This window comes from Labrus mixtus, chromosome 5 (assembly GCF_963584025.1).
Source record: "Labrus mixtus chromosome 5, fLabMix1.1, whole genome shotgun sequence".
NCBI lineage: Eukaryota > Metazoa > Chordata > Actinopteri > Labriformes > Labridae > Labrus > Labrus mixtus.
In genome coordinates, this window is record NC_083616.1 from 363,602 (window position 1) to 507,780 (window position 144,179).

General features: G+C 41.2%; 2 protein-coding genes across 2 annotated transcripts; one reads left to right on the forward strand and one right to left on the reverse strand.

The window, feature by feature from the left end:
• Nucleotides 1-2,184: 2,184 nt before the first annotated feature.
• zgc:110329 (uncharacterized protein LOC550500 homolog) lies at nt 2,185-22,436 on the reverse strand. The gene is made up of 8 exons (XM_061037181.1): nt 22,127-22,436; nt 16,792-16,977; nt 15,862-15,936; nt 15,683-15,778; nt 14,803-14,919; nt 7,404-7,454; nt 5,714-5,830; nt 2,185-3,081 (listed from the first exon to the last, which is right to left on the reverse strand). Exons 1-8 carry the CDS (start codon nt 22,211-22,213, stop codon nt 2,746-2,748), a joined length of 1,065 nt encoding a protein of 354 aa, XP_060893164.1. The 5' UTR covers nt 22,214-22,436; the 3' UTR covers nt 2,185-2,745.
• Nucleotides 22,437-31,790: 9,354 nt separating this feature from the next.
• Nucleotides 31,791-94,456, forward strand: tacr1a (tachykinin receptor 1a). The gene is made up of 5 exons (XM_061037189.1): nt 31,791-32,512; nt 53,639-53,833; nt 68,087-68,237; nt 82,352-82,548; nt 93,538-94,456. Exons 1-5 carry the CDS (start codon nt 32,112-32,114, stop codon nt 93,872-93,874), a joined length of 1,281 nt encoding a protein of 426 aa, XP_060893172.1. The 5' UTR covers nt 31,791-32,111; the 3' UTR covers nt 93,875-94,456.
• The last annotated feature ends 49,723 nt before the right edge of the window (nt 94,457-144,179 follow it).

Genomic DNA, 144,179 nt, shown 5'->3' on the forward strand with positions numbered 1-144,179 from the left:
TCATCACCACTTGTAGAACAATTATGTTCTCACAAACATTATTTTTATGGGGCTGTGAAAATTACATTTTTGAATTTATGGATGATGTGGCTGAGGGCTGAGTTAGATCGTCTCTCGACCGGAGGGTCGAGGGTTCGGTCCCAGGATCCTACAGCCGTATATCCCAAGTTTCATGGGTCAGGACTTGCTCTGGTCTTGCTCCCACTGCTGTACAGAGACAATTTGGTTTAAGGGGCGAGTCCAACCATCTCTTGACCGGAGGGTTGGTGGTCCGGTCCCTGGCTCCTGCGGCCGCATGTCTGGTGTGTCTATTACAACCGCCATCATGGTGCCAGGCATCTTCCTGCTCTACGGCCGGGAGATAACGTCTACGTCAAGCTTGACCACGAAGAGGCTTGGAAGACACAAGCAGTTGTCTCAAAGGAGTGTGTTACTCCAAGGTCTGACCTCGTCATCACACAGGGAGGAGCAGTGCTGCGCTGGAACAGACTTCACCTCCGGGCAGAACCAACTCCTCGACCTGAACAGACCACCCCACTTGTGCACACCGCTGAGAGTATGCCACCATTCCAGAAGATATTTCCCCAAATCCAAGTGAGGCGACAACCCCCCTACACACACAAACACACACCAGGACATTTTCTGACCAGGTCTCGCCGTGTTAATAAGCCAGCTGCTAGGTTGGACTTGGAGAAGAAAGTGTTTTCAGAGTGTTTCACATTAGACATCGGGGTGGAAAAAAACAAACACCTATGGGGGGAAAAGAAAAATAAAAGAGGGAAAAGAAGTGTAACAACCACCTCTTCCCTTTGAGAATGTATATTGACTCATGTTTACTGAACATTTTGTTATAGAGTTATATAGCTTTTGCAATGTTTGATAAGATGAAGTGCATCCTGAGGTATTTTAGAAGAGAAAGAAAAGAAAGTACTTTGAGTTATTTGTAACTTACCAATGTTTACAGGAGATTTAAATTGAACCTAATACATAGCTCACTTTCACTTTGGGAAGACCGAATGATGATGTCATTGCTGCAGTAATATTGTTTATTAAGGGGCTGTTATTATCTTTGTTTAAGTACACCTTGCAGTTATTTGAAATAACTAGAGAAAGGGGGAAGATGCATGTAGATGACAGACGAGCATTATATTTTGCAGCACTAGTCTGCTTTACGACAGACAGAAGATGCCTCACCTGAAAACTGGCTATATGTTGATCTCCTACAATAAACCTGTGTGCTAATACAAAAGTTACTCCATCCTCCATCATTCTACAGTTTTAATAACCTTGGCTCTCTACCACCAAACGACTTGTATTCACAATGAAAAGTAGTCATAGGCAACTATTTCACACAGGTTAATAATAACTTAAGAATAAATATTTATCCAGCGTAATTATGGAATGGACTGAAACGTTTCTCTTCGGTCCGCGATTAAATTATCGCTCCCTGCTGGTATGGCACCGCGACACAGGCGTGTACATTTTACGCTGAAGACAGGCAGCTACAAAAGGCAAAAGAGGTTTTTGGAAATATAAGAGTAAGGAACAATGATACCTGATACAGTCCAAGCTCCTAGCTGCAATAAAGAACATGAACAAGGGAAGTTACTGCTGTAACCATTTCACTTGTGGAGTGTGTTTTTTGAGGGGTATGGGAATTTGTTGTTCCAAATACATTTCTGGAATAATCCCACTTTTATACTGTGATGTGCAGAAATATGCAGGAAGGGAAGCAGAAGCTAGGAAGCAGTTTAAGGGTACAAGCAGTGACAGTTTCTGAGTAAGAGCAGTTGAACAGTACATTTCAAAGAAAAGCTAGCTAGAAACATCAACATAAGGACGTTTGAGAGACCGACACACAGAAACAGATGGAGGCTCTCATTATATGAACATGTAAAGCAGAAGCACAAAAACCAGTACACAAGTCGGCTTTATTGACAAGGGAAGTCGTGCTGATACAAGGCAGCAACTGGGGGAAGCTCGAAACAGTGCATAACTTTGATATTTAAAAAAGAAACATCGTAGAGAAGATTCCCACTGGGTTTGGATGATCCTTTTACTGGTTACATTAAAAGATGGAATAAAAAGTTGAGTTTAAAAATGGAACACAATGAAGCCCCCCCCCCCCCCCGATGAGAGCCCAACATGTACATCTGAGTATTTTTTTGTTTTCTTCATACGAGGTACAAAACATGCATCCCTTGTTATCAACAACTATCAGTCTTACAATGTACACCGGTTGCACAAAATCAAATCAGTAAAAAAAAAAAAAAAAAGCACAAATTGTACACATCTGACACAGATGCTACACTCAAGACAAACTCGGCTAATCCTATTTCTCAGACACTTTAAACGTCATCAAGCTACCATTACTTTATACACCACACAGTACTGTGCTCGGACTACTGGGCTGTTTTCAAAACAGCCTGAGGTAAGCTTTAGCACATGAGACTCTTCTAAATTTCATAGGCTAAAAAATAAATAAATAAAATGTGATTTAATGCCATTAATCGTAGAATATCCACCATCACAAACAAGACACGATTCTTTTTAGAAAGTCCAGTGTTACACATGTTGCACATCTGGCCCCAAGTGCCAAATAACTCTGAAGTCCTCAGTAGACCGGATGTCTTTTGTTCCAATTACTTACATGTGCAACCATAATATAATGCACCACAACTCAAAACTTCATTACGATGAAAAAAAAGGCAAAAACCCAAAGGCAAGAACGTGCCAAAAGACTGCTTAGTGTTCCCTTTTCAGTTTGCGTCCCACATCTACCTCGTCCAGCCCGGTGGCTGAGCGCGACTGCTGCATTTCCCGGAGCTGAGCGTGCGTGCGAGTCGGCTGCTTTTTCAGCTTCTGTAGGTGAATGTCAATGGGGTCGAGGTCCGGCTCGGCGGCGGGGACCGGCAAGTAGCCGCCATCCCTCGGCAGACACATGCACCAGCCGGCCCCGGCCAAGTCCAGCTCGCTGTAGTTCACCTCCAGTTTCTTCAGCTTGAAGTCCACCATGTCAGCCGACTCGCTCATGTCCACCAGAAGATTCCAGAAGACGCAGCTCAGGATGATTCCCAGCAGCTGTGGGCAGACATAAGACATGGTCAAACATCTGTACCAACACTGGGAAGAGTTCTACTATACACACAGCAAACATCACCTCAAAACACTGTTTAACAGCTCTACGAACACCACTACTACTGCAACTAAACAAGACACTAAATCAAGTCATCCTTTCAAAATAAGAGCACGCTCTCCCTGCAAACTGGAACATTCAGTTGATCATCAGCGTAATTGTCACATTGCTCTAACTGCAGTACTTTCCCGTTTCAGTTCTGCATGCTAAAGAGAAAATTAAGAATGTTTTTTTTTTGGTTTTTTTTAACTTTTATTCACCAAAATGTGCATACACACACTCACACAATAAACAAAAAGAGATACAAACAAGAGGGGAACTGTGGTACGATACAGTTTTGCAAGCAGTTTTAGACAAAAACAAACAAACAAACAAAACAAAAGGAAAAGTGTCAGTAAATAAAATGAATGAATTAGAAAGAGGGACAACATAAGTGAAAGATAAGGTAAAGTTAAGGTATTTTACCTGCTTTTTGGAAAGTGTCTCGAGATAACACTTGTTATGAGTTGACGCTATACAAATAACAATTTATTGATTGATTGATTGATTGAAAGAGCAAACAGGACAAAGAAAAACATGGGGACAGTATAGTAACACAATTATGTAAAATGAAACTGGTGGGATAGGTTGTACACATGGTGAGCATTTTTGGTGTTATTTGTTTGTTTTTGTTTTTCACTTTGTATGGGTGCTAACATGATGATTGCAAAATACAGACTGTTTGTAAATTATAGTAAAATTGTTGTGCTGATTTCCTCTCTCCTCCTCGTTTACCTGCCTGGTTCTGCTGTGGCATCAACTCACCGGCATCAAAATGGTGGTGAGAATTGTGGAGTATATTTTGTTGAATTCTGTGAGTTGGTTTTTGAGTGTGGCTGATTGTTGTTCCAGTGATATCTGTTGTGTAAGGAGGTCTAACCATTGTGAAGAATGTTTCAAATTTAAGCAACATATTAAAGTGTCTCTGGGAGGGAAACCATTCTTGGATTGTCTATGCAGAGCACTTTTTGATTGCTTGGGGATGGTGGAACCCTACACACAACCAAAATAATCTCAGTGGTCCTCATGAGACCTCCCACATCAAAACATCTCTGCTCCGCTTTGTTGTTCTGTATCCACACTGAACAAATCATTTTGAAATGTCCTAAACGACAGACTGTCATGTTATCTGTCAGATCAGGATTTAAATGGTCCTGTGTTTCCCAAAGTCAATCATTGTGCTCGTTACTGTTAGCGCTTTATAAATGATTCAATAGTGATGGCACCCACTTAATTCTTGTATGACAGTCCCAATATGATTACATAAATATATGTGAGGGAATTTAAGTGATATTGAAAATGACAATTCTGACAAGGGCTGTAATGCAAAATGATGTTGTTTATTGAAAACCCTGACCTGCCTTTTCTCAATGTAGCAGTTATTATCTCAAAATGATAATAATGATAATAATGTCATCATAATGTAAATTCAAGGAAGAATTGTCAAAGCTGTTCAGTTTGCTTTGTTATAGCTAGAAAAATAAACATTTCAACAGTGATGGCACAAAAGCTTGTGATCAGTCATGACAAAAAAAAGTAGAGTAAAGCGTAAACGTCTGTGTAGGTTAGAAGTATTTTGATCAGTTTCATACAAACTGAACCTAAGACTCTTAATAAATACAACTCAAAGCTTCCCAGAGAGAAATGTCTGATTTCTGAGGTTTACATTCTGATAGTAGCTCCATCATTCTCACTGACATTGTTTTTTTGTCATAGTCCACTGCATAGCTCCTACATTGCACCTTTTGTACATTTTGTGTTTTTATTTTTTATATTTAATATTTTACATTTTTAAATTCTATTTTCTATATTGTAATAGCTTCTTATACTGTATTATTTAAGTTGTTGCTAGTTCTACTTTATTTCCTTGTTAATTGTTTAGCACCAATACACCAAGTCAAATTCCTTGTATGTGTAAATGTACTTGACAATAAACCTGATTCTGATTCTGAAAGCCTTTTCAATGTCGAGACAAACTGGAAACACTTTGAGCAGTGTGAATGAATTTACATCCTTCATATTCAGCGCTCAAACTCTTTTAGGAAACTTTTGTACCACTGTAAGACACCTTTGCTGTTTGATAATATTGGTTCATACGATTGGAGAAAACTTCATGAAGCTCTGAATGATTTCAATCGGCCTGAAAGAATCTGAAAACGGCTTCTTTTACATCACTTTTTTTTTTTTTTGTAAAGATTTATTTTTGGGCTTTTTGTGCCTTTAATGGAGAGATAGGACAGTGGATAGAGTCTGAAATCAGAGAGAGAGAGGAGAATGACATGCGGGAAAGGAGCCACAGGTGGGATTTGAACCCGGGCCGCCCGCTTGAGACAATAGCCTCCATACATCACTTTCACTTTTGGCTAACAGTGTTAAGAATCTGAAACAGAGCGTGAACTATCTGATTTATTAGTTTGTGTTTTGGGAGGCGAGGGGTTAAAATGTAAATGAGCTATTGGAATCTTTCACAGAGAGTGATTTGTAGTTTGAACATCACGGCTAAGTTACAGTGAGCAGACACTATGAGCTCTGAGTTACCTGAGGCAGCCCGATGGCGCAGCACAGAGCGACTGTTATCCCGATGTTGTCGCTCATCCAGAGGTTGACGGCGTGGATGCAGCCTCGCACATGGATGAGCTCGTGCAGAGTTTCACGCTGACACACAGACGAGAGAACAAAACACATGAATATGAGCTAAGTGTTTATCTAAAACCACAAACATGAATCTCACAGACTCTTCTTCTATTCTTAACTAAAACCTTGAGGAAGGAAAAAGTGAGCGAGCACGCCGCATGAATTTCAGAATAAAAGCCTCTGTTTTGACAGTTCACAACAATGACCATGTGTGTTTGTTTATGTGTTTCAAATGGTTTATACCACACACATTGTATTATCTCGGGATTGAATCTTTAAATTACAGCAGGAATTCCTTTGTCTCGTCACTCTAGCTGACGGCTGAGCTCTCCATGCTGGTCATGGAGGATGCAGCCGGTGGGCGCTGACGGACGTAACGGATCGGAGCGGACCCTCAATGCACACGTATCTGGTGGAAGTTCTGGTTTAAACTCCTGCTGATGTCTTCAGTAGATCTTTTAAATCCAGGTTGAAGTCACACCTGTTTACAGCTGCCTTTCATTAAACAGCTTTAATACGATTTTAAACTTTTACTCTGCACTGAAATTATTATTATTATTTTTTTAACTCTTTTAATTTATTTAGTTTTATTTTTTATTTAAATTAATTTCATTTGAATTATTTTTATTTGAACATATGTTCAGATTGAATAATTTTAGTGATTTTTAAATGTTCTATTTGAATGTTTCTTTTCTTTCCTCTGTCATGATGCTTTTGATGTCTTGTGTGAAGCACTTTGAATTGCCTTGTTGTTGAAATGTGTGACATAAATAAACTTGCCTTGCCTTCAGTCAATAGAAAACTTGATATAAGGTTCTGACCTTAACACTCGGGCTTTGATTAAAAACATCAACGTTCTGTATATAACAGAGCCTTATAGAACTCCAAGGCTCTCTTTTTAAACCATTCACAGCTTGATTTCAGAGCATGTTCATGGTCATGTCCAAAGACTCCACACAAACCAGCAACTTGTAGGAACAGAGCCTGATGCAAATGCTCAAGGTGGTCATAAGCAAGAAATGTTTAAATAGTTATCATCAACAGGGACCAAAAATGAGTCTACAAATGTTCAAATACATTTTATTATGATACACACTCTTTTTGTGTGTTTATTGGAGAGACAGGACAGTGGATAGAGTCAGAAATCAGAGAGAGAGAGAGAGAGAGAGAGAGAGAGAGAGAGAGAGTGGGGAATGACATGCGGGAAAGGTGCCACAGGCTGGATTTGAACCTGGGCCGCCAGGAGAACTGTCTTCTGAGCGTTCTTAATAAATGTGTTTGTCACACATCAATCTAACTCTTTGTACTGAGCCCTCCAATTATACTTCATGCTATCATCAAGAATTAACAATGAGGGTCGTGATCGTCTCCTTTATCTTATCTGGAGTCTCAGAGCGTAGATGACTCAGAGGTGTAGAGGGGAAATGTTCATCATACAGTGAAGACCTTAACCCCCTCTTTGAACCCGAGAGGAGGACGCCTGTAATTGCACTTTGAACAGGTAATCTGAAAATGGCTGCCATCTTAGAAGCACCCGTGATGTGTTCAGAGAGCAAACAAACATAGTGACACAGTTTAAAGTAAGTTGTCTTACCTGCTGACTCAGAGTATTGTAACCACACAGAGTGTTGATGACCTCTCCCACCTGTGGAATGAGAAGAGGGACAGAGTCAGAAACAAGTTTCACTGAGTGAAGATAAAATGAGACAACAGGAGGGAGAAATACAGTTTAATTAGTTTATTAATATCCCCCATGAGCGGCAGCATTGTGACAGATATTCTTCCTCACAGCAGACTTTACATAAATGGTTAATAGTGTCTGTTCCAAGGACACATCGGACATGTAGCTTCAGGAGCTGGGGATCAAACCCCCGACCTTCAGATTGCGAGACAACTGACTCTACCAACTGAGCCTCAGCCGCCCCACATAGTGACAATGGAACCATTGCAACACAACATAACACTTATCAATCATAAACAGGAAAAACAGGACAGGACAAAACAGAAACAGACACACACACACACACTGTCATGATTTGGTCTCATTTAGTTTTGTATTTCAGTGTTTAGGTTTCCATGTTTTCATTTCTCCTGTCCATCCTAGTGTTGCTTGTTTCCCTTGTGTGTTTTTGTCTTAATGTTTCATAGTTTAGTCTTCAGTGTTTCCTGCTTTATTTTGTAGTTCTAGTCTCCAGTGTTTGTTGTATTGTATTCCTTCCCCCGTGTGTTTCCCTCCAGTGTGATTACCCTCATTGTCTTCACCTGTGTTATTAGTCTCACCTGTGTCTATTTAGTCTCTGTGTTTCTTCCCTTCTGTGTCAGTTCATTGTCGTATGTGTATGTAAGTGTCAGATGTTAGTTTCTGTTTTGACCCTTTTTGGGATTTTTCAGTTTGGAAATGTCATTGTAAGTTTTGGTTGCCTTTTTGTTTTAATTACATAGTTTTTTGTTATTCTGCACTTGGGTCCACCGCTCCTTGTTCTCTCTCACACACTCACACTCACACACACACACAAACATCTACAAGTAAACATATGCACAGCCATGTTCTTCCTCTATACATATGGATCTCATAATCATCACTATAACCATGTTCTGCTGTTATGTACATCAACACAACAAAACACAATATATGCACATACACACATCCCGTATATATATGAGTCCTCTATGCACACTAAAGTTTGCCATGGAGTCCCACAAGATTGAGTGCTTGGACCAATTCTTTTTACATTATATATGCTTCCTCTGGGAAATATTATGAGGAAACACTCCATACAGTTTCATTGTTATGCAGATGATACTCAGCTTTATGTATCAATGAAGCCCGATGGTACCAGTCAGTTATGTCAGCTAGAAACGTGCCTTAAGGACGTTAGGACCTGGATGACCAGAAATTTTTTGCTACTTAACTCAGACAAGACTGAAGTTATTGTGCTAGGCCCGAAGAACCTCAGAGAGACTTTTTCTAGTGATGTGACTGTCCTTAATGACATCAGCCTGGCATCTAGCACCACTGTTAGGAATCTAGGAGTTCTTTTTGATCAAGATATGTCTTTTAGCTCTCACATCAGTCAAGTTTCAAGAACAGCCTACTTTCACCTTCGTAATATATCCAAGATCAGGAATATCCTGTCGCAAAGTGATGCAGAAAAACTAGTTCATGCATTTGTTACCTCCAGATTGGATTATTGTAACTCTCTTTTGTCAGGGTGCTCTGGCAAATCTCTAAAGACTCTTCAACTGGTCCAGAATGCTGCAGCTCGTGTACTGACCAGAACCAGGAAATGGGACCACATTACTCCTGTCTTGGCTTCTCTGCACTGGCTCCCTATACAGTCTAGAATAGAATTCAAGATCCTTCTTCTCACCTACAAAGCTCTAAATGGCCAGGCACCATCTTACCTGAAGGAGCTACTAGTGCCGTACTGTCCCTCGAGAGCGTTGCGGTCCCGGAGTGCAGGCCTGCTGGTGGTACCTACAGTCTCTAAGTGTACTATGGGGGGTAAAGCCTTCAGTTATCGGGCTCCTCTCCTCTGGAACCGCCTTCCAGCCGGGGTCCGGGAGGCAGACACAGTCTGTATTTTTAAGATTAGACTTAAAACTTTCCTTTTTGATAAATCTTATAGTTAGGGCTGGTGCTGGTGTAGACCAGCTCTTAGTTATGCTGCTATAGGCTTAGACTACCGGGGGAACTGGCACCCTGAGCTCCTCTCTCTCTCTCTCTCTCTCTCTCTCTGTGCATATACAGTACATCATATTACTGCATGTATCTATCTATAAATCTCAGTCACTAACCACCTACTTTCCTGGGAGCTCTTGAGCTCTCCTAGGCTCCTCAAGATTGTCGGTTGATGGCTTGCCAGAACAACCCCCACCCCACCACTACCCCCTCCCCACCGGATCGTGGGTTGGCGGCCTGCCAGAACAACCCCCCCACACCCCCTCCCCCTCCCACCGGATTGCTGATGGACGGTCTACCTCCCCCCACCCCCTTGCTCTCTATCCCTCTTCCTACATCTTATCCCATCTCTCCCCCTATCCCTTTCCAAGCCCGGCGCAGTCTAGGCCTGTGAAGACTGTTTCGTCATGAGCCGGGGATCCGGCCGAAGATTTCTGCCTTTTAATAAGGCAGTTTTTTCTTACCACTGTAACTTTTGCTGCTTTGCTAAAGTGCTCATGATGGATAGGCCGGATCTTTGTAACATAGCAATGAGTAAGGTCTTTTACCTGCTTTTTGTAACATAACAATGAGTAAGGTCTTTTTTCCTGCTCTTTTGTAATGTTAACAGACAAAGAGTAAGGTATTTTACCTGCTTCTTGTAAAGTGTCTCGAGATAACACTTGTTATGAGTTGACGCTATACAAATAAAAATGGATCGCTCCAAAACAGCGTATAAAAAAAAAGAAGAAAAAAAAGGCAAAAACTACAAGACTGTGTACATAATTTTTATCCGGAGTCAAGTACGGTAACTACCCATCTCATGATACATTGCGAATGAGATCGTTTCTTCTGAAAAGTAACTTTAGTCGTTGTTATCATTTTTATTGTTAATGCACGTGTTGAACTATCTTGTAGTTTGTATTGTTGAAAATATAAACTACATTCACTGCGGCATGAAAAGCTGGTTAGTACATCAACTGTTAGCTAACTAACAAGCTAGCCTGCTAGCCAAACATATACAGCGTTTGCATACAGGGTCGAGGGGCGGGAAACATTGGCATGGCAACAGCAAGCTCAACCAGTCAGACACGTTGCTGTGACACTGTGATTGTGGGTAGTGTAGTTCTTTGCCTTGCTATTCTGAATAAACTGTGTTGTTCTTAAATCGAGGTTGATATCAGATGAACTTGTGTCTCCTAAAGGAGCATAAACCATTGTTTCACACTCAGGTAGCTCGTGTTCAGTCTACCTGTGATGGTTATGACATCACGGCTAATAATCAAATCCACTATGGAGAAAATTAACAGGATTTTTACTTCCGGCACCACACTGTAGAGCACTATTCTATATCACAACATATAGATCATTTATATCATAATCCTATTGGATATCAATACCATGACAACCATATGATCAACATATAATATCAATATATCCCTATCATAACAATATTAGCCTGAATATCTGATACCAAACTTAGCCAGCTAGTTTCTACATTTATTCAATTATCAACAGAAGCTAACATGTTAAATCTCATTTTACTATTTTCTTGTGCGATACGTCTAAAAAGGGAATCCCATTCATGCATGGCTCGGTAACAGACTGTATGTCATGTAAACTTTCTTCCCATAGCGTGTGGTAGAGCGGTCATGTCTACCTGAACTTGGAGATACATTCTTATATAAAATAGAGTCTTTGTAACTGAGATAGTTCTGATAAATACGAGAAGTGAATAAATGATTTGTTCTTAACAAACAACAAAGGCAGACGATGATGCACAGCAACAACATTCGTTCTGTAATCACAAAGGAGCGCACTGCTCTGTTTTGTACCGTTTGTCATTTCTTTATCTGGTCCATTATCTAGACCGGGGGTTACCAGACTTATACGCCTGTGACCCTCAAAACAACGCTGCCAGAGACTGGGGACCCCCACTGTCCCTGAAAGTGATTACAGTACAGCCTTTAACGTTGAGCACAGCCGCACTCACTCATAGGCTTCTCCAAACACTGGCATTAGAACTAGTGCTGGGCAATATGGCCTAAATTTGATATCACAATATTTTTTTGCCTAATGTCGATATTCGATATGACTCGATATTTATCATATTAAAGTTTATAAATTAGGGCTGGGCAACGATTAAAAGTTTTAATCGCGTTAATCGCATGAGTTCCTGTGATTAATCGCGATTAATCGCATTGTTATACGCAAAATCCAATAATGAATTCAAAAGTAGTGTATAGCGCACTTTTATTGTAAATGTACTTCTCAACTTAAACAATGTAATCAAAGCAAATAAATACAAAACTAAAGCTTATTGCATTCGTTGCAGTCTGGACACAGAGTGGTGTGGGTCTCCTCTCTGACTGCAGCTGGGTCTGCTGCGCGAGGCTACACTGACAGCCTGTGAGAGCTTTTGGAAGGGGGAGGGGCTCACGGCAGCACCCGCTGCTCGTTGAGGACAGTAACTGCAGAGCAATACGTGCTTTCACGTCAGTTTCTTACACCAAAAAAGTCTCCAATAACACCAGAAAAAGTCGCTAGATTTGTCGCTAGTAGCTGTTGACAAAAAAAGTCGCCAAGGGGGTTTGGAAAGTCGCCAGATTTAGCGAGAAAGTCGCCAAGTTGGCAACATTGTTTCTCTTCTTTCCTGTGAGCGCCGCAGCAGACATGCGCAGCAGTAAGCAACATACGAGGCTCGCTCACGATGGAATTTTACAAATAAAAGCCAGTGAGCAACAGACTTTTACAATAAGAAAATAAATAATAAAAACCGCGTTAATGCGAGATAAAATAATTGTCGGCGATAATTAATTAATGAGTTAACGCGAAAATAACGCATTAACGTGCCCAGCCCTATTATAAATGTAGCCTATAAAACTGAAACTCCACTGTATAAAAAAAAGATCACTGGCCCGACCTTTGTAACCGCTGGCCCAGGAACATTACTTTTGATTTGAAGAATAACAGTCACCATTTTACTCTTGAACCATTCTGATGCAAAAGTCAACTTTTATTTAATTAATTGAGCTCTAATTATAAAAATATTGTGTATTTTTCTTATATTTATGCGCTGATGTTTATTCACCATGCTGGTGAGTCTACTTAATCTGATATTAATGAGGCTGTGATAGATCTGGAATCTCTCCTTCTTTCTTCTCTGTGAGAAACTCTTCATCTTTAGATCTTTACTTTAGGAGCTCTCTTAAGGGCTAAGATGTTTTGTGAATAACTTTTATCTTTACCAGGATCTAGTCTTTAACTTTAACGTGTTCCAGCTCCTCCAGCTGTCTGTCACTGTGGATCAAACTTTTTTCCCTTCTGTTTTCGTCATGCCCAGCTGTCACTCTCAACTCTCCCGGTGATTTTTTTTCTTTGAATTCTGATTTAAGCTCGGCTTTTGTCGGGATATGATAGTTTTAAAACCATTTTACCAAACGTGTGTTTTAGTAGAGAAAACCTGCTCTAAAATCTGTGTGCGAGTGTACAACTTGAGAGTAGTGAACGCGCTCGCGGGAGTGACAGCCGTGAAGCCGCCAGCTGAACGTGCAATCAGCTGGACTCTGTCAATCAATCATCCGGGCCAGCAGGAAGGACACTTATAATGTCGAGCCCTGCGTTATGAGCCCTTTTTTTGGAAGTAATTCGGCCTCGCTCGCATCTTTCTCCTCCGTGTTGGTCGCTTACAAGAGCTAGGCTACTCAGTGGCAGGAGTGGAGTCTCCTCCGCCCTTTTGTCTCCGAGCAACAAGCGCTGCCGCGGAAATCTCGCAGAGCAATGAAATATCGCGAGAAAACTTTGAAGTAGTTTAAAAAATAAAATCGATGTTCCCTTTTCCATATCAAGCATTAATTAAATATCGATCGAATCGAGCTTCACGATATATCGCCCAGCACTAATTAGAACAAAACAAGAGAACACAGCAGCCTTCAAAGAATTAGAACATTTCAGTGCATTTACAAAAAGCAACAGACACCGACATTGCAGTCACGTGCAAACTTACATTTTAACTTAAGGACTATGGTTTCATCTGTAGAACAACTTCACAACAATGGATAAAATATGCATTTTAAGTCTTTTTGGAAGGCATCTCGCGACCCCCCAGGGGTTCCTGACCCCCACTTTGGGAACCACTGATGCCTGACTGCTGGGCAATACTCCAGATAACATTAAATCCTGAATGACCTGTTCAGTTGAGATATGGATTAAAAATTGTGCCCATCTTTTAAAGGCTTTATATGCGATTTTTTGATCCAGCAGATGTCGCCCTTGAGCACCAGCATGAAACCAAAACAACTTGCGGTGCATTGTGGGTTAGCATGCTAATGCTAGCGATCTTTATTATGCTCGTATCTTCACACTGCATGTAAATTTACCCGAAATAAGCGTGATCTAGAAACACAGTTAAGCAGTGAGTACAGTATGTTATTCTTCTTTTCTCTAGTCCCTCAATTAAACAACTTTTATTTGCGAGGGGAGGAGCCGGCCGGCCGGGCCGGCTATGTCAACAAACAGAAAAAAAACTCTGAAAACATCACAGACAGTGGGACTCCGGTGTTACACCCATTGTAGACAGTCATTACTCACAGAGTAAGTGTGAAAAATCACATATAAAGCATTTAATAACAGAAATACCATTACCCATCTTAGCTATGACCTTATTTATAAGTTTAGTCCACGATAGTTTCTATCCAAGATCATTCTCCGTAGTTTAGCCTCTTGCTCTTGGTCAATAGACAAATTATTTATACAAAGATTTAAATTCAGTTGTCTGCTCAGAGTGTGATTTGACCCAAATATAATACCATTTGTCTTTGAGACATCAGGACCAATTTACTTTTCCTCATCCACTCAACCACTGATCACAACTCTGAATTTAAAACTGTGTTTAACTCATTGGCTGTGAATTCTGACATACATATAGTTCAATCATCACCATACATCCAGATGTTGACCCAAAGTCATTTGTGAAAATGGCAATGACCCGAGACAGCTTCCTTGTGGCACTCCTCACCTTACCTTCTGAACTTTTTGTTTTTCTGTTAGTTAAATAGCTCTCCATTCAAGAGATGCACCTATAGAGATAAGCCATAACTTTCTAGTTTATAAATCATTTGTGATCAATAAAGTCAAATGCTGCTTTGAAATCAAGTAGGACAGCTTAGTGCAGACATTTCTATCCATCTGACTTTTTTTCAGTGAACAGTGAGACATGGGATGCTCCACAACCTGACAGTAGTCCCTTCTCTCCGTGTTGTTTCCTGTTAGAACAGATATGTGAACCCTGTGAACTGAAATAGTTTGTTTAATGTGTACTGCCAGAACTCACCTTACGGCGAACACAACAGGTGTACGGTACCCCGCAGGCTAGTGGACCGGTACCATTGCAGAAATGATACTGATTGACCTCCCAGTCCTTGTACTCGTCTCCTCCACAACATGAAAACTGAAACACAAAGACACAGTGCAGTGATGAGACAGGAATACTATGAGCCAGCCAAATCTCAAAGAACAGCTCACTAAGTGTTTTTTTATGTTACAATCCACATTGCTGTTCACCTCCTGGTCCAGCCAAGCTGCCCCCCCCCCCTCCCCTCAGCAAACTCATTATCTTTCTGTTTCCTTCCTCCAAATTCTGCAGCAGAGTTCAGTTGATGCCCAGAAGAGGTGATGATCAATAGAGGTTGTTATTTTAATGTACACTTCAGAGAAATACCTCTGTGGTAGCCTGACGTCAACGGCCTGACGGACCAGGAACCAAACTAACTGCATCATTAAGACGTTTCAACTTTAGTGGTAAAAAGTAAATAAATAAAGAACAGAGACGAGGCAGGAAGCACGACTCTCTTTTGATAAAGGTGACAGAACAGTATGTCAAACTTGAAGGATGTAGAGACAAATAAATATCAACATGGTTTTGTGCTGAAGAGTTTCAAAGCATATTGTCTAAAAGCAGTGGTTCTCAACTGGTGGCTGAGGACCCAAAAGTGGGTCGCAAAGCAGTTTTCAGTGGGTCTAGACTATGTCTGGAAATAAAACATGTTGGGGTCTGTGCTGGTCTCGGGTCTGTGCTGCTGTGTGCTGGTCTCGGTTAGTGTGGTCCTGACTACAACACTAGTACAGGGTGTAAGATAAGACCCTACATGTGTAAAAAATAAAAAGTTGTCCCCTCTTCCTATTGGTCCATGGAAGAGAATACATCACACTACCTTTTGTTGCACGTAGTCCAGGATGTTCTTAAAGTCCAGGTCGTCGTAGTAGTGTTTGATTCCTTCTTTTATGCTGCTCTGAAACAAGGCAGACGTCTAAAAAGAGAAGAGAGAGACAGCTGGTGATAAGATGAAGTACAGGCTTTATACAGGATGTTTCAACGTGTGAGCAGCTTTACCTTCTTTTCAAAGATGAGAGCTGTGGTGAGGGCGATGGCCTGGAGGAGCAGCAGGACACAGAGAACACAGAGGAACTACAGAGAGGGGACAAATAACACCATTATTCACCTTTACCCCAAACATCACTACAGACATTAACTAACAAAAAGTTAAACTCAGAGCGATTAAACTGCTTCAGATAAAGTATTAATATTAATAAATGATTTAAGATGATCATGTGAATAGTTTTAAACCAGGACCTCCATCCTTCAAATTAAGCCGTCTTTGTTTTGTTAAACATTTTGTACTACACTTGTCATTTTAGTGTTAAATCAACATTTCGTGATGTTGTCTTGTTTTTATCTCCGGGTGTTGTAACCCTTTTTTTTTTTATGAAAATATCCTCAAAATGATTGAATGTTTTGAGCAGGTCTGAAATATCAATCTGTACTATTTGTATAGCAGTTTTTTTTTAGAAGTGGACAATTTTGTCCTTCAGAATCAGAATCAGAAATACTTTATTAATCCCAGGGGGAAATTCAGTGTTACCATTGCTCTTCACACAATACAGCAGTAGGAAATAAAATAGAATAGAAACAATAAAATAAGAAATAAGTACCAAGTAGGGCTACAATAATAGGATATATACACGATAAAGCAATATTTGCATTATGAATGTACAAGATGGTGTTAAACAGATATTGCACGTTGTATTGACCAGTTTGCAGACAGTTTCCACAGTTTCAGACTTAATGACTTAAGAGGGTAGTACATTGAACTGATGCCTGAGGGTTAAGTCTTGTATTGGACTTTCATTCAGTTAAATACATCTTTGACCTCTACATCTGGAGAGCTACCCTTTCAGGTACATTATTCCCTCCTGTTACCAGCTTGTATTTACAACTGATTTGACCTGTGAGAGGGTTCAAGCCCTCCTCTATCAGCCCTACCATGTGCAGCAGGGTCTTGTTGTCCCGCAGAGATCCAACCATCCCCACCAACGACACTGTAAACATCACCAGGCCCAGCAGGATGAGCACCACAGCAGGAGCCAGAAAGAGGCCCTCAAGGGTTCGATTCTTCTGCCTCTCCACCTCAGCGTACACCCCAACACACAGTACACAGAGTCCCATCAGCTGAAAGATAAGAGGAGGGGTACACAGTGTTTACTGTTTAAACCGTGTGTCAATCAATACAATAGACTCGCATCACTGGGGGAACATTCACATCTTAACTTTGACTGATTTCATCTCATTCTCAATGTGATGCACATTTAGTTTCAGTAGCTCTCATCACCTTTTCTCAAATTCAAACTTTTAATCAAGAAGTGAAACTGTAATGGTGTGTCACCTTTCATAGCTCAAAGGGCCTGAACAGTGTGGCCTTTAATATCTTCAAATGTAATAAAGGAAAAGGTAAGCTGCTCGTCTTTCACATCTCTCCTTAACCCTGATGCCACACATCATGAAGTGTTTTAGTGTGAACTGTGTGGAAGACACATCCGAGGTGCTTTTATTAACTGTCCATACGAGTATTTTAATAATGTTAAAGTGTCCTAGATACTGAACCTTTAATAATGATTTCTACATGGTTTAATTTATATACTGAGCCCATTGAAAAACAGAATCCAGATGCTACATGTGTTCAGGGCTAGTTTAAAGGCAGGGTTGGTCATTTTTGAAAACTAGCCTGATTTTGAAAGCAGCATTCCCTCAGTGCTCCGTCTGCACCCCCCGACCCTCCAGTTGAGAGACGACGGCTCTACCACTGAGCTCATACCATTCATACCTACCTACTCATTTAAGATTATATTGGAAAATAGAGCTTTAATTAGATCTAAATAGTTATTTAAGATTTTATCAAACCAAAGCAAAATCTAAGATCAGTCCATAAGCAGATAATCAATGAGTCATGGTGAAGAAATTATTTTCTTAATGTGTGAAACTGACAACACTAATACAGAGCGTCTCCTTGGTAATTCAAACGGCCTCTCTTGTTTATTAAAAAATTATAAAAATTAAAACTGAGAAAAAGTCAGCAGTTAATTCACTGAGATTATGGGTGACTTTGCCTTAACACTATTAACATGCCAGAAACTACTCTGAAAAATGAATCTCAATAATATGGTGAGCGTCAGCAGCTGTAGAGCAAGATTTACAAATTAGGACACAGCATCGTCTTTTAAATCAGAGGTGTGGAAGCATTTTGTCTTCCCCAAGAAATAAAATGAATGAGGTGAGAAGATAACAGACGAGACAAAAACTGTGTGTAAATATGACAAGAAGACAGAGAACTACACAAATAACACAACCAACATGATGCAGCATTTAATCCACACCACAACGAGAAGCTCCAATCACCTCCCCTTGTTGAGAGGAAACAAACATTAAAAGGCCAAGCGGGTTAGAAGCCCCTAAAGGAATCTTTTTCAGTCATCATTTGTCTCATTTTGTGAAATAAATCGTGAGAGAATCGTATCGTGAACCAAGTGAGTCGTTGCATCCCTACCAGAAACCTATTTAAAACAGAGTGTGGTGTAATATTATATTTCTCTGAACAAGAAACCTGACCTGCTACGATTTAGAGACATTTCTGATTCCTGGGCATCGGTATCAGACCTGTTGGCGGTCGGTATCAGACCATACTATGTACCGAGGGAGTTTTCTCACATCGTCGCCATTGTTGTTTACGTTCCACCGCGCGCTGGGCCGGCAGTAGCCTGTGACGTCATTCACGAGACTGTCGCGAGAGTACAGACCCAGCACCCTGAAGCATTCATCGTGATATCAGGAGATTTTAATCATGTCAGCCTCACCTCCCATCTGACCGGCTTTGCACAGTACGTTGACTGTCCTACAAGAGAAAACAGGACACTTGATCTGCTGTATGCAAATGCCAAGGAGGCATACAGTGTCTCATCCTTTCCACCACTTGGCAGATCAGATCACAACCTGGTCTTTCTTCAGCCTTCCTATAAACCCTGCGTACGAAGGCAGCCTGCAACTACCCGCACATTCAGGAAGTGGTCACCAGAGGCCGGTGAGTCTTTGAGGGCCTGCTTTGAGTGCACGGATTGGGATGTACTGCTGGAGTCACAGGTAAATGATAATAACTCGGACACTGACATTGATAGAATGGTTGACTGTACTACAGACTACATTATCTTTTGTAGGGACACTGTCATGCCAACGAGGACTGTACATTGTTTTTCAAACAATAAACCCTGGATCACCAGTGACATTAAGACACTCCTAAACCAGAAAAAGGAGGCCTTCAGGAATGGAGACAGGGAGAAGCGCAAGGAAGTGCAACATGAACTAAAGAGGAGTTTAAAGCAGGCCAAGATGGACTACAAAAGGAAAGTGGAGAGAAAGCTGCAGCATAACAACACTAGAGAGGTGTGGAGGGGTATGAAGATCATCACCGGCTACAAGCAGAAGAACTGTCAGGCAACAGCGGGTGGTGTGGACAGGGCTGATGCGTTCAATCACTTCTACAACAGGTTTGACACGGCAGCTGGTGTCGACCCTGCACCTGCCAGCACAGCCTTGCCCATCTCCTCCCCCATCGCTTTAGCTGCGGTTTCCCCCCCTCCACCTTCTCCCCCACACCAACACCGTGGCAGTCCCATCACTGTGGCTGCACCTCCTCTCACACCTGGGCCCCCCCTCTCCTTCACAGCAGACGAGGTGAGGAACGAGCTAGGGAGGCTGCGCCCAGGGAAAGCTGCTGGCCCGGATGGTGTGTGTCCGAGACTGTTAAAGGTCTGTGCAGCTCAACTGGCTGAGCCCCTCCGGAGGATCTTCAATCTGAGCCTGCAGACAGGGAGGGTCCCGGTTCTGTGGAAAACATCATGTCTTGTTCCGGTACCCAAGGCCGGGCGCCCGGCTGAGCTGAATGACTACAGACCGGTGGCCCTCACATCGCACATCATGAAGACACTGGAGAGGCTGGTTCTCCGCCACCTGAGACCACAGACTGTACATGCACTTGACCCCCTACAGTTTGGTTACCAGCAAAACATTGGAGTGGACGATGCTGTCCTTTTCTTGCTCCACCGGGCTTATTCTCACTTGGATGAGCCGGGGGGTTATATGAGGATTATGTTCTTCGACTTCTCGAGCGCTTTTAACACCATTCAACCATCAGCACTCAGAGGAAAGCTCGAAAAGATGGGTGTTGAGCCCTCCTTTACCTCATGGATCACGGATTACCTGACAGGAAGACCACAGTTCGTCCGACTGGGGAAATGTGTCTCCGGAAAAGTGGTGAGCAACACAGGCGCTCCACAGGGGACTGTTCTTGCTCCATTCCTCTTTACTCTGTACACAGCGGACTTCAAACACAACACTGAGTCCTGCCACATTCAAAAATACTCTGACGACACAGCTATTGTGGCGTGTGTGAGGAAGGGTCAGGAGGGGGAGTACAGGGATCTGGTTAAAGCTTTCACTGATTGGAGCGAGAAGAACGGTCTCCTTTTGAATACCTCCAAAACCAAGGAGATGGTGGTCGACTTTTGCAGGTCGAAGCCCCCACCTAACCCAGTCAACATCCAGGGGAATGACATCGAGATTGTGGAAACCTACAAATACTTAGGGGTGCACCTAGACAATAAACTGGACTGGTCCGTGAACACAGATGCCCTCTACAGGAAGGGACAGAGCCGACTATTTTTCCTTAGGAGGCTCAGGTCCTTCGATGTCTGCAGTGAGATGCTGCAGATGTTTTACCACTCAGTTGTGGCGAGTGTCCTCTTCTACGCTGCCGTCTGCTGGGGAGGCAACATAGCAGACAAGAACATCAGACGGCTGGACAAACTGGTCAAAAAGGCTGCTTCGGTGCTCGGGAGGAGTCTGGATCAGCTGAAGGTGGTGGTGGAGAGACGCACACAAAGTAAACTGCAGGCCATCACGGACAATGCCAGCCATCCTCTACACCTCACACTGGCAGAACAGAGGAGCGGCCGCAGCAGACGACACATCTCGCTGCGCTGTAGGACTGAGCGGTACAGAGCATCCTTTGTCCCCACAGCCATCAGACTACACAACACCTCAGTCGAGGGCAGGGGCTTATTGTGACTCTCTCCCACTCTCTCTCTCTCTCTCTCTGCCCCCCCTCACATGCACACATACACACATACGCTCAATGGACAATAGTGCAATACTTATTTATTTAATATCTACCTCCGGCTCTTCTTTTTTTATATACAATTTTAATTATGTGCAATATTGCTCACTATTTTATTTATTGACTTTTATTGACTTTTATTGTTTGTCCAATTTTTTGTTTGTTTGGTTTGTTTTATTTGTCTGACTACGTGAGCTACTGGATACCTGAATTTCCCCAAGGGGATGAATAAAGTATCTATCTATCTATCTATCTATCTAGCAGTACACCTTTTTATTTAAATATTCAAATGCCAGGATTCATTTTGATCACATCATAAACCTGAACAGGTTCAATGACTAACATGAGCTGCTCTCTAATGCTCCCATTTTCTGTCGCCGTAACAATGTACCCACACTCACTATGGGCCCTTTAAGTGGATCCAACGCCCTGCAGCACCGTGCTGTTTGTGAGCAGGTGCTGCTCGATGTGTCGAAAAGAAAAACACCTAAATCTTATACATCATATAATTAGATTGATAACAGTAATTACATAAAAAGTAGTTTAAAATGAAAGAGGCTGGACAGTGTCTGCAGTGGAAGCATCCTTCATACGCTAACCGTTCACCAGCTAGCTTGTATTCAGACACCAAATCCCATCAGGAAATAAGATAATTTAACAGAAATTTAAATTGTATGCTGACCAACAATTACCCAACGGCCATATCATGTTTTCTTTAAATATTTCCACAGCATTTAAGTCTTATGGTAAATATGAAAAGCGTTCTACCTCAAACACGGATATTCATTTAAATAAACATCAAATATACTCACCCTCACGTTGTTAAGCTATTCAGATGGAGGTTCGCCTTATAGACGCAAACCTCTGTATAAAATACTAAAAAAAATAAAAAGGGAGTCGTCTTGGTAGTTTGAAGTTCAAGCCGAATACAACAATAGATCATATAGTTTCACAATACGCCTCTAAATCATTTCTTAAACGTGTGTATATGTCAGTAGAAGCTGGTACATTTAAACGCACTTATTTTCAACCGAGTCCGGTAACTGACGCTATCGGTTGGTTAGCATCCACTACTATTAGCAGACACTGTTGCAGCTCAAATGAACTGACTAAGACGCACACAATGCAGATGTCCAAAGATCTACTAGAACTTACCGAGAAGAGCATTGAATAGATATTTAAGGTAAACTTGATGAAGTAGTAGAAGTGGTTGGTTTTCCTCAGTTCAGAGTAGGGCGGCATGGCTGCTAGATAACAGGCTAGCTGTGCTTCAGCCGATATATATGATAAACAATACAAACAGACAAATAATCACACACTGTGGATAAATAATAAATAAAATAAAAACACTTTCAACAGAGCTAGCTGAATTTTGTATGTATAGCAGCCCTCATTTCTGACAGTTGTGGGTAACCACCGACACAAAACCACTTCCGTGCGGCCGGCGGGTCCACGCTTTGTTTTGACTTCATCCTTAAAGGGGCAGCGCACACACACACTCAGTGATTATTCACATGAGTTTGCTACAGCTCATTTGTGATGTTTTTATTTGTCTTGAGAAACAGTTGTTAATGTTCACATTTTAAATGTTGTTTATTAATGTATAAAATCCTTAAAGATAAAAACCCCTTAAATTATTTACCAATTTAAATATACAAATCCAACCCAATCCAACTTTATTTACAGAACACATTTAAATACAACAGAGTTGACCAAAGTGCTTTACATCAAATAGATAAAAAAGCTTAAAAAGATAAAATAAAAAATATCAATCAAAGCATAATGAAACCAACTAACTCTTATACTGGGTCTAGGAATGCCAACAGACATGTTTTTGTATGTATATTTTATGGATTTTAGTCTGTTCTTTTCTTTTGTGTTGTTCATTTGAGTGCAGTGTTTGGATAGGCCGATTGGTGGCTGTGCGCTACATCATGTGTCTTAACCACCTCCAGTGGGGGTCCCCAGTTGAAATTCTAGAGCCTGTCGGGACCCCAGGCGAAAATTCATTGGGGGACCCTTCAACAAGTGTTCATCACCATCATGTCTGCCAGTCGACAATTACTCCTCCAATTATTTCCTGTTTCTTTTTCTTCTCCCATCGACGGATCATTCCTCTTCATTTATCTTTGTTTACTTTCTTTAACAAACTTTGGTTTTCACCGCAACAATGCTTCGATACTTAGCAGGGCAACAAGAGAGAGTGTCGTCAGATGGGGGGCCCTGAGGGAGGTTTCCTACTGTAATTGCAAAATTTGAACACTTTATGCCGCTGCTTTGGTTTAAGTTTGTGAGCCCTCAGGGGCCCCATAATGGTCTGGGGCCTGCCTTGCCTGTTGACAAGCAGCGCCTCTGGGGGTCCCCAGTCTCTGGCACCCTTATTTTGAAAAAACAAACCGCTTATTTAAAAACCCAACTGTTGATGGGTCAAACAACGTCAGATATCTGTTTGATTTGAACCATCTCCCTGTAGGCAGAAGTCTAAACTCTGCATGCAGAGGATGGTGAGGGTCTTCCAGGATGACCTTTGACTTCTGAATGGCTCTTTTTATTTTACTTTTAACTATATTTCCCAGCCTGTTTTTGTTAACGATGCTGAGGTTACCAAACAGATCATCACAAAAGTTAAAATGGACTCAATAAAAGATGAATAAAATATTTTTAGAAGGGATTTGTCGACATTAAAATGCCTCAGAAGAACAGTCTCTGATTGGCCTTTTTGCAGATGGCGTCAGTGTTCGCATTGAAGGTCAGTTTTTCATAAACGATGGTACCCAAATATTTATACCGACTCACTGTCTCTGAACCCTCTTAAGTTTCTATAGGTCAAAGTAGCAACAGAAGGCTAGGTTACAGAAATATAAGAAGAAAATGAAAAGCCAGTGAGGCTAGTTGAAAGAAATGTAATTCTCGTTGCATTACTTTTCTCTTTGTGTCAATGCACTGCATAAAAAATAGTAATGAAGGTGAAGTCTAGAAGTCATGAAGTCATTAAAAAAAGTATGCTTTCAAATAGCACTGTTCAACATGAGAGCTTAAAGGAGCATTACTAATATATCCAGTTTACAGCTTATCCCCCCTGCTTCACTTGTTGGATATATTTGGCATGCTTATGACATCATTGATGCATTAACAAATAGGTTTAGTTGCAAAGCTGGCTATGTGTTAACTCACCACACATGCCTTTAAACAGCCTAGTGATGGGCAGGTCTATGGATAAGCCTACCATTATATTAGGAGGGCGCCCTAATATAGAAGCAAAGAGAAGCATGAGCTAGTTGTGTTTCACATGTGTCTTTGAGGTTACATTTAATCAATACTTCAACAGACATTATCTGTTCTGGTCGAACACCCTTATTCATCCTGTCTCCTTGAGAATGACATGACTCCAATTTGTCAACCCGCATATTGCAGACCCTGACCTCTGACCTGGAACCTGAAAAAAATCCCCTCATATGGGCTTTTAGGATTTCAAGTCCATGCATTCCTCCATGAATAAATAGAAATGTATGTTTGATGTCATACATTTTCATATAACTCCTCCGTATGATCCACAGTACCAAAGCTCATCTTATGGCTTCTCCAGCTAATTGGCATATTCATTGATCTCTTAAGGGTGAACTCAATCCTTCACCCATATGAGCATCCTAGGGATCATTAAGGTTGCAAAAGCTCATCAGAGTAATCTCAGAGAGAGTCATCTGATGGCATGTCACTGAGAGCCAATATATCAAAAGGTCAGAAATTTGGAAGACAAAATGCCGTTTAGGATAAGTGACCAGACTGGAAAACAGTTTTCATGGACTTGGTGGTTTACTTCAGGGAGCATGCTCATTTCTTGTATTAAGTCATCTGGATCCAGGCCTTCCTCTCTGCTGGTCTCCCCTCACTCCAAACCACAAGAAGACACATTTAGAGCCATCAATCATATGAACTAACGTCTGGTTTAATATAAGCATGGTGATAATATTCTTCACTAATAAGCTGCCAATGATGCATTTAAAACTGTGATCAGACAATATCGTTTATTTTACATGATATATAATTAATTACTTTATTACCATAACATCATGTTGACTTGGATATTTAAAGAAAGAATGTGCGACATGTTCCACATAAATAAATCATAAATCCAGTCTATCCTGTGTAAATGTCTCTGAGTCATGACTGTCTACAATGAGTGAGAAGCTCGAGTCCCGCTGGCTGTGTTGTTGTCAGAGCTGTGTTTACATGGACGGGACGGCCGGCTCCTCCCCTTGTGTATAAAAGCTGTTTTAGTCAAGAACTAGAGAGAAGAAGAAGAACATACTCACTGATTATTTAGATGTTAGTAAGAGTTTTTAGATCACGCTCATTCTGTGTCAGTTTATATGCAATGTGAAGCTACGAGCTAACTAAAGAGCGCTAACATTAGCATGCTAACACAACAATGCAGGACACAGGGGATTACAGCTCGAGAAAAGGACAAGTTTGTCTGCCGCTTGCGCTTAATGGTGTGTAATTATGGTGCGTATTAATTCATAACTCCTTCATGCAAATGCGAGTGTAGAGGGGTTGGAGGTGTGTCTCTGGAGGAGAGCGAAGACTTCAGTATGGAGGCGTGGCCAAACAGAAGATTGTTGCTGCTCAAGGGTGACATCTACTGGATCAAAAAGTCACACATTCTTCTTTTAACTTGTGTAAAAGCACTTTAGATTGTGCCACCACTTGGTGTTGCCTTTTCGTCATGACATCAGGCCTCATGAGACAGACTTTTACCAACCTGAGATGACATCAGATTACAAGTCAGTGACTCCAGTTTAACAAGAGCGGAAAGGAACTACAGTACGTCCACATATATTAAAATAATTTACATACAACATGGCAGGTAGTACTGAATAATGAAATGGTATAAAACAAACCTTGTTCCAGCATTTATTACGTCATCATTTGTTTCAATCTTCTTCTTCTTCTTCTGCCGAGGGACTGCAGATGTAAACTAGCTCTAAGCTAACTCTGGTAAAATGCATCAATGGCAACATTTATGTTTAATATTGTACATGGTCCGTTTACAAGGGAAAAGAAATCAAATAACATTCCTCTTCCTCTTCTTCTTATTAAGAAGATGTAAACACAGTATACAGTAGAGCCTCTATCGCTGACTCGTGCTCTGTAGTCTCACAGAATCCTCCCTGTGATTTATAGCAGTTGTATACAGTAGCTCTCTCAACACTTTGCTTTATGGGTTTCTCTTTGAAGTCATTGGGATTCCTGGCAGAGTTAATGTTTAGTATTATAAGCAGCCAGCAAAGCCTACCCATTACCCTAATTCTGCAAGGATGACCTCTGTATTCTTCTTTTAGCTACACAGCTCCTTAAACCTTTTCCTGTTGATTAATATTGGCTTCTGGCAGCAGGACCCCAGAGATTTCCATATAATGGTGTCTCAGGCTAAGAAAAGCAGCCCATAGCTGCCCGTTTGATTGTGTAGTCAATAGGCCTGTGGACATCTCCCACTGTGGCTGGGGGTGCTCAACAGCTCTTATTAAAGCCAAGTGCTTCAAGACAACAATAATGGTGGAGGGCACAAAGAACCTCAAGCTTTCATTTCACAAACAACTTTTCTGGTATTATTTACCAACACAACACAATAAAGGTGCACATTGAGTACAGAAAATGTTGCCAATGATGGAAGTGTTTTACTTTAACTGTGTTTTTTCATATAACCTAAAGTATTTATGTAACAGGGTCAAATATGTTAGTGCATATTTCACTGTTTGTTTTGATAATTACACAAAAATTACCTGGCAATTGTCTGTTCTCCCTTATTTTGTAGTCCGCAGTCCCTTCTTCCTTTGTTTTCTTCTTCTTTGGTTATTATTACATATTTGTTTTGCTGCCTTTAATGCCTCTGCCCTTTTGTACACTTCCCTGTGGGAGAGGCAGGTGTCCATTGTCTTCCTAGGTTTTTATTCCCTTCCATCCTTTAATTATTATATTATTGTGTGTATATTTATGTTCTTCAGAATGTTTAATAGTCTTTTGTTAGCTGTTGGTATATTGATTTGATTGGAATGTCCTAAATTTATTGTTATTTTATTTTCCATGGAGCCTAGCTTGCCGTGCACAGCAATTTAAGCTAGTTTACGTGCACGCACATTGAGCTAACATACCTTACATACTTTTATTTTATCTGTGTAGGATCTGGAGCGGACTGGGAAATTGAAACGAAGTTTTGTCTGTGTTTCCCCTTTTTGCCAGAATTAAAAAGAGACGAGTAAAAATCCCGGTGTCACAGCATCATTTGACCACAAAACACAACGCAGAAATCCACCGGTTACATTTAGAGCATGGGAAGTCGAGTTGTTCCCCTCTGGGGATCAATGAAGTGTTATCTAAGAACCTCATATTATAATCTAAGTCAGAGTCTGGGAGTCAGGCACTCTCTCCACCTTTAAGAGCAGAACTGAAACTTTCATTTTTGATAAATGTTTTAGTTAGGACTGCCTCAGGCTCGGACCAGCGCCTATAGGATTTTTAACATATCATCAATATAAATGGAGTCTTGATTCTCCTGGACATGAGGTTATGAAAGGACAAAAGGGAAGCCTTTCTTTCCACAGTGTTTCCAGGTTGAAAAACCTGGGCTGATGTAGAAATAAGGAAATGGAGGATAGGAAATGTGCTCTGCCTCTACCTGTGAGTCCCTGAGGCTGAAAGACTCTCAACGTGTGCATCATGTGGACACTTACATGCTGGCTCCCCAAGTCCCTGTGGCCCAATTTATCACCTGCCTGCTCCAAACTGGATTTAGTACTTCTGAGTGCTTACCTGGTTCTGGTCCAGCTGTCTTAGCTTAGGGTTTAGCTTAGCTTAGCATTTAGGTCCAAACACAGTTCTTGAGTTTGACTCCACAGGTGGAGAATAACACACTGATTTAAATATCATCAAGACTAAATGGAAAAGTAGTTTAACACTTTATAAAAACACTCTGGCACATGCTGATTAGGCTGGATTATATCATCGGGCAGTGTTGTAGTACTCCAAATCAAGACCGGGCTCGAGACCTCGTCTCAGAATCGAAAGCATTGTTACTCAGTCTTGTCTCGGTCTCAGACCGGGCGGACTTTGGATTTTGAATCAAGACCGGTCTCTTTCTAAAAGTAACTTCAATTCTTTTAAAGTTTGATTTTTATCCCCCGGTTACGGCTGCAACCGTCCCTGTGTTACGGTCTAAGTGAGTGACACGCCCCCTAAACACAGGATCAGGATTAGTCAGTGATATTTAGGGTCTTGTCTCAGTCTGGACCTGCCTTGGTCTTGGTCTTGGTCTTGGTCTTGGTCTTGTCTCAGTCTCGACCTGCCTTGGTCTTGGTCTTGACTCGGTCTCGGAGCACTCTGGTCTCGGAGATGCCTTGGTCTCACACTACTTTAAAGTATGCTACAGATCGTGTAATTGTGGCCATTTTCTTTTCATTCTACTTTGGGACAGTTATGGAAGTATACCACTGGATAGAGAAATTGTAGATTAAACCTCCACTAAAGGAATATTAAAAGTTTGGGTTGATGATCCCTACTCATACTGCTGCAACCCTGTCATGAAAATTAACGGTTGGTTTCTCTGACCATGTTGAATAAATCTGGTAGGAGAAGTGGTGTGTTGATTCTGTAAGGAGATACTTAACATCTAGTTAAAATGAAGGGTAAAAAATAAATTATTTAGATGGTAAATGAAAGGCGCCTGATCCAACCTTCACAACAGGGTCCTAAGTCTCTGACTAGACTCTTCTCCTCTGTCGCCCCCCGGTGGTGGAACGAACAACCAAAATCCATTCGATCTGCAGAGTCCCTCTGCACCTTTAAGAAAAAGCTAAAGACCCAGCTCTTTCATGAATACCTACTAACTTAATGATGATGGTCTCCATATTATTGATGATGATGATGGTAATGACAATGGTTTTTGTTTGATAACGACAACTTATAAGATGCTTTCTATACTGATTAGAGCTCTCAAGAACTGCCCTCAATGTTGTGCTTTGCCTCTGGTCACTTCCTGTCAGCACCTGTGTGTCCAATCAGACTCAAAGCTGATCGTTTGCTCTTACTCACATTGTTCCCTTTTTTCTAGATCCTTGATTGTGTTGTACTTACTCTCTGATGTACATTACTTTGGATAAAAGAGTCTGATAAGTGAATTGTAGATTAAAACAAAAAATAGGTAAAAAAGTCATAGTACAGAAAGAAACAATGCCTGATAATGTTGGGGATAGCTGCTATCTGTGGTCAACCATCAAATGGTTGTTAGCTAGTTGACTCAGACATTTCTCTCCATAGCAACAATGTCCAGCTGCTCCTGGGGGGTTCTGAGGCATCAGCAGGCTAGATGGGATTAATAAACCTTTCACACCAAGCTCTCGACCCACCCCCCAGGTCTCCACCAAGATGGACGTGTCCAGAAAGCTTCCTTCAGGAGTCATCCTGATCAGATGCTGGACCACCTCAACTGGCTGAAACATGTTGAGGAAGCAGCTCTAGTCCTGAGCCTGGCCATCCTCCACAGAAGACTCATTTCACTTTCTTTTATCTGTGATGCTTTTGGTCACAACCTGAGCTCAGACCACAGGTGAGGATCTGAATGTAAATGAGCTTCAGGCTCAGATCCCTCTTCACCAAAACGGTCTGCTATAGTAACTGCAAAACGGCTGATTCACAAATGTACAAATAGTTTAGGTACAGTCCTCTTTAAAGTTTGGGACAGTATGACACTCACACGTTTATGTACTTTAAAGCACATTGTACACATTTGTAATTTAAAGCAAAATGTCTTAAAAAACATTTTCTTTGATTGTTCCTTCATGATACATTTCAGGACGAAACACATGTCCAATACTCTGGTAAACATAACTCGATAACTAATAACTTCATCATCAGCCTCAAGTGAATTCTGTGTTTGATGCTCATGAGAAGAGGTAAATCCAGATCAGAAACATAAAAGGCTATTAGGTATTTACACTGAAGCAAATCCAGATTGAAACATTTGGAAGACGATAGGTTGTGGATGGTGAACAGGTTATAACAGATGAAGCACCTGTGATATCACCCCCCCCCCCCCCCCCCGTTCATGCTACCCTCGCAGCGTGCTCGTTATAAAACAGCGAACACACAGAAGTATTTCAGAGTTTAAAGTTTACAATCTTAATTTGAAATGTGAACCACAATCTAAATAATGTCAGCATGATGATAGAAATGTCACAAAGTTAAAATCCAAATTAGATGAATTGGTGCTAAAATTGATCTAACATGTTTAAAGCTCCTACTGAGAGATGAATTAGGAAACGGTTAAGTTTATTGAAAATTCATAGTAAAGTTGCTGAGACATCTTGATTAAAAACAGAAACATCAAGAGTGAAACTGGAGCCAAAAGGAAAGTCATTAAGAAGTGAAACAGGTCTATCAGCACCAGATTGAAGCCTTTATACATGTTGAGAGCTGGCTGTCGATACTTAAAAACTTGAATAATCTGTCAGAGAAAAGTAATGTGATGAGGAAAAAACAAAGGAAGGTCATCCTCTGGTAGTTAAAGATGTCTGGAGCACAGCTGACAGATCATCTTTAGAGACAGGACACCAGCATGACTTTAAGTTCATTTAGTGGTTTTAATCAAATATATCAACCAAACAAAGTGATGACACTGAACAGTGACGTATTAAGGATCAAACTGACCTCTCCAGTCTGTCACTGTAATCAGAAGTTTAATGGCCTGGAGGTTGATGTGCTCCATCATCCTGAATGTGCTGCCAATACAGACATGAACCTTTGAGCCAGGAGGGGGGGGGGGCCTGATTAAATATCTAACGCATGGTGCTGGACAGACGAGAGACTTCTTCAAAGGGTAAAACACCTGACTGAACAATATAACCAGAGAAAAAGAGGATTTTCTGGCACAAACTTCACCAACTGACAAGGTGCATGAAGAATGAAAGGCTTAGAAGGAGTCAGAATGCTCCAGCAACACTTGTAGTAAGAAGATCAACTTTATTAACAATTTAGACCGATGCATTTCGGCTCGTCAGGATGACCCTGATGAACACCACGAGCCAAAATGCGTCGGTCTAAATTGTTAATAAAGTTGATCTTCTTACTACAAGTGTTGCTGGAGCATTCTGACCCCTTCTGAACAATATAACCAAACAATGATCCTGTTGTTGAGACACTGAGAAGGCTTCATCTGCTTCCTGCTATCACACGTTTCACAATTTACAGTAAGAATCTGATCCAATCCTTTTATTCCCCCCCAAACATAAAGGCATCATCATGTAATTATTAAAGTAACAGGTACAGGAGAGTGCTGTTATTAGGATACAGATTTAAAGTGTAAATGTGTAACAAAGCCCCCAGAGGCAGGTTCCCGTACTGCAGTGGATCTCTGATCTCTGAATGCAGTCCTGAGCAGAGTCCATTAGAGAGGACAGAGAGTGGAGCCAGGTGTATTCAAACAACGTGTCATCCAACAGAGTAACACGTCATCATCCGTCCAATCGGAGATCTAACTTAGTTATTCAAGATGAATGACGTCATGATATCAAAGTTGCTTTTACTGCACAAACCGAATGAGGTTTTTTTTCTTCTCATTATTATAAGATGGGCACGTGTTCTTCTCTGAGTTGAATGGGGATGGATGACTTACTTGAGCTCATTCATAATCATAACCACAGAGACCAATTGGTGTTTTGGGCGAGTGCGCGCGAGGCGGCATGTTCCAGAAGTTGGTGAGCAGCCGCTCAGTTTGAGCAGATTGGCAGGAGGCGCACACGGAGCCAGAGAGAGAGAGAGAGAGAGAGAGAGAGAGAGAGAGAGAGAGAGAGAGAGAGAGCAGGGAGCCGAGGACTTGGAAGAGAATATCACACACTTGTTCTGATACCGAGCGTAAAGTTTCCGTTTTCACTCAGGGGCGAGAGCTTGTTTACTGAATATTAATACAAATACCGAATGCCAGAATTTCACATTTCCAAGACTGTGCACCGAGCTGAGCGCGCAGTGGAGAATTAGTTCTCTTTGGATTGTCCTCCTTGCATGTGGCACCGCGAGCTTTTTACTCTGAAGCGTAATGAGTTGGTTTTAGCTTCTATCCAGTGGTGTGACACTGGACTGTGACAGCAGGATGGATCCTTTATTCAACACCACCGACATACCACGTTTGACCACCGACTCCAACGGCACAAACGGGACCGAGCACCGGAACCAGTTCGTGCAGCCGGTCTGGAGGATCGCTATTTGGGCAATCGCGTACAGTTGCATAGTGATCGTGTCCGTGATGGGTAACATCATAGTGATTTGGATTATCATGGCGCATAAACGCATGAGGACTGTGACCAACTATTTCCTGCTGAACCTGGCGTTCGCCGAAGCATCCATGTCCGCCTTCAACACGGTGATCAACTTCACCTACGCCGTGCACAACGAGTGGTACTTCGGACTGGTCTACTGCCGCTTCCACAATTTCTTTCCCATCGCGGCAGTCTTTGCCAGCATCTACTCTATGACTGCCATCGCCCTGGACAGGTAAACACGCTGTCTCCCTGTGTGTAGAAGAGCTGACAACACCTCTTATATTCTTCATTCATGAAACAAAGATGAATCTAAAGAAACACTTTTTATCACTTATATTAATCCACGATTGAATTGAAGATTCATTTGATCCAGTTTTCTGAAATCCTAACAAAGTCATTGTTTTATTAAATGTTTTAGTGTGGTGGAAAATGAAAAGCAAAGTGATCAGTTAACAGATAATACCGAGATCACATCCAGGAGATCCTAAAGCCAAACCTTTAGAATAAAAACCTCCTGAAAGGATCTTTGTTGTAACCTTTCATGAGACACAGGCTGTGTTTCTAAATTTAAAAAAGATGCGTTTCAGCATTTTGCTTTGTTTAGTTTCCTTTTTTTAAACTTATTTTTGCTCTAATGATATAGAGTTCAACCTTTAATCATTTAGTCTGACATCCACAACACAATGTTTCAACCAAAAAGTCACACACATCTGGATTAAGTCGTGTGCCAGAAAGATAAGAACTTTCATTGTACACTTAGTCATGACTTCTAATCATGGAGCATAAATATGTGTGAGTTCTGTAATTTATTTCAATCAGGAGAGAGATTAAGATTAAGAAATGAAAAAGCTGATTGTTGAAGATTTGATGGATGATGATTCTGTGAAGACTGGCGGGTGATGGGGAGGGGGTTCCTTCATCAGCATGAAGGAACTAAAGGCAGAGAAAGAATCATATTTAAAAGAGGAGCAGAAAGATGATAGGCTGATTATGAGGGAGGAACGGCATGCCAAAGGTTAGATGAGACAGCTGATTACTCTAAAACAGCTCGAGAATGACAGCTGAAACGTGAATGAGTGTGCAAAAAGGATGAATGAGAACGACTGGAGCTTAACCAATATACTGTATGAAAATAGGAAGGGGGCGTCTTTACTCCATGTGATACCTTATGATCTGAAGCGGTCTAACTGTCAGGGTTTGAGGAAAAACAAAGAGGAGGTGCAGAACTAACACAAAGATTTATTTACCAAAAGCAAGGTGAAAGACAAAAAAAAACATACTAAATAAAAAATCCAAAAGGGGAAACAAGGAGGAAAAACACAGGACACACGAGTATCTGACAAGGGGAAAATGTAACAATGAACAAGAGGGAAGGAACACTTTTCTATCTATCTATATACTGTTCAGTAGGCAGATATTTGTTCCTACTTCGTCTGATTCATTCAGTATGGAAGTGACGTCATTTATGTTTCCCGAACCGGCCACATCCACCCGGTTTTTTTTTTTGTTTAGCTTTATTCAAGAAGAGTAATGCAGTCAGGTAAAAAAAAAAAAAAAACAATATCACAATGTAAATCAAGTAAAACATAAAATAACATACAGTACATAAAGGAAAGATCAAATGAAAGACAGTAATATACAGTAAAGTAAAATAAACCAATAAAGACACATTTAAATAGTGAAATCATTATTTAAATAGAGGGGGAAAGGTTTTTATAATAATGCAGACATTTGTTGTTTTCCTGGAACCATTTTTTTTACATCTCAAAGAGGAGTGAGACGTGAACACTCAACAAATAAATGTGTGAGGGTTTCAGGCTCAGGACAAAACCCACACTGCTCTCCCACCCGAGGATCAATGTGTATCTGTTTGTAGCTATAGCTCCATGTACCACCCTCCACTGTAGGTCAGCTGTCCGTTTTTCAACGGGCAGCTTGTACAGGGGTCGCCAGCAGCCTTTCGGGGAAGCCTCTGGGCCAAAGAACTCAGTCCACCTCGACTCCCTGACTCCCGATAGAGACCGGACGTTCAGGACCTTCACACACACCTGGTATATGGTCTTTTTCTCCACCTCCTGAAAGTTCTCCAGGTGAATGGTTATGAGGGACAGCAGCTGACCTCCCCCCTCCTGCCAGTCCCCAACAGCAGGGGAGACAGACAAAGAGGGGAAGCTGTACTCTCCCCCCTCAGCCCACTACTCACACAGAGTCCGGCTCCTAACAAAAGTCCTCTGCCGGTGTGACAATGCAGCACAGACCTCCTCCAGGACTCTGTGGACCAGTCTGACTGACATGATGTTGGTCCTCTGTCTAAAAGTGGCCACAGGTAAAGACATCAGCCTCATCAGATGCCCCAGTTTGGTGCAGACTGACCCTCAAACTGGCAGACTGCAGGGTGTGAGGAATTAAAGAACAGCCGCTCCTCAAACAGCCACATGCCTGGAGTCTCGACTGTGACCCGAGACATCTGTAAGGTCCTCCAAGCCTGCAGTACGGAGCTGTAGAAAGAGGTCAGTCCACTAAGGTCCATCTCCTCAGACCTCAGCAGAAAGAGCTGTCGATCATACCCCCAGCTTCCAGCTTTCTGAAGCAGCAGGCGAGCCGTGTCCATCCAGCTGGGACCACAGTCGTAAAGCAGTCTTTGTGCTGTCTAAAAGAGGCAATTCGAGACCAAATGTCAATGAGTCCCTGGCCACTTTCAACCAACAGCAGGTAGAGGGTTGCTGCCCTGATCCAGTGACAACCAGACCAGAAGAAGTCCAGGATGGTCCTCTGGATGTCTTCCATCAGACCCTTCGGTGGAGTCAGTGCAGTGAGCCTATGCCAGAGAGTCGAGGCGACCAAGTTATTAGCAACCAGAACTCTTCCCCTATATGACAACTGGGGTAGCAGATGTTTCCACTTAGACAACCTAACCTACTTCCCAGGAAGTCCTTCAGTCTGTTGGATAAAGTCCTGGACAGGATCTTATAGTCTGCGCAGAGGAAAGCGACCGGCCTCCAGTTCTTAAGCAGAGCCAGGTCTCCTTTCTTGGGCAGCAGGGAGAGTACTGCCCTCTGACAAGAGATCCTGTGCACATGCACAACACACACTATGAAGATCAGCTCCAACAATGTTCCAGAACTTTTGATAAAAGTCAGCAGATAGCCCGTCAATCCCGGGTGCTCTGCCCGATGCCATCTGACCCACAGCAGTGGTTAACTCTGCTCACAGTCCAGGGCAGCTTGCTCCTCCGGGCTGAGCTGAGGAAGACCCTCAAGTAGCTCCCGCCGACACTCCATGTCGCAGGTTTCTGAACCAAAGAGGTCAGCGTAGAAACCCACGGCTTCTCCAGATTAAAAAAGAAGGAGCTCGGGGCGTCCATGTCCTTCAGCTGGAGGAAACGTGACCTGACCAGGGCTCCCTTCACCCTCTCCTGCAGGAAGGCGCTCAGCTCCATCTTCTTCTCCTGCAGCCTAGGACCATTAGAGGGATCAGAACTCCGATGTAACCCCTCCTCAATGTCTTTAATGTTTTCCTCGAGGTCTTTCGTTTGACCCTGAATGTGTCCAACAGATTGAAGTGAGAGATGACAGAGCTGAGTGAGTGGGATGACCGTGGGTGAGGTTCCTCTCCTATCCTATCTACAGTGAAGTCTAACGTGCAGTTAAAATTCCCCCCGATGATAATCTGGTCCTGATGGTAGGCCATCAGCTCACTTTTGAGCAGGGTGTAAAAGGCGACCCTCTCTGCTCCAACATTAGGAGCATAAACATTAACAAAGCAGAGCACAGAGCCATCTATCTGAGCCCGGACGAGCAGCAGCCTACTCTTAACATTAAGAGTACAGCTACACCTGCACCACCTCCTTACAGGACAACACATTTACATTAACAGAGACTTTAAAGAGCACAGCGACACCTGCACCACCTCCTTACAGGACAACACATTAACATTAACAGAGACTTTAAAGAGCACAGCTACACCTGCACCACCTCCCTACAGGACAACACATTAACATTAACAGAGACTTTAAAGAGTACAGCTACACCTGCACCACCTCCCTACAGGACAACACATTAACATTAACAGAGACTTTAAAGAGCACAGCTACACCTGCACCACCTACAGGACAACACATTAACATTAACAGAGACTTTAAAGAGCACAGCTACACCTGCACCACATACAGGACAACACATTAACATTAACAGAGACTTTAAAGAGCACAGCTACACCTGCACCACCTACAGGACAATACATTAACATTAGCTGAGGCTTTAAAGAGCACAGCTACACCTGCACCACCTACAGGACAACACATTAACATGAAAAGAGACTTTAAAGAGCACAGCTACACCTGCACCACCTCCCTACAGGACAACACATTAACATGAAAAGAGACTTTAAAGAGTACAGCTACACCTGCACCACCTACAGGACAATACATTAACATTAGCTGAGGCTTTAAAGAGTACAGCTACACCTGCACCACCTACAGGACAACACATTAACATTAACAGAGACTTTAAAGAGTACAGCTACACCTGCACCACCTCCCTACAGGACAACACATTAACATTAACAGATACTTTAAAGAGTACAGCTACACCTGCACCACCTCCCTACAGGACAACACATTAACATGAAAAGAGACTTTAAAGAGCACAGCTACACCTGCACCACCTCCCTACAGGACAACACATTAACATTAACAGAGACTTTAAAGAGTACAGCTACACCTGCACCACCTCCCTACAGGACAACACATTAACATTAACAGAGACTTTAAAGAGCACAGCTACACCTGCACCACCTCCCTACAGGACAACACATTAACAGAGACTTTAAAGAGCACAGCTACACCTGCTCCACCTACAGGACAAGACATTAACATTAACAGAGACTTTAAAGAGCACAGCTACACCTGCACCACCTCCCTACAGGACAACACATTAACATTAGCTGAGGCTTTAAAGAGTACAGCTACACCTGCACCACCTCCCTACAGGACAACACATTAACATTAGCTGAGGCTTTAAAGAGTACAGCTACACCTGCACCACCTACAGGACAACACATTAACATTAACAGAGACTTTAAAGAGTACAGCTACACCTGCACCACCTCCCTACAGGACAACATATTAACATTAGCTGAGGCTTTAAAGAGTACAGCTACACCTGCACCACCTCCCTACAGGACAACACATTAACATGAAAAGAGACTTTAAAGAGCACAGCTACACCTGCACCACCTCCCTACAGGACAACACATTAACATGTAAAGAGCCTTTAAAGAGTACAGTTACACCTGCACCAACTACAGGACAACACATTAACATTAACAGAGACTTTAAAGAGTACAGCTACACCTGCACCACCTACAGGACAACACATTAACATTAACAGAGCCTTTAAAGAGTACAGCTACACCTGCACCACCTACAGGACAACACATTAACATTAACAGAGGCTTTAAAGAGCACAGCTACACCTGCACCACCTACAGGACAACACATTAACATTAACAGAGCCTTTAAAGAGTACAGCTACACCTGCACCACCTACAGGACAACACATTAACATTAACAGAGGCTTTAAAGAGTACAGCTACACCTGCACCACCTACAGGACAACACATTAACATTAACAGAGCCTTTAAAGAGTACAGCTACACCTGCACCACCTACAGGACAACACATTAACATTAACAGAGGCTTTAAAGAGCACAGCTACTACTTTATTTAACCTCGGATTTAATTCAGGGCACCACTTCCTGTTAAAGGAAGAAAATAACTTTAATGGTATAAGTTAATTAATTAATCAGTCAGTTTCATATCTTGAAAGAAGTAAGTTCTGGAAATGTTAAACAAGAAAACACACAGACAAAGTCCTGAATTTTATGTGTAAAATTGAATATAAAAAGGGGTAAACAATAATATATAGATGAAACAGATAAAGAATATGATTATTATGATCAGGATAATGCAATTATAATGTATGGTGACATTATATATTTAGTAATGAGATAAGACGCGGTATTGTTTGAATGACTTAAACAGAAAATGGTCAAAAAGAAAATGTTGATAAAGGAATTTTGGGATTCTATTTGGATTTAAAGGAGGGCTCTGAATAGACACGACTCATGACTTAATCTTCCAACACCCCTTGCCACCAGCAGTCTTACTGTGAGATGTGTTCAATTGAACTCCGCTGGCTGGTCCCGCGTTTCAGTCCCTGGCAAGCGGTTCTTTTCAGGCCCAGAGAGGTCCACGGGCCAGATTAGATGCCTTGACACCTTGGTCGGAGTGTGCAGCTGGGATGGAGATTGTACGTCGGTTCAGCCGTTGTCTCAGAAGCTCCAAGAGGATCCAACAGGAAAAGTATTAAAGAGTCTTTTGAGACGTCGATTTCCAATTCAGACTAACCTGATGGCCATCTTGATGAATCCAAATTAAGGAATTGGCGTTGAAAATTGAAGAGCATAGACTTTGGAGAAGAAAGTTCAAAAACCTTGCTTGAGCCAGAAAGAATTGATGTTCCAAAAATTGTGCGTGAAAAAGAAAGTTCAGCAGAGACTCGTCTCTACGGCACAAACTTAAAAGAAGTGATTCGGACCGAAGTCCGAAGAGAAGAGAGCAAGAGCTGAAGCTCTAAACTTCAAGAAACCAAAACTAAAAAGAACCAAAGATCAGAGCTCAGTGTGAGCTCTTATCACCTGGATGAGAAGAGGGGGGTCTGCAGGCAAAGAGGGGTGCCGCCCACGGGTGACTCCCATTCTGACTGGAGGACAATTGTTTAAACTAAACCGAGTTTACTCAATAAGATTAAGAATAAGAATCTAAACATATATACGTCACCATACATTCATTTGATATTATTTCTATCAGATCCACGTTGATGTAGGTTCACGTCATATATTTAGACAAACATTTCTATCAGATTCATGTTGAGATGAAAATCACACCATCTGGGAACATCCTCAGTTAATCCCAGCCTGTAGGTGAACAAAACCATGTTATACAGTCAACATTCTTAATAAGACATATTAATAAAGTAGGAAAAGAAGTTGGTGTCTTTAAATAACACCTTCTATAGCTAATATCAAAGAGTATGCTTTATAACACGTCTAAATGTATAATTATGAAGGTTACGTATTCATGGATATTCTAACACTAGATGGCAATAGTGCTCCACGTCAAATTCCTATTAAACATAATATAACTCTTATTCCTGTTCTGAAGATCAGATTTTGAGTTTAAAAAGATGATTATAATACATTCAATGTGACAATTACAAATATCTAGATGAAGAAAGACATAAATGTTCATTTGATGCAGAATTGAAAGCTGTGGTTTAATTCAGTTCTTCAGCAGTCCTTCAACAGATGGTCAATTTTACGACTTTGCAGAGACTGGTTTTGGTCACAGTTCATGTCTTTGGGGTCAATTCGTAGATAGCAGAGTGTTCTGTTTCCGCTCGGTTGTTTATTCAAGGTGTTGTAAAAGTTAATAATATCCTGTCTTCCAGAGCCTGTCTGAGAGGGAGACTTAAATCATTGATCAGTTCCTTTGTTTCTTGGTAAAATAAACCCAGATGTTAATCCACAGTCCTGAGTCCTGCTGGAAGAGAGTTGTAAACGTGACTGCTGATAACGGCTACACTGGTCTGATATATCATCAGGAACGCCCCCTGAAGTCAGAATTCTCACTTGGAAACTCTGAGAATCTTCAGTAGCCCGAGTTCAGATCCAATATGGCTGCTATGTGCATCAACAGGGATGTCTAAGCTGTAACTGTTGAGTTCATTAGCAGCTTAGTCATCTTTTTGTGTAATTAAATCAATCACACCGATGGTATGTAGGTTCTCTATGTGGAGGTGTTGTCAGGAAACTCTCACCTAGTGTTGTTATCATCTGGTGTTAGCTAACAACAACAACACTGACATATCACAGTCTATATCAGTCACTACATCACAGCTCTACAACACAGGTTGATTAAACATGTTTTTATCACTAAAGCTGAGGGCTCACTTGAAGAGAAAAGTGACACGGCGGTCTTTTCTATAGGCGAGCTTGTCGATGACTTGAAGGATACGTTATGCTGTTATGTTGCTGAGCGCCTGTGAGCGCTTCAACATGTGCAACGACCTTTTTTCTTTATTTCGTCTATTTTCTTGCTTTCATTAAGTATTTTTGTACTGTTTCGGTTTTTATTGTTGGACACTACTGCAGCGTTTTAGTTGCGGTATTACTCATGTTTCTTTCGGGACTTTTTTTTTCTACTGTTGGAATGATCACGTACACTTGTGAGGAACTACTGAGCTTCAGGCATGGAGCCGGTGTTCCTCCTACACGCATCCCTGAGGAGTTATGGAGAGGTGTCCGCCGGGGGAAGAAAGCTGGCGCTAAAGTCAGGGAGCGGATCTCGAGAGACAGGAAATTTAAACCCTTTCTACCGTCGGTCATCATGGGGAACGTCAGGTCACTCAAAGCCAACAAAGCGGGACTACAAACCCAGCATCCCAGCGCCCTCATACTGATCAGCGGGGACTTTAATCATGTCTCTCTCCCCTGTCCTGACGAACTTTAAACAGTATGTGCACTGTGCTACAAGAGGGAATAAAACCCTGGACCTCCTGTATGCCAACGTGAAGGGAGCATACAGCTCTTCTTCCCTCCCCCCTCTTGGGGAATCAGACCACAACCTCATCCACCTTGAGACCACCTACAGGCCCCTGGTGAAGCAGCAGGGGGCCAACACAAGGACTTTGAAGGTTTGGTCTAAGGATACAGAGGAGGCCCTGCAGGAGTGCTTCAATGTCACAGACTGGGAACTGGTTTGACACATCCCCCAACCCAGTGAGCTCAAATAGTGGGTCTATGTCTCCCCTCACCATCTCAGCCCCCATTCACACCTCTGCTGGAGACTCTGCTCTTCCTCCCATCAAGGTCCTGACCACCTCCCCCCCCTCTCTCAGCCCCTCATCAGCAGCTTCAAAGGACAGCCCCCCCTCACCCCCCAGCTCCCTCCCTTCAGGTACCTGCATGACAATAGACAGTTCTCCACACCCCTCCCCCGCTCACTGTCCCACTCTCACTCTTACTACCAGCCAGGTACAAAGAGAACTCTCCAGACTCCACATCAGAAAAGCCAGTGGACCAGACAACATCAGTCCCAGGATCCTCAAGGTGTGTGCTGGGCAGCTTGCAGGAGTCTTTCAGCACCTCTTCAACCTCTCCCTGAGGCTGATGATGGTGCCTGACCTGTGGAAGACCTCCTGCATCGTCCCAATTCCAAAGAAAGGTTGTCCCAGCGCTCTCAATGACTACAGACCTGTGGAATTCACGTCACATGTCATGAAGACATTTGAGAGGCTGGTTCTCCAGCACCTGAGGACCCTGCTCACTGCTTTCCAGGATCCGTTGCAGTTTTCATATCAGAGGCACATTGGTGTGGAGGATGCTATCATCTTCCTGACCCACAAAGCCCTGTCACACCTGGAGACGAAGGGAAGCACTGTGAGAGTCATGTTCTTTGACTTCTCCAGTGCTTTCAATACCATCCAGCCCTGCCTCCTGAGGGACAAACTGCTGGATATGCAGCTGCACCCTGACACCACAGCTTGGATTTTTAACTACCTCACGGGCCGGCCACAGTATGTCAGAGTCGACGGCTGTGTCTCTGATGTAGTGACGGGCAACACAGGAGTGTGTTGGAACTGTTCTGGTGCTGGAACTGTTCTGGCGCTTTTTCTCTTCACTCTCTTCACATCAGACTTCAGGTTTAACTCTAGTTCCTGCCACCTCCAAAAGTTTTCCGACGACTCCTGCATTGTTGGGTGCATCACTGATGACGACGAGAAGGAGTACAGAGGACTGTTAGAGAGCTTCGTCACATGGTGCGAAAGCAACCACCTGAAGCTCAACATCAGCAAAACAAGGAGGTGGTAGTGGACTACCGGAAGAAGAAGAGGCCCCCTGCCCCAGTCATCATCCAGGGGGAGGAGGTGGAGAGGGTGGACTCATACAAGTACCTTGGGGTCCACATCAACAATAAACTGGACTGGTCTCACAATGCTGACACCCTCTTCAGGAAGGGACAGAGCAGGATGTTCTTCCTGAGGAGACTCAGATCGTTCAGTGTCTGCAACAGACTCCTGAAGACCTTCTACCAGTCTGTGGTGGCCAGCACCCTCTTCTTTGCTGTGGCGTGCTGGTGGGGTGGCATCAAGACTGGTGAGGCAAACAGGCTGAACAAGCTGGTGAGGAAGGCCCGCTCTGTAGTGGGTCTTGATCTGGACACTTTGGAGACAGTGGGTGAGAGGAGGATGAAGGACAAAATCTTATCCATCCTGGATAACTCCTCTCACCCTCTACATGGTGAGCTGTGGCAGATGGGCAGCTCCTTCAGCCAACGCCTCATCCCCCCCAGGTGCAAAACAGAGCGCTTCAGACGCTCCTTTGTGCCCACTGCCATAAGACTGTACAACAGCAGCCTATGACAACAATAACAGTGTGTCCTTGACACTAAACTTCACCCCCATAAAACACTACCCACATGACCTGCTTCATTATTATCATTGTATTATTGTATTATTATTATTATTATTTAGCATCAATATATACATATATACTGTACATTCTATATATTTTTATTATATTATTATACTAGTCTATATTATATAACATTTTCATTATATTACACTATATTGTTCATATTGCACTATATTATATTATATTATACTACATTATATTATATAACTGCACTCTGCATTACTGTGGTACAACACTGCCTCTCTTCTCTGCTGTTTACATTACTTGCTGCTATTTATCATACCGAGTCACTTTAATCATCACTTGTCATTTTATCTTGTCATTCTATGCAAATACTATCTCAATTCTCAATTCCCCCAGTTAACTTCATCATTCATTTTGTACTGTATATACCCCATGTTTTTATTTTTATTTTTATTTATCTCATCTATTCTGTTTAATGTGTATTTTTGAGCTCACTTGACTGTACTGCTGTAACGCCCGAATTTCCCCTCGGAGATCAATAAAGTACTATCCTATCCTAGATTGAGTGATGACAGTATCCTCCTGTTGGCGGGCGCCAAGGCGCTTTAACACCAACTTCCTGTAAATTCAGGGTTTCAAACCTGTGGTTGAGTAAGAAATCCTCTTCATTCATTTTCACAAGCCAGCTACCGTTACATAGCCTCCCTGCTTATTGACGATGTTGCTAATAGTCACAGACCAACAGCCAATCATCTCTGAAAGAATGCATAACATTTTACTGGAGCTATGGCACTGTGAGTCTCATCTTGTCATCTTTTGAGTAAAAAGAAGAGAGCAGAATGCTTATCACAGCTAATAAATCATGAGGGATCATTATATGCAACAGTTGATGATAACTAATTCTGAATAATGTTTGTTTGTGAGGCTGCGTCATGGTGTTCCTATATGTTTTTTATATTCTCTTCTCTCATGCTGTGTTTTTGTAGATCTTGTGGGATATAAGTTGACTTGCATTGGTATGTGTCTTTCTGTTTACATGTGGATGTGTTTTTCTATTGCTGTGTTTATTGATTCGAGTGGAAACAGCTGAATATTTGGCAGAACTGTGAGTCCAAGACAAATGTCCCTGAGGGGACAATAAAGTGTATCGTATTCGTCTGCAGCGTTCTTTCTGGTGCCAACAGGTGGAGCTATGCCCCGTTTTCCCCTAATGACCCGTCGTCACTGCGTGAACATGTGTCATATGCAGTATTTTTAACAGAATTTCTCTTTTTAACAAATGTAAATATATTTAATATTGTCAAAAGCAAAACCAATAGAGAGTGTTATGGAGAGTTCTTTGGAAAAAGTGAAATCTAACTATTTAATGTTGTATTGATTCTGTTGAGAAAACAGAGATTTATATCTTTATAACGAAGGCCCTTCCTCCAGTCAATGAACATCAATAGAGGAAAACCTAGCAGCTATCAATGACTTATATATCACTGTCTGTTCAGACTAAGACATCAGAGAAACTAATGACTACAGACAAGAGAAGCCAAACTGAAGCAGTTTGAAGAACGTGCATGCCCTGAGAAGCCGAATCAGCATTCATGATGTCGTATAGTCCACGAGTTAAGATTGAACATGGAGACAGTTCAGTGAACGCGCACAAACAGTGTTTGGCTGGGGGGGCTGGAGCAGGCCAGTGAAACCTGGTCCAAACCAGAAAGAAGACTTTCTGTACAGCATACCAACCAGTCCTTCTCCTCGCCTCTTTCAACTCCTTTTTCCAATTTCCACTTCCTTTTCCTCGTATCATTTGTCCCCTGAGGGAACATATAGGAAACCTTTTCTGTCCTGTGACATTCTTCTCTGGGTCCGTCTGTGTTTCATGTTCTGCACATTAAATGTGCGATTGTGTTTTTTCGTAGCACAAAATAAAATCAAACCGCCCGAGAGAGAGACAGATGTGACAAAAGAGAATTCATAAATACACTTAGAGATTCATCAATGCCATCTATGATGATGTTGTTTCGTCTCGAGTAATTCTCAGTATAATCAATTTTGGCAGATATATTGCGACTAGAGTCTTGCCACTGCAAGACTACTTCACTAAGTAAGGTCAGCCTTAAAGGAATTAACGAAGTTCCTTGGACGAAGTCTTTGAAGCGATTTTCAAATCTTTGTTGAATGTCATTAGATTGATCTGAAGTGTCTGTGATGTGTGGTTGTTTTACATGAAGGATCTCATTTCATTTTGTGATAAGAAAGCAATGTTACCTCTATTACTATCCACATCTGTCAGAGTCAATTTAACATTTAGATCATTTTGAAACGCTGCCTTTGAACCATGTCACCTCTGAATAAATAAAAAAACACTCAGGTCAATACTTGTCACCTCCTGTCACTGAAATAACAGCCTGAGCTCAAGAAAGGGTTTGAAAGCTGGTCCTGCTTCGTGCCCTTGATGGACTGGTGGATGTTTTATTGATATGATGTTTGTTTCTTCTGTTAAAATGGACATTTTAAAATGTGTGTATGCGCTTTCTGCGGCGAGACTTGTCCTCAGTGTAAGAATAAGGATGCAGTAGGGTAGACTTTTAGGGATCAAGGCTAGGCAAGACCAAAACCAAGGCAGGGCGAGAGCAAGACAAGACCAAGACCCTAAATATCACTGAAAAATCATGTCATCATCATGTAGGGGGCGTGTCAATCACCGTATCACTGTGAAGGTTGCAGCCGTAACCGGGGATAAAAATCACAATCACAGATATGACATGAGAAAATAGCCAATCAGTGGTGGTCTTTATTTAAAATCTGGAGTCCGCCCAGTCTGAATCCGAGACAAGACAGAGTAACAATGAGTTCGATTCTAAGACGAGACCTTCAAAAAGTGGTCTCGAGACCAAGGCCGATTTCCAAGTACTACAACACTACAGTTGGGTGTAAGAGGAGAACTCTTAATCTTTAAAAACGTATTAAATAATTTAAAATATGATCGATGTCGGTTAATGTTAGCTGTCCTCAGGCCTGGAGCCAGGATGAAATGACTTGAGGGGGCCTTTTTATTTTCATGAAGCCCCAAAAAGGCTTAACAAATAAATGATGAGGCCAGTGTTTCAAAACTGAATGCATTTAATAACCAAAGCGCCAACAAGCAGATCGCTAAATAATATTTGAACGTGTCAGAATCAGCAGCGACTGGCACATCTGGAGCTTGCAGCGACTTCTCTCTCTCCCTCTTCACAGTCGATTCCCTTTAGTTTCACTTCCGTCTGTGGAATGTGTGAATGTGTTATTTTGGTATACCTCGTCTTCCACTCCTATTTTTGTTGCAGCCGGGTTGTAACAGAAAACAAACAACCAGCACAGGAATACCTATTGGTGTGGAGGGGTCGTCACAAATGATACAATGTTGGGGGGTTTGAATTAGGACCCAAAGTTTTATTCACAACAATTAAAAGCATGCACGCTAAGAAACCAATCTGAGTGGTGAGTTCATGTTTGTCGGTGTCTGCTGCTTCGTAAGATCCGCTTCAAACGGCAGCTGGATTTTTCTCGTGTGCAGCATGCTAACTCGCAGAGGATACCCCAAAAGTCATTCCTTGTTTCAGTGCAGTAAGCACAGTTGACATAGCAGGTGAGTGCTGCAGGAGGTCAGCAGAGGTCCCCAGTAGAGCGAGCATTTTAAGACTGTAAAAAATTGCAAGATACAGCAAACTCAGATTCCACTCAAGCAGTGGCTTCACCTTTCATCCAAAAAGTGAGGACTGCCTGAGAGCCTCGACCAGCCCTTCCATTCACTAAACCTCCTGTTCATCTCCCCAATGACACTGTCCAGGGTGCTGAAAAAGAGCCGCTGGCACTCGGTCTAGACTCCGATGTCCTGCTGCTGGCCTACAGTACTGCCCACCACCTACTGTTTTAGGTTTGTAGGGACTTGGCATACTCTCTTAGCTGCTGATTCAGATGCGTCAGGTGGGCCACCAGTGGCACACCATGCCCCAATGGCCTGGAGTCACTTCTCAGCCTCTCCACGCAATCCAACACACCTTTCTCAACTTTAACTGCAGTGTAGAGTTCTGTTTGTTAGTCCACCAACACTTTGATAGGAGGGTGAAGAAGGGGTGAGGACTTTGTGGACCATAACTGCAGTAAATCTGAAGTTGGACTCCTGCAGTGCTTTTTGGAGCCCTGCTGCCTCGGCGCTCAGTTCTGTGTGAAGGCCACTGCTGTCATCTCCGTGAGGAACTGGACCGCAGCATCGTAACTATTAACAATGACTGATACAGTACCGAGTTGACCTGACCACCTCTGGTCCAATAACCTTTTCAGTCGCTGTCCCGTGTACACTGCGGCCACAGTTGGCTTTTTCAGAAACCAGTGAAGCATGTCACACACATCAGAAAAGGCTGGCAGTGTATTCTCTGATGACATGGCATGAATAACCATTTCATGGTGGTTAAAGCAATGCACACACAGGACTTCTCATTCAACATTCTCCTGACGTATTTGCTGCACGCTTCCTCTTTTTCTCGACGTCACACTCGCACCGTCGTAGCACTGGCTGAGGATTTTTCTGTAGATAAGCCTAAGTTTCTCAGCTCAGGTAGGACCAGGTTTGTCAGACTTAGGGCATCACAGGGCTCTGTAGTGTCCTTTACCAGCAGTCTATTACAAGTTTCATTATTGTTGTCTTAATAACAACTTGAATCTGTGTGATGTATATGTGGCATTTTTCAGGATAGTGCTAAATACCTTTGCTAAGGCTTGTTCTTTTCTCAGTGTGTACTTCATCATAGACAAAAACAGTCCACCTCCCCCGTCTTCTCTCGATTCCAAAGCATCCACCGTCCCCCTGAGCAGTAGCTGGTGTGACACAAGGAACTCAACGATAACCACGATCGCAATTAAATATAAGTGATTCCTTGCCAGTTGCCCTTCAATAACAAGTGTGGAGACCTCAGATCCTGCAGCACAACTTAATATATTCCAGCCACGGAGCATTGCATTTCAAATGTTCCTTGCTGGATGCATGTCTGGCAAAACCTTTGGTGCTATCCATTGCATATTTTCAATTGGAGAAGCCAGTTTGTGTGAAGGCTTTGTCGGCAGCATTAGCACTACTGCACCCAAAACTAAACTTCTGACATCTCGAGACACTTTACAAAAAGCAGGTAAAAGACCTTACTCTTTGTTTTTTAATATTACAAAAGAGCAGGTAAAAAGACCTTTCTTAATGCTATATTAATTTACTTCACTTTAGCAAAGCAGCAAAAATTACAGTGGCAAGGAAAAACTTGCGAGAGAGAGAGAGAGAGAGAGAGAGAGAGAGAGAGAGAGAGAGAGAGAGAGAGAGAGAGAGAGAGAGAGGGGGATAAGAGCTCAAGGTGCCAGTTCCCCCGGTAGTCTAAGCCTATAGCAGCATAACTAGGTGCTGGTCCATACCAGCCCTAACTATAAGATTTATCATAAAGGAAAGTTTGAAGTCTATTCTTAAAAATACAGACTGTGTCTGCCTCCCGGACCCCGGCTGGAAGATGATTCCAGAGGAGAGGAGCCTGATAACTGAAGGCTCTACCTCCCACAGTACGTTTAGAGACCGTAACGTGTGTTCGTCTGTAAGTCAGGCTGGGCTGTGTGTAGTACTTTTGGACTTTTGTGAAATAATCAGATGTGCGTGCGTACAGCATGCATGTGCTGAACCATTCCGGTTCAGCATACACGCACACACACACAACCCTGCAATGATTTAACTGGCATTCATTCTCTCTGTGATAAAAAGTATTTGGGAAAAAAACTGGTCATGAGTGAAAAGAACAGAAAGTAGTTTCAGATCACAGCCGACTTTTTTTAACATTATGAATCTGCAAAAGGCATGACAAAATACATTTGGGAGTGCAAGGGTGACCTTTGACCTGAAGCCAACTGGAAAGTCAATGTTACCATTTTATTTTTTTCTAAAGATTTATTTTTGGGCTTTTTGTGCCTTTAATGGAGAGATAGGACAGTGGATAGAGTTGGAAATCAGGGAGAAAGAGAGTAGGTAACGACATGCAGGAAAGGAGCCACAGGTCGGATTTGAACCTGGGCCGCCCGCTTGGAGGACTACAGGCTCCATACATGGGGCGCACGCACTAACCAATGCGCCATCAATGATACTATTATTAGTAAAATACTACTACTAAATAACAACAAAAACAACCATGATTTAACTACTACAAAAATACACACACACACACGGTCATGGTCAAGGACGAGGTGGATATTGATTTTGCACTTTATAGGTAGTGTCTGATGGTTACTGATGAGCTAAGCTGTGCATGCATGTGGACAATAACTGCAACATCAGTGACTATCCTATAAATTAGAAAATGACTTCCAACACACTTACGACGATCCAACACGATCTATCAACTCTCCTCTATAGACGGAATGAGTAACCTTTAACTCTTTATGGCTGGTAAACCCGAGGAAACAAATTCATGATCACATTATCACAGCCACAGTCAAATGCAATTTAGAGAAAAGAGAGAACAAATAAATCAGTGGCAGGCTTGTCGGCAGGCACTTTCATCTGTCACTTTAGCTGCTACCTTCTTTATCACTAACCTCATTTCAGGAACACAGTGTAGCAGGCTCATGGTGTTTATATCGAACTGTTGCATTGCCATGGAAGATAAGGTCTTCTTGGTGGGTAATTGGAGTTGAATGTTACCCATGCAATCAAGTGCTGGCTGCATCCTATTGAGAGAAATTAGATTTTTTGAACAAACAGGAGATGTAAGTGTGCTTTTAGGGATAGGAATCTAAAGGGAGGAAGACACAGGGGCGCTCGCAGAGCTCTCCAAAGACTAATCCATTCAATTGAAATCCCTTTCTTAATGTGACTTTGGGTGTGGGACTGCAGAGACTGTTTTAGTGAATAAACCAGGAGCTACAGCAGGCTTTATAAGACGTGTCCTGTAAAACATTCCACAATCCAACTGTCAAGGAAAAGAGTCAGACAGATGTAGCAGGTAGCTACATTTAGCATGCTCATGTGTTTGACAACGTGAGATTACACGTTCTGTGAGTGGAGACTCTGGTTGTATTTGGATGAATCTGTTAGCGGGTGGCGTGCTGAGTCAGTCATCTCGTTGCTCTCCACACACGATGAGAACTGAAGAGTTAAATCTGTCACGATTTGTTGTCGTGTGGGCTTGCACATTTTCACGTTTCAGACTTCGTAAATCTTTAGTTTTGTGCTGGGCTTAAGTTAATGCCCTCCAGATTTCAGTCCAGATGGATTCTCTCTGTTAGAGCCCCTCATCACTTTGTGTTATTCCTTTTCTTTTCCATTTATTTATGATCACCGGTATTGGTAAGAACGTCACGACAACACGTGTGCAAGGTTAAAACACAGAACGAGCGTGATCTAAAAACTCTTACTAACATCTAAATAATCAGTGAGTATGTTCTTCTTCTTCTCTCTAGTTCTTGACTAAAACAGCTTTCATACACAAGGGGAGGAGCCGGCCGTCTCGTCCATGTAAACACAGCTCTGACAACAACACAGCCAGCGGGACTCGAGCTTCTCACTCATTGTAGACAGTCATGACTCAGAGACACATTTACACAGGATAGACTGGATTTATGATTTATTTATGTGGAACATGTCGCACATCCTTTCCTTAAAGTTATTTATGAGTTTTCTAGTTACCTGTAAATCTAGTTTAATTGTAGTTAGAGCAGCAGCTATTTGGCTGAGGTTTAATTTACATTTCATTTCTTTAATTAGTTTTGATTTAACCTGGATTTTTGTCTTTATTTTTTGAAACACCTGTCTTTAATCCAGACAGTTTGCGTGCCCATTTCCAAGCGTCTTCTGGTTGCTGTACAGTTTTTTCAGAAAGCACTTAATGGGATTGCTTCTATACCAGCAGGCGAGATGAGGATCTGGGCTGCTGAGTAGGTCGAGGGCTGTCTGCAGGTGTGTGTTTGATTGTGACATCAGGAAACCTCATGGCTTCTAGTCCTGTTTGAAGCCAAGCCACTGCAGAGGCAGTGATCTATCATTTTCACTGGACTGGATATAAAATGTGCAGAATACAGTTAGATGGTCCAGACTGCAGTCAGGCATCATATGTGTGTTCAGGGTTTTAAATACATCAGATACCGAAATGAAAATGTGTTTGTGTTTTTGTGCAAATCAATTCTGCTTTAAATCATCAATTGACTGAATAAATACGGAATCTGAACTCATGATAGGAAAATAAAATCAAGAATTTAAGGATTTAAATGTAAAGTACAAAAAGTAAAATGTCAACTAGAATCAAAAATCTCTGCAGAGGATTGAAAGTAAGTCAGCAGAAGTATCAATGTTTTCTCCCGACATGATGAGAATAATATTTCGACAGATGTTGAAATGTGTCTTAAACATGTTCTGTCAGGTTGGACCCCCTCGAAAACGAGATGGTTCATCTCAAAAGGCTATCCATCAAATAAACAGAATTTCTCACTAGGTTCAGTTTGAATTGTGATCAATGTAAGTTCTAGTCATTGATAGAAAAGAATAGAATAGAATTAATTTATTGATCCCAAACTGGGAAATTGTGGCGTTACAGCAGCAGGTTATACAAACACACAATATTAGCAAATAAACACAATATAATATTAAATACAAAGTAAATAAAACTAAGAATGAGAATATATACAACCAGGATTTAACTTAGCATTACTAGTCTTAAACATGAAAAGATTAAATACAACATACTTTGCTGGAGGTAGATGTAAAAATGACCTCTCTGGAGAGATCACTTTAATCATCCTGTCCCGATCAAACTCACTTTCATCCAGAAAATTAATTTTATTACCCAATTATATTCCAGTCTCCATAGATTATACTCACTTCTACAACCCCCCTGAGTCACACCATTGATTCATTGATAATACTCAGCAGGATGTTGCCTTGTGTTTCCTAGGATGGTGAAGGGACGACCCTGCCTACTCTGTCTCTGATTGGTTAGTACACACTTACTAAATGTAAGAGTATTCTTACATGTCACTGTTTATAACAGAGGCCGTTTATCCTCTGCTGCACGGCCCTCTTAAAAAGACATGTGGGGGAAATAAAGAGAATACCCACTTCTTTAGGCACCACTACACCACTGCCAATACGTCTAAAAAAAGATGAATGCATGTGTGTAGGATTGTTAACAGTGTCTCATCCTGGGTGGAAGGAGGGGGAGGGACTTGATGACAGGGTGGACATCCAAAGAACTCAACCCCCACACTAATGAGCTATCAAAGGGGACTGGGGTGGAGGAAAGTTTGACAGCAGCAAGACCTCTGTCTGCTGGAGGTCTCAGCAGAATGTGGTTGGTTTAATACTGAGAAGAGGAAATACTCATGAGCTGCTATCGTAGATAGATGATGAAGACAAAGAGACAGACGGAGTGATGAATGAGAAACAGACTTCCTGCTTGAACTTTAATGAGCTTCATTTGGTATGAGATAAATGAGATTGGGCTGCGACTTTTTTCTACACACATGATTACTGTAAGAAATTTTAGTCACTTTTCTAGATAAGGTTTTTTTATATCATCCTTGTGCAGTTAAAATCATCTACTGTAGCAAGTCAGGAAACTACGATTACCAGCGAACAACTGCAGTGAGGTCACACCTACACATTCACACACTGATGGTAGAGGCTGCTGTATAAAGAGTCCATCAGTATTAACTCATCCATTCATACACATTCACACACTGATGGTAGAGGCTGCTGAGTAAAGAGTCCATCAGTATTAACTCATCCATTCATACACATTCACACACTGATGGTAGAGGCTGCTGAGTAAAGAGTCCATCAGTATTAACTCATCCATTCATGCACATTCACACACTGATGGTAGAGGCTGCTGAGTAAAGAGTCCATCAGTATTAACTCATCCATTCATACACATTCACACACTAACCCTAACCCTTATTCTTAAAGTTAACAAATATACAATTCAATAATAGTAGTAATAAGCAGTTGTATGGAATTAACTAAACATGCTATTGTATTCAGTGTTAATGGTTGTCTGGTACCTGGATACTGATATTATATTATTCAACCAGGTAATAAAGATATATGGGAATTTTGGGCCGTTTAGTTGGATCATTCGTCCGGTCTTTTAAAACGTATTGGACAACAATTCCACCCTATTCTGTTCAGTTCATTAATATACCATTCTTTGTCAATTTACAGTAATAAATCAATATATGACAGCTTGTGAGCGCTAGCATCAAAGTTTAAAATCAATGTGTTTCCTCCAACTATGACGCGATACCGACTGTATCTATGACGATCAAACCCCTGACCTTCCGGTTGAGAAACGAGTCCACCACTGAGTCACAGCCGTCCACAGATAAATCCTGGCTCTTTATTTACATGATGAATGGGCAAGCTAAACATTTTTTATCAATCTCGTCCAACTCAATAAGAACATGATGAATTGCACTTGGGCCTCCTAGCTGTACCTCACTCTCGCTATAAACTTTGAGGTGACCGAGCCTTCGTGGCCAAGGCCCCTCGCTTGTGGAACAGCCTTTCTCCCTCAGTCAGGTCTGGCCCCTCTGTGGAATCTTTTAAGTCCCGCCTCAAAACACACTTTTACATGTTGGCTTTTGAGTCCTAGTTAGGTTGCTTGTACTTCTTTCCAATGTACTTTTTATTCTGTATTGCTCTCTTGTTTCATGTACAACACTTTGGTCAGCTGTTTTTAAATGTGCTTTATAAATAAATGTGATTGATTGATTGATAAAGATGTTGATGCGTTAGGAACTCATAGATGTCTTTACTGTCTGGAGTCAATGCTTATCACCTCGTCTCCTCTCTCCTTTACCCTCACAGGTACATGGCCATCATCCACCCTCTTCAGCAGCGCATGTCGTCCACAGAGACCAAGGTGGTGGTGGGTGTCATCTGGGTGCTTGCCTTGCTCCTGGCCTTCCCTCAGTACTACTACTCCACCACACACCAGCTCCCCGACCGCGTGGTGTGCTACATCGACTGGCCTGAATTTACTGGCTGCGACTTCAAAAAGATGTGAGTTTCTCTGATGAGCCTACGCTTAAATAGTCAACAAGCAATGTTAATTACATTTGAATTGACGGTAATGTGGGAGGAAGCTGCATGTGTTCAGTGTAAATAAGAGAGAGCTGCAAAGACGCACGGAAGTGTCTTCTGCTTTGTAGTGTATGAACTGAAGGCACATCATAGGCAATGTGTGTTCTTTCACTGGAGAGCAAACCAATCGAGAGGAGCTGAAGAAAAGAAATGAGATTTGATTGAAGCCTTAATGCAAGATTACATTTTCATCAATGAACGAGAAAATATGATTCTGGGGTTTAAAAAGCAGATTTAGAGAATTAAAAAAAAACATTGCAAGCTTTTTAAAATTTTAGTTTGAACAGAAATGTTTTAATTTGAGGTTTTGAACATGTTTTTGATATCAAAGAAGAAAAGGTGTTGCATCCCAGTAGACTGTTCTACACGATGACATGTCTGTTTTTTATTTTTCATTTTATTTAAACGCACAGTTTGTAAAATCCACCATCAGGGGGCTCTCAATCAAATCAATAACAAAAGAAGACGTAGAGGCTGGCGGGGAATCATGGGAGTGATTCTCTCTGATACTCCCCCACCCTGATGAAAACAAACTCTCAGTTGACTGTAGTCAAAACGACCAGGTGAAACCGACCTGAGAAAGAGAATATGTTTACAGACGAGGTAATGTATCCGATTATAATTTACAAGACGTTTTTATCACAGCAGCACAAACAGCAACAGTACGGCGAAGAAGGCCGCCTGTGGCGTCGTTGTTTGTCTTGGTCAAAAAGTTTCACTTGGTTTTCTCTTGATATTCCAACATTACTACTGGGCAGCTAATGCTAGAGCCTTAATATATTGGCAAGACCAGTTCCCCCAAACGAGTGTGGTTCAAAATAGGCCTATACCCAAGTGGATGCAAATGGAGTCTCAGGCAGTGAGAAACAGGTATATTTCAGCTTCCTGTTTCCCACAAAAGATTATCCATTAAAACAGGAGGAAGACAACTGTGTCCTACATAATTCAATCAAAATACTAAAACAAATGAAAAAGTTGATTCAAGCACCTGAATTTTCTTTAACTGTCCTACTTGCTTCAATCATAATTTTTTTCCATCCAAATCTGATCAAGCATTTACTCACTGGTAAGATAAAGGACAATTGCAGATCTGTATATAAATAATAATTGTGCATCTTTTAGAGAACTGAAAGAAATGTACTCCCTTCCGCAACCCTATTTCTGTCTTTATTTACAAGTCAGAAATTATGTTAAGAATAATTTAAAACATTTTGAAAGTTTCCCTAGTGAACACACATTTTGTGTAGCCTATTAATGACGCAAACAGCCCGAAGGTAAACATCTCATCTCAAAATGTGTCTTATGTTCTCCAATATGAATCCTGTATCATCTGATCACATCAAAACTGGCTGGGAGGCGGATCTTGTCTTAGAGCTGTCTCAGGCAGTGTGGAGGGAGAAGGATCCACCAAGGTTCAATCAACACCAGGCTGAAACTGATTCAGTTCAAAGTTAAACATAGATTACACTATTCCAAAGAAAAGATGAACCAAATGTATGCTGATGTTTCTGAAACTTGTGACAGATGCAATATAGGAAAGGATACGTTAGGGCATGCATTGTGGTCATGTCCAAAGATTGTCCCTTTTTGACTGGTACTGTAAAATGTAGAATTTGAACGTTGCACCTGATGCATTGATCGCCTTGTTTGGCTGCTCTGAAGCCTCTCTTAAACTCCCAAATACTGTGCAGAAGACTCTCATGTTGGGTATGTTAGTGGAAAAGAGAATAATTCTAAATGAATGGAAAGCCACTAGCGCCCCCTGTTTTTCTAGATAGGTTAATGAACTAGTGTCAGGAATACAGCTTGAAAGACTTCGCAACAGAAATGGTATTAATGGACATTTTGAGAGTATATGAGGTCATCAGACATCTTGATTCCACCATGTCCTGACTGTTGTCCCTGCTTGGAAATATACAGGTGTGACATCCTGTGCCATATGTCATGTTGAGGCTGAAACTTTGCTGTATCTTTGCTAAGTCCAACTAGGACCAAGGATCTCCTTGGTGTGTCAGGGCCTTTAAGATTGGTGATTAATCTCAGTGCCCCATGAGACAGAATCCGGAGCATGTAGGCACTGCAATGATGCATGCATGTCCAGCATCGCCATAGTCCAGCACAGACATGACGGTAGCAGCATCAAGTCTCCTTTTGGCCTCAAAAGACAAGCTGGACATGTTTCTAAAATAAAAGTCTGTTGTGTTCTTCAGTAATGATTGCTCTGCAGGTAAACTAAACACAGTGATTACCACACGTTCTGCTTCTCACAGCCATGTTGACTCACTTATTAGTGTCCACTTGAGTCAAAGCTGTTTTTCATCTGCGAGCAGAGGCCAAATCCCACCTGTTTATTGAGGCACAACAGATTAGATGTGCAGTCTGGTGTGGAGAAATGGCCCTGTGTTCCTAAGATGCTGATTCCAGATTTTCTTTAGAAAAGCAAGCAGTCTAGCATTTAGCATTTTAGCATCTTATAAACGAGTTTTATAGTCGTCGATGCACTTACATCCTCTTTCAATCTTCAGCTGTCCTATTATTACAAGGCACACATGCAAAAAAGAAACAAGAAAAAACTAAAGAAGGCATGTTTTTATTTAGGGGGTGACTTCTAGCAGAACTGCATTTCAACACATTTCAGATGATTTCCTTTATGGCTGATTCAAGCCCTCATGAACACCTCATCATTAACTGAGAGCCATGAAGGTTTAACAAGAAGAAAACGTCTTGAATGACTCTGACGCAGCGGGCCAAAGACAGTTAATCAAAGCACAAAGACTGATGTATAGGCACTCTGGTTACGGAAAGGTGAGAGAATACTCACCTTTCCTCTGGGTTGCATTTTCTTTGCGCCGCTTAAATAGAACCAGGGGCCTTAAATTACAACCCATGACCACACTTTAATGAGAATCCCCTTAGACATTTTTTTCTTCCCACATTGTTTGTGCAGATTTAAACGCTTGCCGTTGCTGCAGAAGCCCACCGTGTTCATCTCTCCTCACCCCGTGATCTACAGTGAAGGAGAGAGCCCTACTGTTGAATAAATGCTGGACTTTATCTTCTCCTTGCAGGCTCTGAAACCTTGCTGTGCTAGAGAAACTTCTGAAACTGCTTTAAAAAATACTGCATAAATATATAACCTGCTTCGAGGTGATTTGTACACTTCGCATCCCCCCCATAACCTCCCATTTCTCCCATTAGCTGCAATGTGACCCCATGGGCACAAATAGCCAACAAATGCATTAAGACATAAAACCATGTAGAATTGTTCACACAAAAAGCACCCACACAATGCACATATGCAGCACTCAGACATAGCAGCATGGCTCTGATCACAGCTCTGCTGATAGCTACCTCTCAGCTCATCAGCTACTGTGTTTTTCTCTGCTCAGCTGCCAGCCTGCTGCTGCCTCCCCCGCTGTTTCCCCCGTCACATTCCTCCATGGAAATATGGTTTGTTACAAACAGTGCAAAGGCAATTACATTGTTCATGACGGGATCCATGCTGCACTTATTACTTTTTTTAATGAGACTTGAATCATTTACACACAGGAGCTCGGTGAGAATGCAGCAGTCATCGAGCAGAGCTGCTGTAAATGACAGATCTGATTACAGCTGACCCCCAGTCAGGTCCCAGATGTCTTTCTCCCGCTGCTGCCATCATACTTTACATCATGTCTGATGGCCTGTCTAATCCTGCTCCATCGCTGCAAATTGGAGAGAAAGGTGTAATAGGAAACAATTATGACATTGTGTCCCAGTGCATGTGTACATCTACACAAACAGCAGCCCGACATAATAAACACAGCGACACAGAAAACCGCTCCTGCTGTATGAACACCTTTTACATAAACTGGGATATAAAGTCCGTTACAGTAAACGCTCTCTCTTCCTACTTGTTTTATTACACATTGAGATGGTGCTCTAGTCGGTAGAGATTCTCTAAATTCTTCCCAAATATAAGATAATTTATTTCCATATGTTAAACCTCATACAAAGATAAAAAGTGAGTACACATTGATATGTTACATTAAATGATTTGATGTAGCCGCTGATTAAAGTCTCTGTCCTTATTGTGTAATTTTATTTATTATCAAGTTTAGATATTTGATTTGACTTATTTTTATGCACATTTAAGTTGAATTTGTTTTTGGTACTTATTTGAAATCAATCCTTTAAATAATATGACATGTTGTTAATGTCATGTCAACTCCAAGAAAACGTCTCCTGAGGTTAAAAAACAACACAGAAGCAGCAGACTCCTCTATTCGATGCTGTAATGAGAATATGTGTCTTTGTATCAATGCTACATGTAGTTGAAGAGAATCTCAATGTGAACTAAAGAGTGGAGAAGAACATACTGGAGAACAGGAAACATGCAGCAGCAGGTTCATTAGAGCACGGAGATGGTAGAGGTGGCGTGCAGACAGTCTATGGTCGTGCAGCGATCACAGGGAATAAACGTCACCACCCCCCCCCCCCCCCCCCAACATTCAGCTGTTTGTGTGATCACATGACACTCAGACTGTGAATATCAGGAGGTTTCTGCAAGTGTGAAAACGGCATTAGTAACATCTTAAGTTTTTGTGTTGTTCGTTTTTCTGCAGACTGTCTGGAATAATGAGCTCCAGGTGTTAGCAGGGCAAAAGGTGATGATGTGATTGGCAGGTAGAGCCTGGCAGCAGAGCGGAGGGCGTGTTGGTCAGGCTCTGAATAGTGCTGATGGGATGACTCTCAGTCACGCTGAGATGATTTGTTGCTCTCTAGTCACAAACAATGTTTGGTTGAGAAGACATAAACAATGTTAAATTATCGTACATTTGTCCTTTTCTGCAAATAATGATCGTACAATATTTTGGTACAAATATGATAGTTATCTTACGTCTGGCAACAAGAGGGAAGGAACCCTGAGACTAAATACACAGGAGTAATCAGACACAGGTGAAGACAAGGGTCTTGAGGGTGATCAATATGGAGGGAAACCAGACAGAGAGGAAGTGAGACAAGAAACACAGGGATAAGAACTACCAAATAAAAACAGGAAACATTAAAGAATAAACTAGGAAACATTAAAATACAGAAACTCACAAAGGAAGAAGCAACAAAATTAGACCAAATAAAACAACAAAATCTAAACTCTGAAAATACAAAACCAAGCAAGACCAAATCATGAAAAATGTGTTGCTGATGTCACAGACAGTTGGTCTTTCCTTTTTTTCCAGATCTGTTGGGCGCAATCTGCATAAACAATGTGAGATTTGTCTGTTTGAATCTGGTTCCTTCAGATGTTTGTAAGAGCTGGCTTCAGCTTGTAGCTTCTTTGTCTGAACTGCTAGCTGCATTCAGCGTGCTGGATTCAAACCCGACTTCAGCTGCAGGAAAGCACAGTGCTCAGTGAGTCCTGGTATCAATGTGATCCATGCTTCACTGGATCCAGAGAACTCAAATTATTTCCTTCAGTTCACTGTTCACCAAAGAACTCACAAATAACACGGATGGTTTGAATATTTATGATTAGGTATACATTTTATGTAAAGCAAACAAATCTCTTCAATAGATACATTGCACCTTTTGTACATTTTGTGTTTATTTTTATTTTTATATTTTACATTTTTAAATTCTATTTTATATATTGTAATAGCTTCTTATACTGTATTATTTAAGTTGTTGCTAATTCTGCTTTATTTCCTTGTTAATTGTTTAGCACCAATACACCAAGTCAAATTCCTTGTATGTGTAAATGTACTTGGCAATAAACCCCGATCTGATTCTGATTCTGATAAAATGTCACCCCTCATAGAAGTCTGGCTTGAGTAAAAAGTGCAAGATCTGGGTCACCCAGATCCAGAGAGGTGTGACTGTGTCCAAAATCACATACTTTCATACATTTATACTATTCATACCCAACATTGAGTATGTATATAGAGCTGAAATCATAGTATGCAATTTTGTGTATGCTTGAAAAACCACTGCATCTCAGACTGTCCAATCGCAGAGCTCGCCAGCCAACTAGCTGCTTAAACAAAAAGTTCTTTGCTGAAATACATTTGACATGTTGCCAAATAAAATCAAAATGACCACGTAGCTGTATAAGTAATGGACGTTTGCATAATGTTGTTGGATTATATTTTCGCCCCGATTGTCGCGCTAGCTTGATGCTAGCTCATCGAATGAAGCTCGGACTGGAAGTTTGTTGCTAACGGCAGCATGCTAACGGTCGGGTTAGTATGCAGTAAGCAGTATTTATATATTCGAGTTTGTAGTAGGCAGTATGTACGATGTGGTTTTGGACACAGCCTGTGTGATATGCACTAGAGAATAGAGATCGGTGCCTCTTTCGGATGTTCAGACTCTACCAGTCTTCAATGAATACACAAAACGTTCTAAAATGTTTTTTTTTTATATATTAAAATAATATATTTCATTCAGAATCTCATCTAGTCCTGTTGATTTGCCTTATTTGAAAGAATGAATTGCTCCTCTTCGTCATAGTTTGTTTCTGTGCTTTTGATGCTGTTTTATGTTTTTAAAAAAGGATTGGTAGACATCTGGAGGCGGGCAGCTCTGCTCTGTTAATTCTGCAATTCACTTAGCAGACGCTATCCAAAGCGACGTACATCAGAGAGTAAGTACAACACAAGCAAGGATCTAGAAAAAAGGGAACAATGTCAGTAAGAGCAAACGATCAGCTTTGAGTCTGATTGGACACACAGGTACTGACAGGAAGTGAACAGAAGCAAAGCACAACATCGACGTCTGTTCCTGAGAGCTCTAATCAGTATAGAAACCATCGTAAACTGTTTAAACATGCAGGAGTGCAACCTCTGATGAAAAAACCTGGTCTGGATCATGCAGTTCTTTCAGGCCGATATCCAAACTGCCTTTTCTTTCTAAAGCCATGGAAAAGTTGGTTCACATTCAATTAATGGCCTTTCTGGAAGAGCATAATATTTTAGAGGTTTTCCAATCCAGTTTTAAAACCCTGCACAGCACCGAATCAGCTCTTATAAGAGTTTTTAATAATGTATTTTTAGCTACCGACTCTGGTGACTGTGTAATCCTTGTTCTTTTAGATTAAACTGCTGCATTTGACACTGTGGATCATGATATCTTCATCTCTCATTTGGAGCATTGGGTGGGCATCAGGGGCATAGCACTGGATTGGTTGAGGTCGTACTTGGCTGATCGAACTTTCTGTGTCATCCTTGGTGACTCTATCCTCCTCTGCTCCTCTTTCATGTGGAGTCCCACAGGGCTTAGTTCTAGACCCTCTCCTCTTCTCTCCCTATTTGCTCCCGCTCGGGTCAATACTTAGGAAGCATGGCATTGCATTCCACTGTTATGCAGACGACAGTCAGATTTATGTGCCTCTTAAAAAAATGAATACTCTGTTCGACTATTGTTTGAGTATGAACTTTTTAAATTGATAAATGATAAAAATACAGAAATTATGGTTTTTGGTGATACCACTGGGACCCCCCCCCCCCCCTGTAGATCTGGGTTCCTTGGCCCAGTATACCAAACAATCCATCACAAACCTAGGGGTTAAAGTGGACCCTGATCTTAAGCTCGACAGTCAGAATAAGGCTGTTGTAAAATCGAGATTTTTCCATTTGAGGCATCTTTTTTTTTTTTAAAGCAGCCTTTCTTTCAAGGCAGCACTTTGAGACGGTAATCCACGCCTATGTTACCACTGGATTACTGCAATGCATTGTATGTGGGGGTTAGTGGGTCCTCCATCGCCCGTCTCCAGATGGTACAGAATGCAGCTGCAAGTCTTTTAACTGGCACACGTAAATATGACCACATTTCCCCCATTTTAACCTCACTCCACTGGTTGCCTATACAATTTAGGATCCATTTTGAAATTATTTTATTTGCTTTTAAATCTCTCAATGGTCTCACCCCACCAAACCTCTCTGAGCTTCTACACCCGTATACGCCCACCCGCTCTCTCAGGTCAGCTGATCAGCTGCTCCTGAGGGTTCCTAAAACCAAGCGGAAGCTCACAGGGGAATGGAATGATCTGCCTCAGCACGTTAAACAGGCCTCTTCTCTGTCTGTTTTTAAATCTCTTCTTAAGACCCCTTTCCCTGGCCTTTGACAACTAGCATGTCAACTTTATTTATTTATTTGATTTTTTTTGTGTGTGCCTGTTAATTTTACTCATGTTTTATGTCTTTTAAATTTACATTACTTTGTACATCACTTTGGTCAACTGTGGTTGTTTTTAAAGAGCTAAACAAATGAAGTTGGATTAAAAACATCGGTATCGAACAAAACCATCATCATTACCATCATCATCATCAATAATATCAAAACCATGATCATTAACGTCGTCATCATTAAGGTCGTAGGTGTTCATAAAGAGCTGGGTCTTTAGCTTTTTCTTAAAGGTGCAAAGGGACTGCAGATCGGTTAAGGTATAAATATTTTGAAAAAGGGTTTTTTGTTGAATATTTTGTTGAAACCCTCATGCAGTGTCACTTTCTGTGGTCGTCATAAAGTGGAAAACATGGAACTGAGACTAAAAGGTGAGGACAATGAGGGCAATCAAAGCTGGAGGGAAACACAGAGGCAGGAAGAAACACTTGATACACAGGAGTTCAAAACTACAACATCAAATCAGGAAACACTAAAGACACACAGGGAACCCAAGAATGTAACATCAACAATACACACTAGAACATGAGGATAAGAAATGACGTAATAACACAGGAAAAACTAAAGACTGAACTAGGAAACATTAACACACGAGGAAAACAAGCAACACTGGGGAAGAATGAGAAATTAAAACAATAAATATAAACTCTGAAATACACAAAATACAAAACTAAACTAGACCAAAATCATGACATCTCTGCACACGCTCATCCTCGGACAGTAAAACACTCCTTACAATGAAGCCAATATTCATAGACTCCAGAAAAACTGGCATTCAACTTATGTTTTACAGATTTATTTAAGAATAACAAATACCTCTGAACAGAAATGGATGTATTGATAACATAAATAAAACATAAATTAAATGATGTACAGAGAAACTCTCCAGTGCAGGGAGCGGTTGGGACACAGACGGCCCAGATAGCAGGGGATGCATTTAAATATTTAAAAGTGCTTCTGTAGAGAGGAGATGAGCATTTGTGAAACAATGTGTATTTTATAATAAGTGTGAACAGAAACAATCTACTGTGAATGATTGCACCTGAGCTGCACTACAGCAGAAATAATGACGGGCATTTCTTTTCTCTCTGCACGCCGATGTGATGCTGTGTTGTTGTTATTGGTAACTAAAAACTAACGTGCATGTTATTGCAACATCTGGACCAAAATGATTTCAATATTTAGAGAACAGCTAAAAAGCCAAAATCATTTAGTTTCACTTCACTAAGAAAACATTATGTCTCGTCCTTTTAATGACTTCTTTAATGAAAACAAATCGCCCTTCAGGGACAAATGAAGTAGAAGTCGTGCAAACTCCTGAAAGTGAGAGTACACCGACTAAACTCTAAAGACTCTGTATGAACACACTTCAATAACTCGTTTGCTTCTTGCACAGCATGCATGCTGTTTGAAATACATTCTCAAAAAGAGACTTTAAAACTATTCATTAAAACAGGTGATCGGAAATCAAAAAATGTAATCGACTAGGCTGTTATCTAACTAAGTACACAGAGATATAAATACATATATAAAACGCTCAGTGTCCCTCACTTCTGACCCGCCTGCTCCTCTCCAACAACCAGAAGGTAACGAGCAGCGGTGCTGTGATGCGCCGGGTCGGGGTCAAGCAGGGAGTAAGAAAAAAGATCCTTTTTAAATCGGAGATGTAAGATTACTAAATTATAGCCTGGAAATAATATTTGATAAAATAATATGAAGTGAACATATTTTTCCTTCTCTTTCATCTTATTATCTTCAACGTTTCATCCTGGCTCAGCGGCCCCCAGTATGGACGGCCAGCCCCCCTAGCATTTATAGCATTTAATACTACCGGCCCTTTAAATGCTGCTATAGTATTGTTAACTCAAGAAAAAATCTATAAGGACAGCATTCCAAAAGTGTATTTTAACGTTCAGAGCAGACACTCTTCTTCAGCATGTAGCAGGTAACTCAAACATACACAGGTGGGACTTATTTATACTTCTCTAAAATACTTGTTCATCCCAGCAGAGGGACAACTTTCAACACCACAGTAGGACATTAGCAGTATGAATGCACTTTTTCACCTCGAGGTGCATATCCGATATAAAAACCTCTGTCTCCTCTGTCCTCTCTGTCCCCTTTGTCCCATCGTTCCTTTCTGTCTCCTCTGTCCTCTCTGTCCCCTCTGTCCTCTTTCCCCTTTGTCCCCTCTGTCCTCTCTGTCCCCTTTGTCCCCTCTGTCTCCTCTGTCCTCTTTCCCCTTTGTCCCCTCTGTCCTCTCTGTCCCCTCTGTCCTTTCTGTCCCCTTTGTCCCCTTTGTCCTCTCTGTCCCCTCAGTCCTCTTTGTCCCCTCTGTCCTGTCTGTCTCCTCTTTCCCTTTTGTCCCCTCTGTCCTCTCTGTCCCCTCAGTCCTCTTTGTCCCCTCTGTCCTCTCTGTCCCCTCAGTCCTCTTTGTCCCCTCTGTCCTGTCTGTCTCCTCTTTCCCTTTTGTCCCCTCTGTCCTCTCTGTCCTCTTTGTCCCCTCTGTCCTCTCTGTCTCTCCTCTGTCCTCTATGTCCTCTCTTTTTCCTCTGTTCTCTCTGTCCTATATGTTCTTTCTGTCCTCTCTGTCCCCTCTGTCCCATATGTCTTATCTGTCCTATATGTCCTCTCTGTTCCCTCTGTCCTATCTGTCCTCTTTGTCCAATCTTTCCTATCTGTTTCCTCTGTATCTCTTTGTTCCCTCCGTCCTCTCTGTCCCCTCTGTCCTATATGTCCTTTCTGTTCCGTCTGTCCTATCTGTCCTCATTTTCCTCTTTGTCCTCTCTGTCCTCTCTTTCCTATCTGTTCCCTCTGTCCCCTCTGTCCTCTCCTGCACAGATCATTAAAATGTCTCCCCGCTGTAAAACAAGCTAACAAGCTGTGCAGTGTCAGTGACTTATAGAGCCCCCTCCTCCTCGTCCCTCCTCCTCACGACACAAAGGGAAATAGAAACGGTGCATCGGGGTAAAAAGGTTGCACTGCTTGACTAATTCTAAAGTTTCTTCCAAAACTAAATACAAAGCAGGACCCTCCCAGACCAGGATCAGATGCACATTTATCCAAAGGAACATTTTAATTGAATATTTTAGTAATACAAATTTGCCGTTTGCCGGGGGCTGTGTCTGCAGCATTGGAGTGCTTCTTTTTCTTTTTCTTGTTTTTATTTGTCATGAGTTCTCTCTCTAAGAAAACTTTGACTTAAAAGGAGTGGGTTTGGAAAACATAAATCAACGAAGAAGAAGTAATGGCTCCTCATAACATCGTAAGTCGCATGGTAATTTTGTCCTGATAAAAGCTTCCTCTCTCCTGGGTATCCATAGGGATTAGCATAATTGTTTTTAATTGGAAATTAAAAACTGCCTGTTAGACATTCTTTGAGAGAAAAACAGATCGCTCGTCTGCGTGCTCGAGTCGGGGGGTCACCTGTCTCTGAAGCAGTTAAACTTGCTATACACGCTTAATCTAAACCACTCAGAGGGACACACACACACACACACACACACACACACACACACACACACACACACACACACACACACACACACACACACACACACACACACACACACACACACACACACACACACACACACACACACACACACACACACACACACACTGAGCAGAAAAGGAACAGATCCAAAGCTGTGTCTGTGATGGATTTCCACATCTGAAGCTGTCATTTTCTATCATTTCTTTAATGCTTTAAATTTAATGGACAGTTATTGGAGCAGAGTTTGAAGTTCCACAGCTAAACTACTTCTCAGTCTTCTGTTAAAAACACACCACAGTGATTGATTCAGCGCTCCACCCAGCTGACTCCTGTTCTCACTCTTTGCTCAGCGACAAGAGTTGTTAACAGTTGGAGGAAAGATTCTTCATCATTTTATAAAATGTAAAATGCTCCTTGTCACTGAAATAATCTTTAAACTATGTGTGGGGTACAAGATCTTCTTTAGAAGTTCCCAGGTAGGGAGTCGTAGCCATTACCAGCGACAGCACACAAACACATTAGTACACACAATAATTCCAGATATAATAAATGACAGTTCAGTGAGATAGTACAATAAATTTACTGACACACTTTTCTTACTCTTATCTTAGGGTTTATTTTAATATGAAATGTGTTTTCCCCTCTAAATTAATTTAGTTTTTGCAACACACATCTTTAATCTGCTCTATTTATCCACACATGCTACACAGACAGGAAAACAAGGACTATGCCTCGCCTTTTGAAAGGTTCCACTCCATATAACATTATTTATAGGAGTTCAGCACAGAATCAGCAGCAAGCAGCTGTTTATTAACATTAAACGAAGCCATGAGAAGCGTCTCTCTCTCTATCTCTCTCTCTTTCGCTCTCTCTCTGCTGATATGATTCTGCTCTCTTGGTTTAGCTGTGTCTTATTTCTCCGCAGCAGTCGAGAGATAATTATTTTTTAAACGGGAGTTTTGCTCCTCACGGCTCCGTTCCCCACACGCCTGCACTCTCCCCACTCTCTATCTCTCTCCCCTGCACTCTCTCTCTCTCTTCCTCTCTGTCTCTCACACTCTCTCTCGCACACTGACTCTCTCCCTGCCCTCTATCTCTCTCTCTCGTGCAATTTTATATATAAATGAAAAATTTAACAAAAACAAGTCTGAAATATACTTGGACGACCATAAAAATCGTCTACGTGTATTTCATAGTGACTAAACATCTGGCGATCGACTGGTTGGGTCACACCCCTTATAGATTACAAACATTACAGAGGAGCAGGTGAAAAGCTCTGAGACATCCATGCCCTCCCACAGAGACGACTGGGACCCTGAAAGGCTTGGTGAATGGGTCCCCAGATGTCATTAAATAATATCCACAGATGTGTGTTGGATCAGCACCTCCTCAGCGATGCTCAGATCAGCTTTGGAGCTGACTGCAAAAAGCACCTCATCAAGTTATTCATCGGGTGGTTTAAATAAATGTTACTTATTACTTAAATCTAGGATGCAATGTTTTACCTTACCTAAGCTTTCCCCTCCCCCCCGTGTGGTCGGCCCTAGGATACACCCAAACCAGACTACCACAGACTATCACAGCAGAAAGATAAAGTTAGCATGCTCATCAGCTGAAGATAGAGTTAGCATGCTCATCAGCTGAAGATAAAGTTAGCATGCTCATCAGCTGAGGATAAAGTTAGCATGCTCATCAGCTGAAGATAAAGTTAGCATGCTCATCAGCTGGGGATAAAGTTAGCATGCTCAGATAAAGGTAGCGTGCTCATCAGCTGAAGATAAAGTTAGCGTGCTCGTCAGCTGAAGATAAAGTTAGCATGCTCACCAGCTGAAGATAAAGTTAGCATGCTCATCAGCTGGGGATAAAGTTAGCATGCTCAGATAAAGGTAGCGTGCTCATCAGCTGAAGATAAAGTTAGCGTGCTCGTCAGCTGAAGATAAAGTTAGCATGCTCACCAGCTGAAGATAAAGTTAGCATGCTCATCAGCTGAAGGTAAGTCCTGCATTGCTTCTTCTACATGCTATGGTGTAATCAGCCAGAGTATAGCTGACACAGATATGTGAGTGTGTGAGTCTTTATGTGCATGTAAATCCACTTAATGTCTTACAAAGATGACTGGCTGGTCGTGGCAGTCGAGACACAGATGTTATTAACTACATTCATTTAGATTCTCACTCAGTGAGCCTGAATGCACTGCACATCTTTTAGGCGCATCTTCTAAAGAGCTCTTCTAGTCTGACCATCACTCAAAGTGCTCGCACACCAGACCTCACCTCTCCCAAACATTCACACCTCGATGGCGATGCTCCTGAGTTTTTTTATGTCCTTCTGAGTGACTGTAGGTCACTCTACTAAAGCCATTCATTCAATCAGGTATTTTCATAAATGTTACTCTTGAAATAAAAGATGATCTTTCTCAATAAATAGAGAATCAGTTTAAACAGGCTGAGGTGGTCGCTACTCTTTAGCCTTTGTTTTCATTTCAATTCAAAAGAATATTCTGTCTTGTTTCTTAGGTACTACATGTGTGTGGCCATTCTGCTCTACTTCCTTCCCCTGCTGGTGATGGGTTGTGCTTACCTGGTGGTGGGACTGACCCTCTGGGCGAGTGAGATCCCTGGAGACTCTTCTGACCGCTACAAGGAGCAGCTGACGGCGAAGCGCAAGGTAAACTCTCTTTTACTGAACTTTATGTGGCATCAGATTTACTGTTCCTGCATTGATACCAGTGATTCAACAGCACCATGAACCTGAGGCCCCGTGTCCACCTAACGTTTTGTTCAGTGCAGAGAAGCGCTGGCTGTGCGTTCTGAAATGCTCGCTTCAAGTGTTTGTGCACTGAGAAGAAAAGCGCTGCACGTCAGTCCTGTCTCCATGACAACAGTCGTTATGACGGACACTGCTCCGTTACTTTGTACTGTATGTTTTAAGACCGTTTATTTCCTGATCAGACACAGAGCGAGGAGGATGTGGGTACAAGACACGATCAGTAGGATACAAACATATAGGGAATATCATGGTTTTGGAACAGAGTGCCTTTCTAAAAGGTTTGACAGATTTTCAACTCAAGCGCTCGGAGCAGCGGCACACAAAAAGAAGCTGGGCGCTGCGCCTTTTCTCCTGGCATCTGTCTGCTGCTGCAAATGCTCTCTAATCATTGAAAATAATTGAAAAATAGATTCATCAATGCATTGGAATTATTATTTTAACAATTCAATATCGATTCAAGGAAATCCTGAGATCGATCTTTTTGTTGTTGTAATGACACCCCTCTCCACTAGGGGGCACTGTGGATTCAGTTCAGGCACATTGTGCACTTTAGATCATACTGTACTTTAATGTTTTATTTTCTTTATTTATTAAAGAATAATGCAACGATAAAATACATTCTTGAGTCAGTTTGTTTTAAACAAATCCAAACACATCATTATTTAACAAATATCAGAAGGTACTGTGACGAGTTATCTCGGTACTCTCATCTATGTGTAATATTGAATCCATAACGAAGCATATTGATCAATATTGAAATCGATACCGAATTGTGAAAGAACCCAAAGAATCTAAATCAAATTAAATTGTGAGGTTGTGGACAATACCCAGCTCTAGTGTTGTGCATATAGTTTTAACCATTCATAAATATTCAGCATGCTTTATAATAATAACTATCTCACATTATTAGGCTTTTCATTATGACTGATAAAGTCGGGTGTCATAACATCTTATTTGTTGGCCACTTGCTGTGTTAGTAAAGATCAGAGTGTAATAATACTTTATAATCCTTCTTTAACACACTATAAACACTACTGTGTAATAATCTGATTATAAATCACAGTAAGTGCTTATAAGCTGCTTTAAAGGAAAAATGTGTGACTTTTTGATCCAGTAGATGTCGCCCTTGAGCTCCAGCATGAAACCAAAACAAACTTCTGTTTAGCCACGCCTCCTCCATACTGAAGCCTCCACTCTCCTCCAGAGACACACCTCCAATCCCTCTCCACTCGTGTTTGCACGGAGGAGTTAAGCACAAGCGGTGGACAAAATTGTCCTTTTCTCGAGCTGTAATCCCCTGTGTCCTGCATTGTTGTGTTAGCATGCTAATGTTAGCGCTCTTTAGTTAGCTCGTCGCTTCACATTGTATGTAAACTGACACAGAATGAGCGTGATCTAAAAACTCTTACTAACATCTAAATAATCAGTGAGTATGTTCTTCTTCTTCTCTCTAGTTCTTGACTAAAACAGCTTTTATACACAAGGGGAGGAGCCGGCCGTCCCGTCCATGTAAACACAGCTCTGACAACAACACAGCCAGCGGGACTCGAGCTTCTCACTCATTGTAGACAGTCATGACTCAGAGACACATTTACACAGGATACACTGGATTTATGATTTATTTATGTGGAACATGTCACACATCTTTTCCTTTCGGTAAAATTATGAAATCCCTGGATTGTAAGCAGCTGTAATCCATTACAAGATGGTTAGAAGTCACTATCAGTCATCATTGTTTAAGTAATATGAAACAGAATACGATTAAATCAATGCAAGAACAATTTATTCAAACATTTAGTCTTAACAAAAGTTGACGGCTTCTACCCCCTCTCAGTTCAGGAAGGTAAAGCTTTAACTTACTCAGTTAATGGAGTGTTAACTATCTCACTGTAAAACAAAGAACTGAAAGAACAGGGACGGAGAACATTGATTCCAACAGGCTGCAGACTTCAGTCCTACTTTAATATGTGAGTAACGTGTAGCTCTTTTGGGAGTGGAACATCGACCTGTCTTCATCTAACACACTGAGATTATGTCTATTGTCTAAAATGTTTACAGTCCATCCCACATGACGTAAAAGCTGTTCTCACATCTGCACTCCTAAAAATATCTAGATAATTTCAGAAGAACTGCTCCTGAAATCCTCCTGATCTGGTTGTTCACATATGCTCCTCAAAGAGGGAAACTATCCCTGTCAGACAAGAGGGGGGGCGGGGGGGTCTCCTGAGGTAAGACATGTTGAAAAGAAGACGTGGAAGTGGTGGACAAAGCATCAGAGTCCTCTATACGTCTCTATAATGAGAATATGTGTCTTTGTATCAATGCTACGTGTAGTTGAAGAGAATCTCAATGTGAACTAAAGAGTGGAGAAGAACATACTGGAGAACAGGAAACATGCAGCAGCAGGTTCATTAGAGCACGGAGATGGTAGAGGTGGCGTGCAGACAGTCTATGGTCGTGCAGCGATCACAGGGAATAAACGTCACCACCCCCTCCCACTGGCTCCAGGTGAATTCTCCTGATTATATCCTGCTGTGTTCTCACATCAGCTCACTCTGACTTTCTGCAGAATAAATACGAGGAGGCTGAAGAGAAACTCTGGCTGAAGTCATAGAGAATAATTTGGTGATTGTGTTCACACGTACAGCTCAGCATGGAGTTTTTCAGGAGATTTCTGTAAGTGTGAAAACCCCATTAGAGCCATAAAAACATTCCACACTGAAAGCACAGAGCCTGAAAATTAGGATCAACTCTCTGTGAGAAGTGATAGAGGAAAGTTACAAGTTTATTGATTTGATTTTTACATATCAGGGATCAGCTGTGACTTTACCAGAGGCAGGGACACACTGTACATGCAGAATCAAAGTGCAACAGATACTTTAATGTACACATTTGAAGGAAAGACACTGAAAAGATTGGTAACCCTCAACTGATAAATGAGAGAGTCGAGGGTTAATGACATTCATGTACGTTGTACTTATGTCATGAATCTGTGGTTCCTCCCTAACCAGCACTCCCATTCAAACACTCGTTCTCTTCTTTAAACAGCTTTGTTGTATGATTCCCTCTGTGGCGCCAGACATCAGCTCTGAAGCTCTGCCATGCCCGCTCTGAATGTTGACAGTGGGCTCTGAATCCACAAAGTTCCTTCAGTGACACACTGTGCAGTGGACATAGCCTTCCTGCGTTAGAGCGCTGCCATATGCTCGCCATTCATCAGACACAGTGCTCGTGCCCGTTGTAACATGTCGCCGTATGGTAGGCAAAAGTTCTCCCCTTGAACGCCATCTGACAGTCTGCAGTACCGCCTTCTTGTTGTCTGTGACTACACTATTCTTCTTCTTAATAGACCTGAACCCTGTCTTTGTTTTTCTGCTGTCTTTATTGTCTGCTACACATCACATTGATTACTTATTTTCCATTTCACATTAAACATTATACAGTAACAGTTGTGTGATACTACCTGTTTTGAAGCACTGATCATCACTCAGTTATAGGGGCGGCTGTGGGTCAGTGGTAGATTGAGCCGTCTCTCAACCTTAAGGTCGAGGGTTCGATCCCCAGCTCCTGCAGCCGCATGTCTGATGTGTCCTTGGGCAAGACACTTAACCCCAAGTTGCTCCCGCTGCTTATGAATGTGTATGAATGGGATTAGTTACTTCTGATGGACTCTTTACACAGCAGCCTCTACCATCAGTGTGTGAATGTCTATGAATGGATGAGTTTATACTGATGGACTCTTTACACAGCAGCCTCTACCATCAGTGTGTGAATGTGCTTTTTGTAACATAACAATGAGTAAGGTATTTTACCTGCTTTTTGTAAAGTGTCTCGAGATAACACTTGTTATGAGTTGACGCTATAAAAATTGATTGATTGATTGATTGATTGACCTCCACGTTCACACATTGATGGTAGAGGCTGCTGTGTAAAGAGTCCATCAGTATTAACTCATCCATTCATACACATTCACACACTGATGGTAGAGGCTGCTGAGTAAAGAGTCCATCAGTATTAACTCATCCATTCATACACATTCACACACTGATGGTAGAGGCTGCTGAGTAAAGAGTCCATCAGTATTAACTCATCCATTCATACACATTCACACACTGATGGTAGAGGCTGCTGAGTAAAGAGTCCATCAGTATTAACTCATCCATTCATACACATTCACACACTGATGGTAGAGGCTGCTCCGTAAAGAGTCCATCAGTATTAACTCATCCATTCATATACATTCACACACTGATGGTAGAGGCTGCTGAGTAAAGAGTCCATCAAAAGTAACTCATCCATTCATACACATTCACACACTGATGGTAGAGGCTGCAGAGTAAAGAGTCCATCAGTATTAACTCATCCATTCATACACATTCACACACTGATGGTAGAGGCTGCTGTGTAAAGAGTCTATCAGTATTAACTCATCCATTCAAACACATTCACACACTGATGGTAGAGGCTGCTGAGTAAAGAGTCCATCAGTATTAACTCATCCATTCATACACATTCACACACTGATGGTAGAGGCTGCTGAGTAAAGAGTCCATCAGTATTAACTCATCCATTCATACACATTCACACACTGATGGTAGAGGCTGCTGAGTAAAGAGTCCATCAGTATTAACTCATCCAATCCAATCACACACTGCTGAAGAACTGTGCACGCCCTGGAACTGTGCTTCCTGCTTCCTGCAAATCTTAAGGAAGAGTCTGTGAGCTTGAGCGAGCTGCTCCCTTGGTAACATCACATGCCAACATGATACCCACCGCCACTGCTACACATCATCCAGCTCTTCTGTTCCAATGTAATCACTGCATCATGTGGGCATTGTCTGACCACTTACCTCACAGAAATTAAATCATGGATGCACGCCAACTTCTCCAACTGAACTGATAAACTAATAAATCAGACGTGATCATCCACCCAGAATCCCTCAGAGAACCCACTCACACTTAGATTACTTCACTGTCTCCCTCTCCACACATCAGCTCCCTCTGAGGAGCTCTGCTCACATTATGCAAACATTTTTTTTTCTCATAAATACCCATTATGTTCTGAAAGATAAATTAAATAAAGTCTAAGTACACTTGTATCCACTCATTACCCACAAGAGAATATCTTACATTTGACACCAATCACTATCTTCAAAATATGTTACAATAAGAATATTTAGACGTTATTTTATCACCCCCTTTTTTAAATTAAGTGTTTAATTACTTTTTAATGACATGACTGTGAATATCTCATAGGAATCATAAACAATGCTTCCTGCATGAATGGCAATAAGGTAACCTTTGGCTTTTGAGTTTAACAGTGACTGCTATGTTAAATAACGTCACTAATGCTATAAACGCTGAGAAGCTCTCAACCACTTTCATTTGATCTAAATATCTCTCAGGGGGAAACACGTCTGGAGATCCTTTTTTTTGTAAATGGTGTCATTTATATATCAGGATATATCTGACCAATAAGAAACACTTTTCAGCCTGTTGTTAAATAAGTTCCATGTTTAAAAGTTGAGACGAGCCCTAACCCTCATTGCCCCACAGCGTTGTTTTCCACTCCTGGGTTGAAAGTTATTTTGTACTGTAGGATTGATTTCATCCATCAGAGGTCCGTCTGGGTTTCTGTATTTAGTTTTATCACTAACTGTTATTATCTCTTTTTAAAGAGTCTGTTGTTTTACCTCTCAGTTTTTTTATATTTAATGTTTACAAAAAATGTTGTCTCTAAGTTAAGTCGAGTATTGTTTATGAATTCTGATCTTCAGAAGTTTGAATGTTTTAATACATTTTGCAGCATTTTGCATTTTGTGCTGTTCTTGATTTCACTTTACTTAAAGAAACAATGATGACCGATGGGGACTTCTAACCAGCTTGTAATGAATTACATCTCATTATAGCACAGAGATTTCATAACATTACTTAAAGCATCTAATGACCACTTACAGTGACTTATAATCACATTTTTATTATTATGATTATAGTATTTATACTGTGTTATAGAAGGATGAGATTTAAAGACACTCTAATCTTTACTAACACAGCCAGTGAACAACAAATAAATTGTTATGACACCCGACCTTATCACACCAAGGAGATCGTCGGTCCTGGTTGGACCGTCAGTGAGGGTTGCCCTAGATTTTGCGGTGTGTCCGTCGCCCCCTGTTTGCCTTTTTTCAGCCGATTCGACGTGTTGAATAAGCGTCGGCAGTCGGTGAGAGGGATCTCTCTGGTTGGCTGTTGGGAGGTTTAATTTCTCTCCAGCTCTCCTCTCAGGTTCAGGAAATCCCCTTGAGCATGCCGCTGTAGTATCCATGCTTTCACCCATTAGTGCGGTTTCTCATTATTTGTATATCTCCATTAGTAGACTACCTATAATACGAGTGGTGAGTGACAGTGGTGTGAAAATGGTCTTCTTGTATCATAACAACGGACTACCGCCCCCTGCTGGCATGGAGAGTTATTTACTCTCATGAGCAGAACGTACGTGGTGGTTGGCTGTCGGCTGTAGTCTTTGCGGTGTGTTCAAGTGCAACTTTTTGGACGTGAGGCGACGTGAGGCGACGTAAGGCGACGCCACAGGGGGCTGAATATTTATGAATGCTTATAACTATATGTACACAACAACACAAGTACATTTATAATTCATTATTTGAACCACAGTGAGTTATTATTACTGTTATAAAACATTATAGATCATAACAATGATTATACAGCACTACAGGTGTAATATAAGTATGTTCATAATGTGTTATGATGCATTATAGAGATAGACTTCATAGAAGGTGTTACCTGCCTGAATGGAGACACGTGCAGAGACTTGCCTTTGAGCCAGTGAGGGTTAACACATGTGATCTCTGGGGTGACTCTCCTGACATCAGTACCTACCTCTACTGATTTTTTTTTTGTGATCAACTTTTTATTGAAATTTTACACAAGATCCTTATACACATGAGCTTCAATGACAGAAACCAAAGACAGCATCATCAAACATACAAACTATTTACAGATCGCTGTTGCCTTGATGAGGAAAAATATACATAAAATTTAAAACAAAGACAAAATTACTGAATGAAATTATGATATGCATGTACACACACCCACATATATAAATATACCCATACACACATATAGACACAAAATAAAACCTATAGACACAGCACAATAAATAAAACTAAAACAAATAAACAGATTCAAAAAAAATAAAATAATAATAATTCAACCAAACAATTTCACAAAAAGTGTAAGTTTACGTTTTATTTATAATACCGGTTATATTTGTTCAAGAAATCTGAAAGAGTTGAAATAAGGAAATCCCAAGCCTGTAAAGTGGATGGCCGTGCCTTATGAATTACAGCTAATGATCTTTCAATAAGAGAGATGTCTCTAAAATAGTTAAACCATTCCTTTATCGATGGAGATTCAACAGAGAACCAAGAATGTATTATCGTCTTCTTTGCCGCAGTTGCGCTTGCAAAGATAATTTTCCTAAAGGCCAGTCTGGTGTTATCCCTGAGAGCAAAGTCATCATTAAATAACAGTAGGGAGGGCTGTTTGGGAACTGGGAAATTTTGGGAATTTCAGGATATTTTCAATGCATTTAGTCACCTTAGACCAAAGGGTGGAAACTGATGGACATTCCCAGAAAACATGGAGGTATGTACCAACAACGTCAAGATTACATTTAGTGCAGTTTGGATGGTCTATAAGCTTCATTTTGAAGCGCCTGTATAGTGTTGCATAATATTTATGTACAAATTTTAAGTGAATGAGTTGATGTGCTGGATTTTTTGATGAAATAAATATATTGGTCCAAATAATGTCCCAGTGTAGTACAAGGTTCTGTCCTTCAAGGTCCCGGTTCCAGGATGTGGTCACCCCCAGAGTTTTGGCACTTTTGGAGATTAAATCGTTATATATGGTAGACACTAGTCCCGTAGTCTTTTTCTGGGGGTTAATCCAAGTACCCAGTGGATGAGAGGATAAAGGTAAATCCCATGGAACTCCATGGGCATGAATTGCTGATCTCAATTGTAAATACAAAAACCAAGAAAACCCAGGGAGGGAATATCGGTCCTTAAGCTGTTGAAATGAAAGCAGGCCATCTCTGCTGTACAGATCTTTGAGTCTATGGACTCCCCCAGCGGCCCAGCTTTTATTGTAGAATGAGCCAGAGTTCTGTAGTAGATTGTAATTGTACCATATTGGAGAGCGGTCACATCCATATATTTCTGAACATCCGACCAGATTTGCAGTGAGGTCCCTATAATTGGTCCAAACACTCTACCTGCTGTTCTAGGTTTCATCCCACAAAAAATAAAATCTTTAATTCTATGTGGTTTGACTAGTGCCTGTTCTATTTGATGCCAAGATGTAGTGGCTTCCTCATTACACCATGTTTTTAATGATTTAATCTGAAAGGACCAGAAATAAAGCTTAAAATCCGGAAGCGCAAGACCTCCAGTGGTTTTTGAACGTTTAAGTGTTTTCAACCTAATGCGAGGTCATTTGCTATCCCAGATGAATTTAGAGATCATTGCTTGTAAATCATCAAAGTATTTAGGTGGTGGAGGTAAAGGGATCATGGAAAATAGAAAGTTCAGTCGGCCAAGAATATTCATTTTCACAATTGAGATTCTAGTTTGCAATGTCATTTTCAAACTAGACCACCTTTGGATATCAGACAAAAGTTCAGCTTGAAGTTTATCGTAATTTGCATGTGATATGTCTGAGAATTTGGTTATATTCAAACCCAAGTATATAAAGCTAGAGTCATGCCACTGTATATGTGGAATAGCTGGTAAGGAGAGCTGCTTTGCTAAAACATTTAGAGGAATAAGTAAAGATTTATCCCAGTTAATTTTATAACCAGAAAATTGACTGAACTTGCAAAAGACTTCTAATATACGAAATAATGAGTTGGAAATATTAGTGAAGAACAATAATACGTCATCTGCATATAGGGAGATCTTGTGTTTTGTATCTTGTATACTGATAGGTGATATCTGGTTATTCAGTCTAATTTCCTGAGCCAACGGTTCCAGTGATAACGCAAAAAGGAGTGGAGAAAGCGGGCAACCTTGACAGGTACCGCGCCGTAAGGGAAACGGTGTAGACAGGATGTTATCTGTTTGAACGACTGCATAAGGATTAGTATAAAGCGTTTTTATCATACATATACATTTTCTACAGAATCCAAACTCCTCAAGTACCGCCCATAGATAATCCCAACCCACCCTATCAAAGGCTTTTTGCGCATCTAAGCTAAAAACCGCAGCAGGTTCCTCATTTGATTCTGATACATGAATAATGTGAAGAAGCCGTCTGATGTTGTCTGATGCAAGTCTTCTTTTTAGAAATCCTGTTGTAATGAATTAGTTTGCCTACATATGGCTCCAGTCTTCCTACTAAAACTTTAGCAAAGAGCTTTAATTCTGTTGTGATCAATGATATCGGTCTATAACTGCCACATTTTAAAGGGGATTTGCCTTTTTTAAGTAACACTGAAATAAGAGATGTATTTTGGTCGCGATGAAAAGATCCAATATCAAGGGCATAATTTAAAGAATCTAGGATGAGTGGTCCAATAATATCCCACAGTTCTAGAAGAAGCTCAGGAGGCAGGCCATCAAGGCCTGGCGATTTTCCTTTCTGCATTGATTTTAAGGCCTCTTTGAGCTCTGAGAGGGTGAGTTGTGAATCGAGGGAGTCAGCCTCCTCAGTAGTTAACTTCGGTAAATTAAGTTTTAACAAATATGATTTAAGGTCAGTCAAATCTGGAGTAGAGTCACCCTTATACAGATCTGAGTAAAATGATATAAACGTTTTATTTATTTCATCTGGATCAAAGGTAATAGATCCTGATGGAGTTTGAATAGCACTGATGGTGGAAAATGATTCATTGTGTTTTAACCTGGCAGCTAGAAGTCTGCTTGCACTTTCGCTCTGACTGTAGTATGTAACTCTAGTACGATGAATTATAAATTCAACTTTTGCTTTAAGCAAATTATTTAGTTCAAATTTCAGTGTAGAAAGAGTTGATTGTGTCTGTTCAGAAAACTGATGTTTCTGTCTAGTTCCTAACGTATGTATGTCACCCTCTAGTTGTGTGATTCTGCATTTCCTTGATTTATTCAAATGAGAGGCAAATGAAGAAGATTCTCCTCTCAAAAAGCATTTAGTTGTTTCTGAAAGTATTTGTGGCGAAGTTGCAGTCTCTGAATTAATTTCAAAAAATACTTTGAGGTTGTTTCTTAATTTTTCCAGAGAGTCAGTGTTTTGGAGTAATGTTGTGTTAAAGCACCATCTACTGGAGTGTCTAGAGGCACTCTGCCCAATATGAAAGCTATACATCACTGGGGCATGATCTGATATTATTATTGGAAGAATATCTGTAGATGTAACACAACGGTTTAGGTAGGGGGAGACAAATATGTAGTTAATTTGAGAATACGTCTTCTGTCTAGCAGAAAAGAAAGTATAATTTGTAGTTGTCGGATTACGTAGCCGCCAAGGGTCAATAATGTTCAGGTCAGAAGTAAAGTTATTAATCTCTCAGGATGATTCCTGCGCTGAGCGTGTACTCATTGATTTATCTAAATGTATGTCACATACCTGATTAAAATCACCCCCGTCAATAACATGGTAGTCTGACATGTCTAATAGAGTATCGGAGACAGTATCAAAGAAATCTGGATCGTTAAGGTTTGGAGCATATATTGATGCAAGACAGATTTTCATGTTGTTTATTGTGATACAAGCATAAGCTAGTCTCCCCTCATCGTCTTTACCAGTTCAATATTCACAGATAATTTCCTGTCAAATATTATAGCGACCCCTTTAGACCTATTTGCAGCCGAAGAGTGAGCAACACATCTATAGAATTTATTTTGAAATCTATGAATGTCATCCGCTTTAAGATGAGTTTCCTGAATGAGACCAATTGAAACTTTTTTCCGTTTGAGAAATTCTAAACACTTTGTGCGTTTGACAGGCGAGTTAAGGCCACGGACATTCCATGACATTACATTAAAAGGATTACTCATAACCAGGTTTGCACGATTGTAGCATCAATAGGCTATGTAATGTAGATCTACACTTAGAGCAATACTGCACATATAAAATAAAAAAACGTAAACATAATGTAACAAACTTTATCTAAGTAGCAAGGCATTGGCGACAAATACATTAATTCTTGAACAAAATGTTCCATCCGCAAGAGATAAAATAATTTCTCTTTGGTTGGAGAAGAGTATGAGAAAAAAAAAAACTGAACAATAAAATAAAATTTCTTCCGGCTACCTGTGACTCACAAAAAATGACACACGTCCCAAGCCCGACCCCGTTAGGAGGTATCAGAGAATTTTAAAGCCGTGAAATAGGAGTTGTGGGATGAAACTAAATCAACGACTATTGAGCTGGGTCAATAATTATAATGTCCCTAACTTAGAGAAGATGTTCTATTCATCATATAAAATTGTGCATTTATGTGCCAATATTAGAATTAAGAGAGGGAAAATAAATAACTTATCGTCACCATTATAATTATATAAAGTACCGTCAGCCTGATAACCCTCCAACTGCATCCAAATTTTCTTAGAGCGTCATGGTTTCTCCATCGAAGGATGCCGAGCGTGGTGGGGTGTTTGGAGCGCTGGGTCTGGGTGTTGAACGTGAAGATCGATCAAGTGCAGACATAAACTTCTCAGCATCTGCTACACAATCGAAGAAGTGCAGCGTCCCATTATGCTTAACCTTCAGGGTTGCCGGATATCTCAGAAACGGGCGTAATCCTCTGTTGGCGATCTGTTTCCTCACCGCATCAAAGGCTCTTCTCTTCTGGGCTGTCTCTGTGCTGTAGTCCGGGAAAAACATTAGCCTCAACGTTGAGGTCTGACCTTCATATGACGCCTGGTGTGTCAGCGCTGATGGAAGAGCCCTGACTCCATTGAGGATTTTCTCTCTGTCCTGTCCGGGGACGGTTGGACTTGTCCTGGGCAGTATATATTCAATGGGCCTGCTGAATCTCAATCTTTTCTCCTACAAGAGAGGGGATCCATTCGGGTAATTTATCCTGCAGAAACTGAATAGCGTTTTCACCTTCTGCTGACTCCGCTAAGCCCACGAGTCGGATGTTGATCTGTCTTCCATCTCGGCTATTTTCTGGTGAAGTTTTAGCACGTCTTTCTGAAGGCCACCGACATCGTGTTTGACTGCTCTCATATTAGCCGTACTAGCATCCATCCTCCCTTGTAGCTTCCTACCGAGTTCGGCTTGTTGAGTGATATCCTTTGGCAACGGCAGTGATCGTGCTTTCAATCATTGACTTGAGAGTTTCAATTTCACCTGAGACCATATCCTCCACTGCCTCTCTCACTGCCAGCTTAACTTTTTTGGTCAACCGATCTTCTTGCTGTTGTAAAGCTAACAAGATGGTAGCATTAGATGGCTCGTCAGGCTGTGCGTCCTGAGGTTCTTTCTTTTTCAGGTGTATCCTGAGACGCTTTATTTCTCGTCGTTTTTGTGCCCGACATGTCGCGGCTACATCTACAAATAACATGAACTATAAAAGTCTCTGAATTGCAGGATGTTTTAATCAATTTTCGGACTTTTGACATGGAGCTCAGACTAAGCGTGCATCATGTCTCGGCAGCCACCGGAAGCTCCGCCTCTACTGATTTTATGACACTCACCACTCCAGCCTTTTTGAGACAGAATGTGTCTAATTTTTACAACTGACCCTTTGTCGAGCACAGCCCCAACCAGGAAGTATCGCTTTATTAATTAAACTTTCATTTTACCTTTATTTATTTTCAGGAAATCATTGAGGGCAAGCCCTCATTTAGAATGACGTCGAGAGTACCAACGAATAAAAATGAGTTAAAACGAATAAGAGACAAAAAAAGACAAAAAACAACGAAGACAAAATATATAGATTATAAGACCAGAAGAATAAGCAGTAAGCAGGCAACCACAGTTAATAACATTTACACTCATGAGTACAGTGAATTATGATCAGGTTTTTAAATTGACCCCTGGTAACCATTGTATTGAGTTTCAATGTGTTTTGTATTGTGTTCCAGGTGTGTGCAGCACAATAGGTGAAGGATGTTTTCCCAAAGTTCGTTTTTACTTGTGGAACCGTTAACATTAGCCAGTCACTTGATCGAGTCTGATACTGATTATCAGCCCAGATTAATAAAGAAGTGATGTATGCTGGTATACCCGCAAGTGATTTATAAATAAATAGCAGCCAATGCCTTTCACGTCTAACTGTTAGTGAAGCCCAACCAACTTTATCGTACAGGATGCAATGATGAGTGGAATATTTGTCACCAGTGATAAATCTGAGGGCGGAGTAATAAACTGTGTCTAATGATTTTAGGGTGGAGGCAGAAGCATGTCTATAAATGACATCCCCGTAGTCCAGAACAGACAGGAAGATGGCTTCAATTATTCGCTTTCTACTCACTAAAGGGAAGTTCACTTTATCAAGCCAAGCACTCCCTAGTTAGTTTTACTAGGTTAGACCAAATCTCTTGTCACCGGGCTCCTTTCCTTTTCAAACTATTACAAATACCTGGAGATTTTCTTAACTTGTCCTCAGTGAAAGAGTAAGGACAGAGATACAGTAGGGAGTATGAGGAGAAGTCTAAATCTCTAAAATAAATCATAAAATAAAAAATATGATCCATGTCTGATACTATAGTGATGACGGCTAACGTTGTTCTCCAGTATGTTCTTCCCTTGTGATTCGGTTGAACTACACGTAGCATTTATATAAAGACAGATATTCTCATTATAGTGTTGTATAATGGACACATCCGCCACTTCTGCGTCATTCTTTTCACATCATGTCTCACTTCAGGAGACCCCCCTTCATCTGACAGGTGCACCTCACAGCCCCCTCCAGCTTCAGTGATCCTGTCTAATAAATACAAAGTGAAAATCAAACTACAGGGGTTTTATAATGACGACACAACGATTCTGTCTTTTTACTACAGGTGGTGAAAATGATGATTGTGGTTGTTTGCACTTTTGCAATCTGCTGGCTACCCTTCCACATCTACTTCCTGCTGCACCAGTTCTTTCCTGACATGTTTGAAGAAAGATTCATCCAGCAGGTTTACCTGGCCATCATGTGGCTTGCCATGAGCTCCACTATGTACAACCCGATCATCTACTGCTGCCTCAACGACAGGTAGGAAAGATTCCTTTTTCTTGTGTTTGGTGTGACGCTGCTCATACAGTAAATGGTGAATGGACTTGCGCTTGCATCGTTCTTTTCTGGTCCTCTGACTACTCAAAGCGCTTTTATACCTCAGGTCACACCTACACATTATTGTACTTCTGGATGGCAGGCAGTGTGAGTGGGAAAAACTTGACAAGCAGACTGCAGATTTGTCCATTAAAAATAAAATGTACTTAAACTGGCCCTCCTCATAGCCTTTTTTTTTTTTTTAAAACACACCAACCAGTCTGTTATTCTCACAGACTTTAAATACCAGGTTAGCTGTGTTCTAGGGCCAATCAGCAAGGAGCTTCAATCAGTGCCAGATTGACTCCAGGTGTAATTAATCTCACCTCCCCTGGAGTTAATGAGACTCAAACAACATGATTAAACAAAGGAAAAAGCATTAAACTTCCCTTCGTAAGTTCAAACATATCAAATAAATATATAACATAAACACTCAGTTGTCTTTAACTTTAAATAGGGGAAAAAACATTTTGTCATTTTAAGTACTTTTAGTGAAATAAACCATTTACATATTTCCACTCAAACATCGACTCCTGAGCGAGAGGAATGTGCATCTTCCTCTCGGCCTAGAACATCAACATTATCATAAAGAGTCCATCAGTATTAACTCATCCATTCATACACATTCACACACTGATGGTAGAGGCTGCAGTGTAAAGAGTCCATCAGTATTAACTCATCCATTCATACACATTCACACACTGATGGTAGAGGCTGCTGAGTAAAGAGTCCATCAGTATTAACTCATCCATTCATACACATTCACACACTGATGGTAGAGACTGCTGAGTAAAGAGTCCATCAGTATTAACTCATCCATTCATACACATTCACACACTGATGGTAGAGGCTGCTGAGTAAAGAGTCCATCAGTATTAACTCATCCATTCATACCCATTCACACACTGATGGTAGAGGCTGCTGAGTAAAGAGACCATCAGTATTAACTCATCCATTCATACACATTCACACACTGATGGTAGAGACTGCTGAGTAAAGAGACCATCAGTATTAACTCATCCATTCATACACATTCACACACTGAAGGTAGAGGCTGCAGTGTAAAGAGTCCATCAGTATTAACTCATCAATTCATACACATTCACACACTGATGGTAGAGGCTGCAGTGTAAAGAGTCCATCAGTATTAACTCATCCATTCATACCCATTCACACACTGATGGTAGAGGCTGCTGAGTAAAGAGACCATCAGTATTAACTCATCCATTCATACACATTCACACACTGATGGTAGAGACTGCTGAGTAAAGAGACCAGCAGTATTAACTCATCCATTCATACACATTCACACACTGAAGGTAGAGACTGCTGAGTAAAGAGACCATCAGTATTAACTCATCCATTCATACACATTCACACACTGAAGGTAGAGACTGCTGAGTAAAGAGTCCATCAATATTAACTCATCCATTCATACACATTCACACACTGATGGTAGAGGCTGCTGAGTAAAGAGTCCATCAGTATTAACTCATCCATTCATACCCATTCACACACTGATGGTAGAGGCTGCTGAGTAAAGAGTCCGTCAGTATTAACTCATCCATTCATACACATTCACACACTGATGGTAGAGGCTGCTGAGTAAAGAGTCCATCAGTATTAACTCATCCATTCATACACATTCACACACTGATGGTAGAGGCTGCTGAGTAAAGAGTCCATCAGTATTAACTCATCCATTCATACACATTCACACACTGATGGTAGAGGCTGCTGAGTAAAGAGTCCATCAGTATTAACTCATCAATTCATACACATTCACACACTGATGGTAGAGGCTGCTGAGTAAAGAGTCCATCAGTATTAACTCATCCATTCATACACATTCACACACCGATGGTAGAGGCTGCTGAGTAAAGAGTCCATCAGTATTAACTCATCCATTCATACACATTCACACACTGATGGTAGAGGCTGCTGAGTAAAGAGTCCATCAGTATTAACTCATCCATTCATACACATTCACACACTGATGGTAGAGGCTGCTGAGTAAAGAGTCCATCAGTATTAACTCATCAATTCATACACATTCACACAACGCCAACCAAGCAGCGGGAGCAACTTGTGGAGACAGACCACTGACCCACTGTTGCCTGGTAACAAAAAGTTTGGATTCATAGTTAAGAAACAAAGATATGATTGTGTGAAATAAAGGTGGCAATGTCCATTTGAAGTTTGAATACTGGATGTTTATGTTATCTATAGCGCTTTTCCCGTTCAGGGTAATGAGGGCCTGGAGCCTGTCAGAGCTGGTATTGGGCGAGAGGCGGGGTTACACCCTGGACTGGTCTCCAGCCAATCACAGGGCTGATATATAGAGACAGACAACCAGACACATTCACACCTACAGACAATTTAGAGTCAGCAGTTAACCTAACGAGCATGTCTTTGGACTGTGGGAGGAAGCTGGAGTACCCGGAGAGAACCCACACATGAACGAGGAGAACATGCAGACTCCACACAGAGAGACTCCTGTCAGACGGGGATTCAAATCAGGAACCTCCTCACAGAGAGGCTCCTGTCAGACGGGGATTCAAACCAGGAACCTCCTCACAGAGAGGCTCCTGTCAGACGGGGATTCAAACCAGGAACCTCCTCACAGAGAGGCTCCTGACAGACGGGGATTCAAACCAGGAACCTCCTCACAGAGAGACTCCTGTCAGACGAGGATTCAAACCAGGAACCTCCTCGCTGTGAGGGGACAATGCTAACCACTACACCACATGTAGCCTAACATTATTCACAATTTTTTTAAAAGTCTGAGACAATACAACATTTTTAGGTTAAATCATCATTTTCTGGGACTGTACCCAAAGAAAATGATTTGGACTCATTATTTATTGTACACTGATGTTTTTTTTTTTTTTTTAAATAAATCATGACAGAATATATAGACTTAGACTTAGAAAAATGTATTCATCCCAGAGGACAATTCATGTCCACAGAAGATCCAGACCATGCAACATTTACAAACAAACAACAGATGGAGTATGTCAGAGACAACAACCCAATCAGTCCATCTGATCATAGATAACTCTAACTGATAAACAAAGAGCAACAAAAATATAACAGACTTTGTGAGATATGTGAGTTGAACGAAGTTGAAACTGAGTCCCATTTTCTTTTGCATTGTACAAAATCTGATGATTTAAGAGAATTATTGTTTCATGAAGTAAAATCTGAAATATTGGGGCAGACAGATGTGCAGAAACTGGAATGGCTGTTTAAGTTTGATGTGTTTAAGCTTGCTAATTTTGTTTCAAAAGCTTGGAAAAGAAGACAGGATATTCTGTTTCATTAGTTTGACTTCTTGCTTTCTCTTTTTGTTTCTTGACAATGAATATAGCTTACCTAGTGCACTCTGATCCGGGAACGTTTTCAATTTATGGTGTCATGTAAGCCCATGCGGGCTGGGCATATGGATGTATGTATGACACAATAATAAAATAAAAAACTAAAACTAAAAATATAATGTGCTAAATAAAGGATGGAATTATTGAGAAGTTACTATTAGACAAACATTATACTGAATGAAGATCAGAAAAGTTATAGACATGCACACTAACCCTCAACAGAATTAAACAGCCTGGTTAGAGTAGCTTGGGTCCTTGGAGTTTATTTATCTCTTCATACACTAAGATGGGGTTCAAATGATGTAAAGGCTTACATTCTACACTAAGATGACGCCTTCTGTCATTATACACGGAGCTCTTTCACCAGAGAAAAGCTAATGAATATAAGGTCTACAACTCCACCAGATTTATTCCTCACTTTCCTGACGGACTCCGTGGACATTATTGGACATTCTGGTCAAAGGTGCGCTCGCCTTTGTTAGCGCTCTGACGACAGACGAGAGGGAAATGGGCCAGAGTGCCTGTGCGTCACTGATAGCGCGGACTACACACCGCTCTAACAGGCATATTTCTCTCCAACGTGTTTTCACTGTCAAACAAACTGGACCAACTCCAGCTACTGATGGTAAGAAACAGAGTCTTTTCTACATCCTGTGTTTTGTATTCATGGAGACGGTGTGATGTGGACTGATACCGGACTCTGCACTTCAGCCGGCAGGATTCCAACTCTTAAGAACGGATCCAGACGCACAACTTCCCGGCAAAGCAAGAGGTGGAGGAATCTGCTTTTATACCATCAGTGGCTGGGGTACAGATGTTACAGTGATCCAAAAATTCATGAATCATTAAAGGCTTGGCCATTTTGAGTGACAGATGGAAGCTGCTCGCTGTCTGCTAGGTGTCACCTCAGCTGTAAACTGACACTAACCATCAGCAGTCTTGTCAAACGTTGATTTATTTATTCATTGTGGCCAGTGCATCGGAGTCAGGGTTGTTTTTTCCCCCTCAAAGAAGACAGCAGGCTCTAGGGATGTGAAGAGGCATCATTATCTGTATCTTACTCTGTTCAACCAAGTCATCTAGTGTGGTTGTGTTGGTCACTCTGGCATGAACAGCACGCCCAAGCTGATCCCACAAGTGTTGAATGTGGTTGAGGTCAGGACTGCAGGCAGGCCATTTCATCCTCTCCACTCCCAAATTCTGGAGGTGGTCTCTCATAAACTGGTGGGCGTTTTCATCTTGGAGGATAGAGTTCGGTCCCAGACTGTGGAGATGGGGGATTGCCACTGGTTGCAGAATCTTATCTCGATATCTGTCTTCATTGAGATTGCCTATAATGATGAAAAGCCTTGTTTTTCCAGTGGGGAGATGCTGCAACTTGGCTGTGCGGAACACCAGCATGAAGTAGCCCTATGGCATTGGCCCTATCCAGATCAGTGGAATGTGGCATGCTTGGTGCAGACACCAACTGACTACTGAAACCGGGCCCATGCTCACAGGAGCTGCCAATCAGGCCACTGATTGTCAGCACCCGGGGTATCAGAAGCTCAAAACAAGAGTCAATAGAAACAGCTGAATAAGGTATTTGGCAGAGAAGATTTGGCAAGTTAATATACAAGCTCAAGTTCATTTACCATTTTATAATGCAGTAACTCAGTTAAATTTTGATAATAGAAACGAGTAACTAACTAGTTACTAATTTCCAGTAACTTGCCCCTCACTGCTCATTTCCTTCCTTTCGTTCGTTTAGTCCTAATAAAGGTCAAATGTGTGAATAAGAGTGCAGAGAGATAAGGTTTAGAGTTCTCTCTATACAGAATATTGAGGGGCTTTTGTCTCTACCAGCTTTGCCAATCTAAATTCAAATTTGTGGCAGATGCCGTCCCTTCCTTTCCATTTCCATCCATCTCTCTTCATCTCGCTCGTGCTCTCAGTTGACATTTATCTTTTCCTTCCGTCTTCACTTCCTTCCTGCTCCCTTGTTTCTGTGTGTGTGTGTGTGTGTGTGTGTGTGTGTGTGTGTGTGTGTGGGGGGGGGGGTTGTCAGCCCCTTCAGCCTTGATCTCATCAACACAATCCTAAAGTATAACACCTCTTCTCTTCTTCTTTCCACGTCTTTGGATCATTTGAGATTATTTTTTGTATCTTAAACAGTAGAATAGAGAAGACTGTTTAATGTGTTATTCAGTAAACAACACAAAAAACAACGAGTTACATGTATATAGTGTTCTCTCTTTTGATTTGTCTCATCTCAAGATAAGATAACTTTTTTTTCTTTAATAATATTGAAATGTTCAGTGTTTACATCAGCAAGGACAATAAAAAAGAAAAGCACATACCGTACTGCGACTGCTGCAGACAGGCTCACTGAAAAGAAAATATTGTGCATTCAATGTACAAAATAGTTGTGAAGGGAATTGCACATTGGAAGTTTCTCTGTAATTGCACACAAGTGATTGAGTATTTTTATAATACAGTTGTGTGTGTTTTCCTGTTCCAATAGGAGCAGTCAGAGTCAGACTGCAGCAGGAAGAAAGGATTTAAAGCGTCTCTCCTTCACACACAGAAGTAGCCTGTCTCTAAATGGTTTCTGTTTCATGCAGGGGGAAATGTTGTATATGATAGATGATAGCTTTGTTATAATCCACCTGTATGATCCCCAGCTCCTGCAGCCACAAGACAATTAACCCCAATTAGCTCCTGCTGCTCCGGTGGCGGCGTCTAAATGTGTATGAATGGATGAGTTAATACTGATGGACTCTTTCCAAAGCAGCCTCTACCATCAGTGTGTGAATGTGTATGAATGGATGAGTTAATACTGTTGGGCCACGCAGGCTTAGGACAGTCAAACAATGGACTTGGGTCTGCACCTCTGTGAGAAGCCTCATTTGAGTGATTCACTGAGAAAGAGGCCTAAAAGGACTCTTTATCCCAGAATCCCCTGCAGTACTTCACACCTATGTGTGCCATAAAGGGGGGACCGGAACCTGAGGGAGACCCCACAGGAAGGAGACCAGGTGACAAAACTCCAAGACTTCCATTGCTCTCTCTCTTTCCACGCGCTGACTTCAAGTGTTCAGAGACACAAGCTCACCTCCTGTTTCCTGCAACAACCTTCCTTTGTTTTAAGTTTTGGCGCGCAGGTAATCCGCGGCCGGCAGTGTTCTGAATTCTGAGCTCGGATTGTCTAGTGAACGCATCTCAGTTTCTCGGAGAGCGTCAGACTATAACAGATTATCAGAAAGATAACGGTCTTATTCCGTCCTGCAACGAAAGGACATCAACGGACATCTTTCCACTCGACGGAGAACCAACGAAGCCGCTCTTGCCGTAAGGGACCCTCGCCGCCATCAGACACCTCTGCACCTGGACGGACAGAAGATCTGTTTTATCGCCGGACTCCTTTTTCCTTCACCAATCGCGGGCAAAGCGATTCACAAGTGAGGCTTAATTAGGTCTGGGCAGAACTAGCTTTAGAGAGTGTTTTTAACAATTGTTTGATTGATGCAGAAACTACAGTATTTTTTATCTTTGTTGGATCCTGAGTTTTACCTGTTTAAAACTCTTGTTGTTCCCGTTTCGGACCGCTGCGTCCTATATGTGTTTAGCGTAACAGCGTTATAACCGGGTATTACTCTTCTGATCAGAAAGGCCAGTGTAAGCCGTATTAACTTGAATTCGGCCATTGGTTTGTTTCAGTGAATGAAGGGAATTACTCCACGCCATTACGCACATAGGCTACACACACACACGGAGATCTATACACTTGTGGCCATCCAGATGCCCCAGAGACACAGATAGTGTAGGGCCGAACTCGGTCTCTTTTAGACATTAAGGCCACATTAGGTCTTTGTTAGGTGTGCGTCATCGGAAGGCCGACCACGTGGGACGAAGCAATCTTCCCCCCTCTTCTCTCTCTCTTTCATCCACAGACACAGACACAGACACACACACACACGCATGCACGCACCCAGGTCAATCAATCAATCAATTTTTATTTGTATAGCGTCAACTCATAACAAGTGTTATCTCGAGACACTTTACAAGAAGCAGGTAAAATACCTTACTCTTTGGCTGTTAACGTCACAAAAGAGCAGGAAAAAAGACCTTACTCATTGTTATGTTACAAAAAGCAGGTAAAAGACCTTACTCATTGCTATGTTACAAAGATCCGGCCTATCCATCATGAGCACTTTAGCAAAGCAGCAAAAGTTACAGTGGTAAGAAAAAACTGCCTTATTAAAAGGCAGAAATCTTCGGCCGGATCCCCGGCTCATGACGAAATAGCCTTCACAGGCCTAGACTGCGCCGGGCTTGGAAAGGGATAGGGGGAGAGATGGGCTAAGATGCAGGAAGAGGGATAGAGAGCAAGGGGGTGGGGGGAGGCAGACCGTCCATCAGCAATCCGGTGGGGAGGGGAGGGGGTGTGGGGGGGGTTGTTCTGGCAGGCCGCCAACCCACGATCCAGTGGGGAGGGGGTAGTGGTGGGGTGGGGGTTGTTCTGGCAGGCCGTCAACCGACGATCTTGAGGAGCCTAGGAGAGCTCAAGAGCTCCCAGGAAAGTAGGTGGTTTGTGACTGAGATTTATAGATAGATACATGCAGTAATATGATGTACTGTATATGCACAGAGAGAGAGAGAGAGAGAGAGAGAGAGAGAGAGAGAGAGAGAGAGGAGCTCAGGGTGCCAGTTCCCCCGGTAGTCTAAGCCTATAGCAGCATAACTAAGAGCTGGTCTACACCAGCACCAGCCCTAACTATAAGATTTATCAAAAAGGAAAGTTTTAAGTCTATTCTTAAAAATACAGACTGTGTCTGCCTCCCGGACCCCGGCTGGAAGGTTCCAGAGGAGAGGAGCCCGATAACTGAAGGCTTTACCCCCCATAGTACACTTAGAGACTGTAGGTACCACTAGCAGGCCTGCATTCTGGGACCGTAATGTTCTTGAGGGACAGTACGGCACTAGTAGCTCCTTAAGATAAGATGGTGCCTGGCCATTTAGAGCTTTGTAAGTGAGAAGAAGGATCTTGAATTCTATTCTAGACTGTATAGGGAGCCAGTGCAGAGAAGCCAAGACAGGAGTAATGTGGTCCCTCTTCCTAGTTCTGGTCAGTACACGAGCTGCAGCGTTCTGGACTAGTTGAAGAGTCTTTAGAGACTTGACAGAGGCACCCAGACAAAAGAGAGTTACAATAATCCAATCTGGAGGTAACAAATGCATGAACTAGTTTTTCTGCATCATTTTGCGACAGGATATTCCTGATCTTGGATATATTACGAAGGTGAAAATAGGCAGTTCTTGAAATTTGCCTGATAAAAGCCTTGCTAAAGGACATATCTTGATCAAATAGAACTCCTAGATTCCTAACAGTGGTGCTAGATGCCAGGCTGATGTCATTAAGGACAGTCACATCACTAGAAAAAGTCTCTCTGAGGTTCTTAGGGCCTAGCACAATAACTTCAGTCTTGTCTGAGTTAAGTAGCAAAACATTTCTGGTCATCCAGGTCCTAACGTCCTTAAGGCACGTTTCTAGCTGACATAACTGACTGGTGCCATCGGGCTTCATTGATACATAAAGCTGAGTATCATCTGCATAACAATGAAACTGTATGGAGTGTTTCCTCATAATATTTCCCAGAGGAAGCATATATAATGTAAAAAGAATTGGTCCAAGCACTGAACCTTGTGGGACTCTATGGCAAACTTTAGTGTGCATAGAGGACTCATCATTAACGTGTGTACAAACTGAGATCGGTCTGATAAGTAGGATTCAAACCAACTCAAAGCAGTCCCTGCAATTCAAAGCAAATGTTCCAGTCTGTACAACAGGATCTGATGGTCAATGGTGTCAAAAGCAGCACTAAGATCCAACAAGACGAGCACAGAGAGAAGTCCCCTGTCTGAAGCTAGCAGTAGGTCGTTTGTAACTTTAACTAATGCAGTCTCAGTGCTATGGTGGACTCTAAATCCTGACTGAAACTCCTCAAATAAACTGTTGTCATGGAGAAAGTCACACAGCTGATTAGCTACCACCTTCTCCAGGATCTTCGAGATAAAAGGAAGGTTGGATATAGGCCTGTAGTTAGCTAGAGTTCCTGAATCTAGAGTAGGCTTTTTAAGTAGAGGTTTGATTAACGCTACTTTAAATGTCTGTGGTACATAGCCTGTCAGTATAGACGAATTGATCATATCTAATATAGAGTTGCTAACTAAGGGAAAGACTTCCTTAAACAGCTTGGTTGGGATTTGTTAGGTGTGCGCCATCGTGAGCGATCACGTGGGCACGAAGCCATCTCCCCCCTCTCGTCCCCCTCTCTCTCTCACGTGCGCACACACACACACACACACACACACACACACACACACACACACACACACACACACACACACACACACACACACACACACACACACACACACACTTACACCTCTTCCACAAGCCTTGCTTGATAATGTTTGTCGCTTAGATTAGTTTATAATAGTTATTTGTTTGATTAAGTTAATTGATTTTGGATTGATGTTGCTTTGTTTAAGTAAATTCTGTTATAATTTTAAGAGAGCAGTCGTTGGTGATTACTGGTGTATTTGCATTGTGATATACGCTGGGTGTGAAGGCTTTCACGCCTTCAATTGATTAAATATAGTTATTAATTATTAATAATATTAGTAATTAGTAACTGATTTGAGACTGATTTGAGTGATATTTTGGTTATATTTCTGTGATTACAGGTTGGTGCCCCAAAACGAGATTAAACATAGTTTAATGATATTTTATTTATATTATTAATAATTAAGTATAATTATTAAAGAATATAACCAAAGTTGACTTGATATAACCCCAACAATACTGATTGACTCTTTACTCAGCAGCCTCTACCATCAGTGAGTGAATGTGTATGAATGGATGAGTTAATACTGATGGACTCTTTACTCAGCAGCCTCTACCATCAGTGTGTGAATGTGTATGAATAGACGAGTTAATACTGATGGACTCTTTACACAGCAGCCTCTACCATCAGTGAGTGAATGTGTATGAATGGATGAGTTAATACTGATGGACTCTTTACTCAGCAGCCTCTACCATCAGTGTGTGAATGTGTATGAATGGATGAGTTAATAGACTCTTTACTCAGCAGCCTCTACCATCAGTGTGTGAATGTGTATGAATAGACGAGTTAATACTGATGGACTCTTTACACAGCAGCCTCTACCATCAGTGAGTGAATGTGTATGAATGGATGAGTTAATACTGATGGACTCTTTACTCAGCAGCCTCTACCATCAGTGTGTGAATGTGTATGAATGGATGAGTTAATAGACTCTTTACTCAGCAGCCTCTACCAGCAGGGAGGGGCAGAGGAAGAGGACTGGAGCTGCAGGGACTCAGGAGGGGCATGCTGCAGAACATAAAACTTTTTTACATTCTGGATAATAACGAGCATTTTTGGATTTGAAAAATATCGGTGTCCATCTCATTATCGGTGCCTTTCTGAATTTATATTAGGATTCCGTCTCATCCCTACTCACAAAGATTATTCCGTTTTGTTTCTTACAGGTTCCGTGCTGGTTTTAAACAAGCTTTCCGCTGCTGCCCCTGTGTGCCTCAAGGCTCTTATGAAGGTCTGGAACTCAAATCCACCCGCTACCTCCAGACCCAGACGAGTGTTTACAAGGCCAGCCGGATGGAGACGACCGTGTCTACAGTTCTCCAGGTTGGAGAGGATATGGAGCCGCCAAAGGTCAAGGTGATGGGAGGTCCAGGTCCTGCAGTCAGGGCCAGACCACATAGCTCCTCTCTGGATCTCACTTCAAACGGGTCATCATCCAGGAGCGTCTCCAAAACCCTCTCGGAGACGTCCAGTTTCTATTCTAGCAACAACTTGCAGGAATAGACTATGGGCACAGGCTGCTCTTCGATTGGAGAGCGGGGAGAGAGTGTTTATCTTCTGCCGGCATGTGTTGCTGCAGAAGAAAAGTGTGACTTTATGAGTGTCAGCTTTTCATGAATACATTTTCACTGAGTGTACTGGTATGTAATGGGTCATTTACATGTGAGAAGTGGATGTTGTCTTCATCACGACCTCCTAGGGAACTTTACCTGCGTTACTCAAGCAACTCAAAGGTGATGGTCGTCATTAAGACAGGTATTCTCTGTGCAATAGAAAACCCACAGTGCAAACATGAGTGTATTCCAGTTTAAAGGCTCGGCTGAAGCAGACGCATGAACCTCCAGTCTTCACAGCTCTGCTTGTCACACCAGTCTCCTCTCAACGCAGACTCCGGGCTCACACCTCCTCATTCACACAAACTGTGTAGCTCACACGGTTTATTTTAGAGTTGAGAGATGACATTAGACCAGTGTGCTGCGAATACAGCATCTCCTTGTTTCAACAGGAATATTCTTTGGAAACAAAGAAAGCCTGGCCTCAGGTTCTGAAATAGTCTAGAAGAAAAAACCTGAGAGGGAGAGGTAGGTAGAGGATTAGACATCTGGAAACAGAGATTATCATAACTTTGTTTCAGGTTACAAGTGTCTGAGTTAAATCATGGAGATGGTATTTGCCGTTTAATAATTTTCTCAATAAAATTAAGAGGCAACGGCAGACCTTGAGTGAAAACTGATCATAATCCATATTTTGTGTCAAATGCTACATAAACTTATTAAGCTACTTCTCATTCTTACTATCAGTCAACTGAACTGAACACCACATGACAGTTTTACCCATTTACTCAAAGAGAGGCTGCTGTGCTATCTGCTGACCCGATCACTTGCTGGATGTCATGTTCTCGTAAACACCTGGGCATCGCCTAACACTGTGTCCTAACAGCACGCCAGCATTATATGTCACGCTCGCTGTCCACACTGCATGCGTTAAATATTGAATTCAATGCTCTGTATATCCACTCTTGCCAAGAGAATAACATCTAGTGCTTTTTGTACTGAAGGTGGACAAACGGATGTGTGGTGCTTTGTATTAACGAGCAGCTGACTCAAATCACAACTGAGGGTCATCTTTAAACGGCTTGCGGTGAGCCAGAGAAAACGTTTATTTTCCGGTGTTGACACAAACTTTTCAATCATGGATGTGCATATTATCAATGCACCGTTATCCCCACTTTGTAAGATGAGCTTACCAAGCTCTGTTGAGTGAGAAAAGTGTGTGTCAACGCCTTGCAGAGCCCCCTCCTTCCTCGTTCCCTAGCGACAGAGAGGAAATTAGAAACAGGGCGTTGGGGTAATAACGGTGCGCTGCGTCTGGCTGCTTTGCGCTGCAGTTAGGACACTCTGATAGGAAACAATAGAATCAGACTGATTTTGTCCTGTTAGGACACGGTGTAAGGGCAGACTTTTGGGGGTTCAGTATGTGACCTAAGCACTCTGACAGCAGATTGTTAGATCCAGGGATCTGATTAGTTTCACATTAAAAAATGAAACCCGACAGCTGCCTGGCTGTTTAACCTGCTCCGCCTTCTGAAAGCCAAACACCACTTTGAAACTGTGAAATATTTATGTAACACTCTACTCGTTGACCTGCCAGCGACCTGCACTCTGTTGTTGTCGGAGCATGGGACTTCTGTGATTCGGCTTGTTTACATTCAAACCTGGCTTATATATTGCCAGTAAAAATATAAAATTGGATTATATTATTTATTATATAATTTATTATATCCAGTTTTTTCCGTTCTTTCCACATTTTATTTGTTGTTCGCCGTCCAACGTTATTCAGTTATTCAAGATGAATGTAAATATCAGGTTTAAAGGGCTCCATAGGCGTTATACTGCCAACAGGCAATATGCCTTGGTGAGAAGCAAAAGGTCGTTTGTCCACCTGGCGTTTCAACAGTTGAAAACAGTTCAACTTTTGGAACAACATGGCCCTCGCCTAGTCACTTCTCCCCCCACTGGCCAATCAAAACAAAGAAGGGGCGGGACTTCTGATATCAGCTTTGTCAACAACAAACAGATGATAAATCAATCTGTCTCGTCTTTTCATCTGTAGAGCTGCTGATGTGAGGACAGGATTCATTTTCATACTTTAATCTTTTCTTTGAGATATTTCCTTGAATCAATATATTAAAAACTTTGAGCTACTAAACCAACCTATCGGTCACGAACGAGGGAAGCAGAAGTTAACCTTCATAACCTAGCAACAATGAGGTCGCCGGTGAGAAGCGCTCTGAAGCTGTGGTAGTGGATGCTGCCATCGCAAAAAGTGCCGTCTGTGGACACAGGACATGATGTCTGTAAAGGGTGAGAGGAGAGCAGCTTGCCCCTGCTGGAGTCCAGGGAAACTAACTGTGTTAAACCCCCACAGCTGTAAACACAAACACAAGGAGGGGATTACTCTCAAAGTAACCATGCTTTACCATCAACCTTTATTCTCTTCAATTAGAAAGAATTATTGCAGGAAACTTCAAACATTTTCTACTTAAATGTATAAAGATACACAAGAAGAACATTAAGTTTTACAACCTTTAAACGGAGACTCATTGAAACCCTGCTGGTTCTACAATTCTACAATTCACTTAGCAGGCGCTTTTATCCAAAGCGACGTACACCAGAGAGTAAGTACAACACAAGCAAGGATCTAGAAAAAAGGGAACAATGTGAGTAAGAGCAAACGATCAGCTTTGAGTCTGATTGGACACACAGGTGCTGATAGGAAGTGACCAGAGGCAAAGCACAACATCGACGGCAGTTCTCTAATCAGTATAGAAAGCATCTTATAAGTCATCGTTATCAAACAAAAACCATCGTCATTACCATCATCATCATCAATAATGTGGAGACCATCATCATTAAGTTAGTAGGTATTCATGAAAGAGCTGGGTCTTTAGCTTTTTCTTAAAGGTGCAGAGGGATTCTGCAGATCACATGGAGTTTGGAAGTTCATTCCACCACCGGGGGGCGACAGAGGAGAAGAGTCTAGTCAGAGACTTAGGACCCTGTTGTGAAGGTTGGATCAGACGCCTTTCATTGGCAGAGCGTAGTGGGCGGGAGGAAGTGTAGACCTGGATGAGAGAGTTAAAGTAAGGAGGAGACGTTTTTTGTCTCTGTTTTGTAAGCGAGCAGGAGTTTTAATTTTGATGCGAGCAGTAACTGGGCGCCAGTGTAAGGAGATGAACAGCAGAGTGACATGTGCTCTTTTAGGAAGGTTGAAGACCAGTCGTGCTGCTGCATTTTGTATCAACTGCAGGGGTTTGATAGTGTATGTAGGAAGACCTGCCAGTAGAGAGTTGGTTAAAAACGCAGTGTTGTGTTTGTGGATATGGGCAGAAACTTTGGGACATGGACTACATTTGCTGACTGGGTGGTTTCAGCCGCCATCTTTAATCAGAATGACATCGGCCTGGAAGAAAAGAGCAAACAACCCAAAGCCCTCATGAGATAAATCAACCTAACATTTGTACTGTTCTGGATTAGTGTGCTGAACTATTTAAGCAAATGAGCTAAAAGAATAATGTTTGGTAAGACCATCTGCTGGATTGATGTGAGAGGGGAAAGGCAGCCGACCTTCTCAGGATCATCACATTGTAGCCGCCCTAAAGAGTGATCCGGATAGAACAAGAGCATTATGGTTGATGTCATTAGAACATAGTTATCTGATTACTGTATAAACGAGACCTGCTCCCTTGATGCCTCCTCGCCTGATACGATGATTTGGAGTCGGTGTGCTGGAAAGGAAAATGCTCCTTGTCTGTTTGTGCTCCTGCATGTAAATGAGCTTTCACAGTAAGTGCAGCAGACTGCTCATACATCCTTATGAGGACCAACAGACCCTCTAAAGGACACTGCACTCTGTAACATGTACACTTTAAATCTATCACACCAGCATGTCAGAAGTGTTACAACATGCATTACTCATGAGTCAAAGTGGAGGCCACTCAGTCTGTTGTCTTCGTCTGAAATTGACGTTAAAAGAGAAATACGATCTTATGTCAATCATATTTGCACTCTTTTGTGCATCATTATTTTTTTGGAACAGGTTCGATTTTCTGCGTTTTTTTGGCATCCAGCCCTGTGTGTGTGTGTGCGTGCATGTGTCACAAGTTTTGGGGTAGCTGGTTGTTATGGTTACAGGTGCCAATCTCTTGATATTAGGATTTTGTGAAAAATCAAGGGAGGATTTGAACAGGGAAATTTACTTCCGGAACCAGAGCCACCGAAAAAGTGAGCGGTCACTGTTGAGCTCGATACTCCCAGCAAGGCCCATATATGGTCATGTTGATAACTGCCGTGGTTTGTAGAATCACATCTCTCTTTGGCGATCTGGATCATTTGGCTCGAATCAAGTTATATACAAGCTCCCAAATGGCTCTTCATTTGGAACCTCTTAGGTTTTTTAAATTTGTTTTACATCAGATACTTTTACCAAAGTTTTGACATGTGTGCATTTATTTTTACTTGAGTTATTCGTTTGAATTATGCTAAACCATATAAGTCCCAGAATAACACTATTCCACATGTTTGATATAAAACATTATTGTTATACCAGACTCAGAAAGGTCAAATACAGAGTATTTGTATAGTGCGAGCACTATATGTGCCTGTAGCCAAGCGGTGTGTGAAAAAATACCAACAAAAAGAGAAAGAAAGATGGCTCCCATCGTTCACAAAGAGACCGGGGCCCTTTCCGAATAGCCACAGTTCAGTAGGCAGTACGTACATTTCAGTATGGATACTAACTTCCGGGTTTTATGCAGTATGGATCGGATGCGTGCTTTCAGGAAATGAATGAATTTTACCACCCACAATGCTGTGCGAAATTAAATGTAAATCGTCACTTCACGTCACTTCTCCAAATCAAAACAAACGAGCGTGGATTAATTAAATCAATTTTTTATTTAGAGTTAAAGTCCCGACTGAAATCACTACTTTTAATTAACAACAGGAAATAAAACAAATGTCTGCATTATTATAAAACCTTTCCCCCTCTATTTAAATAATGATTTCACTATTTAAATACATCTTTATTGGTTTATTTTACTTTATATTCTCTATATTACTGTCTTTCATTTGAACTTTTCTTTATGAAGGCTACTGTATGTGATTTAGTTATTTAATCTGCCTTTTACTTGATTTACATTGTGATATTGTTTTTTGTTTATCTGACTGTATATGCGCATTACTCTTCTTGAATAAAGCTAAACAAAAAAAAAAAAAACGGGTGAATGCGGCCGGTTCGGGAAACGTAAATGACGTCACTTTATTACTAAATGAATCAGACGAAGTAGGGACAAATATCTGCCTACTGTGCGCGCCTACTGAATAGTAGGTACTAACAGTATACAGCACGGATAGTAGGTACTGTCTACTGCCTACTGCCTACTGAAAGATTGAGTAGGTACTTGGCAATTCGGATATGGCCCGGCTCTTTAGAGACCGGCGCATCACGACTTCTGACATGCTGGTGTTTTAACAATATTTTAGCCTGTTGAAAAAGCGGTCTTCGGATGATGTCACTCTTATTCAACCAAATTTCACTGTTGAAATCTGAGCTCTGTTTCTCAGTGAACAATTTTGAAGTTTTTCCGCGTCTTTAAAAAGGCGGTTGCTAACAAGTGGCTAAATGTGACTACAGTGGTTGTCGGGGACATTAAACGTCATCACGCCGGACACAGAGGACGGGAACTCTCTCACTAATCTGAGATGTCTCCTGTAGGTTTAATCTTTAGGTTAAGGTGAATATTATGTTAGTAAACTATTTATTAAGATACGTGGATTAGTTTATCGGAGATCGTCTGAAGCATAACGCTAGTGACGTTACAATCATCTGACCGTGGTGTAGTTAGCTTTAGCATTGCGTTAGCTTCTTACTTCTGTCGGCTGCATTAACTCTTCAAACATCATAAAAATGGTGTTCATCTGTGAAGATTATCCTGCTGAACAAAACGCCTACGCTTCAGAAACGTGTGTTTGTCACAGAGATTATTTTCTGCAATGATCCAAAATGAAATGCAAAAATCCCATAGGAGAATTCTCAACAGACCCCATGGAGATGCTGCTTCCTGGTTGGCCTACAAAAATACGTCATATGGTTTGTTCTCTATAGGATGATCCCCCATCCTCCGTCACTTGGAGGGGTCAAGTGGAGTCAGTGGACGAGAGGCTGGGATTTAAATGAATTCATAATCAACTTTGTTCAATGAGTGCTCCTTCAAACGAGCATACAACAGAGAACCATTTTTTCTCTCTACCTCTCTAACCCCCCTCACACAAACACACACTTATACTGACACACACACACACACACACACACTCATTGCTCTCGCTGATGAGCGCTGTTGCGATGGAGACAAAACATGTCAGCTTGTTGCTGACGAGAGGCGCTAAGCAGACTACACAGCAGGGTGTTTAGCCTCATCAGCATCATCTTCCTGTGCAACAATCCATCCTTCACTCTACAATCATGCTAATTACTGCAGAGAAGTGTAGAGTGCAACCAGCAGAAACCACCGTCATACACACTCATACATGTGCTCGCAGGTCATTGTGAAACCAGTCTGTTGGCCTATCTAGTGTATCTGTAAGTAGAGTAGCCTGCAGTCATACTTGCTTGTCATTTCTGGCATCCTCACGGTCTACCTGTGTGATCCAATACTTTGACAGTCTGATCACAAAGCAGGGAGAGGATTGGACTGCCACATCGATACCGCTGAGCGATCTGTTGTCTGTGGTAATTGACATCATCTGCTTCAGTACACAAAGAAAATGTGATCAGTTGTACGGGTCAAAACAAACGTACCCTGCAAATATTTCATTTTAGTGCAGTGGAGAACGAGAGCTTCAGTATCTTCTCAATGTGAAGAGATGTGATGTGTGTTATCAGTGTTGTGTGGCTTTGTGAATATTCTCTCTGTCTTCGGTTTTCTTGATCTTAAACAAACACCAAGCTTTCCATCCGTCTGTTCTGTGGATCTGCTGTACCTTTTGAAATGTGTCTTTTGAACTGTGAGCTGAAAAAAAAAGAACCAACCTTGAATAGTGGTATTAAAATATCTGTATCTGTGTTGTGTTTGTAAAATTATTTATCCAAGGATGAATGTACTGTACAGTATCATGACACAGAGCCGTGTGTCCTTAGTGAAGATGTAGCTCTGAGGAAAGATGCCGACTCTGTGCCAGTAAAGAATTCTTCATGTATCACTAGTGCCTCGTCAAACTCAAAACGGGCATGTACCTCCTGGTCACCGTGCTGTTGACTGTATTTTATTTTATTTTTTTTACAATATTTAAGATTTAAATTAAAACGGTCTGGTATGACGGAGCACCTGGGGTGCACCTAGGGCAGGGTGTCTTGTATGTGTGTTTTTCTGCTTTTTTTTCTTTGTAGGTGTCGTTTTTTCTTTTTTTTTTTTTAATGTAATTTCTTTATTCTGTACTGTGCCAAAAATTGAAATAAAAAATAAGTTGGAAAAAAAAAAAAGGAGATCTATTCAGCTGGTCCATCTTTCAAAATATATAATGTTACCATGTTGGATGTTCAAACTAAACGTCGGCAAAACAACTTTAAACACAACATGCACAGTTGTTGGCATAATCCTCGACGTGGTTTCCTGCTGCTCTGAACGAGACGTAACGGGAACTTGGCGAGACTTGTGCTGTATTCGTGTGCTCTTTAGATGGTCCCAGTTTCCGAGTTGGCGACTTCAGTTCACATGGTTTCAGTTCGGAGAGTCAGAATGATGTAACTACAAAAAAAAGCCTTGATGTTTCCAAAAGATGTATGAATGTGTTATGAGTTATATTTGAGCAAATGTGCATCTATGTGCAATACGTACATTAAAGTATCTAAACATTAACAAAACGTATGTTGCCCCCCCATGTGATGACGATTATGACGTCAAGTCGGGCACCCTCATTTTGTCCCGAGTTTCCGAGTTGTTGTTTACATTTGTATTTTAAATCGGAAACTGATTTTCCGATGTGTCAGATACATGAAGGCACTTTTATCCACATCCTGACGTCAGTTTCTGCTGCCGACGTATAAAAGCAAAGCCTGTAGCGAAGTTGTAGGACACGCTGAACACACTGAAGTTAGAAGAACAACTTCCTAACTCGGAAACTTGGACCACCCGAGCAGCACATTAAAGCATCATTACTCAAACTTCCCCACGATTGCAAACAGAGCCGGCCAATCAGAGGAGAGTGGGCACGTGGGAAGGGGCAGGCCTTAAAGAGACAGTAGCTGAAGTAAAGTGTTTCAGGCAGAGGCTGAGATGAGGGATTTTACTGATTCCAGGATCAGATCAATAAGGAGCGTCTCACAACGCTACCCAACAGGAGTCCCAGACTGACATCATTAAAGGTGAAAGTGAGGATAATAGATCTCCTTAATAACAGATGTCCTCTTTTGAGGACATGTTCCTCAGCAGTATAGGACATCATAGATCACTGCTCCTCCAACATGTCTTTTAAATTTATCACATAACCTCTGAGCTGAAAGTCAGTGGTTTTTAGGTCCAATGTGCTGGACTATGAAAGTAAATGAAACCTTGCTTTGTGACACTCTATGTCGGATGATATATGTGACTGAATACTGTACATTTGTAACATATCTAATAAAGATAACTCATCTCTTTTTACTCAGCCATGTGTATCTGAATCGTGTGCTGTTTAACTTGTTTCTCATTGCTCTCTTTCTCCATTCAATGCCATTAAAGGAAAAATAAGTCATTGACCTTGTGAATCTTCAAAGTGAGTACTTTTAAGCTTTTACCCTTTTTTTCCCTCACTTGTTGAGTCACTTATACTCTTCAATCTTTGCTCTTTACCTACATGGCAGTGAATCTATGACAGCTTTTCACAAACTTTAATGTGGTTGAACTTCTTAAAAGTCTAAATTATAGACTGCAAATATTATATATATATATTATAAGGATGAAGCCTGAGTGAGGTCACCCGTCTGTTCTTGCAGGGGGCGCTGGAGTCCTATCGATGGCAGTCTCCATGCTGGAAATGCTGTCTCACCCCCAATTCATACATACTCCGTGCGTGCCGCGGTCCGTCAGCTTAGCGTTGTACTTAGCTTCCACTCTAGTCAATCATTGTGTTCACACAGGGCGCGCTGCGGTCCGTCGCCGGCACTATGCTCTGCTCCGTTTCAAATACGCAGCGAGTCTATTTTCGCCGGAGTACGCTGCAGGCAAGCGTCAAACTGGACAGAATATGACCGTCCGACAGAGCAAAACCGTGGCGCTGACGGATCGCGGCGCGCACGGAGTATGTGTGAATTGGGGGTCAGTCTAACTTTCAGTCAACCTAACAACAGGCTGAGAGCTGGAGCTGAGGCGGGTTTTAAACTCCTGACAAATCGTTACACCACGCCCACCTGTCAATCAGGTCAGCTACACGCCTTATTGTGAATAACTCTTATCCTTCAACAAATCAAAACTGATGAGTCAGCCTCCATACATGGGGCGCACGCACTAACCACTGCCCCACCAGTGCCCCACCTATTTGGTTTTTTGAACCAGGCTGTAAACATGTTAATCTCTGCTGTAAAAACAGGCTTTTTAGAATGGGTGTGTATGTGACTTCCTGTGCTTCTGCAGCCAGCCTCTAGTGGACACTCGAGGAACTGCAGGATTTTGCACTTCCACATTGTCTTCATTGTTCAAGACAGGTTGCCGCTTGGTCTAAACACAAAATCTGAAGAGAATGAATGACTTTGTCAAAACTCCATAAATATCTGTCAAGATGAAACAACCTTCCCGGTGTTCCGGTCTAAGTGAGTGACACGCCCCCTGCACACAAGATGATGACTTTTCAGTGATAATTATTGTCCTGGTCTTGTCCCGGTCTCATCCTGGTCTTGGTCTTGACTCGGTCTCGATCCCTACATGTCTTGGTCTTGTCTCAGAGCACTCTGGTCCTGGTCAATGTGGTCTTAACTACAACACTAGTGTTCTCCCCACACAATACGATTTCTGATCCAAAATATTGAACATGTTAAATATTTACCTCCCACCACAGGAACATCTGCCAAGATCATCTTTAGAACCATCACATAATCGGACATTTCTTTGGTCTGAAGAGGGGAATCAGTCGGCCTGATTATCTTGCTTTACAGAGCATCAGATAAACAATCATATGATAAATTCAGAACACACCCATCAAAAGTGTTCATGTATGTTTAGGCTTCATGAGGCCGTGTTACATATTCAAAGTGTGTTGAAATAAGTTTCCTTTTTTATCGTTTAGGTGAAGTGAAGTGAGGTTTTTGTCCTGAAACATTTACAGTTCATCGTGTGATGGACTTATAAATGTGACCTTGTGAGACTAGTTGGTAATCAGGGTGTTTTATTTTGAAGGCCAGTGTTTCTCAGTGAACAAAGTGTGCTAAATTATGCAGTTTGTGTTCAGAGATCTGCAGAGCTGTGATCTTTGAGGGAGACAGATGGAGATGTTGTTGATACTTCTTCAAGCTTGCTGTGTGCATAGTTTCATTTTGGCGTACGGAGAAAAACTGACAGTATTTAGACTTACAAGGGAGTGCCGGGTTGTTTTACCTCAAACAGAACAACAGTTGTGATGTAGAGATAAAACGAAGTGCCCTTTGTATACCAGGTGTTTCCAGATGCTTCAATAAAGTTCAGACAGGGACAGACCAAAGCATCAGTGTACTTCTAATGCTCACTCTCTGTCTCTTTGAATACTGACCTGCGGTCCATATGGACCACATAGAGACAAGAGCAGGATGAAGGAGAAGAAGGAAAGGCACAGTGTGTGTGTGTTACTGTTTGTCAAAGAAAAACAAGGGTTCTGAAATGATACAATGATTTGTATTGTATGATGGTTTTCAAGAGAGTTGAAGAATATATCTGTTAATTCTAGATAAGATGGTGTTAATATCTGAGCTTTTGAGAAGTCAGTAGGGGGGCTTTCCCTTTTGTATAGATTTTGGCTTTGTGTTTTTTCTGTTTTCTTTCTCTATGCTAAGCTGAGTTTATCAGCAGTTGGCTGTGCATTTAAAGAGACACACACCAAAACGGAGCGTTCTGAGAGAGCTGGTTTATCACAGCTCACAAACCTCCTCTGGTGCTTGATTCATGTTATATTTTGACCAAAGCACAGCACACATGTTTCATTTAGACCACAGGGGACTGTTTGAAAAGATGGAGGAGGGGGATAATATGTCCTCTTTGTAAAAAATCCACAGGTAATTTAACTCACAAGTAAAACAACAGTCTTTACTTTTGACAAGCAGACAGAATCCAAAATAGGGAACAGGCAAAGTCGAAGTCAAAAAACACAGGAGAAGTCAATTCCAAAAGTTATCCGAGAGAAACAAAAGGATGGTACGCTTTACACAGAAGTCAAAGACAAGCTGAAACAGGCCGAAGGGAAGCCACAGACTAAATACTAAGGTGAGGGGGAAGACAACGAGACGCAGCTGGGAACAATCAGGGCTGGGCAGACAATCACACAGGCGGGAAACACATGAGGGCAGGAAGTGAAGGATCTGAAATGAGAGGAGAGGTTAGTGACTCAAAACAGGAAATAATATAAGTAGAAATTAAAAGATAATCTAAGACACAGAGCTGGACATGACACTCTTTAAATGACTACTTAATGTTCAACAGTTTCCAGTATGCTCTGAGTATTTGTAGGAAAGCCAACCAGTCCGTACTCCTATCATTTTATCTATAAAAATAAGAGTCAGAGTTTCCAGACCATTTTAAGAGTAGTTTATGATTAAGATTTTAGCCATTTGTTTACATTTATTTCCTGTGAGGAATAAAACTCTATTACCAGATTCAACTGGACTTATTCAGTTTCTTGTGTAAGAAGGGATGATGCTTTGGAAAGAGCCAGGCTCGCTGTGTCCCCTCGCTCTTTCCTTTGTTATCTTTTTTTTTTTTTTTTTTTGCCAAACCAACCAGCTGTTGGCTCCGGCTGGAATCTAGTTCAGATCACCTCGGGACAGTCTATGTCTCCTCTGAGAGCCGGTCGCTCAATAGAGCAATAACAGATGTTTTATTGTAGGTGTAATGGACTGGAATAATGGGCAGCCACATAATACAGAAATATGAAACCTCAAACCTTATGAGGGATAACCCACAGCCAGGGGATGACTTTTAATAAAAGGTCACGATAATAAGGTCTGCTGTCAGCCGAGTCCTGCACTGCATCTGGTTCCAGTATACGTTTCAAACCAGTGGAGACATGTTCAGCAAGCAAATATCTGAAACCCGTCAAAAAGAACTGCAACCTGCACGCAGCGCCATCTGTACACCATGTGTTCCTCCCTTTTTGTCCTTGAATTTTGAAACTCAACTCGTGTGTGGTTGTTGTTGATTAAGGTTCATGATCTAATGTTGGAGCAGAGTATAGCCATAAGGAAAATAATACAACCCCAGAGGACTGATTTAGAAAAACATTTTAGTTAGAGATTACGAAGAAACTCTGCCTATCAAATCACTAAAATGAGTGAGATGTTTAAATATTGTTGAGCGGAAATAAGGTGCAGCTAGTTCTCTGTCAAATATCGCCTTGACTTTAAAATCCTCCTTCTCACTTTCAAGACTCTCCATAACCTCGCACCTCCGTACCTTTCTGATCTCCTTCACATCCTCCAGGACCCTCCATTCTGCCTCCTCCAGGCTCCTCACCACACCTCCTGCCCGCCTTTCATTAACGGGGCCTTGAGCCGTTAGCTGTGCAGCCCCCCATCCCACTAACCATCTGTGACATCAACTCTCTCCCCACCTTCTAATCACAGCTCAAAACACACCTTTTTAAGACCCTGACCCACCAAGCAGACGGCAAAGAACTGGTGGCGAAGAAGGCCGCCTGTGATGCTTGTGCTGGTGAGAGGAATAGCATGGCGAAAGTGGTCAACATTGCGGACTCACCCGCCCCCCGCCTTTTTGGCTGTGTGCCTCCTCCCAGTGATCGTTTTCAGTCCTTAAATGAATTAAGGCTCTAATATCATCATCGGTCCCTGTAAAGTTAAACAGAGCCGTCAGTAAAGGGCAGCCAACAGGCCACTATACAATATTTCATCACAGAGCATGCAGATCAATGAATGATTGGTTTGTATCAGTGACAGCCTGCTCCTTTAAATGAGCAGCTAAAGTGGCAGCCACATGAACGCTTGTAAATTGGTTTCTGTTTCAAGCACAATAGTTAATGAGATGAAAATGATTAGGTAATGTAATGGCAAAAGTGAACCGTGAAATGGGAAGATGGACTATTATTTTCAAAACTGTTAAATAGGCAGGAGTTTCCATAACAGGGATTTGATAACTAATGCAAATCTGACATGGAGATAAGTGTTCATTTGCAAATACATTCGATTTTTTTTGTTGTAAAATTCCAGACATATTTTTGTTTTCTACAGGTTATATCAATCAGACTGACGTTGGGTGGCTTTGACCGAGTTTCCCATAGCCTTTATCATGTTTTGCACCAGAAACAGATTCAGGATCAGAAAACTGCTCTAGGCTATTTAAGGTGTTAATTACAACTCCCAACTATTTTCCCAAATGGCAGACAATATTTTTTGCACATGAAATCCTGTGTAATGACGGCTCCCCACATTCGTGCTTTGGCATATTAACAGACATTAAAATAACAAGCACTTACATTTGTGTTGTTCCTCCATGTTTGAAGTATCAGCTGTCGCAAAGGTATTCCCCGTATTTATATTGGCCAGCTGTGAGGGCGGCGCAAATCGACGTAATTGCGTACAGCCGAAAGACTTCCGGGAAGGCTGGTCTCATGTTTCCTCGCTCCTCGTGCCGAAATAAGCGATACATCTAGAAACCAAACATACTAATACTCCAATCTTAGATACACAAATATGAGATATAATTATGCCTTAATTGGGCGCTTCACATTACCCCAATGCTTCAAAGAGAACGGTCATGTATGGGGCGACTGGACTAAAACTGCCACTACATTTATAACCAAAATCACTAATAAGATGATTTTTAGAAAGAGATTAATGAACGCAGTTTTTTAAAAATGGATCAGTTTGTTCTGCAAGTTTATTCTAATGGTTGCTGCTAAGACTGTCTGTTAGGTGGGGGTTGTTTCTGTAGTAGATGGACAAAAATGAAATCGTGAAACAGACTGTGGATCATCTTAGATTTATTCAGCCATGATCAGTCAACACAGAAACACAACACACATGGCTGACAAAGTGTAGACCATCGCTGACCCATGCTGACCAAGATCTCACAATCATTGACAATCATTGGCCAAGTGGCCAGCATGGGCAAAGTTACAAAGGGAAACATCTTTACAGTGTTGCTTATTTTCTGCTAGAAGGTACAGCCCACAAATTCCATTCCATTTGGGTACATCACTGTAAAGCAATAAAGATGACATGACACTGATTTTGATTTTTAACAGATGTAGACTCTCTGTCTAGCAAACAGTTATTGACAACATATGGTTGGCTCCTATCCAAACATAGATCTGCTACAATTTACATGTTTCACCATATAAGGTTACAGCTTCACAGACCCAACAGAAGAATTACCCTAAGATGGTTGACACAATTCAAAGATATATCCACAAAATTATCAAGATGAATGAATTCATGAAAATACGTATTAAGACCGTCAGTCAAGGATCACCAGCGTTATCGAATGCTTCTACATCTTCTAAAGATTCTAAAGATTCATCTCAAGATTGTATATTTTACCGTGTTAGCTTTTTAAATGTATTTTGTCTTTTTCTGTCCTGTGATGCCTCGCTGTGAAACCAACCGCAGGTAGGGGACAAATAAAGTTGAAGTTGAGTTGTGTATATGAATGACTGATTTGATTGGTTAAAGGGATACTTCATCCATTTGCATTAAGCTTTGTATCATTAGAAACCTGGTAGTATTTATGAATGGTCGTGCACCCCACCCTCATTGTCCCCTGAGACGGGAAAGGTCTGTATTTCTGAGTCTGAAAAGGAGCTTCCAGTGACGCAAAATGATGATTTTTGAGTCAGTGGAAGCTGTTGTGGTTAACAGGGTGAAACTACAACGCTATTTCCTCATATTTCGACCACTGAAGCTACAGACCAATCACAGATCAGTGGGTGGGAACTCACTCCCAGAATCGAAACTTAACGTCCGCCATATTGCTTGGAAGCTATGCTAACAGGCTCTATGGAGAAAGCTGATAATGGCGGAAAAATATAACTATAGCGGCGGCTCCCGAGGCCGCTAGCTGCCTGGGCCGTTGCCGGCTGGCGGAGCCGTTGCTAGCTGCCGGGGCCACCGCGACACAAGACCGGCCTGTCGGCAGCAACCGTCTCGCGGCTATATTGCTGGCCGCCACCGGCCGCTGCCAGCTCAGCAGCGGAGACATAAGGCCTGCCTGTCTGCGGCGGTGAGGACGAGGAGCCGGGGCCAACTTGAGCTGGGGCGGACTGGTAGTGTCTGTGCTCTCACTATTTGCCTATAGACACAGACATAGAGTCTGTTTTCTGACAGGAATTTCCAAGATCAATTCTGGAAGAAATATCTGAAAGTAAATATGTTTGTAAATGTTTTTATTACTATATTTCTACTGCTATACTGTATATTTTGGAGAAACTGTAACAATCGAATTTCCCTCTGGGATTAGGAAAGTATTTCTGATTATAAAATCGAGGACCTTAGTGGGAGTGGCCTGTGTTGCTGTGCATTCTGGGATTTGGTGTCTTTCATCAACATGAGCCAAAAAGATACTTTCTGCCTTTTCTCTGCCAAGAAGGCACCAACTTCAAAATGTATTTCAAATTTCTACTACATATATGACCTAATGTCAATACAGATTCATGTTTCAACGGGTGAAGTATCAATCAATCAATCAATCAATCAATTTTTATTTGTATAGCGTCAACTCATAACAAGTGTTATCTCGAGACACTTTACAAAAAGTAAAAGTAAAAAAACTTTACTCTTTGTCTGTTAACATTACAGAAGAGCAGGTAAAAGACCTTACTCATTGTTATGTTACAAAAAGCTTTAAGTTAAGGTTCTAATTCCTCGTTAGGTAAACTGCTGTAACCATCTATGTGCTCGGGACATTATAAATCATATCAGTCCTCGGTTTGTCTGTGATTGTGTTTCATTTTATTTTTCTGCACTAATGTTGTGAATTTGATTGATATTGTTTTTGTGTGTCCAGTCTGTCTTGTAGTGTTTGTGAGGACCCCAGGAAGAAAACCTGTTACTGCGGTAACAACTAATGGGGATCCAATGCAAGTAAACAAAAAAGGTGACGAGAGGTGACATGATGAGATGACCCCTTTGCACATCCTTTGTTACCTCTTATTCAGAATCTAAATGGACATAGGCACGGATGTATGTGTATGAGGTTCAGCCTGGACTAAGGGAACCTGGATCCAGCTTTTTTTCTCACGGCTCTGTTTGTCTTTGAGTCACCTTTACAACCTCATGTGTAAGATTATTAACAAGCTTCTGTCTGTGATATTGTGAGGTTTGAATGGCCTTGCAGCTCTTAGTCATCTGTCCATGAGTGTGTTAATATCAATGATCAAGTTTGTTGCACTCTGTGGTAAAACGTGTGTGTTCATGATTAGAGTGGATGTTTCTGAGGGCTGAGGCAGGTGGTGGAGAGCTGAGGACAGTCTTGGATGCTGGGAGGCGTCCCTCTAGAGACAAACTGAAGGACTATCATTTCACTGTCATCAGCATTGCTGCCTCCCACATCAAGGACATAATCACCGGCCAAGAGCATCACCGCTACTTCACAATCTTTTAAACACACATGCACGCACACACAAGCCTGGAGGGTTATAAATGACTCTCAGATTTGCTCATATATTGACAATGTTGTTTGATATCAGCCACTTGGTAGCAAGAGCTGTCCACCTCAAACACAATGGAGATTATTTTACCTTATAGAAAACAAAACTGGGTCAGGTCTGGAAGGACGGCATCAAACCAGAAGCACCTGCTGTATAGCCTGCCTCACCTGACCTGTAACGTGATGAGGTCGCTGTTCATAAGTTACCATTTACTGTTCAACAGAGGTGGGTGATGTATCTATTAAGGCCTGCCGCCTGCAGGATTTCCTCCATCGCTGGGACCCCAATGAGACTAGCCAAGATTCTCTTAATGTCTCCCATGGCAGGCTGTGTTCCCACCAAAACCTCTTCTAACTTTGAAATCCAAGGATGTGCTCCATCCTGAAGAGTGGGTAACTTTTCAAGTATGTTTGACATATCTGTACTTTGCCAAGGTTTATACTCTAAATTTTTACCTCGCACAATTACTGGACACGTTTTATTGAGTCTCTTTTCTTTTCTTGGACGTAATACATACCCCAAAGTGTCAGACTTTTGAGACTTCTTCTGTATTTTCTTCTGTGTCATTTGCAATTCCTGTATTTGCTTTTCCAATACTCGCTGGGTTTCTGGACTGGTAGATTCACTTATGTCCAAAAGACATCTATCTATAGTTCTCTCAACCTCTCTTAAAGCGCTGCATCTATCATCTTCCACCCCTGAACCGGCTGCTTGCGGGTAAAGATATGAAGGATCCTCTCTCTCTGAGTCTTCATCACCCTCGCTCACATCTGTTTCGTCCTTTCCTAGATCCCTTGTTTTTACTGGCTTGTCTCCTTTTTTCTCCTCTTTAGCCAACATCCGTCTAACTGCCGGGTCATAGCCACCAACAGCTTCGTCCGAATCACTCTCACTGTTATCCTTTATGTCTAGTCGTCTAAACCGCTGTCCGCTCCAACTTCTCAAACGGGTCTTTTTGTGTTTACTGTCAGAGCTTGGGTACATTTTTATGGTCGTTGTAGCCTTTCCCTTCTCTATTATTTGCTCATCCTCATCTGTGATGTGATAGTTGCCCTTCTGTCTAATCAGTGGGAGCTGAGGATAAACCTCAGTAAACTTCACTTCCTTCTCATAAAGCGGGTGCTTCTTTGCTGATGCAGTATGTGAAAAGGGTGTGTTAACCTTCTCCATTAACTTTCCTGCTTCCTTATCATTTTTCATTATTTCTTGCATATTTCTGTCTCTTTTTTCTCTTGCAGCTTCTAACAATTTCTGTCCCTCATTTTCAAACAACTGCAGAATGCCAAGTTCAGTTTGTCTTTTCTCCTTACGTCTCTTTCCCCTTTTGCCTTTCTTCTGCTTTACCTTATATGTAGACACAAGCACCTGTATTGTTTTAATCACATCCGGGTTCAAAGTCCCTTCCACTGGCCAAGGCTGTTCAATGTCAGGCCAACGCTTGCTCCATTTTTCTGATATTTTTGGAATATTTTTAACAAGAGGATTCGTCTTCTGCACTACATCAACAGAAGTGATTGCTTTTTAATTTTGGTGTCCATCTTTGACATTACAATGACCCTCTTAGTTCCTCGTACTATAAGTCAAACTGAAATAGTTAAAAACTATTTAGAAAATACCGTGTTATCACATTTGAAAGCGAATGAATTTGCCAACCCCAAAGGAGACCAAAGGCTTCTTACTATGAAAGCAAAAGCACTTGTTTATCACCTAATGCATCTAATCACACCTGTTTATCTAAAAATTATGGCAATAATGTCAATGTTCCATCTTAAAATAGTCCCTTCTCAAGCTAGACCATACTCAGATAATGAAACCAGCATTCACAGCACTCAACCACATTTGAATCAAATCAACTTCTCCACAAATGATCAATCAACTCATCAATACTCCATTAATTAACCAAATGCTTCAATTAGTCAGTCTGTTGCCAAGATTTCCTCCCAAATAATTGCAATGTGATGTATCAGAAGAAATACTGTAAGCCTATATGTGAAAACAAACTAAACATATGTCAAAAATGTTGACTATAAATAAATGTATTCACATATAGAGAAATGCAGGTGTTTGTTGAAAGAGTTTGTGGATAAAACTGCACTGGCCTTGATCAAGCTGGATTCAGGATCCCTACGTGCTGTCATCTGCAAGCTTCCAGTGTTTTTGAAGTAATGCCAAGTTTCTCATCATCTGCCTTTTGGACTGATCCAATTCAGACACTCCATCTCCTCCAGTTCTCGCACAACATAGTAAAAACAGAGAAGACAAAAAAGAAACAAAACAAAAGTTTAGTGTCTTAGAGTCACTCTGAATTTGTATACACAATACAATAACAATTCAGTGAAATATGCACACATTATCTGTCATTCATTTATTTTTATTTTTATTTTTCTGTGGCAAAAGCTGTCTCCCTGCCGGGGGTGTGTTTTCTTTCCCTCTGTGTCCCCCAGAGAGAAGAGAGAGGAGGAAGGGCTCTCTCTCTCTCCACTCCTCATCAAGAGGAGTAATCTAATTGGCTCTCTATTTGAGGCAACGCCTCTTGGACCGCCTCCTAAATTTCTAAAGGGCTTCCAGTATGACCTGGCTGTCAAAGGGTTAATATCGTCTCCAAACCCAGTGCAGTTAATGCACAGAGTCTACGCACACACAAAAATCAGCACAATATTCTCCCAATCAACAGCCAAATACAAAATGTATCTTCTGATAGTTAAAACTAACTTCTCCACCTATTTAAGATAAGCCTATACCTTCTTTTGAACAGACAAAATTCGCAGCATAATGTGGTCACACACATACAGCAGCAATAAGTAAGGTCTTTTACCTGCTTTTTGTAACATAACAATAAGTAAGGTCTTTTACCTGCTTTTTGTAACATAACAATGAGTAAGGTCTTTTACCTGCTTTTTGTAACATAACAATAAGTAAGGTCTTTTACCTGCTCTTTTGTAATGTTAACAGCCAAAGAGTAAGGTATTTTACCTGCTTCTTGTAAAGTGTCTCGAGATAACACTTGTTATGAGTTGACGCTATACAAATAAAAATTGATTGATTGATTGATACACACAAATAGACAGAAAGAGAAGAAAATTCACACCCCAATCAGCCGGCAGTTTTAAACTTTATCAGAAGTTTTTCTGTTCTTTTCTCTAATCTTGCTACCTGAATGTGTACAGACTATCCTCGCTGCACTCTCCACTTCTGTTATAAAACAGATACTATATATACTTATGTATAAACGTCCTTTATTAGGCTCATATGTATTTAGCAGATTAAATAAACATTCTCTGAGGGGCTCATATTTTTATCAAATCGAATATATAAATGTCCTCTGAAACAAAGGCTCATTTTCAATCAGTTTTTTAACACTGATGAAGCAAAAATGTCCCCTCTTATGAGTTACTAAAATCGTCTTTAACCAATCTCCTGCTATATATGCCTATTTAATAATACATCTATTCTATTCATCAATCACACATATACAAGAACATTTCCGGATCAAACACACATAGCTTCACAGATATCTCAAAAACATCCAAATCACAGCACAACCCACAAGACACAAGCTGTCTTGTAACACACACACACCCAAGCTGTACAGCTGCACATAAACACACACAAGCTTCAACCGCGATTCACCTTAAATCTTAAAGTCGACTCACTTATAATTTTCCCTTCTAACTTTTTTACTTTGGCCAAAATGTTTAACAAATTGTCTTTTAACAAATTACTTCACACTGCATACTTCAATGCACACATTTTCCTTTATTCAGCGCTTTCATTTTTCCACTTTTCTCAAAACTTTCTCTTCACTTTTTATCTTTTTACTTCTCTTCTTTATTTCTCATCTTTATTTAATCTCTGTATTTCCTACATTATACGTTTAATTTATCCAAATACCCTGGCCAGGGATCCCCTTTGTTTTACTTTCATTTTTACTCAATTTGACTACTTCTTAAAGCCAACTTTCACTTCAGTGTCTAATTTACACATGACTTACTGTTAAAAGGATACGGGCCCTGTCCTTATTAAACTTGCATAGTTTTTTTTAGCTAACTGGTCTCTAGTTACTTGTTGCGCTTATTCTAACATTACCTTTCAACTCTTATTTATCTATCTCTTATTCTCTTTTCTTTATTTATTTTATTCCCCTTTAATTACATACTTTTTAACTCAATAAACCCCAATTTAGACGGAGAATCACTCCAAACATCAACATATCATTGCACTTCAGTTCTTTGACAGTGGAGCCAAATTTCAGACAGAATCAGCTCCCCAATGTGTGTAAAAACAGACACTCACGCTCTGAGGTGATGGAGGAATGCAACCACTGAAGCTCTCGTCCACTGCAGAAGGCCCCAACTGATCCTGTTCCGTGACGCCAAAATTGATGTGTTGTTGATATGTTTGATGATGAAGAAATTTGCCGTTGAGACTGACTTGCTTTTAAACAGAATTATTTATTAACAAGATGCAGAATCACTGAACACGTCTGCTCAGGAGAGACAAGAAGCCAATAATGATCTCTCTCGAACATACATTGAGAGTGCTATTTATACATAATGTCACAGGGCACATGAGGACATCTGTTTCTTGTTCTTGGGTATCTCTCTGGACTCAGGGGTCCCTTTGTTCACATTCCACTGTGGGGGATCCTATCTTAGATTTAGGCATTTCCTGGCAACTCATCACTCATCCTGCCAACAACACCTCTGAGCAAACATTCCACTGAAGGAGACTCCTTTATCAGATACAAATTCTTTACAGATGTGTGCAGTATACAACTTAAAGAGCAGTATAATATCTCTGTCCTAGATATTTAAGACACTTCATGGGCACAGTGAAACTAAATTTCAACAGCAGTTAATGAGTTAATTTCATTAATAATTATCAGAGGTCGTATTCACAAAGCCTCCTAAGTACTAAGAGTTACTCCTAAATTCTAAGAAAATTCTTAGAATCAGGAAATTTTGAATTGAATTTTGAAAATTTGGAAAGAATGTCCCCTCAAGGTTAAGACTAGATCCTTGTAAAGATGAAAGTTATTTAAAAAGTGTCTTAACCCTTAGGAGAGCTCCTGAGGTGTCAAGCTGTGAGGAGGAGTGAGGAGGACTTTTAACAGGATGAAGAGTTCCTCAAGCTGAAGAGGAAATGGAGAAATGTTCTTCAAACACTACATGAAGAATCTTTTTAGTTGGGCTGAACAGACAAAAATGATTCATCAAGACGTTTAAATCCATCATGCATGTTGAGTTTGTATGTGGTTACCTCCACAGGTGCATCCAATCACTAATTAACCCTTTACCTGCTGAGGTACCTGCCAGCATGTGAAGAAGCTTCTGCACAGGTGAGCATCTGATTTCAAACATCTTGTACAAACATAATTTGTAAAAACATAATTACACAATGTCTGACTAGATTCTATGTTTTACTTTTTTTCTCCATTTTTTTTGATTAACCAATCACAGCTTGTGAAAAAATGTGTCATACCTTGCAACGGGGTCGACCACGCCTCCTCACTAAGATAAAAGTTTCTGTTTCTTCCTCGCTCAGAGTTGCTCTAAGAATGTTCCTAAATCACTCCTTACTAGGATTGTTTAAGCCAGTGGTTCTCAAACTATGGTACCACCGGTGGTACGCGGGCTCCCTGTGGTGGTACGTAAAGAAATCTCCACAATATAAAAAAAAAACCTGTTCAGCATAAAACGACATTTTTTATTTTTGTCATACTCCTATCTTATCTGTCTTGTATCTATTGGGTTGTATTTATATCAAATGTGTTTTCCCCTCTAAATTAATCTAGTTTTTGCAACAAACAACTTTAATCTGCTCAATTTATGCTCGCGCGCACACAGACATAAACAACAACAGGAGTACACCTCGCGTTTTGAAAAGTTCCACTCGATTTTCCGTTTTTATTTCAGTCCTGAAACAACAGCAAGCAGCTGTACATAACGGAGCCAGGAGAAGCTTCACTTTTTGATGCATGTACGGACAGTCGCTCACCCTCTCTCTCTCTCTCTCTCTCGCTCTCTCTCTCTCTCTCTCTCTCTTGCGCTGAAGCTGATGTGATTCTGCTCTATTTTGCTGTCTTAACACTAGGACCACCAACATTCTAGACCCCCCTGTCAGACGGCATATGCAAATTAAATTGTTTGTGCTCAGAAGCACACAAATAATGCATTTTTTTGATGAAGTTAAATACAACTTACTTTTATCTACAAACCAAATAGACTATCAGCATAAGGCAGGATTGGTAACCTTTTAAATGTCGCATGTCAATTTACAATATCTGTCAGCTTTTTTAGTGCGCCATTTTTTACTGCTGCTCCACGTCTCCCGTTGCTAAAACACATTCTACAATAATGAAACATACATAACTTTTAGTCTATTATATTGTTGGATATATTAGGCTATGCATTTTAATAAAAACACTGCAAAAAAAGAGATAAACACCGATGCTCCTCCTCCTCCTCTCTGCAACTGGGTTTGTTTCCCCGACGAGGAAATCATTGAACAACACACACACACGCCAAAAACAACAACAACAACAACAACAACAACAACAACAACAACAACAACAACAACAACAACAACAACAAAAACACGGCTATCTATGGGCATGACAAACTATATAGCCTACAAAAATAACTGCAGAAATCCATAACAGATGCAGCAGCGAACAAACAAACAGATGAACAAATGAACGATCAGCACCTTGGACAGCGCCGCGGCACGTAATACACAAACCTGCGGCAAAAGTGCTCAACCTTTACGGTGCACTTCCCACTCACAGGGTGCTTGCACCCCTTGCAGGAGACAATGGTCATATTCTTCTTGCAGTGCGTGTTTGTCTGACACTGCCTCCTTCTCAGCTCTTGTGGATGCTGTGGCTCAGTGGGCACCGACGTCAGACTGGTCTTGACACGCAGGTGTTCCTCTCTCTGTTCCTTTGTTCTCAAGAATGAGCATGTATCTATCTGTCTATGGTCTCTATCTATCTATTTGTATCTCCTATCTATCTGTCGCTCTTAAATTCCTGCGCATATATATGAAGTCTATAAATAGAAACAATAACTAATAAAAAATAAAACGACGCACGAAAACAATCCAGGGAAATGTATCATTTTCAACTGCTGTCAATATGAAGGCGGCGGCGGTTAGAGGTATAAATGCTGTGTTTTATTATATATGTTTTATTTTAGTTACAGATAGGCTTCAGAAAACATACAGGACACATATTTAAGAAAAGTAATTGGATGAGAGGCTCGTAGTTTTTATTAAAAAATAGTTATTTGTATTATAAAAATCCAAACCGTCCAGCAGACGGTCTTGGTGGTTCTAGTGTTAACGCTCTTCAGGAGTCGAGAGGGAATTTTTTTTTAAAGGCAGTTTTGCTATGTTGAACGCAGAGACTTATAATACAGAGGCTCTGTTTGCACGGAGCCTGCGGAGCGCGAGCCTGCGGAGCGCGCGCCTGCACTCTCTCGCGCGCGCTCTCTCTCCCCCCGCTCCCTCTCCCCCTGCTCCCTCTCGCTCTCTCTCTCTCCCCCGCTACCTCTCGCTCTCTCAGGCAATTTTATGAATAAATGAAAAATTAAATGAGAACAGGTCGGAAATATACTTGGGCCCAGGTATCGTCTTTGTGTGGGAAACACTGGAGACTAAATATTCTCAAACAGGTTGTTGGTATAAAGTTGTCATTTTCATTGTGCTGCACTTTTTTTTGATTTGGGTAAATGTCAGAGTTGTGTTAGTTTAAGTGTCAGTTCTAGCGCTAACCCTTAGTAGTCCAATAGTGTGGCTGCCAACAGTCAATAATAAATAACCTCCTGCGTAAAATGTGTGTAGAAATAGGCCTACAGTGTATTTTAACATCTAACATAATGGTGGTACTTGGAGAGCCAAATATTTTCGGAGGTGGTACGCAGTCTAAAAAGTTTGAGAACCACTGTTTTAAGCTAAGTTAGGAGCTCTCTGAGAGGATTCTCACAATGTTTGTGAATACGGGCCCTGGAGACTGTGTGTTTTCGCTCTTGTTGTCCTTGATCCATCGTACCGTGCTAGAGGTTTGGACGTTAACAGTTTTCCACATCAATATGAACTTTAAAAATACAGCCACTCGTCAGGAGAATCAAGTCAGATAGTGTGATGCTGTCAGTTTACTAAAGCAAACTTTAGGCAGACAAAGAATATTTGATTAATACAATTTTCACTGACAGTTGTCACACAATCAGCTACAATACTCAACTATAAGTCAGCAATGGTTGGAAAATAACCTATATATAAGAGGATTTGTCTCCCCCTCTCAACTTTTATTTCAATTATTAATCTTAAAACAAGTTTCTTTTTGTCCCATGTGTACAAAACTTAATCTCCACAACCTGTCGGGGTAACGTTGTCAAAATGAGCAGCATGTGTTTTTGTCTTTTTGCTATCAGCTCAGTTGTGTCTTAGGGCCTCTGCAGCTCTGCAGCTCTGCATAATCTAAAGGGAGGCATGGACCCTTATTTTCCCCCATGCAGTTCTTGGAAAAATACTGAAAATGATTGTTAATGATACAGACAGCATGTTATTTTATAATTGACACTTCATCTGCCTGAAGAACATGAAACAGACATAAAAAAAGACATCTGTATTAATCACTAATACTTTTTATTCAGATATAATGAAACCTCTGATGACATGGGGATATATATACCTACAGGGAGAGAAGCACAGCAGCTGTAACCCCATCAGTCTGGATACAAAGTTATCTACACTGTACATTTGTTTTTAATTATAACTTAAAATAGTTAGTGTCCGGGCTGCCTTTAAATTTTAAGTTAACTGAACTTAAAAAGATAAGTTGAGATAAATATGTGATTATTCCAAAGAAATACAAATTTCTCGTCAAATAAACTTGATATCAAGTCAGTTGTACTTAAATCCCTGTGAAATTATCTAGTTAAGGCAAAATGGTTTTTCAGTTTCTTTTGACTTGAAATTAAAAATACTTTATCAAAAGTTGAATCCACCAAGGAAGTCATGTTCAATCTAAAACTAGAAAAGATTAAATGCACCATGAGGGGGAAAAAGGCTGAGTTCAGTAAAATGTGGTTTCAATTCATAGCCTATTTCATTACTGTTACTGAGATAACAAATTGGAATGACACATAGCACTCTTGATGATTATGGGGTTTAATAGGAGCAGCTGCAAATGCCTGGATTATTTGTGTTCACTAACTGTATGTGGATAAATGTATGTATATGTGTAAATATAGACATTACATTATGCTATCATTGTTGTTAAAAGCATTGCGGTGGGGTGGGACTAAAGATGGTTTTGGGTGGTGGATCGGGGAGAGTGTTTGGATAGGGATGGGTGGCTTTATATTATGCAGCGATTTGTACTGTACAAGTTAAAAACTCAATTAAAAAAAGAAAAAGAAAGTTGAATCCACCTAAAATATTGAGTTAAATGAATTCATCAATTGAAATTGAATATATATTTATATTTTAGTCAACTTAAATCAGTTTAGTTTAAACATTTTTAGTGATTCTCTTTGCTTTTGTGGAAACTTTCAACTTCCTTTTAAATACAAATTTAAAAAAGGTATCATCTCTACGGGTTATTTGTTTTATCTTAGAAACCAACCAACTTACGTTTTTCAACCTTTAATAGGAGATCAGATCAAATAGCACATCTAAACATTTACAAATGTTTTACCTCAAATACTGTGCTGTCTTGTTAGTAAAAACATTTCCACCCAAGAATGTGCAAAAAAACTGTTTACCATTTATCGCTCACTTTTCTCAGCATCAATAATAATTGAATAATAATCACATTTAATGAGGTGATCTTACTGTGGTAAGAAAAGAATTTCAGAAAAGATCTGAGGCAATGTCCAAATATTTCTTGGCAGCTTTCAGAAAACTCTCGACCTCACTGTAGTACCTACACAGCTTTATGAAGAAGTCCTTTTCTCAGTCCATGGATCCTTGAAGGGGCAGTGGTCACCATGATATTCATTAGGTTCTTCTGTATGACTTTAAATGTATACTGTACTTCCTGTTGGTAGTCAATGTAATTGCATACAGCAGACCCATAAGTATAGCTACCATATGCAAATAGTCCTTCATGCCATGCTGAATGATCTGATCCTCCAGGGGCCTGTACTACGAAGCAGGGTTTAGGTTTAGCGAGGTAACTTCAGGGTTAATCCTGGGTTTTCATTCCTATGAAGGTTGTTCACTTCTTACCTGGGTATATCACCACGGTAACTTGTGCTGCAAACTAACTTGCTCCGCAACAGGTTATGTTGGAGATAAGAGATCAACCTGTGAAAATGCCTGCACACTGACCAATCAGATCTTTTCATCGTGGAGCTCCCGGAGCTGATGGAGAGGAGGGAGGAGGGAGAAAGACCTATCATGTGTCCCGTATAATAACATTAGGCTACAGTCCGTAAAGTTAAAGATTATTTTAAACCTTAATCATTCAACAGAGACTAAAAAAAGCACTGGAGCCTTTGAGTTGTGTTTTTAAGATGTTAAATTATGAATAGCTTCTTATGGCTTTTAATTATATTTTCAAATGAATGCTTAGTGTCTCCATGCCGCTCTGTTTGTTATCGTCAGAGCTGCAGCTGAAATATAAATTCTCAAACTGTTAGACTCACATGAAAGAGTCAACGCAACACATCCAGTTAAGAGAAAAAACAGGAGTTATTATAATCAGTTCTAAGGTGAACTAACGACGTGGAAATATAATAAGCCATAGTTTGCACATTAATACTCACCGATGTTCCTGGATTTGTTCCTGCAGCTGTGTAACTTTAGTCTTTGGGAGCCTGTTTGTTTTAAACTTCTTTATATTATTAAAAGTTTGTTCAGAGTTTGTTAGATTTGACGATCTGCTGACAGGAGGCGCAGTTATGCCTGTGATAGGTTATATGACGCTAACTCCGCCCCTTTTATGTGAACGCGCTCTTGGAAACTCGAGGGTACCTTATCAGGTTGATGAGCCAAGTTGGTGTGATGTATGATAATGATGAAACACTAGGGCACTCTAGAGGGTGTGCTGGGTCTGAAATTGATTATCAAAAAATAAGAAAACAAAAACATGACACACGTTTGTTTGATTTGTTGTGAACTGTGAGTGAACTGAGCACAGACACAAAATATGGTAGCGCCCAGTAAGACCACTCAAAGCGCTCTTACAACGCATGTCACAACTACCCATTCATACCCATTCACACACTGATGGCAGTGGTTGCTTGTGAGACCATCAGAAGTAACTAATCCCGTTCATACGCATTCATACGCCGCCGACGAAGCAGCGGGAGCAATTCGGGGTTAAGTGTCTTGCCCAAGGACACAGCGGACATGTTGCTGCAGGAGCTGGGGATCAAACCCTCGAGGATGTTTCATTATCATAAACATATCAATCAACAATAGTTAATTTACAATAGGTAATCTCTATGGCTCAAACTCTGATGAACCATCATATTTTCACAATTTATTTTCATCCATAACAAGCATTTGCAACTCCCAAATAATAATTGGAGGTGGTCCAAGACGCTGAATGCGGTGGAAAGTTATGTTGTTGACAGAGTCTGTGAGAAGTTGCTCCTGGCTGAATTCAAGGCTTTGGCGTAGAGACTGAACTTCTTGGTGTACAGCTTCAATCATTGTGATTTGGGTGTCGAGGCCGTTAAGTTCATTTTCGGAGGAGGAAATCCAATGCCACTGTGAACGCAACTCTCACAACACAGGGCGAGATCAATGATGGCGGCGTCCAGCTGCTAGACAACAACAAACAACTCTGATCTGACTTTTAAGCATATTTTGTTCCTTTATTCTCTCTACAAACTCTATATCTTTTTTCTTTTTCTACAATCTGAATACATTTTCAACTGACCTGGACCCCCAGAAGAAATTGTTTTGACGACCTTGACGACTTTTTTAACCACTGTTCCAAAAGACTCGGCATCATGAGCATGGCACTCACTAAGAAAACTGGGAAATCCAGCCACTCTCCAGATTACAAAAGACCACGTTCAGACTCACTGTCCAGCACAGGTACATCTCCATCTCCATCCACATCCCTGAAACCCCCTTGCTGCAAGAGAGATACTCCTCTCAATCGAAAATAGAGCTCGCCATTTTTAAGTTAATGGTGAGACTCCCGGCTCAATGTTTTATGAGCCGAGGATCCGGCCTAGATTTCTGCCTTTTGATAAGACAGTTTTTTCTTACCACTGTAACTTTTGCTGCTTTGCTAAAGTGCTCATGATGGATAGGCCGGATCTTTAATAATAATATAGCAATAATTAATGTCTTTTCCCTGCTTTTTGTAACATAACAATAAGTAAGGTCTTAGTCCAGGCTGAACCTCATACACATACATCCGTGCCTATGTCCATTTAGATTCTGAATAAGAGGTAACAAAGGATGTGCAAAGGGGTCATCTCATCATGTCACCTCTCGTCACCTTTTTTGTTTACTTGCATTGGATCCCCATTAGTTGTTACCGCAGTAACAGGTTTTCTTCCTGGGGTCCTCACAAACACTACAAGACAGACTGGACACACAAAAACAATATCAATCAAATTCACAACATTAGTGCAGAAAAATAAAATGAAACACAATCACAGACAAATCGAGGACTGATATGATTTATAATGTCCCGAGCACATAGATGGTTACAGCAGTTTACCTAACGAGGAATTAGAACCTTAACTTAAAGGGATAACCGAAGGCGAAGATTTCTGCCTTTTAATAAGGCAGTTTTTTCTTGTAATATATCTTTATAACATAACAATGAGTAAGGTCTTTTACCTGCTTTTTGTAAAGTGTCTCGAGATAACACTTGTTATGAGTTTTTTAAGATTTATTTTTGGGCTTTTTGTGCCTTCAATGGAGAGATAGGGCAGTGTATAGAGTTGGAAATCAGGGAGAGAGAGAGAGAGAGAGTGGGGAGTGACATGTGGGAGGGAGGCCATGACATTTAGATGAAGTGTAATGTGTTTTTTTACCATCAATTAAAACATACATAACTTGTTTTTCATTGACAAATAATCAGATAAAAAGAAAAAAGATTGTCACTGAACATCTCCCTGTTGGGCATCTTTATAGGGGGGTGGACTTACTGCCCCTATAGACACAAAGCCAGTAGCTGATTAAAAGAGGGGGTCCGACGGGATCTCTGGTGCAGGAGGCTGTATCATTAGGAAATTATTGTGCATGCTACCCATAGACTGTAAATATTACTGGATGAAGCCTGAGTGATGTCAGCCATCTGTTCCTGAGGGGGGACTGGGGTCCCATCGATGGCGGTCTCCATGCTGGAAATGCTGTCTCAGTCTAGCTTTCAGTCAACCTAACGACAGGCTGAGATCTGGAGCTGAGGCGGGTTTTAAACCTCCTGACAAACCGTTACACCGCGCCCACCTGTCAATCAGGTCAGCTACACGCCTAACTATGGATAAATCTGTTTGGTTTTTTTTAATGGGTGTGTATGGGACTTCTGGTGTTCCTGCAGCCAGCCTCAAGTGGACACTCGACAAACTGCAGGATTTAACACTTCTGCATTGGCTTCATTTGTCAAGACCCGAGTTTGCTGCTTGGTGCCACCACATGACAGACTGTTGAGTTTGCTGATGTTTTTATTTTTGTTTTCCAGTTTGTTATTGTCTTTTATTAACAAATACATTGTAAACAGAAGCACTGACATGCAGAGCGTCGCAAAGACAACAGGCAGGGACTCGACAACAGGTGGGTAAATGTACCTTCCCTTTAGCCTGGCAGCCGACCGGGTTATACTTAGCATTCATAAACATGAGCACCAGGGTACTGGAAGCTCTAGATGAGAGCTGGTAAACATTCTCTCAAGGCTGTGTTGCTGTAAAACACTGCACTGCATTGCTTTGAACCATACACAAGTGCCCGTCTGTCATTTTCCATGATTGCCAAATTGTTATCTTGCCAACCTCCATCTCAGAACGGAAACCTATACATTAGTCCATGACAGAGGATGTTTGTAATCCACCTGTTGATGCAGTATAGAAACCTCCATTAGTCCATGACAGAGGATGTTTGTGGATGCAGTCGAAAAGAGGTATTCAATTAAAATTTCAAGAAGTCCAATTAGTGAACATTTCCCCAAAGCAGGGCTCCCATCAAGCATTGGCTTTCAGCCAAAGAGCCGACAGTCACTTAAATACAGCCGGCTTCTTTTTCTAATGTTGATTCTAACACAGTAGTTTAACTAACAAGTTGTGACTAGCTTTCCCTGTACACTTTAGAAGCACTGTCTGCCGCTTAAGTCATCCGGATCAAGAGAAAGATGTTTGTATGTCTGTCTGTCAGTCAGTCCTGCAGCTCAGTGTGAGAGTGTGGGGAAGCAAGAGGCGACGTCTGTGATAAGCAATGCTAATCACATGCTGTGGCTCAGTTGGTAGAGTCGGTCTTCTCTCCACCGGAAGGTCGAGGGTTCCATCCCCAGCTCCTGCAGCAACATTTCTGATGTGTTCTTGGGCAAGACACTTAACCCCAAGTTGCTCCCACTGATTCTTCTGTGGTGTCTGAATGCGTATGAATGGATTAGTTATTTCTGATGGTCTCACTACACAGCAGCCTCTACCATCAGTGTAGTCGTGACCTGCAGTACTCTTTGAGTAGACAGAAAACTAGAAAAGCACTACACAAGCTTAAGTCCATTTGACATTTACCCTGTGATGTTTTTGACCATATGTATAATAAGCAGGCAGTGACTTTCCTGAGCCACTGAAAACACTGTGGTTAAAGCTTGTAAAGCTTGTCTTTACTAGAATCAAGATGAGGGAAGCTGCTGTGGTTATTAATATTGGGTCTGGATCATGATATGATGGCTTCTAGGTGCAGATCCAGACTGCGTCACTTAATGACCTAAGCCCTCTTTGTATGGGATCAGAATTGGGACCTCTGGTACTTTATAATCAGAGCGAATGGTTGTGTGTTTGTCTGGAATATTTAAAGTAAAAACTCCAGGCCAAATTCTCGTATTTCACACAACACAGAGGTCCCCTGATAAAAGTTTAAAAAAAAGAAGTGTGATGGTCATTATTATTTAAGAAAGTTTCAGGAGCTTTTCCTATAACTCCTGTGTGTCCTCCCTCATGTTGCCAGTTCGAAGTGTGTTCATTGTGTTGCCTACCCTCAGCCCTTCTCCCTTCTTGTTTTTGTCCATTTTGGATTTGTTTGCTCCACTGATTGCTTTCCTGTTTACCGTTATGGACTGTTTATTAAACACTGCCTTTACTGAACTCTGCCTCGTGTGAGTCTACATTTTGGGTCTGTGTTTCTTTCTGGTTCTTTTAAAAAGAGGCTGCGTTGGACGTAATCAGGTTTTGATGGCATTTTAGGTCAAAATTCAGCTCCTCCTGTTCACAGTGAGGAGACCCATCCACAAAAAGAGAAAACTGAAATCCATCAGAAGAACCAGATGTCTAGGAGTGAATATAGACAACATGCTTTTGTGGTAAGGACATTTTCTATTTTTCAGCAGGCTCAAATCAAAGGTCACCTTTCACCTGTAAAGCCCAGGGTTCACTACATCAGGGGTTCCCAAACTTTTCAGCCTGTGACCCCCAGCATAACATTGCAATAGACTAGGGACCCCCATTGTCCCTGGATGTGGTTAAAACATTTAATGCACACAAAATACCACACAATAGCCCAAAGGCCATCATACTATTTTTATAATTCAGTGTAAGAAACTACTTTTTTGTGTGTATTTTAACAATTATTATTTTAACAGCAATTATAAACTATTTTGATGTTGAGATGTTGTTATTAAAAGCACTATATGTATGCTCCATTTATCATTTATGAGTGGTACATTTTTTATATATTTTTGGAAGGACAGCCCCCAGGGTGTCCCGACCCCCACTTTGGGAACCACTGCACTACATTGCCTTTTTGTATAGAATTTAAAAAGAGGTTGAGCGCAGTGCTTTATTTTGCTAGGCAACCACTAAATCACTTTAACACTCTCCAATCAGTATCTCCAAACTTTATACGTCTAAAAGTTATCCAACATGTCTTATATATTTTCCTGGGAGCTCATGAGCTCTCAGATACCGTAGGTTCCTCTGGATTGTTGGCAAGGACGTCCTGCCCCCCCTCACCCCACTTTCGTGCCAGAAGCCAAGGAGGCCTTGTCCTGGCAGCGGAGGTCCCCCAATCTTCAGTGACCACCTGACGTCCCTGACGCCCAGCCTCCACCATCGGACTGTGTCATCCCCACAACCAACGCCGTCCTCATTCATGCATGGCCTGCTCCGACCTCCACCTCAGTGGAGAGGAAGTGTGGACCACAGGAACGCGAGGAATACAAAGGAAAAATCCTTCCTGCATATTATCCCATTAAGCTCTTTGTAAAGCATCTCAAGATAATACTTGTTCTGAATTGGTGCTATACAAATAAAGATTGATTGACTGATTCATAGTGGATGTGACTAGTATTTATAGATAAAGAGTGATTCAAAAGTCTTGACATTAAAGGCTATCATTCACCCTTCTCTCACTCAAAAGATCAACCAGCAGTGTTAAGGGATGCAGCTGTCAATATTCGATGTAGTGAGACCATGTGTTATACCTGTTTTCTCATGTGAGTCCAATAGCACTGAAGTTCCAAGGTGATGAGATTTTAAACCCAATATTACATCAGTCACTATATTCTCCAGCTTTATATGCCCCTCTGAGGACAGAGAACAAAGTGACTGTTCTGATTTTTACAACAGTCAATTTTGTTAATTTATAACATTTCTAGCTGAAAAGTTGGGTGCATCCCTGGAGTTTTTTCCTGGAGTGTTTCTGACCAGTATTAACGCGGATATCGCCGCTCGGGTAGTTTTCATGCTGCGTTATTCCTCTCTTCTGGTAATATACAGCCTACCAGCTTCTGCAGTCCAACGTCAAGTGTCCTTCAGCAAGACACTGAATCCCCAAGTTGCTTCCTGTGACATAGTCTGTGCAGTGTGAATTCATATGAATATTTGATTAGTTAACACTGATGGGCCCTTTCCATAGCATCATCTGCTGTCATTGAAGGTGAGTAGGAAATGTGACATGGAGTGAGATGTTGAGATGTTGTTATTAAAAGCACTACATGTACGCTCCATGTATCATTTATGAGTGGTCGAAGGTTCAGAAAGTTTCTATTTTCAGATTTGAATGTGTAACAGATAACTGTAACTGCTGAACATACTTTAGCTTCTGATAGTTTGAGACGTCTTATTTCCTTATGAGACCAGGACATTGTATAAGCGAGGGGGACAAGACCATGCAGAAGTATTGAACTATAAATAGAAACTTTATCATAAACTCTGATGAACCACTCGTTCAGTCATGTGGAGACGTAGTTACTTCAAAGTTGTCTTTGTATTGAAACAAGGGAGTGATCACTTCCCTGTTAGAGTGAGGCATGGAGCTTGACAGACATACTGAAAGACCTGTGTTATACCTGCTCATCTCCTCCATGAATCATCCCCATCTTCACTGTGCTGTGCTTTAATAAACCCTCTCCTTCTTCCCTCAGGATCATTGTTATGATAATGCGTTAGGAGCATTCACTTCAGTGTCTTTAGCGGTAGGTGTGGTTGGTAGGAGGAGAAGCAGGGTCAGTACTGATGACACACCTGAGGGGGGTGTGGTGGCTCTGTCTCTGTAATCTTCATTAGCAGCACCTGCGGAGGAGCGGGAGGAAATTGGTTTTGAGTCAAAGAGACGCCACGAGGAAGACACGAGGACGCAAGACGCCTGAGAGACTGAATCTGAAGTAACGTTTGTTTTTTTTCAACACTTCACGAGTTCTTTTTGCACATGAACTAAACTGATATGAAAGAGAGGGCTGGCAGAGGAGATCGTACCCAAGTGGCTCTGTGGATCGAGTTGTCCGAGTGAGCTGGTCGCGGCACGTACAAGGATCTTTGGGGTGAGTCACCTACACGCACCCCTCAAACAGACAGGACAGTTGCACACACATTCAGGTAAGGCAGGATACACACTCCCGTTTATGCAACACGTAAGGAGAGGCATTAAGTTACGGGCTCACTGGCCTTAGAGTCAGGCTCAAGGATAGCATATAGCTGTGGGGTTGTGCGGCGGCGTAGATTGAAAGATGAAATGTATTATTATTTTTTTTTTTTAAGATTTATTTTTGGGCTTTTTGTGCCTTTAAGGGAGAGATAGGACAGTGGACAGAGTCGGAAATCAGAGAGAGAGAGAGTGGGGAACGACACGCGGGAAAGAAGCCACAGGTGGGATGTGAACCTAGGCCGCCCGCTTGAGACGACAGCCTCCATACATGGGACGCGCGCACCAACCACTGCACCACCAGCGCCCCAGATGAAATGTATTTATCCGACTGACGAAATTCAGACCCAACATATCCAGTGTTCAAGTGACACAGGTAAAAAGGAAACATTCAATCAGTCAAATATAAGAGGTGAGTGGTCTGTAACTCACCCAGGAGCCCTGTTGACGCTAGGTGTCAACAGGGCTCCTTTAAAGGATGTAGCGGCTTTATACATAAAGTTAACTGAGAAGGCTTCCCACAATCAAGCATTGTATGCCAGCAGACTTCAGATCAGAAAGATGGTTAGTATATTGATTTTGACTTAAAGTATACATCCCTCCCTCCCTCCAACCACCCACCCACCCATCTATTCATGGAGCCAACCATCCACCCATCCATCCATCCATCCACCCATCCATCCACTCATCCATCCATCCATTCATGGAGCCATCCATCCATCCCTCCCTTCATCCCTCCATCCATCCATCCACCAAGATGTTTATGACTGTTTTATGTGCAGGAGGTTTTCCCTTCACATCTGAAGAATGTGCTTTAAAATTTGTCAAATCTTTTGAGACTTAATCATTTCAGTCCCTGAAACACCTTTGGACTGTTTTTCTGATATTACCATTTTATCTATCACATATCAAGTACTGATTTGCTTGAGTACACAAACAGAATCAAATCAGAAAATTAGTTTAGAGTTTGGCTCATGAGAACGCTCATCACAGCCAAACCCTGAGAACAAGCCTGAAGATGAACTTTAATGGATTCATTGATATGGCAAAAAAATGACATTGATTTGGACACATGGAGGGCGAGAAGTCATCTCCAGATTATCAATGTTAATTTTGCACAAATGAGAAATAAACACACAAAATAAACATTCCCTGCATTATCGATCTCTGGACAGATCAGACAGCTGTGGTGTGAGAGATAAACATGCAGCTTCAAATCCAAACACATCATGACTTTTCTGCCAGGAAATCTATTCAGTACGGAGTCAAGAAAAGCTCATTGACAGAAGGTGTTTAGCAGCAATTAATCCAGATAATTAAAATGGTTTCTAAAAAGGCATTGTGTGGTTTCTCTCAATCCAATCCCTAATATGCATAATTACAAACATGCAGTGAAATTAAAGTAGACATATTTATCCTGTCAAATAAACATCCATTAAGCTAACTGAGAAGTGGAGTTTCAAATGGGCTGACTGGGAGGCATCAACCAGATGTAGCCTTCTTCTTAAAGGGTCCATCTTTACCATTACATCATGAGGTTATTAGACTGTTTAGTTTTGAATCTGCTACTTTCTCTTCCTAAAACTCTCACAATCACAAACTCAGACCCATTAAGCAACAATCTGCAAATAAAGCCTCAGAGTTCACTCACTTCCTTAAGCTCGTCTTTCCAGAATAGCAGGCACCTTGTGAGAGGGATTACTTTTGCATAAACTGATATGACATTTGGTGTTTGTCAACTCAAGGTGGTGTTACACAGAACACCTTTCAGCTTCAAGGGGTTGAGCTGTTAGGCGTCGGACTTTGCCCTTATTATCTGCCATGGGAAACAAATTACAAATGTCAAAGTAGTCACTGTTTACATTCCTTCAACCAGCAATGCTACAGCAGCCTGTCACATCATCCAAAGAGAAAGACTGGACTCCGGCAGGCTCATTTAACTTCTCTGTTTTCATTGTGACCCAGAACACACACAGGACACTGCTGAAGTCATATTTCACAGATTTATTCCCACAACATCAGAAACAATTAGGACAATGTGAACATTTCTGCATTTGGCACAAAAGCTCAGATCAGATCAGAGAAGATCTGTTTTAGAGAGTTCCTGTAATATAAAAAAAACATCATGCCTTGTCCCTGTGCCCAAAAAGGTTCACCCTGTAGCCCTGAATGAGGCCAGGCCCATTGCACTAACCTCTCACCTGATGAAGGTCATGGAGAGGCTGATCTTGGTACACCTCAGACCAGCAATATATTCAGAACTAGATCCCCTGCAGTTTGCATTTCGCCCCACATGGGTGTGGACATGCTGCAGAGAGCATACTCCTTACTGGACACAGCCAACAGTTCAGTGCGGATCATGTTCTTTCACTTCTCGAGCGCCTTTAATACCATCCAGGCCAGACTGCCGAAGGAGAAGATGGATGACATGCTGGTGGAAGACCACCTGGTCTCATGGATCATGGACTACCTGAAGAGCAGGCCACATTTTCTGAGGTTACCAAGCTGTGTAATTCGACCGCCTGGAGAGTTACATCAGGGCCCCCTATCTCGTTTTCTCTTAACCACCTACACTTCAGAGGTCCAGGACAACTCACAATTATGTCATATTTAAAATACTCTGATGACACAGCCATTGTAGGGTTAACTGAATATCTACAGGAGGAAGAGTTTCATAGCCTGCTCCAGTCTGTATCAGTGGGACATTGAGATCATCAAGTCTTACAAGAACCTGGGTACTGGATCCCCAAACACTGTCTACAGGAAGGGCTTGAGCCAGCTTCCTGAGGACGCACAGGTTCTTAAACCTCCGTAGCAAAATGCTCCGCTTGTTCTATCAGTTTGTTGTTGCAAGCGCTGAGCACCATCTTCTTTGCTGCCTCGCGCGGGAGTCCAGGTATCACAGCAAAAGACTGGATAAACTGATTAAGAAGGCTGAGTCTGTTGTTGTTGCCTGCAGCCCGTCAGACTGGACGAGGCGGTTGAGACCAGAATACAGACAACGTCTCCCACTCTTCACAACATGCTGCACAATCTGAAGAGCAGCTTCAGAAACAGACTAACTCACCCCTGCTGTTCCAAAGAAAGATAATGGAGGACTTATTTTACCTGCCTCTATGAGACTGAATGACAAATTCACACGTCAAACCCATAGATGCTGAAGAGCTCTGATTATCCTCTGCACTATCCACTCTGCTTTTTGTATTATTTATTTATTATAAAGTATATCTTCTTTTATATTTTGACTGCTGATTATTACTGAATGCAGATTTTCCCTAATGTCTCAATACTATATGTATGAACTCACCTGAGACTCTATCTTCACCTTGTTGCCCTCATTTATCTCTTTGTACTTTAAAAGTTTAGTTTTTAGTTTTGTATTTGTTGAATTGAAAGACTTAAAAAGCTTGCCTTGTTGTGTGATTGATGTCTTTTCCAGATCCTAATAGGGTTTTTCTTGCCAGTATGTGAGGCAGGGACCATATCATTTCACGCATATAAATCTAGAATTGCAAGCTGGCCCGTCCACTGTATGTTGGTCCTCATGTTTCAATTATGGTTTTAGAGCAAGTGCCACCATCCAGTGGCAGTGCAGTAAGTAGTGTTCCTTGACTCTACCACTCAGTCACAGCTCTGTCGCCTCTCAGCTGGAAGGTAGTGTCACATATTCAGGCTAGCGGTGAATATTTTATTTTGTTAGTTTAGTGTTTGGGTTTATAGTCAAATTTGGTTATGATGTTAATAATTATCCTTAATTCATTATTAATATAAATTAGCAATATTATTAAACTAAGTTAATATATTTGTGGCACCACTCTGAGATCAGAGAACAAATAACCAAATATCACCAAAATCAGTCTCAAATTAGTTATTTAATTACTAATATTATTAATAATTAATAACTGTATTTAATAAATTGAAGGAGTGAAATCCGTACACAAAGCCCTCACACCCAGTTTATATCACAACTCAAATACACCAGTAATCACAAACAACTGCTCTCTTAAATTATATTATTATTTAAACAAAGCAACACCAATCCAAAATCAATGAACTTAATCAAACAAATAACTATTACAAACTAAAAAGTGTAGTTGTGTGTGTGTGTGTGTGTGTGTGTGTGTGTGTGTGTGTGTGTGTGTGTGTGTGTGTGTGTGTGTGTGTGTATGTGTGTGTGGATGAGAGAGACAGAAAGAGAGAGAGAGAAAGAGAGAAAACAAGATGGTGGAGAGAGACAATGCACCATGTGGCTTCGTCACATGGTGACAAAATGGTGGACAACAAAAGAAGACGTGTGGCTGCCTTTTGAAATAGTTTGAGCTCTCTGAGCTGAGTTCAGTAACTGTTACTTAAACACCAGAAAGCCAGTGGCCGGACTTTGATTCAACGGCGGGTACACTGGTCTTTCTGATTGTGAAAGCCGTTGACTGAAGGTAAACTAGCATAGCATTACACACATAGGTGAACACAGCAGTTCATCACAATAAAACAAATGCAGCAGCTTACAACAGATAATAAACAGAATGTGACGTCTCGTCAACAATGATGCATAATTATCAGTGGTTATAAAAGAAACATCTTGTCAAGTTCCCCTGTGCTTCCCAACTTGAAAGGAATGATCTTCTACCCAAATGACTGGACTCCACTTCCTTTTAGTTCCTTTTATTTTGAGATCTCCTTTAGGTTTTCAGTTTAGCTTTCAGCTTAGCTTAGTGGTTTAGGTGAAAAACCTTTGAAAGAAGAAACACAACAAAACAAATACATGTTAACATTGTTTAAATCAAACAATACAGCTTCAACATTCAAGACGAAAATACATGCTAAATTAATATTTTTTCATTAATTAATTTAATTGCATTCCAAACTCATTTTAATATTCTGTATTTTAACATATTTATTGTCTTTTATCAAATAAATATTCTATCTGTTTTAATCGCACCCGTGCACACTTGTGTATTCTTTTTAGCAAAACTCTCACTTTATACTTAATCAAACAATCAATCAATGAACTTAAAAGTCTGTCATCACTCTGTGTGATACTTAAACAAACAGTCAAAACACTTTAAACATAAAGAGGCACGCTATCAAAGACTAAACAAAGTCAGCGCGTGCCCGACCTGTTTCCACACCAGCAAACAGTCTTTTAAAGTCCATGAAGCATCTTACCGGCTGCCTGTACTACAAGTTTATTTACCAATTTTAGCAAACAGTAGATTTTTAACAAAATAACGTATTTATTAAATTAATCTAAATGTTTAATGCTGTAAAATTAATCTTAATTTTGGTTTTGATTCAAATGTTTACATTTCTAAAATACTTTTTGACCTGCATGCTTTTACATTTGTATGTTATTTTTTTATCTTTTACTTCTTTGAAATAATCAAATTTTATTTATTTATTGATCTATTCATTCATTTATTTTTTAACAGACCAAACTCCAGTTTAACTTGACACCTCCCTCTCGATCTTCCTCATGCCACACGCTAACCTTTTTATTAAGAATACAATAATTATACCTTAAGTGTAAAACGTAAAGGTATAATTACTTTCACCCATCAATGAACAGCTACTAAATGTATTATGTTAACTAACAGTGTCACATTTTTTCTGTTGGAGGAACAAATAACGGTAACACTTTATAATAACCATCATCTATATAGGGTAAATAAGGATAAATAGATAGTTAATTAACCACGAGTTATTTACTGTTAACAAACAATTAAATTATAGTTAATAGTGTTTGCTAATGATTTGTAATGCTATAATTTATGTTATGTTAACAGTTTATTGATGCACACATTATTACATTTCATACACTTTATAAAGTGTTTGTTAATGATGACCAAATGATTTATAAACCTTTAAGAGATGGTTTATAAAACATCTATAAACATTACAGAGACACATGGCTCAGATATTTGTTCATGGTTTGTAAATATTTTATAAAGCATCTATTAACCTTATTTGGATGGTTATTATAAAGTTGGAACTGAAGATTATAATCCCCTATTGATAGCTTGTAAAGCATCTATACATATGTTTTAGATAGATAATTAATATTTATCAATGATTAATAATTGGTTTATAAACCATCTACAATCATGATCTGGATGGTTATTATAAAGTTGGAACTGAAGATTATAATACTCTGTAAATGGTTCATAAATAATGTGTAGAGCATCTATTAACTTCATTTGGATGGTTATTATAAAGTTGGAATTGATATTTATAACACTTTAACAATTGCTTTATACATGGTTTATAAACCATTCATAAACAATATGTGAATGACTATTATAAATTTGCAGCTAATGCTTATAATATTTAGAATTAATTAAATATTAAGTGGTTTATAAAACATCAAGTAATACACATTAATAAACAGACTTCAAAAAGAATTAACACAACTCAGAAATGACAACTTTATTTTAATGCAACCGTTTTTTCCCCAATTCTTGCAACAGCAAAGTTAACAAACAGCATATGGGGCCAGAGACACAATCAATAAATTGGCAAAGTCAGATACATGGTTGCTGCTGCTACTTCAATGTTTCAATGATTTGACCCCTATTATTGTCGCTATATTTGATTTGTATCTATTTGTATTGCTTCTTACAGTTTAGTAATGGTCTAAACAGTATTAGAATTTGATCTTATATGTTGTCATCAATGTGAATGTAGACCAATATTAAAAGAAACTAGATTGTTAAGAGCCAGAGCATTTGAATACCAATAAAGAAAATTTCCACACCAGAATGAAAGTTTGAACCTGTATATTAAATACACAAAATAAAGAAAGAAGAAAATTGATGGACCCTTTATAGATGATGGTTATTATAAACCAAAACGATTTGTATTTTGTCAATAGGGCTCTGATGCAACTGGTCCCCTGTTGCATCAGAGCCCTATTGAAATTGGGGAATTGGAGAATACTGTCCATTGTCGACTACACAGATTCTGATGAATCTCAGACTCCGACTATGAATCCTGTTTATGTTAACACATGTTTTCAGGTATTGTGAAGTTGGTACATTTTGGGTTATTATCTTTTTCATCAATTGTGTTCTTTTTTTGTTGTTGATAGAAATGCAAATAACGTTTATTTTGGACTCCCTAGAAATCAAGTCCAATTTCTGCCTCTGACTATGACTCTGAACTCAGCCTCTCCAAAAAGGACCAAGTTCCTATCCCTAGGCTTAGGAGGACCAAAAGCATACAGGTAAAGAAACACACAATTTTGAGCAAGAAGAAAAGTTAGTTAAGCAAATATTTCAACAGTAAAGATTTCAAATGTATTTTCCTAAGATGAAGAACCAGATTGATTTTGATTCAGATGAGCTTTTTGACTCCACCTGACAGTGGAGAGGAATGTATCCCAAAGAAAAGTAAGGATTCTGATGATACAGACATCAGTGAGTTACTTGTAAGGATATCCCATTTATGTTTTTGGCTCCTTGAATGTTGTATTACTTCTGTCACTTAGTCCGTTTCTTCTGTTTACTAAATGTTAATATTTATACAGAAAAATTCTCATGAGCCCCTTGATTAGATTCAAACATTCTGGGTCACAAATATTAGTTTGAACACTGAGATTATTGAAATAGGAGTTAAAGAGGGTTAAAGTTCACTTAGTGGAACTTGTGTCTACAGAAGCTTGCAGTCCTCTAATGGTTTTATACCAGCTGCCTGAAGCACTTTAACCAGACTATTGAAAAGTTTATCTATAGCCTGTAATTAAGGAACTTTAAATTTAAATTACTATATCAATAAGTGACAGCTGAATTTACCTTCTGCTGGAGACATTTGTCATTTAAAAGAGTGTGTATGTGATGGTCAGCACTGGCTAAAGATGAGAAGCTGCTAGCTGATGGCTCCTTCAAATGAAAATTTCTGTCAGAGCTCACAAAATGTGTCCAACCTTAATTTCAGAAGCTGACGAACTAGAATTATTTTTTTATATTCACAGACTTTAATGTTCACTTATAGGATAACAGAGATGGCATGACCCTTTTTGTCCTTTGGCCCTCTGACAAGTGAATGTTAAAATGTTATCAGCCACTCAGTAGATTAGGTTTTGTTTTACACTGGCGAGTAAAGCAAATGTACCAACCTCTTGCATATTTTACTAGCATTTGATGAGGGGAATGTTCCCACTTTGGAGCCAATTTGTAGAAAGGAGTAGCATAGTAACAGCCACAGGGAGGGATCAGACTAATTTTGACAATACCAGTCCATTAGAACGCTGATACTGATTATTAGGTTGAGCCTGGGACATAGTCGTTGACTGGGGTAGGAATAATACACTCTGTTGGGTTTTTTAATTTTTTTACCAGACCAATGCCTCACCACAGCAGAGCACCATGACATCTCAACCAACTGGTTACCCTCAAACCATCAAGTATGAAGTGGTTCCACAAAGTAAGATGGACCTGACTTTGTGTTAGGTGGTGTTACGGCCCTGGCCATATTGTGTTTATTTCCGTGTGGTGCCTTTGTGTGAGAGTGAGACCTCTGTGTGTGTGTGTGCGTGTGATGACCTCTGATGCTGCTGCAGGTGGAGATTGGCTGGAGGAGCTGATCAGCTAGAGGGAGGACGCCTGCATCATTGTTCCGGAGTCTGGCCGCAAACCTTTAAAGCCTGCTGGGATCCTCATCAAGAGCGGCGCGTGTTGTAAAACTGACAGCAGCAGATCGTTTATTTCTCGGCCTCCAAACTTGTTTCTAGATTGTTGTTAAAGCCTTGTTACCGAATAGTTTGTTAGTTCTGAAAATTCTGTTTATTGTTGAGTAAGTCCTTTGTGTGAGAAGCAGTTTACTGCCATTTTCTGTTGTGCTGTTGTGTTTTTTTTTTTTTTAAACTTAGGTTTAGAGATTGTGTCTTTTGTTTGATTGGTGTCCTAAGGAGATTATTTTGTTAGTTTGTTTGTTTGGTTTTCTGTTTATCTTGAGCCAGAGTGCTAATAGGAGTTAGAATTTATGTTATAAAATAAATCCTTGTTTAAATCACAAGACATTAGTATTTGCCTTTGGTTTGGGGACCGGGGAAGTAACTTGTTTTGGGTATTTTTATGTCATAAACCTGCCCCCCTAGACGGGTGCGTAACATAAATTGGGGGCTCGCCCGGGATCTCTTTCCGATTTTCGGTGAGTATTTGTAAATTTTCTCTGCAGTGTTTTTGGTTGGCAATTCTTCTGTGTTTGAGGGAGTAAAAATGTGTGATCTAGATGAATTTGCGCAAAATCCCACATTGGATAAATTAGAGCGATGAACGAAGGCAGATTTGTTATTAATTGCTAGTTTGTTTGATATCTGTCTGCCGATAAATGCACGGAAGGCAAAAAAAATTAAGTCAAGTCTGTTGGCAAAACTGGTGGCGCGGGGTATCGTTTTAAATAAAGGCGAAATTGGTCAGCGCTCTCCGGGTGCATGAGGAAGTGGGAGCAGACGCTGCCACGGCCACACAAACCCTCAGCGGCCGAATGGAAGAGGGGGCTGAAGCTGCCACGGCCATTCCGGTATCCCCAGACCCAATGGCTTTAATTCAGGCTGGGGTGGAGACGGAGGATCTGAAACTGGCCCTTCGCATGAGAGAGGTTGAGCTAGAGACAAAAACCAGACAGGTTGAGCTCATGCACCTCCGCATTAGAGCGATGGAGCTGGAAAGACCTCCCTATATGTCTACACCTGTGAGTCCGAATCCCTCCACCGCTGCCTCCGAGCGGTTCGATGTGAGTAGGCACATTGCTTTGGTGCCGACATTTAGGGAGTCAGAAGTTGATTCCTATTTTAATGCATTTGAGCGCATTGCAGCAACTTTGAGATGGCCCAAAGATGTTTGGAGTTTGCTGCTTCAGTGCAAATTAATGGGTAAAGCGCGGGAGGTTTGTGCAAGCCTATCTATTGATGAGAGTTTAAATTATGACGTTTGAAAGCCACTGTTTTACGGGCATATGAATTGGTACCTGAGGCTTACCGCCAAAAATTTTGTTCTTGTGAAAAATCTGCCAACCAAACACATGTGGAGAGAAACAGAACACTGTCCGTGCTTAGGCTGAGAGTTGCCCGCGCGCCGAAACTTTAAACAAAGAGAAGAGTGCTGTAAAAACAGGAGGTTAACTTGTGTCCCCGAACACTTCAAGTCAGCAAGTGGAAAGAGGGAGAGCAGTGGGAGTCTTGGGAGTTTTGTAGCCTGGCATGCTTCATGTGGGGTTTACCTTAGGTCCCCTCCAATGAGAAGAGAGAGAGTTCGGGTCCCGTTTTCTTCACACGTATTGCACATTGCAGGGGATTCTGGGAGTCCTTTAGGCCTCTTTGTGATCCCAGCGAATAACTATAGTCAGGCTTGTCAAAAAGAGGGCCAAGTCCTTTTGTTTGCCTGTTAACCCAACAATCAGTAACAAAGGTCTTTATGGGAATGATTGGGTTGGTCCATATAAAGAAGCTCTGAGGGAAAGGATGTTAACAACACTGTGGCTGATTAGTTTACATTGACATCATGGAGAATAGTCAGGTGAACTTCTTCACAGACGTTACATGGCCTCTTTAAGGTGCATTCTCCCACATTTACTGCATCTATCCTTCTCTCCATTTCAAAATGTCATCTTTGCAAAGTTGAATTCTGTGCATGAACCAAGGAAATGGTCTCTGACATTACAGTAGGGTCTGTAGGGCATAGGTTTATCATTTAACTTTACTTTGGTGTTGAATCTTGGTGTCCTATCCTTTTCAGATATTGTTGATGAGTAGACAGTGGAGACCCGTCTAGAGGGCTGTCGTACCTTCTTGGTTTGTGGGTTTTCCTGTTTGTGGAGTTCAACAACTCTCTCTGATATGCGTTTGGCTCTCGACTTTGACTGTAGCCAGGTAGGTCAAGGAGGGAGTACGTTTGGTTCCCCTGCCCAGTCAAAATGCCACGATTAATACAGTGCTCAACAAATCCATCTCTGTACTGATACTGATTGACTCTTCACTCAGCAGCCTTTACCATCAGTGTGTGAATGTGTATGAATGGATGAGTTAATACTGATGGACTCTTCACTCAGCAGCCTTTACCATCAGTGTGTGAATGTGTATGAATGGATGAGTTAATACTGATGGACTCTTTACTCAGCAGCCTCTACCATCAGTGTGTGAGTGTGTATGAATGGATGAGTTAATACTGATGGACTCTTTACTCAGCAGCCTCTACCATCAGTGTGTGAATGTGTATGAATGGATGAGTTAATACTGATGGACTCTTTACTCAGCAGCCTCTACCATCAGTGTGTGAATGTGTATGAATGGATGAGTTAATACTGATGGACTCTTTACTCAGCAGCCTCTACCATCAGTGTGTGAGTGTGTATGAATGGATGAGTTAATACTGATGGACTCTTTACTCAGCAGCCTCTACCATCAGTGTGTGAGTGTGTATGAATGGATGAGTTAATACTGATGGACTCTTTACTCAGCAGCCTCTACCATCAGTGTGTGAATGTGTATGAATGGATGAGTTAATACTGATGGACTCTTTACTCAGCAGCCTCTACCATCAGTGTGTGAATGTGTATGAATGGATGAGTTAATACTGATGGACTCTTTACTCAGCAGCCTCTACCATCAGTGTGTGAATGTGTATGAATGGATGAGTTAATACTGATGGACTCTTTACTCAGCAGCCTCTACCATCAGTGTGTGAGTGTGTATGAATGGATGAGTTAATACTGATGGACTCTTTACTCAGCAGCCTCTACCATCAGTGTGTGAGTGTGTATGAATGGATGAGTTAATACTGATGGACTCTTTACTCAGCAGCCTCTACCATCAGTGTGTGAATGTGTATGAATGGATGAGTTAATACTGATGGACTCTTTACTCAGCAGCCTCTACCATCAGTGTGTGAATGTGTATGAATGGATGAGTTAATACTGATGGACTCTTTACTCAGCAGCCTCTACCATCAGTGTGTGAATGTGTATGAATGGATGAGTTAATACTGATGGACTCTTTACTCAGCAGCCTCTACCATCAGAGTGTGAATGTGTATGAATGGATGAGTTAATACTTTACTCAGCAGCCTCTACCATCAGGATGTGAATGTGTAGATGTGACCTGCGGTGTAAAAGTGCTTTGAGTCCATTTACCGTTTACTCTTTTCTTTATTATTGACACTAACCTTTGAAGTATTTCAGGGTTAGTATCATAAAGTTTGGGGCGCTGGTGGTACAGTGGTTAGTGCGCCCACCACATGCACGGAGACTGTAGTCCTCCAAGAGGGTGGCCCAGGTTCAAATCCAGCCTGTGGCTCCTTTCCCACATTTCCTTCCCCACTCTCTCTCTCCCTGATTTCAGACTCCATCCATCTCTACATTAAAGGCACAAAAAGCCCAGAAATAAATATATTAAAAAAAAAAGTTTGTAAAGTTTTTCCAAGTTAACTGTTGATCGTTTAGGATTAGGTTAAAATATTTTACTCCGTTTAAAAAAAAAAAATGGTTTTGTCTTCTCGATATAAAACATGACCGACTGATTGGCAGTGCAGGTTCTGTTAAAGTGATGCAAACAGAAAGTGTGGATCTCCAAATGGCACTAAAGGAATGTATTTATAGAGAGGAAAGCAGTTCAACTCAAATGCAGCTTCCAGGACTAACATGCATCCAAAGAGGGAAATGTAAAAAAAACATCTCTAGAGCTTAGAAGATAAAATAAAGAGTTTTTATGAACTCATGCAGAGAGAGGCGAACACTGATTGATCATGACATTTAAAAACAGAAAGGACTAGAATTTCAGCAACCACTGATTACTTATTTCCATAATCAACAGATTTATGCCATTAAAAGTTTTGTAAAAGTGTGGCTATAGCGGTCGTTTGTCTCCTTGCTCATGTGGGCACTGCTAGGATTGGCTGGGACTAAAAAAACATCCCTGGACACTGACCCAGCCAAGCCCCCAACTAACAGAACCAGATAGATACAGGGAACCAAAATGCAGACTTACAAGGGGCAGAGTTCAGTAACAGTTTAATAAACAGTCCAGGTCCCCATTCCTCGTACTTGGTTCATCTAATCAGAGCTGATGTCCTTTTAGCCTGATTCAATTAACACGATGAGGCTGGCTAAGTCCGTTCCTCCACCGCTGAATCGCGCTATATCAGTATCGTTAATTGGAACCAAACATGAGTGAGCAGGACACTTGCGCGTGCCCGTTCTACATAAAAAGGGAGCAGCATGGATCACAGAAATCACGATTGTCTCTTTCATAATTGATGGCAAACCTCAAGAAAAGAGCAACATTTTTCTCTCAATTAGAGCAGCAAACAATGATGGAGGAGTATGAAAATTACAAGAACATAATTCCTGCCACATCCAACACCTCGGCAGCAGTGAAGGCGAGACCAGCAGCTTGGACAGGGATTACGGACAAGTTAAATGCGTAAGTAAGGAATATGTGTGAGTCTGTGTGGGCGGCAGTAGCTCAGCCTGTAGGGACTTGGGTTGGGAATCGGAGGGTCGCTGGTTCAAGTCCCGGCACGGACCAAGTCCGGAAATTGGTCTGGTAGCTGGAGAAGTGCCAGGCCACTTCCTGAGTACTGCCGAGGTGCCCTTGAGCAAGGCACCCAACCCCCCCCCCCCCCCCCCACAAGCTCAGGAGTGCCCGCTGTGGGCAGCCCCCTCACCCCGAGACCTCTCCATTAGTGCATGTCCATAGGATCCTGTTTGTGCATGTGTGTGTATTTCAGCCTATGTTTACTAGACAGAGTGTAAAAACGAATTTCCCCTCGCGGGAACAATAAAGTATAAATTCTTCTTCTTCTTCTTCTAATTTGTGCCATGGTGTTGAATTGACAAAGTTCCCACGTGTCACTGTTCATATTTAAGCCAACAAGAAAAGGGCTGAACAAGCAAAAACGGAAGGAGGATTGGAGTCTCCAGAGTTCACCCCTGCTGAGGAGCTAGCCCTCCAGCACAACAGGGGTAGGCCCATTATTGAGGGTGTAGCTGGAGGCAGCTGCTCATATGAACATGTTGGCAGGGACATTTGATCATTCTGCTGCAGCCACCACCACTGGTGTTGGTTGGAGGAGAGGAGCATGTAAGTTAATATAGCTGCATCAGTGTACTGATTCTGTGTATGTTCATTGTGTGATAACAGAAGATAGAAGATGCGGGCGGTAAGGGAAGGAAACTGTAATCCTCATATCTCAATCCTTGTTTGTGGTATTTGGACTAAGTCAATCCATTCCTTTAGGGGAGAACTGAACCACAACCAGCAGAGCTTGGCCCCTCTCACACTGCTAGAGATGTAGCAGTGATTTCTATTCAATACACTAACAATGTAGTCAGAAGATATTTAAGTTGGTGAGTATCTGACCACCTGACAACTAAATCATGACTGATGTATTTCAGACAGAGAGTGAGGAAAGTGTCAGGAGTGTCTACAAACGGTACCTGCAGACCGAAATTGCATACAGGCAGCTGAAGATGAGGAATCTGCATTAAGCGCTCAAATAGCTTGACTGACAGCTGGATTTAAGTATGTAGGCCTAAAGCACAGATAATGTATAACTAGTCCTTAGTGCTGAGTAGATGTTGCCGTCCTCTCCATGGTGTGCCTTTGTCAGGGTTTTTAATGTGTACAATTTATCTCCTTAATGCCTCAAGCAACTGTCATGAATTGTAACTAAAATGTCTTCTCCCTGGTTCTGGCTCCGGGTAGGGGGTCATGAAGAAGGGTTTGCAGGCATAACCCCTGTCTCCAATTAAGAGCCCATCATAATGATCTGTAATATGTAAAATGTTATTGTCTAAACATTATCAATACATTAAATTAACATTTCAAACGACAACATGTTCTGATACCTTGATCAAAGCTGTTTTATTTAGTTTAAATCATGGTTATTATACTACAGAGTATTATGGCCACATTATGGGGAACTTTTTATTTTAGATTTTGTGTTTGAAGTCATTTATTTACGGATGATTCTTGCTCCTTCATCGACTGGGTCTCTCAGGAAGGGAGCTTACCTACCCTGGAGCAGGTTTAAGTTTATTGATCTGTTGCTATAGTGATTAAACCTGCTTCGAGGCACCGAACAAGCCTGACTGACGTCAGGTTATCCTGAAATTATCCAGCTAACGTTACGTTAGCCACGTGCGAGGAACGGTGCCCTGGGGTCTCATTTATAACCACGTACCCACAAAACGGGGTCTGAAACTGGCGTACGCCTTTTTCCACACTAAGTTTGTGATCTATAAAAACAAACATGAGGGGAAAATGTGCGCACCGGTAAGCAAACTGTGACCCAGGTGTACGTTCATTTTGGAGGCATGGGAAATTGGCGACACAGACGCGAGGCGGTGAACTGAAGCCTGCAGATACATATTGATGTCTCTAACACATTTTA

Coding starts and splice junctions, on each gene's coding strand:
- tacr1a (XM_061037189.1), top strand. CDS start 32,112: ATGGATCCTTTATTCAACACCACCGACATACCACGTTTGACCACCGAC. Junction 53,834..68,086: donor GGCTGCGACTTCAAAAAGAT/GTGAGTTTCTCT, acceptor CTTGTTTCTTAG/GTACTACATGTGTGTGGCCA. Junction 82,549..93,537: donor TACTGCTGCCTCAACGACAG/GTAGGAAAGATT, acceptor TGTTTCTTACAG/GTTCCGTGCTGGTTTTAAAC.
- zgc:110329 (XM_061037181.1), bottom strand. CDS start 22,213: ATGCCGCCCTACTCTGAACTGAGGAAAACCAACCACTTCTACTACTTC. Junction 15,937..16,791: donor ACAAGACCCTGCTGCACATG/GTAGGGCTGATA, acceptor CCCTCTCTGTAG/TTCCTCTGTGTTCTCTGTGT. Junction 5,831..7,403: donor ACAATACTCTGAGTCAGCAG/GTAAGACAACTT, acceptor TCTGTGTGTCAG/CGTGAAACTCTGCACGAGCT.